The sequence below is a fragment of the Bos mutus genome, chromosome 18 (assembly GCF_027580195.1).
Source record: "Bos mutus isolate GX-2022 chromosome 18, NWIPB_WYAK_1.1, whole genome shotgun sequence".
NCBI classification, from domain to species: Eukaryota; Metazoa; Chordata; class Mammalia; order Artiodactyla; family Bovidae; genus Bos; species Bos mutus.
Window position 1 is genome coordinate 12,471,143 of NC_091634.1, and position 121,896 is coordinate 12,593,038.

At 44.3% G+C, this 121,896-nt stretch overlaps 2 protein-coding genes and 2 long non-coding RNA genes across 28 annotated transcripts; 2 read left to right on the plus strand and 2 right to left on the minus strand.

Moving 5' to 3' along the window:
- The first annotated feature begins 7,893 nt into the window (after positions 1 to 7,893).
- On the plus strand, positions 7,894 to 34,920 carry LOC102287777 (cytochrome P450 2B4-like). Its single transcript, XM_070386828.1, is given in 10 exon segments — positions 7,894 to 8,058; positions 19,458 to 19,620; positions 19,710 to 19,859; positions 20,543 to 20,703; positions 21,139 to 21,286; positions 21,289 to 21,311; positions 22,529 to 22,670; positions 23,845 to 24,032; positions 29,668 to 29,809; positions 34,736 to 34,920. Coding segments are annotated over 10 exon segments (1,467 nt in total).
- An 18,637-nt stretch (positions 34,921 to 53,557) lies between these two features.
- LOC138991768 (uncharacterized) lies at positions 53,558 to 57,156 on the minus strand. Its single transcript, XR_011467658.1, has 2 exons — positions 56,121 to 57,156; positions 53,558 to 54,644 (listed from the first exon to the last, which is right to left on the minus strand). It is a non-coding gene; the product is annotated as an uncharacterized lncRNA (long non-coding RNA).
- Positions 57,157 to 57,197: 41 nt separating this feature from the next.
- Positions 57,198 to 114,504, minus strand: LOC138991767 (uncharacterized). 24 transcript variants are annotated; one of them, XR_011467649.1, is made up of 10 exons: positions 114,367 to 114,503; positions 111,160 to 111,369; positions 100,846 to 100,930; positions 96,109 to 96,277; positions 90,873 to 94,323; positions 89,746 to 89,847; positions 86,790 to 86,994; positions 83,204 to 83,365; positions 82,485 to 82,818; positions 71,493 to 79,520 (listed from the first exon to the last, which is right to left on the minus strand). It is a non-coding gene; the product is annotated as an uncharacterized lncRNA (long non-coding RNA). The 24 variants fall into 24 exon arrangements; XR_011467653.1 differs by having other exon boundaries at positions 82,485 to 82,880; XR_011467654.1 differs by lacking the exon at positions 71,493 to 79,520 and adding an exon at positions 57,198 to 59,213 and having other exon boundaries at positions 82,485 to 83,365.
- Positions 106,986 to 119,181, plus strand: LOC102281503 (cytochrome P450 2A13). Of its 2 annotated transcripts, XM_005890610.2 has the most exons (9): positions 106,986 to 107,205; positions 107,719 to 107,881; positions 108,977 to 109,126; positions 109,360 to 109,520; positions 110,864 to 111,040; positions 111,966 to 112,107; positions 112,800 to 112,987; positions 113,643 to 113,784; positions 114,395 to 119,181. In XM_005890610.2, the coding sequence occupies exons 1-9, from the start codon at positions 107,026 to 107,028 to the stop codon at positions 114,574 to 114,576; spliced, it is 1,485 nt and encodes a 494-aa protein (XP_005890672.1). In that variant the 5' UTR covers positions 106,986 to 107,025; the 3' UTR covers positions 114,577 to 119,181. The 2 variants fall into 2 exon arrangements, with proteins under 2 accessions (XP_005890672.1, XP_070243764.1); XM_070387663.1 differs by lacking the exons at positions 106,986 to 107,205; positions 107,719 to 107,881 and adding an exon at positions 107,936 to 108,520 and having other exon boundaries at positions 108,894 to 109,126.
- The last annotated feature ends 2,715 nt before the right edge of the window (positions 119,182 to 121,896 follow it).

Here is a 121,896-nt window from a genome sequence, read left to right on the forward strand (position 1 = left end):
CTGAAGTCAACTGAGATACTAAGGGCTGCACCTGCATGGATGCTTTTGTGGAAGTTGAACCCATCTTACAGGGAGATATGAGAGGTGGTTTTGACAGTCAGAACTGTGGCAGATTCATGTCAATGTATGGCAAAACCACTACAATATTGTAAAGTAATTAGCCTCCAATTAAAATAAATCAATTTATTAAAAAAAGAAAGAAAAATGGGGGCAAGAGTGGATGTGGTCCTAGTCAAAGTTTTTAAAGCATGATGTGGGCATGAGCAGTCACACTCTCCACAGGTTGGGGTGTGGGCATGGGTCTGGGAGGCTTATTTGGTTGATTGCTGATTGTGGGCAGGACCAGGGGGCTGAGAGAAGGGTCAAGGTGACCAGAAGAGTGTGGACACTCAGAAACTTAGAGCAAGGCTGTGCATCCACTGATCAGAAGTAGGTCACCAGGACAGACCAGAGGTTTCATCTCTCCTCTACCTCTCTCCCATTGTCCTCATACCCAGGGCATGCTGCCACAGATTTCTCCATTGTTTTCCCATATTCTCATAAATTGGCTTAGTTGAGATTATAGTTAACACATAAAGGCACATGAGAACTCCAGACGGGAAAAAACTAGGTTCCAGGAGGAATAGAGGAGGGCACCATATGAGATAGGCTGAGAAGAGGAAGGACTTAGAACATATAGATACCCCTCCAGCACGGAGGCAAACACACACACACAGAGGTTTGTTAGTACTGAGAACAAGAACAGGATCAGAAGTACCTCACCTGTTATGCTATGCTATGCTAAGTCACTTCAGTCGTGTCCGACTCTGTGTGACCCCATAGACGGTAGCCTACCAGGCTCCCCCGTCCCTGGGATTCTCCAGGCAAGAACACTAGAGTGGGTTGCCATTTCCTTCTCCAATGCATGAAAGTGAAAAGTGAAAGTGAAGTCGCTCAGTCGTGTCTGACTCTTAGCGACCCCATGGACTGCAGCCTACCAGGTTCCTCCATCCATGGGATTTTCCAGGCAAGAGTACTGGGGTGGGGTGCCATTGTGGGGGTGGAGCAACCAAGTACTCTGCAGGACTCCACCCACTGACTCTCCCTCCCTTACACCGTCAGGAAATTGTTGGGGTGGAGCAACCAAGTGCTCTGCAGGACTCCGCCCACTGACTCTCCCTACACTACACCTCTCCCTCCCTCCCGCTCAGAGCTCTTCCTCTGCTTGACCGTCTCTTCTGTAGAACTTCTCCTTGGATTCTCCCAAGACCCCAGAAGACAACGATCTCATGCTGTGAGCAAATGTGGCAGGGAGGCCACCCCCTGTGTTCCAGGTCTGCTTCCTGACCTGCAGGGGAGGGGGATGGTGAGAAGCGGAGCAGTTGCCCTCGGAGTCCTTCCATCCAGCCCCTGCCTCTGTCCAAAATTAACATGTGCAGGTTCCTGACTCCTCTCTGCTCCCTCTCTTGGTGGAATTCTTTTCTCTGGTCTCTCCTTCATCCGGCCTGCTATAGTCACCACTCATCCCCAGATGGCCCGCTCTGTTGACTGACAATATTTCAGGGTCAAGAAATATCTTCAAAAACTTAGTGTTACCACTACCCCTGGGCTTCCCAGGTGGCACAAGTGGTAAAGAACCCACCTGCCAAGGCAGAAGACATAAAATACTAAGTTTGATCCCTGGGTTGAGAAGATCCCCTGAAGGAAGTCATGGCATTCCATGGCAGTATTCTTGCCTGGAGAATCCCATGGACAGAGGAGCCTGGTGGGCTACATTATTTAGGGTTGCAAAGAGTTTGACATGCTGAAGCAACTCAGCATGCAAGCACTACCACCCCTAACACAGTTAGGGTAACTGAGGCACCAAAGGAGGGCAAGATTTAGATCCAAGCTTACTGGAGAAGGAAATGGCAACCCACTACAGTACTCTTGCCGGGAGAATCCCATGGACAGAGGGGCTTGGTACGCTATAGTCCATGGGGCCGCAAAGAGTCAGACACGACTGAACTACTTCACTTTACCCAGAACAGCAGCATCAGCACCAGGTCCTGTGCTTCCCTCCCTTGTCTCCTTCTACTCTGCACATCCATGCCCTTCTCCTCCCTCCTTGAATTGAATTGTCTTATTCAGCCCTCAACTGCTGTGCTACGTGACTTAATACTTCCGTTATTTCTCTGACTTGACACATGACAACCAGTGAACCATTGTCTTTATGGACAATGGTTATGTCTGCTGCCTTGTTTCCCTGTCTCTTATTTAGGTAAAATACACATATTGTAAAATTAACCATAAGCATTTTAAGGTGTCCATTTCCATGGCATTTTGTACAATCATAATGTTGTGTAACCATCAATTTTATCTATTCCAAACTGTTTTCATAACCTCTTAAAAAAACTCCATCCCACACATCAATATAAACTAGCCATCACAATAAAGTAATTATCCTCCAGTTAAAATAAATAAATAATTTTTTCAAAAAACTCCATCCCATTAAGATGTCAGGTCCTGATTCTTTTTTCCCATAGGCCCCTGACAACCATCAGAATGCTTTTTTTTTTTTTTGGGTATGAATTTACCTATTCTGGAAATTTCATATAAATGGCATTATAGAATAAGTGACTATCTCTGGCTCTTTCATTTACCATAATGTTTTCAAGGTTCATCCACATTGTAGCAGATATTAGTATGTCATTTGTTTAATGGCTGACTAGTATTCCATTGTGTGGAAATACATTTTGTGTCTTCTTTCATCAGTTAATTGACATGTTGATTGTTCCACCTTTTGTCTACTGTGGAGCGGTATGTCCATATGCAAGCGTTGTAGCACTGCAGTGAAGGGGCCCAGGTTCCACATCTGTTTCATTTCCTTACTGAAACACTTTCTACCCTTACTCTTTTTTTTAACTTTTTACTTTGTATTGAGGTATCCCTGGTGACTCACAAGATGAGGAATCTTCCTGCAGTGTGGGAGACCCAAGTTCAATACCTGAGTTGGGAAGATCCCCTGGAGAAGGGAATGGCCACTCACTCCAGTATTCTTGCCTGGAGAATTCCACGGGCAGAGGAGCCTGGAGGGCTACAGTCCACAGAGTTGCTAAGAGTCGGACATGACTGAGTGACTAACACTTACAATTTCACATAGCCAATTAACAAACAAGATTGTGATTGTTTCAAGTGAACAGTGAAGTGATTCAGCCATATGTGTACATGTATCCATTCTCCTCCAAATTTCTGTGCCATCCAGGCTGCCACATAACATTGAGCAGGGTTCCTTGTGCTATACAGCAGGTCCTTGTTGGTTATCCATTTTAAGTATAGCAGTGTGTACATATCGGTCCCAAACTCCCTAAATATCCCTTCCCTGCATCCTCCTCCTCAACCATAAATTTGTTCTCTAAGTCTGTGAGTCTCTTTTTGTTTTGTAAGTTCATTTGTATCATTTCTTTTTAGACTCCACGTATGAGGGGTGTCATCTGATATTTCTCCTTCTCTGACTAACTCCAGTCAGTATGACAATCTCTAGATCTACCCATGTTGCTGCAAATGGCATTATTTCATTCTTTTTAAAGGCTAAGTAATATTCTATTGTATATATATACCATATATTTCTGGGGTTTTATCTTGTTCATTCATCTGAGGCATAATCCTCTGCCTTTTCATTTTGTTTAGTTTTCTGTGATTGTGGTTTTCATTATCATTAAGTCCCTAGTCTTGAATTGTACCAATGACTTCACTGACCCAGGAACCCTGGCTCTGCCCAGTGCAGTGGCCTCCTCCTTCAATTTATCTTCAGCTGGGGGCACATGTGGGTTGATGCATGAGAGTCAGTTTATCCATTCAACAGTTCTCTTCTAAGCTTAGAGAGAGGCAAAGATGTAGCAAGTAAAGAGAGAGACAGACAGATAAGGATATAGTGAGAGAAAGACAGAGAGACAAGACAGAGACAGAGAAAGACAGGAGAAATACTGGCAGAAAGATTGAGAGAGATGTGAGGTAACCCAAGTAGATGGAGGAGAAGGATGAAGAGGAAGAGGAGGAAGAAGAAGGAGAGAAACAGGGTAAGATAGAGAGAGGAAAAGAGAGATTGACATAAATAGCAAAGAAGAAACACTGAAGCAGAGAAAAGGGAACTCAATAGGGAGACTGCAAAATGAGAAAGCATTGCAGATAGAATCAGACTGGCATAGACAGAGAAGGTGAGTTAAATAAGATTGAAGAAGGCAGAACAAGGAAGAGGAAAAGAGTATAGAAAGAAACAGTGCCCGACGGGAGGTATAGACAGGAAAAAGGATTGAGGCAGATGACCACGGGCAGAGAGAGCCCAAGGGTGTCTGGTTGCAGAGCCCAAGGGATGGGGAGGACCGGGTGCGAGGGAGCAGAAATCAGGCTCTTTTGAAAGAGCCTGGTTGCAGAACCAGTTACAGAATAATCACATGGGAGCTCTTCCCTGAGTATTGCTAAGTTCATGTGTCCTAATTTCTAAATGGGCCTAGATGTGGGTCAGGTGTTATTCTAAGAATTTTAACAGACATTAACCTCTTTTACTTCATAATAGCCCTACAAGATAGGTACTGTTCTTCCCATATCAGACATGAAAGACAGTAAAACTGTCAAGTCAGAAATATGCCCATACCTCCATGTGGAAGCACACACACACTCACACACACATCCGAGCAGAAGTATCTCCTTACATTCTGTGGAACCACTGAACTCTTTGGAAATCAAACAAATGCTACAAACAGTGACATGGAAAGATGAGAAAGTTACATCCACCCAACAAAACACACCTACTTTCACAGGATCTGGGACTTCTCTAGGAGTCAACTTTGAATGGCAGGTTAAAAGTCAATCTCACACAAATATATTGCACTGGACACAGGTGTCTGAGCTTTGGGAGGTGACAGGGCAAAGAATGTGGAAGCACCTGTTGTCCACATTGTGAACCTCTGAGCTCACAGGAAAGCCTATTTGTCTAAGCGAAGGCATCTCCCACACAAAATTACTCCTCTTCTTCACTGCCATCCTCCAGAACTTCTCCATGGCCAGCCCCTAAACCTCTGAAGACATTGACCTCACTCCCCAGGACAGTGGGGTGGGCAAAGTTTCCTTGATGTTCCAGATCCACTTCCTGCCCATCAAAGAGGCTGAGGGAAGGTGATCAAGGATGCCAGGGTCACGTGTGTCCCCACCTCTGCAGAGAACTGCCCCTGGACTCTCTCCCTGTCTTCCTGCCTCTGATCAGGCTGTGTTGTGAGCCAGCATCTCTCCCCTCCATGGATGCCACCTCCATGAGAAAGTCCCATCTGCAGTCTCACCTCCTTCCATCCTTCCATAGCTCTTCTAAACTCAAGGAAGTCTTTTTCTTCCCCCATTTACAGAATTTCAGCCATGTTCTATGTGTAGAAAATAGGGCTAAATGGGAAAACATGGCTAGTATCTCTCTCCACTTCTGCCTCTGAGACCACAACTCACCCTAAGTGACTTCTCCCCTCTTCAGCACAACCACAGCTTCCTTTTCTCATCACCTTGTGCTCCTTAATCTGTGCATCCATGAGCTTCCTTGAGTCCTCCTTCCAGTAACCCCTTGAAGTGGGTTCAATTGATTTTGCACACCTTACAGATGAGTAAACAGGAGCTAGGCAATGGCCAGAGTGCTCCAAGATCACCTGGTTAGTGAGTGGAGAAGCGAGATTCACACTCTGGGTCCCTGGCTCTTGAGCTCAAACTTTTCACTCAGCTCCTTTCTGCCCACGAGATAGTTTAAAATGAGGCTGAAGTTCACATCATGTAACTAACTAGTTTAAAGTGTATAATTTGGTGGCATTTAGTTCATTCACAAACCTGACCATCACCACTACTCTCTCTAGTTCCAAACATTTTCATCACCCAGAGGAAATTCTGGTATCCATTAGTAGTCATTCCCCATTTGCCCTTCCCCTCAGCCCCTGGTAACACCAAATGCTTGCTGTCTCCAGGGATTTACCAGTTCAGTACATTTCATATAAATGAGTTATACAATCTTGGTCTTTCGTGTCTGGCTTCTTTTACTTAATGTGGTATTGTCCAGTTACATCCATGTTGGAGATCATAGTTGTACAGAGTGGTCCTCCCTCATCTTCATCTTCTTGCCTCTCCCTCCTCCTTCCCTTCATGAAGGGGCCCATCAGCCCATGGCCCCTGAGCTGTGTGGTTCTATAATGGGGTCTTGGATTCCCTGATATTCTCCTTCCAGTACCCTGAGCCACAAATAAACATCCTATATCTGTCATCCCTGGGGCAGGTGATCCTAGCAGGTTACATATTTATTGTCTAATCACTAGAGGTCTTTTGAGAGGTGAGAATTCTCCTTCCATTTTTGCATGAAATGTTCCTTGGTATATGTAATTTTCTTGAAGAGATCTCTAGTCTTTCCCATTCTATTGTTTTTCTATATTTCTTTACAATGTTTACTTAGGAAGGCTTTCTTATCTCTCCTTGCTTTACTTTGGAACTCTGCATTCAAATGGGTATACTTTTCCTTTTCTCCTTTGCCTTTAGCTTCTCTTTTGCCTTTCTTTCAAAGCTTTCTGCTTTGTCCTTGCACTCATCTCACACCCTAGCAAAGTAATGCCCAAGCCAGGCTTCAACAGTATGTGAACTGTGAACTTTCAGATGTTCAAGCTGGATTTAGAAAAGGCAGAGGAACCAGAGATCAAATTGCCAACATCTGTTGGATCATCAAAAAAAAGCAAGAGAATACCAGAAAAACATCTACTTCTATTTTACTGACTATGCCAAGTCTTTGACTGTGTAGATCACAACAAACTGTGGAAAACTCTTCAAGAGATGGAAATACCAGACCACCTTACCTGTTTCCTGAGAAATCAGTATGAAGGTCAAGAAGCAACATAGAACTGGACATGGAACAACAGACTGGTTCCAAACTGGGAAAGGAGTATGTCAAGGCTGTATATTATCACCCTGCTTATTTAACTTATATAATGCAGAGTACATCATGCAAAATGCCAGGCTGGATGAAGCACAAGCTGGAATCAAGATAGCCAGGAGAGATATCAGTAACCTCAGATATGCAGATAACACCACCTTTTTGGCAGAAAGCGAACAGGAACTAAAGAGCCTCTTGATGAAAGTAAAAGAGAAAAGTGAAAAAGCTGGCTTAAAATTCAACATTCACAAAACTAACATCATGGCATCTGGTTCCATCACTTCATGGCAAATAGATGGGGAAACAACGGAAACAGTGAGAGACTTTATTTTGGGGGGCTCCAAAATCACTGCAGATGGTGACTGCAGCCATGAAATTAAAAGATGCTTGCTCCTTGGAAGAAAAGCTACGACTAACCTAGACAGTATATTAAAAAGCAGAGACATTACTTTGCCAACAAATGTCCATCTACTCAAAGCTATGGTTTTTCCAGTAGTCATGTATGAATGTGAGAGTTGGCCTATAAAGAAAGCTGAGCACCAAAGAATTGATGCTTTTGAACTGTGGTCTTGGCCCATTTCTGCTGGCCAGCTAACCTCAGTCCCTCATGATGCAATGCCACTCACTGATAAAACTGTCTGAGAGCTGCCCTTGTGGTGCCAATGCTCTAAACACAGCCTCCACAAGTTCCTGGAGCTGACACCACTCCTCTTCCTTGGGGGACATTCTCTCTGTTCAAGGGAATCACCCACCAAGACAACTCCAACCCACAAGGGTTTATCGGAAGCTGCTTGGGATCCACTGAGATGATAAACATTGTGGCCTCTGCAGCACCTGGTCCTTTATGCTCCCTCTTGTCTCTGGAGAGTTAGCAGGAGCTCTGCCAAGGGAGGATCCTGGCACACCTTCCCCAACCATAAGGCAAAATAACAAACAACAGAGTAAGCTGCCTTTAAGAGGGACAGCAGGATCAAAGGCAGGCACAGACCATGGCTCTCTTCACCATCCTGTTCCTCATTCTCTTCATTGGCCTCCTGCTCCTCTGGGGCCGCCCTGCCTCCCGGGGCTGCCTCCCTCCTGGACCCTGGCCTCTGCCCTTCCTGGGGAATGTCTTGCAAATGGACCAGAAGGGTCTCCTCAAGTCTTTCCAGGCGGTGAGATGAAAAGGGCAAAGGGGCTGGAATCATTAAAGAAGGGATTGGCTACCCACTCCAGTATTCTTGTCTGGAGATTTCCAGGGACAGAGGAGCCTGGCTGGCTACACTCCCTGAGATCACAAAGAGCTGGACACAACAGAATGACTAACACTTTCATTTTATATATAGTAGTGTATATATGTTAATCCAAATTCCCCAATTTATCACACTCCCTTTCCCCACTAGGTAACTGTAAGTTTGTTTTCTATATCTGTAACTCAATTTCTGTTTTGTAAACAGGTCCGTTGTACCATTATTTTAAAGATTCAATGTATATGTGACACCATATATTTGTTTTTCTGTGTCTGACTTACTTTGCTCAGGATGACAATTTTGAGGTCCATCTATGTTGCTGAAAATGACATTACTTCATTGTTTTTTATGGCTGAGTAATATACCACTGTATATATGTACCACATCTTTTTTACCCACTCCTCTATCTATGGGCATTTACGTTGTCTCCATGTCCTGGCTATTGTAGACAGTGCTGCAGTAAACACTGGGGGCCATTTATCTTTTCAACTTATGGTTTTCTTTGGATGTATGCCCAAGACTGGGATTCCTGGGTCATAAGGCAACTATATTTTTAGTTTTCGGAAGAACATCCATAGTGTTCCCCATACTGGCTAGACCAATTTACATTCTTACCAACAGTGTGGGAGGGTTCCCTTTGGAGAGAGACATTTGAATAGACATGAGACTTTGAGCTGTGATACTGTGTGGGTTGGGAGGGAGAGATTCTATAGCTTGGATGTGGGGAGTCTCTGTAATTCTTTTTTTTTTAATTTATTTATTTTAATTGGAGGCTAATTACTTTACAATATTGTAGTGGTTTTTGCCCTACATTGACATGAATCAGCCATGGGTGTACCTGTGTTCCCCATCATGAACCCCCTCCCACCTCCCTCCCCATCCCATCCCTCTGGGTCATCCCAGTGCACCAGCCCTGAGCACCCTGTCTCATGCATCGAACCTGGACTAGTGATCTGTTTCACATATGATATTATACACGTTTCAGTGCTATTCTCTCAGATCATCCCAGCCTCGTCTTCTCCTACAGAGTCCAAAAGACTGTTATATACATCTGTGTCTCTTTTGCTGTCTCGCATATAGGGTTATCGTTACCATCTTCCTAAATTCCATATATATGTGTTAGTATACTGTATTGGTGTTTTTCTTTCTGACTTACTTCACTCTGTATAATAGGCTCCAGTTTCATCTACCTCATTAGAACTGATTCAAATGCATTCTTTTTAATAGCTGAGTAGAGACATTACTCTGCCAACAAAGGTCCGTCTAGTCAAGGCTATGGTTTTTCCTGTGGTCATGTATGGATGTGAGAGTTGGACTGTGAAGAAGGCTGAGCGCCAAAGAATTGATGCTTTTGAACTGTGGTGTTGGAGAAGACTCTTTAGAGTCCCTTGGACTGCAAGGACATCCAACCAGTCCATTCTGAAGGAGATCAGCCCTGGGATTTCTTTGGAAGGAATGATGCTAAAGCTGAAACTCCAGTACTTTGGCCACCTCATGCGAAGAGTTGACTCATTGGAAAAGACTCTGATGCTGGGAGGGTTTGGGGGCAGGAGAAGAAGGGGATGACAGAGGATGAGATGGCTGGATGGCATCACTGACTCGATGGACATGAGTCTCAGTGAACTCTGGGAGTTGGTGTTGGACAGGGAGGCCTGGCGTGCTGCGATTCATGGGGTCGCAAAGAGTCGGACACGACTGAGCGACTGATCTGATCTGATCTCAATATTCCATTGTGTATATGTACCACAGCTTTCTTATCCATTCATCTTCCGATGGACATCTAGGTTGCTCCCATGTCCTGGCTATTATAAACAGTGCTGCGATGAACATCGGGGTACACATGTCTCTTTCAAGTCTGGTTTCCTCACTGTGTATGCCCAGCAGTGGGACTGCTGGGTCATATGGCAGTTCTATTTCCAGTTTTTTAATGAATCTCTACACTGTTCTCCATAGTTGCTGTACTAGTTTCCATCCCCACCAACAGTGTAAGAGGGTTCCCTTTTCTCCACATCCTCTCCAGCATTTATTGTTTGTAGATTTTTGGATAGCAGCTATTCTGAATGGTGTGAGATGGTACCTCATTGTGATTTTGATTTGTATTTCTCTGATAATGAGTGATGTTGAGCATCTTTTCATGTGCTTGTTAGCCATCTGTATGTTTTCCTTGGATGTCTGTTTAGTTCTTTGGCCCATTTTTTGATCAGGTGGTTTATGTTTGTGGAATTGAGCTGCACAAGCTGCTTGTATATTTTTGAGATTAATTCTTTGTCAGTTACTTTGTTTGCTATTATTTTCTCCCATTCTTAAGGCTGTCTTTTCATCTTACTTAGTTTCCTTTGTTGTGCAAAAGCTTTTAAGTTTAATTAGGTCCCATTTGTTTATTTTTGCTTTTATTTCCATTACTCTGGGAGGTGGGTCATAGAGGACCCTGCTGCGATTTATGTCAGAGAGTGTTTTGCCTATGATTTCCTCTAGCAGTTTTATAGTTTCTGGTCTTACATTTAGATCTTTAATCCATTATGAGTTTATTTTTGTGTATGATGTTAGAAAGTGTTCTAGTTTCATTCTTTTACAAGTGGTTGACCAGTTTTTCCAGCACCACTTGTTAAAGAGATTGTCTTTTCTCCATTGTATATTCTTGCCTCCTTTGTCAAAGATAAGGTGTCCATATGTGCATGGATTTATCTCTGGGCTTTCTATTTTTTTCCATTGATCTCTATTTCTGTCTTTGTGCCAGTACCATACTGTCTTGATGACTGTAGCTTTATAGTATAGGTTGATTCCTCCAGTTCCATTCTTCTTTCTCAGGATTGTTTTGGCTATTCGAGGTTTTTTGTATTTCCATACAAATTGTGAAATTATTTGTTCTAGTTCTGTGAAAAAATACCACTGGTAGCTTGATAGGGCTTGCATTGAATCTATAGATTGCTTTGGGTAGTATACTCATTTTCACTATATTGATTCTTCCAATCTATGGACATGGTATATTTCTCCATCTATTACTGTCCTCTGTGATTTCTTTCATTAGTGTTTTATAGTTTTCTATATATAGGTCTTTTGTTTCTTTAGGTAGATATATTCGTAAGTATTTTATTGTTTTCATTGCAATGGTGAATGGAATTGTTTCCTTAATTTCTCTCTCTGTTTTCTCATTGTTAGTGCATAGGAATGCAAGGGATTTCTCTATGTTAATTTATATCCTGCAACTTTACTATATTCATTGATTAGCTCTAGTAATTTTCTGGTGGAATCTTTAGGGTTTTCTATGTAAAGGATCATGTCATCTGCAAACAGTGAGAGTTTTACTTCTTCTTTTCCAATCTGGATTCCTTTTATTTCTTTTTATGCTCTGATTGCTGTGGCCAAAACTTCCAAAACTATGTTGAATAATAGTGGTGAGAGTGGGCACCCTTTTCTTGTTCCTGACTTTAGGGGAAATGCTTTCAATTTTTCACCATTGAGGATAATGTTTGCCGTGGGTTTGTGATATATAGCTTTTATTATGTTGAGGTATGTTCCTTCTATTCCTGCTTTCTGGAGGGTTGTTTTTTTTTTTTATCATAAATGGATGTTGAATTTTGTCAAAGGCATTCTCTGCATCTATTGAGATAGTCATATGGTTTTTATATTTCAATTTGTTAATGTGGTGTATTACATTGATTGATTTGAAGATATTAAAGAATCCTTGCATCCCTGGGATAAAGCCCAGTTGATCATGATGTATGATCTTTTTAATATGTTGTTGGATTCTGTTTGCTAAATTCTGTTAAGGATTTTTGCATCTATGTTCATCAGTGATATTGCCTGTAGTTTTCTTTTTTTGTGGCATCTTTGTCAGGTTTTGGTATTAGGGTGATGGTGGCCTCATAGAATGAGTTTGGAAGTTTACCTTCCTCTACAATTTTCTGGAAGAGTTTGAGTAGGATAGGTGTTAGCTCTTCTCTAAATTTTTGATAAAATTCAGCTGTGAAGCTGTCTGGTCCTGGGCTTTTTTTTTTTTTTTTTGCTGGAAGATTTCTGTTTAGTTTTGATTTTCATGCTTGTGATGGGTCTGTTAAGATTTTCTATTTTTTCCTGGTTCAGTTTTGGAAAGTTAATTTTCTTAGAATTTGTCCATTTCTTTCAAGTTGTCCATTTTATTGGCATATAGTTGCTGATAGTAGTCTCTTATGATCCTTTGTATTTCTGTGTTGTCTGTTGTGATATCTCCATTTTCATTTCTAATTTTGTTGATTTGATTCTTCTCCCTTTGTTGCTTGATGAGCCTGGCTAATGGTTTGTCAATTTTATTTATCTTCTCAAAGAACCAGCTTTTAGCTTTGTTGATTTTTGCTATGGTCTCTTTTGTTTCTTTTGCACTTATTTCTGCCCTAATTTTAAAGATTTCTTTTCTTCTACTAACCCTGGGGTTCTTCATTTCTTCCTTTTTTAGTTGCTTTAGGTGTAGAGTTAGGTTATTTATTTGACTTTTTTCTTGTTTCTTGAGGTAAGTCTGTACTGCTATGAACCTTCCCCTTAGCACTGCTTTTACAGTGTCCCATAGGTTTTGTGTTGTAGTGTTTTCATTCATTTCTATGAATATTTTGATTTCTTTTTTGATTTCTTCTGTGATTTGTTGGTTATTCAGAAGCGTGTTGTTTAGCCTCCATATGTTGGAATTTTAAATAGTTTTTATCCTGTAATTGACATCTAATCTTACTGCTTGTGGTCAGAAAAGATTCTTGGAATGATTTCAATTTTTTTTAATTTATCAAGGCTAGATTTATGGCCCAGGATGTGATCTATCCTGGAGAAGGTTCTGTGTGCACTTGAGAAAAAGGTGAAATTCATTGTTTTGTGGTGAAATGTCCTATAGATATCAATTAGGTCTAACTGGTCCGTTGTATCATTTACAGTTTGTGTTTCCTTGTTAATTTTCTGTTTAGTTGGTCTATTCATAAGTGTGAGTGGGGTATTAAAGTCTCCCACTATTATTGGGTTATTGTTAATTTCCCCTTTCATACTTCTTAGCACTTGCCTTACATATTGCAGTGCTCTTATGTTGGGTGCCTATATATTTATAATTGTTATATCTTCTTCTTGGATTGATCCTTGATCATTATGTAGTGACCTTCTTTGTCTCTTTTCACAGCCTTTATTTTAAAGTCTATTTTATCTGACATAAGTATTGCTACTTCTGCTTTTTTTTGGTCTCCATTTGCATGAAATATCTTCTTCCAGCCTTTCATTTTCAGCCTGTATGTGTGCCTTGTTTTGAGGTGGGTCTCTTGTAGACAGCATATATAGGGGTCTTGTTTTGCATCCATTCAGCCAGTCTTTGTCTTTTGGTTGAGGCATTCAACCCATTTACATTTAAGGTAATTATTGATAAGTATGATCCCATTGTCATTTACTTTGTTGTTTTGGGTTTGAGTTTATACACCCTTTCTGTGTTTCCTATCTAGAGAAGATCCTTTAGCGTTTGTTGAAGAGCTGGTTTGGTGGTGCTGAATTCTCTGAGCTTTTGCTTGTCTGTAATGCTTTTGATTTCTCCTTCATATTTGAATAAGATCCTTACTGGGTACAGTAATCTGGGTTGTAGGTTTTTCTCTTTCATCACTTTAAGTATGTCCTGCCATTCCCTTCTGGCCTAAAGAGTTTCTTTTTTTGGGGGGTCGAGAGGCTCAGACATGTCTCCTGAAGGGACTTTAGTCTGACACCAACTTTATTCAGCATCTTATATTTATACAGAAAAGCGTGAGAAAGACAAGACAGTTGACATTTTTTCTTGGTTGGCCTATACATCTTACAAACAGTCACAAGAAATCTTGAGAGCATGGGAATGGCTCCCTGTTATTATTTATTACACCAGATAACATTTCCCTGTGCGTGAGAAGTTTGCACAGAACTCCAGGTGCCTGCAGTAAATAAGCGCCTAATCTCTGGGGTGGTGGGACAGAGAGCTATGTTTGCAAGCAAACCCTCAAGAACTGAGGCAGCTCCCAGAGCTGTGTCCTTCGGACAAAGGACCCCGTTCTCACGGGTAGCTCCCCGCATCTCCCCCTTTCTTTTTATATAGGCTCATGCTTATGTTCCTTTAACCGCAGACCATTTCCATAGATGGAAGCCTTTATCATCCATAGATCATCAATCAGTTTTTTAATTAAACAAGGTGCAAGAAATAAAACAGTTAAAATTATTAAGAATAGTCCTCCTATGGCTGCTCCCAAGTACCAAATACTATTGACAGTAGGTACATGTCGAAAAAGTTCTTTAACAAAAGACTCAGCTCTTTTTGCAACATCCAAATCAGGTCTGGGTGCATTTTCAATGTTCATTATTTCCTGATGTAGATGCAGCAAATCTAAGGAAATATTTTCATTATGCCAAATACCTTCTAAATGAGCTTTCACCTTATCCCAAGCAGTTATACTACCATTATATTTTTTGGGAGTAACACAGATCCATTGAAAATCAGCATGACATTGTACTCGTAATCTCAACTTTATACTTTGAACCTCTTTACCTAAAAATTTTACAACATCATAAAGGGCATTCAATCAATCCTCTAGCTTTTTGTCAATATCTTCTTGAGTCCCCAGGGCAACGGATGCATTTTGTGCCAGATTATTAACAAAAGTTGCAGTTTGCACTGATTGTGCCAAGGACAGGGCTGCAGTAATCGAGGAAGCAATAAGAGTTACCAAAGCTACAAATCCCAGAATTATTAACCCTATTCCCCTGTGATAACGCATTAAAGCACCCTCTACTTCTCTCCAAAGTTCAAGTCCCCTTTCATCATACCAAGACCCATTAATCTTTACAGGAACCATAACAAAAGCAGGGTGTCTTAAGACTAGAACCCTAGTTTGATTAGTAATTCCCCTAACACAGTTAGTCAAAGTACAATTGTTACAAGTTACATTATAATATCGTAACCAGGTTGTATTTTTACAGATCCTACTAGTAAAGCATAAGGGTGAAGCACACATGCACGAGGGTATCTCATGGTGAGATTCCACAAATAACCGTGTCTCACTTTTGATCCCACCTGAAGGTAGGAACCCTCACATCCAAGGGCGGCAGCTAGTTTCCAGATTTCTGTTTGGAACACTTTAGAGCCACCCAAGTTCCAAATACGGGATGCAAAGTTCCTATTATCTTGAGCTCCAGGGTTTCGGGCCGAGTCTGGAGACCAGTCCCACAATGACTCATTTGTCCCAAATATGTTATAAACCGTAGCAGTTCCATCTCGACACAGTTTCCATGGTGCAGCAGTGACCCTTCCCCTTGTTCCAAAGTCGCAGAAAGGGATATCTAAAGGACCAGTTCCATTACGACGTTGAGGAATTCCAGATTCTTTCGTTACTCCAGGAATATACAGGCTCCAACCATTGTCATAATCAGCATATCCGGACTCCCCAACAAAAAGACATCCCGTTGAATTAAAATATCTTTCCGGCAGCCAGCGCAGCGCTTCGGCATCCTCAATCTTGGCGGGCAGCAGCCGTCGTCGCGCTCCGATTCTTGAGTCCCTGTTTTGGGCGCCGGCCTGAAGAGTTTCTATTGAAAGATCAGCTGTTATCCTTATGGGAATCCCCTTGTGTGTTATTTGTTGCTTTTCCCTCACTGTTTTTAATATTTGTTCTTTGTGTTTGATCTTTGTTAATTTGATTAATATGTGTCTTGGAGGTGTTCACCTTGGGTTTATCCTGTTTGGGACTCTCTGGGTTTCTTGGGCCTGGGTGACTATTTCCTTTCCCATTTTAGGGAAGTTTTCAACTATTATCTCCTCAAGTATTTTCTCATGGCCTTTCTTTTTGTCTTCTTCTTCTGGGACACCTACGATTCGAATATTGGGGCATTTAACATTGTCCCAGAGGTCCCTGAGGTTGTCCTCATTTCTTTTAATTCTTTTTTTTCTTTTTTCCTCTTTGCTTCCTTTATTTCTACCATTCTATCTTCTACCTCACTTATCTTATCTTCTGCCTCCATTATTCTACTGTTGGTTCCCTCCAGAGTGTTTTTGATCTCATTTGTTGCATTATTCATTATTGATTGACTCTCTTTAATTTTTCTAGGTCCTTGTTAAACATTTCTTGCATTTTCTCAATCCTTGTCTCCAGGCTATTTATCTGTAACTCCATTTTGTTTTCAAGATTTTGGATCATTTTTACTATCATTATTCTGAATTATTTTTCAGGTAGACTCTCTTTCTCCTCCTCTTTTGTTTGGTTTGGTGGGTATTTATCCTGTTCCTTTACCTGCTGAGTATTTCTCTGCCTTTTCATCTTGTTTAGATTGCTGTGTTTGGGATGGCCTTTCTGTATTCTGGCAGTTTGTGGTTCCTCTTTACTGTGGAGATTCCTCCCTGTGGTGGGGTTGGGCGAGTGGTTTGTCAAGGTTTCCTGGTTAGGGAAGCTTGCGTCAGTGTTCTGGTGGGTGGAGCTGGACTTCTTCTCTCTGGAGTGCATTGAAGTGTCCAGTAGTGAGTTTTGAGATGTTTATGGGTTTGGTGTGACTTTGGGCAGCCTGTATATTGAAGCTCAGGGCTATGTTCCTGCATTGTGGTAGAATTTGCATGTTATGTCTTGCTCTGGAACTTGTTGGCTCTTGGGTGGTGCTTGGTGATAAGGCTTTTGGATGAGCTCTTATCGATTGATGTTCCCTGAGTCAGGAGTTCTCTGGTGTTCTCGGGTTTTAGGCTTAAGCCTCCTGCCTCTGGTATCAGTCTTATTCTTACAGTAGCCTCTAGACTTCTCCATGCATACAGCACTGATGATAAAACATCTAGGTTAATGGTGAAAGGATTCTCCACAGTGAGGAACACCCAGAAAGGTTCACAGACTTACCATGGAGAAGAGAAGAGGGAGGAGGCAGATAGAGGTGACCAGGAGGAGAAGAGGGGAATCAAAAGGGGAGAGAGCAATCTAGCCAGTAATCAATTTCCTATGTGCTCTCCACAGTCTGGAACCCTCAGAGAGGTTCACAGAGTTACATAGAAAAGAGAAGAGGGAGGAAGGAGATAGAGGTGACCAGGAGGAGAAGAGGGGGAATCAAAAGGAGAGAGACAGATCTAGGCAGTAATCAGTTCCCTAAGTGTTTTCCACAGCCCAGAACACACAAAGAGATTCACAGAGTTGGGTAGAGAAGAGAAGGAGGAGGGAGGAGATAGAGGTAACCTGGGAGAGAAAAAAGAGAGTCAAAAGGGGGAGAGAGTAATCAAGCCATTAATCACACTCCTAAATAAACAAGGGTACTGAAGATTGATTCTTAAAGGTACAAAATTGATAACAAATACCAAAAAGCAAAGATTAAAAATCCAGAGTAGAGGTTAGACTCTCAAAAATACAATATTAAAAAAACAAAACAAAATCACAAAAATTATTAAAAATATATATGAAGTTTGCTTCAAAAATAGGGTCTTTTTTTTTAAGGTAATAGTAGGTTATAAAAATGAAAATTAAAGGAGCAATAGAGGACTTTAAAATTTTTTTTAATTTAAAAAAATTTAAAAAATGATAATAGTAAAAATATATCTAGGATTTTCTCTGGAGCTGTTGCAGGCAGTGTGGGGTCAGTTCAGTCTCAGATAGTTTCTTGCTTCAGCTTATACTTCTCAAGATCTATAGGCCCCTTCCAATGTAGTCGGTGCTAACTACAGGGCTTTAATCTGTTGCACCTGTCACTTCCAAAGCAGTTCCCTCTGTTTATTTTGGCTTCTTCTGTTTGCAGGTCTCTTTAGTGTCTAATTTCTGCCCTGACACAAGGGGGCGAAGGTGGTCACTTATTTAGGCTCACTTGTTCAATCGTGCTGTGGGGAGGGAGGAACACTGCAAACAAATATCACTGGCATGTGTGGGGAGTGCTCACAGTCTCGGCCACACTGCGTTTGCCCCCACTCATGGCATGTGTGCTTTCCCAGTCTACACTGCTCAGGCTCCAGTCTACACTTTAGCTACACTAAAGAGCTCAGGCTTTTCAGGGGAACTGTCTAAAGTGGGCCCTGGGTTGTGCGCACTTCCCAGGTCTAAGCCGCTCAGGTTCAGGTTCTCAGGTACTCCACAAAGGTGCAGACTCGATTCGGCCTGTGTTTTGTGCCCTTCCCAGGTCTGAGCAGCTCGGGGACCGGGTGCTTGGAGAGCGCACTCTCCCCAGGTAGTGGGTGTGTCTTATCACCTCCCCTGCCCCAGCCACTCGGTTTCCTGGGTACACAGCAGGCACGCCATCTCAGGTGTACTGTGTGTCTCTTCTGGGGAGCTGATCTCTGGCTGCGACCCTCCCGGCGGATGTCAACTGTCCAGAATCCCAGGAAGTCTTGGTTAGCAACTGGGAGCCTGCTTGCAGTTTGGTAGAGGATGACATCTCTGGGGCCAAGATTGCCCCTTTCCAGCTCTGGCTGCCACCTGCCTGCCTCCCTGCCTCCGGCAGGGGATGGGCTGGTCCGCAGCTGGCTAGGTCTCCTCTGGTATTAGCTTAGTCCTTTGTTCTGTGAGCGGGCCCTGCAGTGCCTTATGTTAGGGCTTTTTTGTGAGATAGTTCTCTCTCTCTCTTTTTTCCCCCCTCACTCTCTCTCTGGCTATTTCACAGTTCGGGTTGCTATCTCACATTAGCTCCCTCAGATTGCCCTCAGGGCATTCAGGCCCGGTCCTTACCCTAAGCAATGCAGCCCGTGCCTCCCTGTTCAGCCCCTGCTTGCTGGTGGTAGATGCGAGTGTCTGGGCTACTTCTCTGCTGGGAGTTGCCGTTAGGCACGTAATCTGTGGGTTTTATTTATTTATTTATTTATTTTTCCTCCTGGTTATGTTGCCCTCTGAGATTCCAAAACTCCCCACAGACCCGCTGGTGAGAGGGTTTCCTGGTGCTTGGAAACTTCTCCTCTTTTAAGACTCCTTTCCTGGGATGGATCTCATCCCTAACTCTTTTGTCTCTCTTTTTATCTTTTATATTTTGTCCTACCTCCTTTTGAAGACAATGGGCTGCCTTTCGGGGTGCCTGATGTCTTCTGCCAGTGTTCAGAAATTTTCTCAGCGTTCAAATGTTCTTTTGATGAACTTGTCAAGGAGAAAGTGGTCTCCCTGTCCTATTCCTCCGCCATCTTAGGACCATGCCCTCTGTAATTCTTAAAAGCAAGGCTGGGAGGGCTCAGGGTAAAGTCAACAGAGGCAGATGCTTGGGGTCAGGTGATATATGTGAGGTTCGGAGGAAACCATAGAGTTCTAGTCTTTGCTCTTCCCTGATGGGGCTGCAGCCTGCAGGGTAGGCTAACTGGGAGGTGTGATCCGGGGTGAGGTGGAGATCCTTCTCTTGAGTCAGAGAGTGAGACCTGGACTCTGCCCCCACAGCTGCGGGAGAAATATGGGGATGTCTTTACCATCTATCTGGGGTCTCGGCCTACTGTCATCCTGTGGGGGTACGAAGCAATGAAGGAGGCTCTGGTGGATCAGGCCGAGGCATTCTCTGGCCGAGGGCACATCGCCATCATTGACCCTGTCTTCCAGGGAACAGGTGAGTGGGGGATGAGGGTGAGGATTAGGGAGGGGAGGAGGGAACATCCCATGTGTCTTCTCAACCTTCCCTCCACGCCCCACCATCAGGTGTGGTCTTTGCCAATGGAAAGTCATGGAAGGTTCTACGGCGATTCTCTGTGACCACCATGAAGGACTTTGGGATGGGGAAGCGGAGTATTGAGGAAAGAATCAAGGAGGAGGCTCAGTGTCTGGTGGAGGAGCTTCAGAAGTCCCAGGGTGAGTGCAGCCTGGGTGGAGGTGGGGATGAGATGGGGTGAGAGAGAGGGAGAGGGCATGTGACTGATAAAGAGAGATCCAGAGACAAAGACGAAGAGAGGCAGAAACAGCTTCAGATAAAGAGAGGAGAAGGAGATAGAGACAGAAAAAGAGAAAGAGAATGAGGAAAAACAGAGACAGAGACTAGCAAAGAGAGAGGGAGAGGCAGAGAAAGTAGACAGAAGCACAGAGAGCACAGAGAGAAACACAGCAAAAGCAAGACAGAGAGATATGGAGAAGGTGACACAATAAATCTAGGAACAGAAGCTGCAAGGAAAAGTGAAAGCAAAAAGTAAAGGGAGTAGGGAGTTATTAAAGTCAGGGGAACACAGAATGTCAATGAGGTTAAGGAGAGGGGCTACAAAGATGTGGCAAGAGAACAGAGAAGGAGTGAGTCTGAAAGGAGGAGTGAATGAAAAGGCCAGAGAAAGTCAGCCCAAGACATAGAACAAGAAAAGCAACAAGAGACTCAGAGGTGAAGACTTTCAGAAAGAAAATCTTAGATACCCAATGAAAACCCAGTCAGCCAAGACAAAGACAAAGAAACTAATCAAAGAAGCTAGGATGAGATGGCACCAGTCAGGTCAGAGCCAACCAGGACTGTGCAGGGGACCCCTCGCCCCATGACAGACCTCTCTCCTCAGGGGCCTACCTGGATCCTCATTTCCTCTTTAACGCCATCACCGCCAACATAATCTGCTCCATTGTCTTTGGTGAGCGCTTTAATTACCAGGACCCTAGACTATTACAGCTGCTACATTTACTTAATGAAATCTTCATCATTCTCTGCTCCTTCTATACCCAGGTGAGTCATCAACTGCATAGTGGGCCAGCAATTAGGGTGGTGGACCCCAGGAAGAGATCAGATACTTTCTGTCCTGAACACTAAACATGGAAGGTTTAGTGGCCCTCCCAGGTGAGACCATCCGTCAGTTTGGGGGTCTGAATCAGGCCTTGGACAGGACGGGCTTCGAGAGAAGGAACCTCAGTAGATGTGAGAGTGACTGGGGCTGGGTGCAGAGGTCCATGCACCACTGTTTGTGTGTGTGTTTGTGTGAGTGTGTGTGTGTGTGTGTGTATGAGTGTGCGCATGCACATTCAGTTGGGAGGCACACCCTCCAAGTCCACAGGGTGAACGATGCCCTTTAGATGTTGCTACGTGTGCAGCTCAGAGCATCAACACTCACAGAACCAGCCAAGTGAATACAATGGGTTCTGCACCTTGTCTGCTGCCTTGTAGATGTTTGAAATCTTCCCGGGCATCTTGAAACACTTTCCTGGCGCACACACCCACTTGTACAGCATGATTGAAGAAGTGAAAGATTTTATCACTGAGAACATGGAGAGGCACCAGAAGATGCTGGATCCCAGTGGCCCTAAGGACTTCATTCCTTCCTGCTTCACATGGACAAGGCAAGACCTGCGCAGGATATGCGTTGGGGATGGGAAACAGAGCGATGGAAACTGTACTGACATTGAACTAATATCTTTGGGTGCGATGTATGTGTTCTTTAAACGTTGAAGTAGTTCCCTAAGGATTAGCAAGAAAGCCAAGATCCATAATCCCCCACCATTTTCCCCTATGCCTCTCCAAGCCTTCCTCCCAACAGCCTTCAAAGAGCTGGTAACTAAGCAGTTAACATGTGTCCAGTAAGCTTTCTCTGAGACACAGCTCAGGCCTTCCCCGAGCTGTGACAGAGTCAAGTCTGTTCTGATTGGTCAAGCTCCATGTATATTCAGATTGATAAAGACCAATGTCTGTTCTGATTAGTGCAGGCCAATGTCTGTTCTGATTGGTCTGGCAAGAGCCATACCAGTTGTTAAATATGGACAAGGCGAGGGCTGCCCTGGGGGAGCCTGAAAGAGAGTGATAGACACACTACTGACATTGAGCTAGTATCTTTGTGTGGGATGTATGTGTTCTTTAAATGTTGAAATACTTCCCTAAGGATTAGCAAGCAGTCCATGGTCCAGTCCCTCCCCTCTATTCCTTTCTAATCCTCTCCAAGCCTTCCTTCTGGAATGCTTTTAAAGAGATTAACACCAAGCAGTTAACATGTGGCCCAGTAAGCTTACTCTGAGGTGGATCTCACTCCTTCCCTCAATTCTGAGACACAGAAATGAGTCTGTTCTGATTAGTCAGAAGCCCACATCTGTTCTAACTGATTGAGACCAATGTCTGTTCTGGCAAGTGCCTACTAGTTGTTAAATATGTTCAGCAATATCCCTGGAATGTAAGCTGCAAAGGCCAATCGGGAGTGCAATGACACCCAAGGACAGAGAAAATCAACAACAGCAGTGACATCAACAAATTAACCTCTAACTTGCATTGAGCTTATCATACATTATCAAAGTAACTCCATAAGGATGTGCTAAGGCACCAAGAGGTTATATTCCTTGCCCGAATACACACAGCTGGTAAATGTTAGGGCCAGAATTTGAAGTCCAGGCACTTTCACTCTGGAGCTCACCCTTTTGGTACCTTTTTGGCCTTGATTAGAGAAAAAAAGTTTCAAGAAAAAGAATAACTGGCACAGAGGAACATGGTGTTGGTAGGGAGACAAGAAGACTCAGAAACTGGGAATTTCTGCAGGGGGAAAATGTTAAGAATCACCCATCTCCATCTCTAGGAGCGCTTAGATCCTGAGAGTGAGTTTCACCAGAAGAATCTCGTTCACACGGTGCTCTCACTGTTCTTTGCTGGTACAGAGACCTCCAGCTCCACACTCTGCTTTGGGTTTCTATTCCTTCTTAAGAACCCTGGTGTCTTAGGTGAGCTGGGCTTATGGCAGGTGGGGGCAGGGGAGGAATGAGGGTCTCTAAGGCCATGCTGGAAGGCTGATAGGCTAAGACAGATAACTTCTGTCCTGAGGATCTGGGGGGAAAAAAACAAACAAACAAACAAAAAACACCCCAAGGGCTTTCCTCGTAGCTCAGCTGGTAAAGAATCCTCCTGCAATGGGGGAGACCTGGGTTGGATCCCTGTGTTGGGAAGATCCTCTGGAGGAGGGCATAGCAACCCACTCCAATATTCTTGCCTGGAGAATCCTCATGGACAGAGGAGTCTGGTGGGCTATAGTACATGGGATTGCAAGGAGTCATACGTGACTGAGCAACTAAGCACAGCACATAGGCATTTGTAACTTGTAATAAAAGTTTGCTAGAGACAAAGCTCTTTAAAGTTGACAAAGCACTTTAGGATTTACTTTACAAAGAATTTTTCATTCAGGCAAACACTGTCTGGTGTAGAAGGTGTTTGTACTTATGAAGTGTTTTGCAATCTGCCCTGAGTGATGGTGAGGTGCCTTCTGGTTTTCAAAGACTGGTCCTGACATAAAGCATTACCTTTTACAGTGCATTTTGCTGTCTACTAAAGTACAGGATTCTTGCCAACTACTCTTTGAGGTGGACTAAGAACTTGACTTTTTAATATATATTGCCAAATTACAACTAATTAAAAAGCACCTTCATTGGTTCTCATGTTGATGTCTGCAGATCAGACTTGGAGAAACTCTCACCTCATCAAACTCCATTGTTTCATAAGAATGAATTTAAGGCCAGCCTGAGGAAATGACTTATCTAAAATCATATAGTGCATGAGTGAGACAAAAGGAGATGACACCAGTTTCAGCTACAACTCATTTTTAGTTGGAAAAGCAAAAAACACCATTAAGTGTTGAATGAATTTCCACCCACCCATCCTTACCCAAGTTACCCCCTGTCATAACTCATAACTAGAGTAGAAATAACAGATAAGACTTCTTCACAAATAAGATTCTAACTTTCTTTTTTGATGCTTTCATTGAGAGGAATGATAACCCAATATCTTAGAAAAGAATTTACAAGACCCTCTCATCAGTCTGCAGGTCATTTTCAGGTCACTTGGTTGAGTCCACTGTTATGGGCATTTATTGACATATGCTCCTCCCACGTGAACTGTTCTCAGAGAAAGTCCAGGCAGAAATTGACAGAGTGATTGGTGCACACCGCCTCCCAACTCTGGAAGATCGGGCAAAAATGCCTTATACAGATGCCGTCATCCACGAGATTCAGAGATTCAGTGACCTAGTCCCTGTTGGTGTCCCCCACTCTGTCATCAAGGACACTCACTTCCGAGGATATTACCTCCCCAAGGTGAGACCAGCAGGGCCACAAATCTTGATTGTAGGTGCTGTCTGCCTCCAATCCTATGGTTTATATCTGGTTGTTGGACTGTGATAAGAATTTTCATTTCCAGATTTCTATGGAAGAGAAGAGATTTTACAAATATACTGAAGTCTTCTTTCTTTTGTTCAGTCATATTTATTACCTTTACAAGGTATTAGGTTTGCTGGAAAAAATAGAATATACTTTTGAAGCTTGTTATAGAGTAGAGTTGGTTTTTTTTTAAATCTTTTAAAATAATTTCTTCTTAATGTTTATATGAATCCATGTGTTTATATATATCCATATACACAACAATTGGCTCATACTGTGGCAGTCACTTTGCAACTGAGTGACCTTGTCTTTCTATGCATCTAGCACAATTTGCAATGTGTGTGTGTGTGTGTGTGTGTGTGTGTGTATGTGTGTGTGTATGTGAGTGTGCCTTTCTTTTTTTAATATAACAGTTTGCTGTGGATATATTGTTCAGGTCAATGCCTATGGTTATAACTCATTTTTTTTTTTTTTTTTGTGGGAGCTTACATTGCTGAGCATAGGTGTACCTAGAGGTGATATCCACAGTTTTGAATCACCCAATGAACAGCACCCATCAGGTTATATTCTGGCCCCAGTCTTGGAGTCACCTCTTTATAGGGCTCTGCTGTCAGATGTGAACCTTTTAGTTGATGGATCATAAAGTAGACCAAGGGGTCTTGGGGATGAGGGATCAGGGTGGTTGGTAAGGATACCTGGAAGGATGGGACACTAGCAACCAAATGGGGGAGAGTCATTTAAACATTCCTGCCACCAACTATAGAGCCACACAGAGGATGAAGCTCATTATCAGCTGCGGAGGCACATTAATAGATTCAGCCACTCTTTGTTAATGGTCATTTGGGTTCAAGGTCAGAGAAACACCAGTAAGATGGTACGTGCTGGGAAAGGGCATTAGAGGGCAGACAGACTGAAACCACAATCACAGAAAAGTAACCAATCTAATCACATGGACCACAGTCTTCTGTAACTCAATGAAACTATGAGCCATGCCGTCTATGGCCACCCTAGATGGATGGGTCGTGGTGGAGAGTTCTAACAAAACAAAGTCCACTGGAGAAGGGAATGGTAAACCACTTATTCTTGCCTTGAGAGCCCAATAAACAGTATGAAAAGGCAAAAAGATAGGACACTGTAAGATGAACTCCCCAGGTCGATAGGTGCCCAATACGCTACTAAAGATCAGTAGAGAAATAACCCGAAAAGAATGAAGAGACAGAACCAAAGCAAAAACAACAACCAGTTGTAGATGTGACTGGTGATGGAAGCAAGGTCCGATGTTATAAAGAGCAATATTGCATCAGTTCAGTTCAGTTCAGTTCACTCGCTCAGTCGTATCCGATTCTTTGCGACCCCACTAACTGCAGCACACCAGGCCTCCCTGTCCATCACCAACTCCCAGAGTCCACCCAAATCATGTACATTGAGTCGGTGATGCCATCCAACCATCTCATCCTCTGTTGTCCCCTTCTCCTCCTGCTCTCAATCTTTGCCAGCATCAGGATCTTTTGCAATGAGTCAGCTCTTCACATCAGGTGGCCAAAGTATTGGAGTTTCAGCTTCAACATCAGTCCTTCCAATGAACACCCAGAACTGATCTCCTTTAGGATGGACTGGTTGGATCTCCTCGCAGTCCAAGGGACTCTCAAGAGTCTTCTCCAATACCACAGTTCAAAAGCATCAATTCTTTGGTGCTCAGGTTTCTTAATAGTCCAACTCTCACATCCATACATGACTACTGGAAAAACCATAGCCTTGACTAGACAGACCTTTGTTGGCAAAGTAATGTCTCTGCTTTTTAATATGCTGTCTAGGTTGGTCATAACTTTCCTTCCAAGGAGTAAGTGTCTTTTAATTTCATGGCTGCTCTCACCATCTGCAGTAATTTTGGAGCCCAGAAAAATAAAGTCTGACACTGTTTCCACTGTTTCCCCATCTATTTCCCATGAAGTGATGGGACCGGATGCCATGATCTTCGTTTTCTGAATATTGAGCTTTAAGCCAACTTTTTCACTGTCCTCTTTCACTTTCATCAAGAAGCTTTTTAGTTCTTCTTCACTTTCTGCCATAAGGGTGGTGTCATCTGCATATCTGAGGTTATTGATATTTATCCGAGCAATCTTGATTCCAGCTTGTGCTTCCTCCACCCCAGCGTTTCTCATGATGTATTCTGCATATAAGTTAAATAAACAGGGTGACAATATACAGCCTTGACATACTCCTTACCCTGTTTGGAACCAGTCTGTTGTTCCATGTCCAGTTCTAACTGTTGCTTCCTAACCTGCATACAGATTTTTCAAGAGGCAGGTCAGGTGGTCTGGTATTCCCATCTCTTTCAGAATTTCCCACAGTTTATTGTGATCCACACAGTCAAAGGCTTTGGCATAGTCAATAAAGCAGAAATAGATATTTTTCTGGAACTCTCTTGCTTTTTCAATGATCCAGCAGATGTTGGCAATTTGATCTCTGGTTCCTCTGCCTTTTCTAAAACCAGCATGAACATCTGGAAGTTCACGGTTCATGTATTGCTGAAGCCTGGCTTGGAGAATTTTAAGCATTACTTTACTAGCATGTGAGATGAGTGCAATTGTGCGGTAGTTTGAGCCTTCTTTGGCATTGTCTTTCTTTAGGATTGTAATGAAAACTGACCTTTTCCAGTCCTGTGGCCACTGCTGAGTTTTCCAAATTTGCTGGCATATTGAGTGCAACACTTTCACAGCATCATCTTTTAGGATTTGAAATAGCTCAACTGGAATTCCATCACCTCCACTAGGAACTTGGAATGTTAGGTCCATGAATCAAGGCAAATTGCAAGTGATCAAACAGGAGATGGCAAGAGTGAATGTTGACATTTTAGGAATCAGCAAACTAAAATGGACTGGAATGGGTGAATTTGACTCAGATGACCGTTATATCTGCTACTGTGGGCAAGAATCCCTTAGAAGAAATCGAGCAGCCATCATGGTCAACAAAAGAGTCCGAAATGCAGTACTTGGATGCAGTCTCAAAAAGACAGAATGATCTCTGTTCATTTCCAATGCAAACCATTCAATATCACAGTAATCCAAGCCTATGCCCCAACCAGCAATGCTGAAGAAGCGGAAGTTGAACGGTTCTATGAAGACCTACAAGACCTTCTAGAACTAACACACAAAAAAGATGTCCTTTTCATTATAGAGGACTGGAATGCAAAAGCAGGAAATCAAGAAACACCTGGAGTAACAGGCAAATTTGTCTTTGGAGTACAGAATGAAGCAGGGCAAAGGCTCATAGAGTTTTGCCAAGAGAATGCAAACACCCTCTTCAAACAACACAAGAGAAGACTCTATACATGGACATTGCCAGATTGTCAACACTGAAATCAGATTGATTATATTCTTTGCCATCAAAGATGGAGAAGCTTTATACAGTCAGCAAAAAGAAGACTGAGAGCTGACTGTAGCTCAGATCATGAACTCTTTATTGCCAAATTCAGACTGAAATTGAAGAAAGTAGGGAAAACCACTAGACATTCAGATATGACCTAAATCAAGTCCCTAATGATTACACAATGGAAGTGAGAAATAGATTTAAGTGACTGGATCTGGTAGACAGAGTGCCTGATGAACTATGGATGGAGGTTTGTGACATTGTACAGGAGACCCCATGGAAAAGAAATGCAAAAAAGAAAAATGGCTGTCTAGGGAGGCCTTAAAAATAGCTGTGAAAAGAAGAGAAGTGAAAAGCAAAGGGGAAAAGGAAAGATATTCCCATTTGAATGCAGAGTTCCAAAGAATAGCAAGGAGAGATAAGAAAGCCTCCTTCAGTGATCACTGCAAAGAAATAGAGGAAAACAATAGAATGGGAAAGACTAGAGATCTCTTCAAGAAAAGTAGAGATACCAAGGGAACACTCAGGCAAATATGGGCTCAATAAAGGACAGAAATGGTATGGACCCAACAGAAACAGAACATATTAAGAAAAGGTGGCAAGAATACACAGAAGAACTGTCCAAAAAAGATCTTCACAATGCAGATAATCACGATGGTGTGATCACTCACCTAGAGCCAGACATCCTGGAATGTGAAGTCAAGTGGGCCTTAGAAAGCATCACTACGAACAAAGCTAATGGAGGTGATGGAATTCCAGTTGAGCTCTTTCAAATCCTAAAAGATGATGCTGTGAAATGCTGCACTCAATATGCCAGCAAATTTGGAAAACTCAGCAGTGGCCTCAGAACTGGAAAAGGTCAGTTTTCATTACAATCCTAAAGAAAGGCAATGCCAAAGAATGCTCACACTACTGCACAATTACACTCATCTCACATGCTAGTAAAGTAATGCTCAACATTTTCCAAGCCAGGCTTCAACAATATGTGAACCATGAACTTCCAGATGTTCAAGCTGGTTTTAGAAAAGGCAGAGGAACCAGAGATCAAATTGCCAACATCCGCTGGATCATCAAAAAAGCAAGAGAGTTCCAGAAAAACTTCTATTTCTGCTTTATTGACTTTGACTGTGTGGATCACAATAAACTGTAGAAAATTCTGAAAGAGATAGGAATACCAGACCACCTGACCTGCCTCTTTGAGAAATCTGTATGCAGGTTAGGAAGCAACAGTTAGAACTGGACATGGAACAACAGACTGGTTCCAAATAGGATAAGGAGTATGTCAAGGCTGTATATTGTCACCCTGATTATTTAACTTATATGCAGAATACATCATGAGAAACGCTGGGGTGGAGGAAGCACAAGCTGGAATCAAGATTGCTCGGATAAATATCAATAACCTCAGGTATGCAGATGACACCACCCTTATGGCAGAAAGCAAAGAAGAACTAAAGAGCCTCTTGATGAAAGTCAAAGAAGAAAGTGAAAAAGTTGGCTTAAAGCTCAACATTCAGAAAACTAAGATCATGGTATCTGGTCCCATCACTTCATGGCGAATAGATGGGGAAACAGTGTCAGACTTTATTTTTCTGGGCTCCAAAATTACTGTGGATGGTGATTGCAGCCATGAAATTAAAAGACACTTGCTCCTTGAAAGAAAAGCTATGACTAACCTAGATAGCATATTAAAAAGCAGAGACATTACTTTGTCAACAAAGGTCTGTCTAGTCAAAGCTACAGTTTTTCCAGTAGTCATGTATGGATGTGAGAGTTGGACTATTAAGAAAGCTGAGCGCCAAAGAATTGATGCTTTTGAACTGTGGTGTTGGAGAAGACTCTTGAGAGTCCCTTGGACTGCAAGGCGATTCAACCAGTCCATCCTAATGGAAATCAGTTCTGAGTGTTCATTGGAAGGACTGATGTTGAAGCTGAAACTCCAATACTTTGGCCACCTGATGCGAAGAGCTGACTCATTATAAAAGACCATGATGCTGGGAAAGAGTGAGGGCAGGAGGAGAAGAGGATGACAGAAGATGAGATGGTTGAAAAGCATCACCAACTTAGTGGAGATGAGTTTGAGTAAACTCTGGGGTTGGTGATGGACAAGGAGGCCCTAATGTCCATGGGGTCGCAAAGAGTAGGACGCCACTGAGCGACTGAACTGATGAACTGACAGTTCCACTTGTTTTTAACATCCTCTTAGGGCATTACCGTGTACCCCGTCTTGAGCTCTGCCCTCCAAGACCCACGCCACTTTGAGAAGCCAAATACCTTCTATCCTGGCCACTTCCTGGATGCGCAGGGCAACTTCAGGAAGCCAGAAGTCTTCATCCCATTCTCCATGGGTAAGTCCTGCTCTTTCTTCCCCATGAAAATGCCTGCTTGCTCACGCTCTGTGTGTAACTCTCTTTCTTGATCCAACTCCAAACACTAGGTGAACGTTTTTGGGAAAATATGACAATTCTGAAGGATATAGAAAGACATCTACAGAGACAAAGATAGTGTGAAGGGGACAAGAAAGGATGAGGTACAATGGAGGAGGAAGATGGAGACTCAGTGATAGAGATAAAATGACAGCACAGACACACATGTGCAGGCTCAAAATAACAGACAAGTAAATGATCCATTACCAAGCACCTGTTATGTGCCAAAATCAGGGAAAGGCATTTTTCACATTTTCTCTGAAAATGAAAATAATCATTATTTTTCTAATTTATACAAAGCAAGAAAGAATAAAATTCAATTTGAAAATCACCTGTAACTTACCACTCAACCACACTTATTAATAACAGAGGATGTCCTTTTATTAGTATGTATACAAACACAAAGGTTTAGATGGATAGATGGATAGATAGGTAGATAAATAGCTACATACATGGATACACAGATAGATACATAGACAATAGGTAAGAAAATGAAAGAAGAGTAAAAAGAAAGGAAGAGAAAAGAAGGAAGATTCAGTGATTTATTTCTTGTTTGTCAATTGTTAATCCAAGCCATGGACTAGTGTGAAGTTCAGAAGGCACTTAAAGAACAGAGATTTAAGGAATATTCGTTCTTGGATTTGCATGTGTGCCCTGATTCAATCAGATTTCCCATGTGGTTCAGTGGTAAGAAATCCACCTGCCAATGCAGGAGACACAGGTTAGATCCCTGGGTCAGGAATATCCCCTGGAGAAGGAAAGGGCAACTCACTCCAGTATTGTTGCCTGGGAAATCCCAAGGACAGAGGAGCCTGGTGAGCTACAGGCCATGGGGTCGTAAAAGAGTCAGACACGACTGAGCAACTATAGAACAACCTAATTCAACCATCTATAAAATAATTTAACTTTTAGTCACTGACTTGAAATTTATCATATTTAAAAAATTTCAATCTGAGTAGATCTAAATCTGGTTCATTTACTGGTCTGTCTTTCTAGCTATATAATACTGCTTGACTATTTCTACCCAAGAAATATGTTTTAATATTTTACAGTTGCTATTCTCTCTGTATTACTCTTCTTCTATAGATAGTTTTATGTTGTTGTTGTTTTTTTTTTTTTAACATATTTTGTTTTCCTTCCAAGTATACTTTGGAATTATTTTGTCAAAGTCTCAAAAACTCCCCCTGAAATTTTATTAAGATTAACCTGAATTTGTAGTTTACATTGAATAACTTTGACAGCTTTACAAATTCAAATAACTTTGACAGCCCAGTCTAGAAGGGCTTCCCAGGTTGCTCAGTAGTAAAGAATATGCCTTCCAATGCAGGAGACATGGGTTCAATTCCTTGGTTGGGAAGATCCCCTGGAAGAAGAGATGGTAACCCACTCCAGTATTCTTGCCAGGGAAACTCCATGGATAGAAGAGCCTGGCAGGCTACAGTCTGTGGGCTCGTACAGAGTTGGACAGGACTGAGCACACACACAGTCAAGAAGATAGCATTTCCTTTGAATCACCTCTATATTAGTTGAATTTTTTTTAAACTAGGTTTTGAATACTTCTAGCTAGATTTATTCCTAAGAAACATGAGAAGAGATTGTTGCTATTGCTGATAGAACCTCTTTGTCAGCTCAGGCTGCCATAATAAAGGGCTATAGATTGGGTGGCTTACACTACAGAAATTCATCTGCTCATATTTCTGGAGCCTGGAGCTCTGCTCTCAGAGAGCCAGCATGGTCAAGTTCTCATGGGGTCTGTCTTCCGGCTCACACATGGCCGCCGTCTTGCTGTGACCTCACGAGGTACAGTGAGGGCTCTGTTATCACTTCCTCTTCTTATAGAACTCAATCCCTTGGAATTGTTTTTACCACATGAGAGCATTCTTCCTCCTTGCCTCCCTCCTTTCCTTCCTTCCTTTCTTCCTCTTTAGTAGCTTTTTCTTCTGATTATAAAGCTAATGTATTGTTGAAAGTTTAGAGAATACAAAACGGTATAATTTTTAAACAAACAAACAAAAAAGAACACTATTCCCTCACGGAGGCCTAAGGAGCTTTTCTAATGAGCTTATCTAAACCTTAAGGGCTTCTCAGGTGGTGCTAGTGGTAAAGAAGTTGCCTGCCAATGCAGGAGAGGTAAAAGACACAGATAGATTCGATCCTTGGGTTGGGAAGATCCCTAGGAGGAGGGCATGGCAACCCACTCCAGTATTCTTGCCTGGTGAATCCCGTGGACAGAGGAGCCTGGTAGGCTACAGTCCATAGGTCACAAACAGTCCAACACAACTGAAGTGACTTAGCAAGCATGCATGCAAACCTAATAACCAGACTTTGCTGGTGGTCTAGTGGTTAAGACCCCAGATTCTCACTGCAGCGGGCATGGGTTCCATCCCTGGTCAGGGAGCTAAGATCTCACATGCCATGAGGGGCGGCCAAAAAGAAAAGATCAACCCAATTACTTTCTAAGATCCTTTCTCCAAATACCATTGCACTGGGAGTTAGGGCTGCAACATATAAATTCTGAAAGGACACGATTAAGTTCACAGCAATTTTTTGATGTAGTATTTTAAATTTTTAGAATAGGTATATCAGAAATCCACTGGTATTTTGAAATGTATATTTCTGTCATAATCAGACAATTTCCTTATATTACTTTTACAACTAACCATTTTTCATTCTCTTGGGTTTTCCAAATAATTGGCATTCGCATCTGCAAATGATATTTTGACTTTTTTGTTTCTTGTGTTAAAGTCACATGTTTTCCCTAATATCATGAGCTAACACCTCTGGAATCATGGGAAGTAATAGTAATGACAGTAAAAATAGTGACTTCTAATTTTAAGGAGAATATTTTTCTTTTCTCTCTTAAGCTTAATGATGGCTATGATCTATTCCAGATATTTTATGGCTATTCTAACATATTTTGTTGTTCAGTCAATAAGTCATGTCTGACTTTTTGTGACCCCATGAACTGCATCATGCCAGGCTTCCCTGTCCTTCACTATCTCCCAGAGTTTGCTCAAACTCATGTCCATTGAGTCAGTGATCCTACCATATATTTTTCTCAGTTCTATTCTCTTTTTTTGGCCACGGCGCACATTTTGTGGGCTCTGAGATCTCTGACTGGGAATTGAACATGTGTCCCCTTCAGTGAAAATGCAGAGTACTAACCCCTGGACTGCCAGAGAAGGTCCCAATTTTCCTCAACTCTAAATGAAATTAAGGGAAGATCTTTTTAATCTCTATTTTACAACAAGATTTTATTTCTTGAAAAATTTGATCAGGATGTTATATTGAGTATTAATCTTTTCAGCTCCTGTCAAGACGATCAAATTGCTTTGCTCCTTTGACGTCTGAGTGTTGACTCATTCTCTCTCTTGTAGAATTGGAAAAAGAGAGGCTCAGGGTTCAGGGGACTTGCCCAAGCCCCTGTAGAAAGTCATGATCTATGGAGGTCAGGGCAGGGCTAAGCTGTGATAAACTCTCTGAATATCTCAGCAACTGAGAGCCAAAAGATTGTTTTCCTGATCATGCAACATGCCCATCCCAAACCATGACAGTCATGTAGAAAAGGTAGTTAACGGAGACTCTATCCTGAAACATGAAGACACAGGGAAAACAGTGTGACATGTATAAGTTTAGCCCTCACTTCATGGGACTAAGAAAATCCCATCCAAGTTCAATGTGGCTGAGATGTTATACACCCAGAGATGATCTTTGAATACTTATGAAGCATAGCGAACTTAGCCACACACACAAGGCAGCTCTCTGGGCTCCTTTCCTTCCCATGAGACTGCGGGTCAACAGGATATAATGGAAACTCTAGCTCAGCCCAGGGACATGCTGGCCTCACCCTTGGTTATCCCAGTGGACACAGCCTGTGCTGAAGTCAGTGGATACTTAGGGCTCCACCACAATGGGACAATTTGTGGTGGTCAAACTCATCGTGCAGGGAGACATGAGTAGGTGTTATGAGAGTCAGAAAAATGGGGGCAAAGATGGACAGAGTGCTAGTCAAGTCTTTATAAGCGTGAAGTGGGCATGACCAGTCAGAACCTCCACAGGTTGGGGTGTGGGGATTGGGTCTGGGAGGCTGACTTTGTTGGCTGCTGATTGTGGGCAGGGCCAAGGAGCTGAGAGGAGGGTCAAGGTGGCCAGAAGAGTGGGGACACTGAGAAGTTTAGACCAAATGATCAGATATAGCTCAATATTTGATCAGCCAGGTGCCTGCCTACTCCAGGGTAGGCCAAAAGTTTCAGCTCCCCTGAACTCCTCTCTCATGGTCCTCATAACTAGAGCATACTGCCACAGATTTCTCCAGAATTTTCACATTTTTTTTTCTCATAAATTGGCTTAGTTGACAGTATACTTAACCAGAGACACACAAAAAAATGAGACACGAAAGGACTTGGTACCAGGAGGGACAGAGGAGGGCACTGTACTAGATAATCCCAGAGGAGGCAGAACTGAAATATAACTGAGATAGAAATGTGCGAACACTGTTCACCCTATGCCTGCCCCCACTCTCAGCCCCTACTAATGTTGTTGGTGTTGTTGGTACTGAGGACAAGAATAGGATCAGAACACCTCACATGTAAATCTATGTAAATGAACATGCAAATATCCTGGGGTTTTGGGGAATGGGGTAACCAAGTGTTCTCAAATTCAGCTTCATGTTGATAAACTTTTACTTTTTGCTTGTCACCATCTTCTCTGCATACCCCTGCCCTCCTCCTTCTTCAAGCTGAAATAGCTAATTCAGCCCTCAACTTCTGTGCTATGTGACTCCAAAATAGCTCCCTTTTACCTCTCCGATCTTATCCTCCAATCGTACTCCCTCCCTTACACCCACAGGAAAACGCCTCTGTCTGGGTGAGAGCTTGGCCCGCTCAGAGCTCTTCCTCTTCTTGACCACTCTGCTGCAGAACTTCTCTTTGGGGTCTCCCAAGGCCCCTGAAGACATCGACCTCATGCCCAGGAAGAATGGGCTGGGGAGACCACCCCCTTTGTTCCAGGTCCGCTTCCTGCCCCGCAGATGAGGGGGAGGGCAAGAAGAAGCACAGATGTCCTCTGAGTCCTTGCATCCAGCCCCTGCCTCCGTCCAGAATTAACATGTGCAGGCTCCACCCTGCTCACTTTCTCCTGTGGAAAGTTCCTTTTGTGGTCTCTCCATCCATCCTGCTGTAATCACCACTTATCCCTAGATGGCCTGCTCTGTTGACTGAGGATATTTCAGGGTCAAGAAATACGGGCTGGACTTCCCTGGTGATCCAGTGGTAGAGAATCCGTCTACCAGTGCAGAGGACATAGATTCACTTCCTAATTTGGAAAGATTCCACATGCCACGAGGCAACTGGGCCTGTGTGTCACAACTGCTGAAGCCCTTGCTCTAGAGCCTGGCTCCGCAACAAGAGAGGCCACCTCAATGAGAAACTCGAGCAGCGCAATTAGAGAGTAGTCTCCAATTGCCACAACTAAAGAGAAAGCCCACGTGCTGCAACAAAGATCCAAGTGCAGCCAAAAACAAATAAATAAAAATTTTTAAAAAATAATTACCTTCAATAACTTAGTGTTACCACCATCCCTAGAACAGTTAGGGTAACTAAGGCCCCAGAGGAGGGCAAGATTTAGAGCCAAGCTTACCCAGAACAGCAGCATCAGCACCAGGTCTCCTGCCTGCCTCCCCTTGTCTCCATCTACTCTGCATACCCCTGCCCCCCTCCTCCGTTGAATTGAAAGGGCTAATTCAGCCCTCAACTTTTGTACTACATGACTCCAAAATAGCTCTCTTACCTCTCTGATCTTATCCTCCAAAATCAGTGAAACCAAAATAAAGTTCTGTTCTTTCCAGACAATGGCTATCTGTGCTGCCTGTCTCTCTTTTTAGGTAAAATTTGCATGTTGTAACATTAACCACAGCTATTTTAAGGTGTACATTTCAATGGCACTTAGTCCAATCATAATGTTGTGTAAGGATCAATTCCATCTATTTCAAAACATTTTCATCATCCCATAACAAAACTCCATCCTGCTAAAATATGTCAGTCTCCAGTTCTCTCCTCCCACTGACCCCCAACAACCGTTAGTGTGATTTTTTTTCATGTGAATTTACCTATTCTGGAAATTTCATATAAATAGCATCATACAGTAAGTGATTGTCTCTGGGTCTTTCATTTAGCTTGCCACTTCATGCGAAGAGTCGACTCATTGGGAAAGACTCTGATGCTGGGAGGGATTGGGGGCAGGAGGAGAAGGGGATGACAGAGGATGAGATGGCTGGATGGCATCACTGACTCGATGGACGTGAGTCTGAGTGAACTCCGGGAGTTGATGATGGACAGGGAGGCCTGGCGTGCTGCTATTCATGGGGTCGCAAAGAGTCGGACATGACTGAGCGACTGAAATGAACTGAACTGAACTGAACTATCAGGATTGAGTCATATTGTAGCAGGTATCAATACATCGTTCGTTTTATGGCCAAATAGTATTCCATCGTGTGGAAATACCACACAATGTGTATTTTGTGTATTCATTCATCAGTTGATTGACATGTGGGTTGCTTCCACCTTTTGGGTGTTGTGAATGGAGCTGCTAGGAACAGTCGAGAACAGGGATGCCCTATTTTTGTTTTACTCTCTATCAGGGTAATGGAAGGAAGGTGTTCTTCACCTTTCAGTCTCTTCCCTTTTGGTTTAATGATTTTCTTTTGGGTTGTGCTTATATTCCTTTCTTTCCAGGCTTTTTTTTTTTTTTATATAATATAGACTTTTAACTTATTGTTATCATGGAGTTCCTATATGTTGACTTATATCTATATGTACTTATTTCAAACTGATAATTAAGTTTATTTATATTTTATTTACATTTTAAAAATGACTTAAATATTTATATTTAAGTCATTTAAGTCCCTTTGCAGTCTAAAAAAAATCTACCTTTTTTACTCCCTTCCTTCACATCTTACATTTTTCATGCCATATTTTTACATCTTGATATCTATCTCTTAACTGTTTATTGTAGTTAGAGTTAATTTTACAGATTTTGTCTTCTAACGTTTTTATAATACTAGCTTACTTAAGTGGTTGATCCACAGCTTTTACCAGTCAGATTTTTCCCTTCCTTTTATATTCTTACTTCCTCTAAAAAGTTACTCTGTTGTAACCTTTTCTTTTTCACTTAAGACCCTTTAAGCTTCTTGTAAGTTCAGTTTAGTATTGATGAACTCTTACTTTTTTGCTTGTCTGCAACACTCTTTATCTCTCCTTCAACTCTGAATGATTAACCTTACTGGGCAGAGTATCCTAGGTTGCAGTGTTTTCCCTCTCAGCACTTTGACCGTATCATGTCGCTTCCTTCTGGCCTGCAAAGAATCTGCAGAAAAATCAACTGATAGTCTTAAAGTCTCTTGTGACTTTTTGTTCTTCTCTTGCTGCCTTGAAAATTCTTTAATTTTGCCATTTTAACTATGATACATCTTGGTGTGGATCTTTTTGGGTTCATCTTCTTTGGGATTCTCCGTGCTTCCTGTACTTGGAAATCTGTTTCCTTCTTCAACTTCTGGAAGTTTTCCACTACAATGCTATCAAAGACATTCTACCCCTTTCTCTCTCTCTTCTCCTTATGGGACCTCTATTATGTGAATATTAGCATGCTTGATGTCCCAGAGCTATCTTAAACTATCCTCTTTTTAAAAAATTTGTTTTTCTAATTACTGTCCAGATCGGATGCTTTCCATTATTCTGTCTTCCAGATAGCTTCTGCATTCTTCCATATCACCTAGTGCTGTGATTAGGAGTAAGCAATCCAACCATGCACGCTCTTTAAGACCAAAGTCTTATAGCCCTCTGGTAAGCCCTGCTGGCTTTCAAACCAGCTAAGGGGACTTGCCTTCCCTGTGTTGGACCCCAGGGCTGGGGTGCCCTTACTCCCCCTACAGATAGACTATATTTCACATGCTACAGATGTCCAGCTTGGACAGATGACTTACTTTGGCCAATGGAATACAAGGAGAAGTGCTGAGTGTTATCACAGTGAAAGCTGTAAGAGCCATTGCATAGTCTGCCATCATCCCTCTTTTAACGCTGTTGCTAGACAAGCAAAATCCCCAACGGAGGCTGTCTCTTCAGCTGAGTCCCCAAATGAAGAAGAAGTGCAGTAGAATCTCTTGCTGACTTCCCATAAAAATAAATGTGACCAAGAAATATGCTTAGCTCTTGTAAGCAATTGAGATTCTGGCATTCTTTGTTCAGTCAGTCAGTTCAGTCGCTCAGTCGTGTCCAACTCTTTGCAACCCCATGAATCGCAGCACGCCTGGCATCCCTGTCCATCACCAACTCCCAGAGTTCACTCAAACTCATGTCCATAGAGTCGGTGATGCCATCCAGCCATCTCATCCTCTATTGTCCCCTTCTCCTCCTGCCCCCAATCCCTCCCAGCATCAGGGTCTTTTCCAATGAGTCAACTCTTCGCATGAGGTGGCCAAACTACTGGAGTTTCAGCTTTAGCATCAGTCCTTTCAATGAACACCCAGGACTGATCTCCTTTAGGATGGACTGGTTGGACCTGCTTTCAGTCCAGGGTACTCTCAAGAGTCTTCTCCAACACCACAGTTCAAAAGCATCAATTCTTCAGCACTCAGCTTTCTTTATAGTCTAACTCTCACATTACCACTGGAAAAACCATAGCCTTGACTAGACAGACTTTTGTTGGCAAAGTAATGTCTCTGCTTTTTAATATGCTACCTAGGTTGGTCATAACTTTCCTTCCAAGGAGTAAGTGCCTTTTAATTTCATGACTGCAATCACCATCTGCAGTGATTTTAGAGCCCAGAAAAATAAAGTTAGTGACTGTTTCCACTGTTTCCCCATCCATTTCCCATGAAGTGATGGGACCAGATGCCATGATCTTGGTTTTCTGAATGTTGAGCTTTAAGCCAACTTTTTCACTCTCCTCTTTCACTTTGATCAAAAGGCTCTTTAGCTCCTCTTCACTTTCTGCCATAAAGGTGGTGTCATCTGCATATCTGAGGTTATTGATATTTCTCCTGGCAATCTTGATTCCAGCTTGTGCTTCTTCCAGCCCAGCGTTACTCATGATGTACTCTGCATATAAGTTAAATAAGCACGGTGACAACATACAGCCTTGATGTACTCCTTTTCCTATTTGGAACTAGTCTGTTGTTCCGTGTCCAGTTCTAACTGTTGCTTCCTGACCTGTATATAGGTTTCTCAAGAGGCAGGTTAGACGGTCTGGTATTCCCATCTCTTTTAGAATTTTCCACAGTTTATTGTGATCCACACAGTCAAAGGCTTTGGCATAGTCAATAAAGCAGAAATAGATATTTTTCTGGAACTCTCTTGCTTTTTCGATGATCCAGCGGATGTTGGCAATTTGATCTCTGGTTCCTCTGCCTTTTCTAAAACCAGCTTGAACATCTGGAAGTTCACTGTTCATGTATTGCTGAAGCCTGTCTTGGGGAATTTTGAGCATGACTTTACTAGTGTGTGAGATGAGTGCAATTGTGCAGTCATGCACAATTGTTTGAGCATTCTTTGGGATTGGAATGAAAACTGACCTTTTCCAGTCCTGTGGCCATTGCTGAGTTTTCCAAATTTGCTGGCATATTGAGTGCAGCACTTTCACAGCATCATCTTTCAGGATTTGAAATAGCTTAGCTGGAATTCCATCACCTCCACTAGCTTTGTTCGTAGTGATGCTTCCTAAGGCCCACTTGACTTCACATTCCAGGATGTCTGGCTCTAGGTCAGTGATCACACCATCGTGATTATCTGGGTTGTGAAGATCTTTTTTGTACAGTTCTTCTGTGTATTCTTGCCACCTCTTCTTAATATCTTCTGCTTCTGTTAGGTCTATACCATTTCTGTCCTTTATCGAGCCCATCTTTGCATGAAATGTTCCCTTGGTATCTCTGATTTTCTTGAAGAGATCTCTTGTCTTTCCCATTCTGTTGTTTTCCTCTATTTCTTTGCATTGATCACTGAGGAAGGCTTTCTTATCTGTCCTTGCTATTCTTTGGAACTCTGCATTCAAATGGGAATATCTTTCCTTTTCTCCTTTGCTTTTCACTTCTCTTCTTTTCACAGCTATTTGTAAGGCCTCCCCAGACAGCCATTTTGCTTTTTTGCATTTCTTTTCCATGGGGATGGCCTTGATCCCTGTCTCCTGTTGTCACAAACCTCCATAGATAGTTCATCAGGCACTCTGTCTATCAGATCCAGTCACTTAAATCTATTTCTCACTTCCACTGTGTAATCATTAGAGATTTGATTTAGGTCATACCTGAATGGTCTAGTGGTTTTCCCTACTTTCTTCAATTTCAGTCTGAATTTGGCAATAAGGAGTTCATGATCTGAGCCACAGTCAGCTCCCAGTCTTGTTTTTGTTGACTGTATAGAGCTTCTCCATCTTTGGCTGCAAAGACTATAATCACTCTGATTTTGGTGTTGACCATCTGGTGATGTCCATGTGTAGAGTCTTCTCTTGTGTTGTTGGAAGAGGGTGTTTGCTATGACCAGTGTGTTCTCTTGGCAAAATGCTATGAGCCTTTGCCCTGCTTCATTCCATACTCCAAGGCCAAATTTGCCTGTTACTCCAGGTGTTTCTTAACTTCCTACTTTTGCATTCCAGTCCCCTATAATGAAATGGACATCTTTTTGGGGTGTTAGTTCTAAAAGCTCTTGTAGATCTTCATAGAACAGTTCAACTTCAGCTTCTTCAGTGTTACTGGTTGGAGCATAGGCTTGGATTACTGTGATATTGAATGGTTTGCCTTTGAAATGAACAAAGATCATTCTGTCATTTTTGAGATTGCATCCAAGTACTGCATTTTGGACTCTTTTGTTGACCATGATGGCTACTCCATTTTCTAAGGGATTCCTGCCCACAGTAGTAGATATAATGGTCATCTGAGTTAAATTCACCCATTCCAGTCCATCTTAGTTCACCGATTCCTAGAATGTCGATGTTCACTCTTGCCATCTCCTGTTGACCACTTCCAATTTGCCTTGAATCATGGACCTAATATTCCAGGTTCCTATGCAATACTGCTCTTTTTATTTAAATTTATTTATTTTAATTGGAGGCTAATTACTTTACAATATTGTGTTGCAGCATCAGACCTTGCTTCTATCACCAGTCACATCCAAAACTGGGTATTGTTTTTGTTTTGGCTCCATCCCTTCATTCTTTCTGGAGTTATTTCTCCACTGATCTCCAGTAGCATATTGGGCACCTACCGACCTGGGGAGTTCCTCTTTCAGTATCCTATCAGTTTGCCTTTTCACACTGTTCATGGGGTTCTCAAGGCAAGAATACTGAAGTGGTTTGCCATTCCCTTCTCCAGTGGACCACATTCTGTCAGACCTCTCCACCATGACCCGTCCATCTTGGGTGGCCCCACATGGCATGGCTTAGTTTCATTGAGTTAGACAGGCTGTGGTCCATGTGATCAGATTGGCTAGTTTTCTGTGATTATGGTTTCAGTGTGTCTGCCCTCTGATGCCCTCTCGCAACACCTACCATCTTACTTGGGTTTCTCTTACTTTGGATGTGGGGTATCTCTTCACGGCTGCTCCAGCAAAGCGCAGCTGCTGCTCCTTACCTTGGACGAGGGGATTGTTTGTTACTACAGCATAATTAGGCCAGGAGAAATATCAATAACCTCAGATATGCAGATGACACCACCCTTATGGCAGAAAGTGAAGAAGAACTAAAAAGCCTCTTGATGAAAGTGAAAGAGGACAGTGATAAAGTTGGCTTAAAGCTCAACATTCAGAAAACGAAGATCATGGCATCCGGTCCCATCACTTCATGGGAAATAGATGGGGAAACAGTGCAAACAGTGTCAGACCTTATTTTTTGGGGCTCCAAAATCACTGCAGATGGTGACTGCAGCCATGAAATTAAAAGATGCTTACTCTTTGGAAGGAAAGTTATGACCAATCTAGACAGCATATTGAAAAGCAGAGACATTACTTTGGCAACAAAGGTCCGTCTAGTAAAGGCTATGGTTTTTCCAGTAGTCATGTATGGATGTGAGAGTTGGACTGTGAAGAAAGCTGAGCGCTGAAGAATTGATGCTTTTGAACTGTGGTGTTGGAGAAGACTCTTGAGAGTCCCTTGGACTGCAAGGAGATCCAACCAGTCCATTCTGAAGATCAGCCCTGGGATTTCTTTGGAAGGAATGATGCTAAAGCTGAAACTCCAATACTTTGGCCACCTCATGAGAAGAGTTGACTCATTGGAAAAGACCCTGATGCTGGGAGGGATTGGGGGCAGGAGGAGAAGGGGGATGACAGAGGATGAGATGACTGGATGGCATCACCGACTCGATGGACGTGAGTCTGAGTGAACTCCGGGAGTTGGTGATGGACAGGGAGGCGTGGTGTGCTGCAATTCATGGGGTCACAAAGAGTCGGACACGACTGAGCAACTGAACTGAACTGAACAGCATAATTAAGCATACACTGACTGAAACATAATGCTGTAGGTGATTCAGTAAAAGAAGAAAATAGGATCTGTGTGAGCCCTTACCCCACTGGATGAGATTCAGTTCTTATCTCACTTGGTCTTTTTCTCTGTCTGTCCCTCTCATTATTCTTGAGATAATTTTTGATTACTGTTTCTCTGTATTTTTATTTCTCTTGAATGTTAATATTTGTGTCTCTGTCTCTAACTTTGAGGCCATCTTATTCTGAGTTTTTCTCAGTTGTGAGAAGAGAGTTTTTCAACAGTGTGTTGTTTCAGTAATAACGATAATGATAACATTAAATCATATTCCACTTTCAAGGCAAGTCACATGGTTATGTCTAACTTCAAAGTGAGTAGGAAAATGCATTTTCTGTCTATTTCTTGGGAAAAGAGAACAAACTATTGATTAATAATCTATGTGAGTAGCATAAACTCTTCCCTGTTTCTAGAAACTGATCTCAAGAAACAAGTGTCAGCATCAGAACCTCCTGACTACTCTTTTTTCACTCCTTTGTGGGCACAGAGACCATCAGTGTTACTCTCCCTATATACTCATTCACATGTCACAGTGGGCAGGGTCATTGAGAAACAGGATCTAAATCTTGCCCTTGTCTGGGGCCTCAGTTACCCTAACTGTTTTAGGGATGGTTGTAACACTAAGTTATTGAAGGTATTTCTTTTAAAAAATTAATTTATTCATTTTTGGCTGCACTTGGATCTTCTTTGCTGCACGTGGGCTTTAATCTTTAGTTGTGGCACCATGCCAGGACATAGGGTGAATGAAAAGGTGAAAGTTATTCCCATTGGCTCTAAAGATAAAGTCTCCAGCAGTGTGACTCCCAACCCACACACCTACAGTCAATTAATCTTTGACAAAGGAGACAAGAATACACAATGGAGAGAAGACAGTCTCTTCAGCAGGTGGTGGTGGGAAAGCTGAACATTTGCAGCTGTTGATAAATCAATGAAGTTAGAACACTCCCTCACACCCTGTACAAAAATACCTTAAAATGGCCTAAAAGACAACACATGACACCATAAACTTCCTAGAAGATAAAATAGGCAAAAGATTCTCTGACATAAATTGTACCAATGTTTTCTTAGGTCAGTCTCCGAAGGCAACAGAAATAAAAATAAAAGTAAACAAACAAGACCTAGTCAAATTTGTAAGCTTTGGCACAGCAAAGGAAACCTTAAACAGAATAAAAAAACAACCTACAGACCAGGAGAAAATATTTACAAATGATGTAACCAACAAGGGCTTCATTTCCAAAGTATATGAACAGCTTATATAACTCAATAACCAAAAAGCAAACAACCCAATCAAAAACTGGGCAGAAGACTTGAGTAAACACTTCTCCAAAAGGACATACAGATGGTGAACAAGCACAGGAAAAGATCCTGAGCATTGACAGGTATTAGAAACATGCAAATCAAAACTCTAATGAGGTATCACCTCACAGAAGTCAGGATGGTTATTAAAAAGTCTACAACAGTCAGCAAAACAAGACTGGGAGCTGACTGTGGCTCAGATCATTAACTCCTTACTGCAACTTTCAGACTTAAATTGAAGGAAGTAAGGAAAGGCCATTCAGGTATGACCTAAATCAAATTCCTTACAATTATACAGTGGAAGTGACAAATAGATTCAAGGGATTAGATCTGATAGATAGAGTGCCTGAAGAAATACGGATGGAGGTTTGTAACACTGTACAGGAGTTGGTGATCAAAACCATCCCCAAGAAAAAGAAATGCAAAAAGGCAAAATGGTTGTCTGAGGAAGCCTTATATATAGCTGAGAAAAGAAGAGAGGCAAAAGGCAAAGGAGAAAAGGAAAGATATACCCATTTGAATGCAGAGTTCCAAAGAATAGAAAGGAAAGATGAGAAAGCCTTCTTATGTGAACAAAGCAAAGAAATAGAGGAAAACAATAGAATGGGAAAGGCAAGGATCTCTTCAAGAAAATTAGAGATACCAAGGGAACATTTCATGCAAAGATGGGCTCAATAAAGGACAGAAATGGTATGGACCTAACAGAAGCAGAAGATATTAAGAAGAGGTAGCAAGAATACACAGAAGAACTATACAAAAAATATCTTCATGACCCAGATAGTGACCATGGTGTGATAACTCACCTAGAGCAGACATCCTGAAGTGCAAAGTCAAGTGGGCCTTAGAAAGCATCACTATGAACAAAGCTAGTGGAGGTGATGGAATTCCAGCTGAGCTATTTTAAATCCTAAAAGATGATGCTGTTAGAATTCTGCACTCAATATGCCAGCAAATTTGGAAAACTCAGCAGTGGCCACAAGACTGTAAAAAGTCAGTTTTCATTCCAGTCTCAAAGAAAGGCAGTGCAAAAGAATGTTCAAACTACCGCACAATTGCACTCATCTCACACGCTAGCAAAGTAATGCTCAAAATTCTCCAAGCCAGGCTTCAGCAATATGTGAACCGTGAACTTCCTCATGTTCAGGCTGGATTTATTTATTTATTTATTTATTTATTTATTTATTTTTTCAGGCTGGATTTAGAAAAGGCAGAGGAACCAGAAATCAAACTACCAATGCCCATTGGATTAGATCATCGAAAAAAAAGAGAGTTCCAAAAAATATCTACTTCTGCTTTATTGGTTACACCACAGCCTTTGACTGTGTGGATCACAACAAACTGTGGAAAATTCTGAAAGAGATGAGGATACCAGACCACCTGACCTGCCTCTTGAGAAATCTGTAGGCAGGTCAAGAACCAACATTAGAACTGGACATGGAACAGTGGACTGGTTCCAAATTGGGAAAGGAATATGTCAAGATTGTATATTATCACCCTGCTTATTTAACTTATATACAGAGTATATCGTGAGAAACGCTGTGCTGGAAGAAGCACAAGCTGGAATCAAGATTGCTGGGGGAAGTATCAATAACCTCAGATATGCAGATGACACCACTCTTATGGCAGCAAGTGAAGAAGAACTAAAGAGCCTCTTGATGAAAGTGAAAGAGGAGAGTGAAAAAGTTGGCTTAAAGCTCAACATTCAGAAAACCAAGATCATGGCATCTGGTCCCATCACTTCATGGGAAATGGATGAGGAAACAGTGGAAACAGTCGCTGACTTTATTTTTTGGGGCTCCAAAATCACTGCAGACGGTGATTGCAGCCATGAAATTAAAAGACGCTTATTCCTTGGAAGGAAAGTTATGACCAACCTAGATAGCATATTCAAAAGCAGAGACATTACTTTGGCAACAAAAGTCTGTCTAGTCAAGGCTATGGTTTTTCCAGTGGTCATGTATGGATGTGAGAGTTGGACTGTGAAGAAAGCTGAGCGCTGAAGAATTGATGCTTTTGAACTGTGGTGTTGGAGAAGACTCTTGAGAGTCCCTTGGACTGCAAGGAGATCCAACCAGTCCATCCTAAAGGAGATCAGTCCTGGGAGTTCATTGGAAGGACTGATGCTGAAGGTGAAACTCCAATACTTTGGCCACCTGATGCGAAGAGTTGACTCATTGGAAAAGACCCTGATGCTGGGAGGGATTGGGGGCAGGAGTAGAAGGGGATGACAGAGGATGAGATAGCTGGATGGCATCACCGACTCGATGGACATGAGTTTGGGTAAACTCCGAGAGTTGGTGATGGACAGGGAGGCCTGGTGTGCTGCGATTAATGAGGTCACAAAGCATCAGACACGATTGAGCGACTGAACTGACTGACTGACTAGAAAAAAAGATTGCTTTGAGGACCTTTGTCGGCAAAGTGGTGTCTCTGCTTTTTAAAACCTACCTGTCTAGGTTTGTCGTAGCTTTCCTTCCAGGAGCATCTTTTAATTTCATGGCTGACGTTACTGTCTGCAGCGATTTTCCACATACACAACAATTGACTGATACCTTGTTTGTCACTTTGCAACTTGTGTCCAGTGTGCGTGTCACCTTCCCCTCTGGCCTTTAAGTCCATATCAGTACAATTCGCAACTTGTTGGTGTGTGTCTGGTGTGTATGTGAGTGTGGCTTTCCTTTTTTAATATAACAGTACACTGTAGAGATAGGGGTTTCCTGGGTGACTTCCCAGGTGGCCCAGTAGTAAAGAATCCACCTGCCAATGCAGGAGGTGCTGGGGCTGCAGGTTCAATCCCTGGGTTGGGAAGATCCCCTGGAGAAAGAAATGGCAACCAACTCCAGTATACTTGCCTGGAGAATCCCTATGGACAGAGGAGCCTGCCAGGCTACAGTCCATGGGTCACAAAGAGTCAGACATGACTGAGCACAGATAGCAACATAACATATAGATATATTATTCAGGTCGATGCCTATGGCTCTAACATTTTTTTCATGGTAGCTTATGTTGCTGAGTATAGGTGCACCTAGGGGTGATATTCACAGTGTCAATCACCCAGTGGTTGATTGACACCAGCACCCATCAGATTATTTTCTGGCCCTAGTCCTGGAGTCAGCTTCTTATAAGGCTCTGTTGAGTTAGATGTGAGCCTTTAGTTGGTGGATCATAAAGAAGACCAAGGGGTCCTGGGGATGAGGGATCAGGGTGGTTGGTGAGGATACCTGGAGGGATAGGACGCTAGCAATCAAATGGGGGAGAGTCATTTCAACATTCCTGCCACCAACTATAGAGCCACACAGTGAGTGAAGCTAATTATCAGCTGTGGAGGCATCATAATGGATTCAGTTACTCTTTGTTGATGGTCATTTGGGTCCACTCGTCTTTAACACCCTTTTAGGGCATTACCATGTATCCCATCCTGAGTTCTGCCCTCCATGATCCACACCACTTTGAGAAGCCAGATGCCTTCTACCCTGGCCATTTCCTGGATGCTCAGGGCAACTTTAGAAAGTTAGAAGTCTTCATTCCATTCTCCATGGGTAAGCCATGCTCTTTCTCCCCCAAGGGAATACCTCTTCACTCCCGCTCTGTGTGTCTTTCTGACTCAGTTCAGGCCCAAACACGTTTCAGCAAAAGATGAGATTTTGAAAGACAGAGAAAGCAAGACATCTAAAGAGACAAGGATAGCGGGGGGTGGTGAGGGGGCGGGGGAAGAAAGGGATGAGGTATGATGAGGGAGAAAGATGGAGACTCAGTGATAGAGATAAAGTGAGAGACACAGACACACACTTGAACACACAGAACAGACAAATAAATGATCCATTACCAAGCACCTGCTATGTCCCAACAATGAGGAAAAGTGTTTACAGTTTTTCTTTCAAAATTAAAATAGCCATTTTTCTTCTAACTTACACAAATAAGGATGTAAAGTAAAAAGTTGGCATTAAAAATAGCCTTTAAGTCACTGCTAAATCAGACCTATTAATACTACAGAGAATGTCCTTTAAAAATATTTTCAATATTTACACATATGCAAGGTACGTGATCTGGGTTCAATCCCTGGATTGGGAAGATCCCCTGGAGAAGGGAACGGCTACCCACTCCAGTATTCTGGCCTGGAGAATTATATGGGCTGTATAGTCCATGAGGTTGCAGAGTCGGACACCACGGAGTGACTTTCACTTTTAAGGTATGTGAGATAGATAGATAGATAATGGGTAAGTAGCTGAAAGAACAGTTAAAAGAAACAAAGGGACAGAAAGGAAAAGAAAGAAGAAAAATTGATTGATTTACTTCTTGTTAGCTAGTTTCATATTTAAAATACAAGCCAGTTTAGAATGAGATCCAGGAGTAATTAAGGAATATTTACTCCCAGAACTTTGCAGTTACCCGCAATCCATCACCTATCAAATGATTCAATTTTTAGCCACTATTTGAAATTTATATTTAAAATGTTTAATCTCCTTAGGTCTATTTCTGTTTGTTTTTTATGATGATGCATATTCACATTGACTGTCTAATCTGCCTTTTCCAGCTATACAATATTATTTGAATTATTCTATCTGTACAATGTGTTTTAATATTTTACAGGTACCATTGCTCTTCTTTGTTCCTGTAACATGTTTTATTTTTTTCCAAGCATAGTTTAGAATCATTTTGTCAAAGTCTCAAACAAAATTCCACTGGGATTTTATTAAGGTTAACCTAAACTTGTAATTTGATTCACATAGCTTTGACAAGTCTACATGTTGAATATATCCTAGACAAAAGATAGTGCGTCCATTTAGTCCTTCTCATATCATTGGAGGCATCTTGAACTTTTTAGCTAGGTTTTGTGTATTTCTTGCTAAATTTATTGCTAGGAAACATGGGAGGAGATTGTGGCTATTGTTTGTAGAGCCTCTTTGTCAGGTTGGGCTATGGACTGCTGTAACAAAATGCCATAGACTGGATGGTTTAACAAAAAAATTATTTTCTCATGGTTCTGGAAGCCACAAGTCCGCGATCAGAGTGCCAGCATGGTCAGGTTCTGGTCTTCCTGGCTTGCACACGGCCGCCACCTTGCTGTGGCCTCACATGGCAGAGTGAGGGCTCTGGTATCACTTCCTCTTCTTACAAGAATCCTCTCCTCTCAAGGAAGCCCCACCCTAACCAGCTCACTTAAACTTAGTTATCTTCCAAGGTCCCTTCAGAAAATATCACCGTGGGTGTTAGGACTGTAACAAATAAATTTTGGGAGCACACACTTCAGTCCAGAAACACTCTTTTAAGAACATTTTAATTGTTTTAATAAGTATATCAGAAATCCACTGAGCTTTTGGGGTGTTTATTTCTGTCATAACTGAACAAACTCTTTGTATTACTTTCATAACGAACAGTGTTTCCTTTATTCTCTTGGGTTTTTCTAATAACTGGTGTTAGCATCTGTAAATGATAATGTTATGACTTAATTATTTCTTATGCTAAAGCCATATGTCATGTCATGTTTTCCCTAATATCAGGGGCTAGCACTTCTGGAATCATGTAATGTAATAGCACTGATAGTGAGCAATCTTGTCCAAGTCCTAACTTTGAGAGTATTTTTATTTTCTCTATGAAGCTGAATGCTGGCTATTGCCTATTCCAGATATTTTATGACTACTCTACCAAAGGAAATATCTTTCTTCTCCCTATTTTACAAGTTCTTCTTAAAATTTTAATTTAATACTCGCATTGAGTATTCTCGATAATTTTTTCAGCTCCTGTCAAGTGATCAAATTGTTTTTCTCCTTTGACCTCTTAAAGAAACAGTCAGTGCCTGAGTCTTGAATCTCTCTCTCTCGTAGAATTGGAACAGAGAGGCCCAGGAGGGCAGAGGGCTTGCTGAAGACCCAGTATGAAGTCATGGTCTATGTAGGTCAGGGCACAGCTAAGCTATGATAAATATGCTTAATATCTCAAGAACTAAAAGCCAAAAGTTTATTTTTCTGCTCAGGCAATATGCTCCCCATCCCAGCTCATCACAATCGTGTAGAAATGGAGCTAGTGGGAACTCTATCCAGACACACATAGAAACAAGGAAAACAGAATAACATGCACCTGTTTAGCCCTCAGGTCACTGGACAAAGCAAGTCCCATCCAAGTTCAATGTGCCAGAGATGTTTATGCCTCCAGAGATGTGCTGTGACTACTTATGAGCTGTGATGAACTTGGCCACACACACAAGGCAGCTCTCTGGGATCCCTTCCTTCCCACTGAGACTGCGGGTCAACAGGATACAGTCCAAACTGTGGCCCGGCCCAAGCACACACTGGTCCTTCTCTTGGTTATTCCAGTGGACACAGCCTGTGCTGAAGTCAGTTGTGGATATTCAGGGCTCCACCTACATGGGCACTTTTGTGATGGTTGACTTCACCTTCCAGGAAGACATGAGTGAGTGTTATGATAGAAAATGAGGCTCAAGAGTGAGCAGGGCACTATTCAAGGGTACTTATCAAGCATGATGTGGGCATGAGCAGTCAGAAGCTCCATGGGTTGGGATGTGGGGACTGGGTCTGGGAGGCTGACTCCGTTGCCTGCTGATGGTGGGCAGGACCAAGGGGCTGGGAGGAGGGTCGAAGTGACCAGAAGAGTGCGGACACTAAGAAGCTTAGAGCAAAGGCAGTTTATCCACTGATTAGAAGTAGGTCACCATTTGTACAGCCAAGTGCCCACCCACTTCAGGACAGGCCAGAGATTTCAGTTACCCTGTACCTCATAGCCAGGGCACGCTGCCAGAGATTTCTCCACTGTTTTCCCATTTTCTCATAAATTGGCTTAGTTGAGATTATAATTAATATATAGAGGCACACAACTTTCTAGATCTGTATGGGATAGGCTGAGAAGAGGCAGAACTGAAGTAGAACTTACAGACACACTCCTGCATGCACTGGCACATACACCCCCACTCCCCCCGCCGCAACACACACTGGTGTTGGTACTGAGGACAAGGATAGGATCGCAAGTACTTTGCCTGCAAATCTATGTAAATGAGCATGCACATATTTCAGGACTGTGGAGGTGGGGCAGCCACATGTTTTCCAGGGATCCCCCTCCATTGACACCCTCTCCCTTACACCTGCAGGAAAACGCCTCTGTCTAGGTGAGAGCTTGGCCCGCTCAGAGCTCTTCCTCTTCTTGACCTCTCTGCTGCAGAACTTCTCCTTGGGGTCTCCCAAGGCCTGGAAGACATCAACCTCATGCCGAGAGATAGGGGCAGTGCGACCACCCGCTGTGTTCCAGCTCAGCTTCCTGCCTTGCAGGGGAGGGGGAAGGCAAGAAGAGGCTCAGATCCCCTTGGAGTCTTTGCCTCCAGCCCCTCCCTCTGTCCAGAATTAAGGCGTGCAGGCTCCTGACTCTTCCCTGCTCACTCTCTCCTGTGGAATGTCCCTTCTGTGGTCTCCCCATCACTTCCAACCTGCTTAGTCACCCTCATCCCCAGATGGCCTGCACTGTTAACTGAGGATATTTCAGCGTCAAGAAATACCTGCAATATCTTAGTGTCACCACCAAACCCCCTAGCACAGTTAGGAAAACTGAGGCCCAAAAGGAGGACAACAAGATTTAGACCCAAGCTTGCCCAGAACAGCAGCATCAGTACCAGATCTCCTGCCTCCCATCCTTGTCTCCATCTGCTCCGCACACCCCTGCCCTCCTCCTCCTACCTTGAATTGACATGGCTAGTTCAGCCTTCAACTTCTATGCTGTGTATCTTCCTCCCCTCTCTGATTTTATCCTCCAAAACCAGTGAGACCAAAATAAAATTCTGTTCTTTCTGGCCAATGGCTATCTGTGCTCCCTTGCTCTCTCTCTCTCTCTCTCTTAGGTAAAATTCATGTATTATAAAATTAATGTTTAACCAGTTTAAACAGTTCCATGGCCTTGAGTCCAATCACTATGCTCTGCACCATCATCTTTTTCTTCCAAAACATTTTAATCACCCCAAAAGGAAACTTTGTCCCCTTATCAGGTAACTCACCACTCTTCCTTCCCTCTAGCCACGGGTGTGTTTTTTTGTCTATTCTGGAAGTTTCCTATAAATGGAATCCTACTGCACATGTATTACAAACTGTTCCGTTATAAAATACTTTATAAGAGGACTTCCCTGATGGCACAGTGGATGAGAATCTGCCTGCCAACAGAGGGGACATGGGTTTGATGCCTGGTCTGGGAAACTTCTACATGCCGCGGTGCAACTAAGCCTGTACATCACAACTACTGAGCCTGTGTGCTACAACTACTGAAGTTCAAGTGCCCAAAGCCTGTCCACAAGAGAAGCCACCACAATGAGAAGCCCGGACACTACAAGAGAGCAGCTCCAGCTCTCCGCAACCAGAGAAAGCTCACATGCAGCAACGAAGACCCATCGAAGCCCCCAATAATTAATTAATTACATTATGAAAAATACTTTAAAGGGATGCAGTAATTTGCAGTTCAAATCACAGTTTTTCGTATACAAAATACTTTATTATTTTGAAGGCATTATTAAAATAAGTTTGTCTTTTCCAAGTACATGTCAGCATACCATGTATCTTAAAATGTCAAGCATTACAGCAAAGGTCCATCTAGTCAAAGCTATGGTTTTTCCAGTAGTCATGTATGGATGTGAGAGTTGGACCATAAAGAAGGCTGAACACTTAAGAATTGATGCTTTTGAACTGTGGTGTTGGAGAAGACTCTTGAGAGTCCCTTGGATAGCAAGGAGATCCAACCAGTCAATCTTAAAGGAAATCAGTCCTGAATATTCATTGGAAGGACTGATGCTGAAGCTGAAGCTCCAATACTTTGGCCACCTAATGCAAAGAGCAGCCAACTCATTGGAAAAGACCCTGATGCTGGGAAAGATTGAAGGCAGGAGGAGAAGGGGATGACAGGATGAGATGGTTGGATGGCATCACCAACTCGATGGACATGAGTTTGAGCAAGCTCTGGGAGATGGTGAAGGACAGGGAAGCCTGGCGTGCTACAGACCATGGATCACAAAGAGTCAGACACGACTGATCAACTGAAAAATGAACAACGAACAACAAGCACTGCCTTGTAGATATACAACTGCGTTAAAAAATAACCAAATGCTTTACAATCTACAGTTTGCTGATTATCGAAACATCATACTTTATAATCTATGTACTTTATGGTGTAATATTTAAAATCGTTCTGCTGCTGCTGCTGCTGCTAAGTTGCTTCAGTCGTGTCTGACTCTGTGCGACCCCATAGACGGCAGCCCACCAGGCCCCGCCATCCCTGGGATTCTCCAGGCAAGAATACTGGAGTGGGTTGCCATTTCCTCCTCCAACGCATGAAAGTGAAAAGTGAAAGTGAAGTCGCTCAGTCGTGTCCGACTCTTAGCGACCCCATGGACTGCAGCCTACCAGGCTCCTCCATCCATGGCATTTTCCAGGCAAGAGTACTGGAGTGGGGTGCCATTGCCTTCTCCCTAAAATCATTCTAGTGTTTGCAAAATACTTTAAAGTTTACAAAATATTCATTCACCTCTGAAACACTTGTTGAGCCTCTGGTGTGTACCAAGCATGTTCTAGACACCTGGGGTCAAATGCTTCAAAGTAGTTAAGACCATTTCTGTGGTGGTCATGTCCTTCAAAAGCTATCCCATTTCAAATTATTTGATTTTTTAAAGTATTTGTTTAATTTTTAAAAAACTTTGGCCACCCTGCGAGGCAAGTGGGATATTTGTTCCCTGACCAGGAATTGAACCCATGCCCTCCTGCAGTGGAAGTGTAGAGTTTTATCTACTGGACCGCCAGGGAAGTCACAAATTATTTTATAAAGAACAAATCCTATATTAATAAACCAGTTATCACTGACAAACACACTGCTGTCTACACATTACTTTGTTATTTAGTGAGCTCAGTACTTTACAATATGCAAAAGACTTTGCCTCTTATAAATAATCTGATTATTCAAAAGCATACAGCAATTTACATCTTTCCAATTATAAAGTATTTTACAGTTTTAAGAGCACTTGATGATTACAAAACAATTCAACTTGTATGGATCACTTCACATTAAAAAAAATTTGCCTTTAGAAAACCTATGTAATGTTTACAGAGTATATTGCAGTACACAGAATTTCTTGCTGTTTACAGAACATTTTGTACTTTTTAAAGTACTTCTAAACTTACAAAGCACTTTAACATTTACAAAGATTCTACTTATGTACATAGGATACAGCACAGATAAACACTGGGTGGTTTACAAAGTATTTCATAACAGATAGCAATATTTCTGTCTACAAAATACTTCAGCAGAGTACATTACTGCAAAGTGATTTTTCATTTTACAAAGTACATATGTCAATAATTCTTTTGTATTGCTCACAAAGAAGTTGCCATTCACAAAGGGCTTTATTTCTGAAATGGAGTGGGACTCTATGGTCATTCCCCATGATGTCCTCTGACTGCCTTTTGTCTCTGGAAAAAACTTTCACCAAAGAATAAGTTTAATCAGAAAGTGAGAAAATGCAGAAGCAGAGAAAAGCAGTCAAACAGGACAAAACAATAATAGTTTAGTCATTAAGCAAAATCAAGGACTTAGTTCCTACTCAAGGGCTATAGATAACATTCTAAGCCATATTCTGTGAACTGTCTTACAGATATTAAAACCTGCACTGCGTGGACGAAGTTAACTACACGATGACCAGACTGCGGCCATGACTTAAACTGCCATGATTCCAAGAACAGACCTCAAGAAAATGGGAACAAACTCACCCTGGAACTGAAGATTAATTGTACTTGAAAGAATCAAGACGATGCTGGTCTGATCACTGATGACCAATTTCAAGATGACTTTGAGAGGACTTCTCTGGTGGTACAGTAGGTAAGAATCCACCTGCCAGTGCTGAAGACTCCACGTGCTGTGGAGCAAGCAAGCCTGTGCGCCACAACTGCTGAGCCTGTGTGCCTAGACCCTGTGTTCCAAATTAAGAGAAGCCACCAGTGAGGGGCCCGCCCACCACAAGGAAGAGTAGCACCCACTCGCCACAACTAGAGAAAGCCGGTGCAAAGCAACGGAGACCCACACAACCAAAAATAAATAAATAAACGTAGTGTTAAAAAACCTTAAAAAAAGACTGTCAGAGCTGACTGTGTTTTTCTGCATGCAGCCCCCTCTCTCAATCTATAAAAGCTCTTGCCCACAGATTGTTGAGGGGGAGGGGGACAGGAGGTTAGCCTCCCCCTATTCCCAGTTGCCAGCATGCAAAATAAAGCCAACTTGCCTTCCAACCAACTTTACTTCTTTATTGGCTTTTGAGCAGCAAGCAGCCAGACCCCTTTCAGTTACATTTCTACCTACAGACACATGGACACAGAACAGTAACTGGATGATAAATAGGACTTCCCTTTCGTTCAAACGGTAAAGAATCTGCCTACAGTGCAGGAGACCAGGGTTCGATCCCTGGGTCAGGAAGATCCTCTGGAGGAGAGAATGGCAATCCACTCCCTTGGAGAATCCCGTAGATAAGAGAAGCCTGGCAAGCTACAGCCTGTGCGGTCGCAAAGAGACGGATATGACTGAGCAACTAACACACACAACTTGATGACAGCAAAAATTTCCGAAACACTTAAACAGGCATGGTGCTGAGGCTGGAATTAGGCAAGCCAGCAGGGAGATGTCCCTGCCTCATTGGAACGGACACCAACTTGGGGAGAAAAGAAATAAATAAGATGCTGGCAGCCAGTGATGTGAGCTATGACAAGAAGCCCAAATGGCTAGGATAGGAAGTAAATAAGTGGGGGGAGTTCATTTGGAGCAAAGCTTTTCAGTGACCAAGAGCTGAAAAACTCCTTTCCCAAGCAACTGGACACGTATAACCTTTCTGCTGACACAGTCATCATGCTTGGCTCTTAAAATAACTTTGGGAGGTGAGCAGGTATCATAAACTAGTCTTGACTCTGGGAGATGTTATCCAGTCCATTTCAGATGTTAGAAGACTGAGAACTAAAACATGAGGTGGACATCTAATGTCTTAAAGAAGACCAATTTGGAGCTTTGGATTCAGATTCCTTACCAAAATGAGCTAGAATTAAACATCCAAGGAATGTCCATGTAGGACTTTTATTTCCACAACACTTAATGTGCTCACTAAGAAGTGGGTATTTGTGCTCGTTAAGTAGTGGTATCTGGGACATGACTTTTGGTCCATTTAATTAGCCTGTGGCATAGAAATGAGTCAACTCTTTTTTTTTTTTTTTTTTTGGCTGTGCCACCTAGCATGCAGGATCTTAGTTCCCCAGCTAGGAATCAAGTGGAAGTGTGGAGTCTTAACAAGTGGACCACCAGGGAAGAACCAGAAATGACTCTACTACAAATGTTCCAACTCACTAGCTTTTCTAAGGACTTCTTGGAAGCCTGCTCCTTGTCACTGAGGTTTTTTGAGACTTACCTCATCCAGAGAAGTGAAACCAGTCACCTCAGATTGGGACTTGAACCTGGCCAAAATCCAGTTGGGACTTGAACACCCACAGCAGGAACTCAAACCTGGCCAAAACCTGGTTTTCCATGCATTTGATTTCAGGACTTAATGAAGCTCAGGTTCTTTGTGTCTCAGCATAGAAGGAATTCAGCTAGAAGCAAGGTGATAGGCAAGAAGTAGATTTATTAATATAGGACACCTGTAAGAGATGCAAGCAGGAAGGTGAGGTGGCTCTACCCCAAAGATTAAGTGGGCTACAATTTAAAGTCAAAGGAAAGTGGGGAGGGGAAAGGACTGCCTTCTTTGAACTGACATCAGGCTTACATCACTAGCTCCTTTTTCATGTTGGGCAGGAGAGTGTCTGACCCTCCAAGGTCAAACTAGGATTATCATAGCACTTATTCAAATCAGTAGAAGGCTGATGATATTTTTCGTTCACCTAATGGCCTGGGACATAGCTCATGCTTTTATTTATGGCTTTATAGTTAAGCAAGCCTGCTTTGTACCATGACATTCTGATAGCTTTCTAGTGTGAGTGTGTGCTTTGTCGCTTAGTCATGTCCAACTCTTTGCAACCCCGTGGACTGTATCCCTCCAAGTTCCTCTGTCCGTGGAATTTTCCAGGCAAGAATACTGGAGCAGGTTGCCATTTCCTACTCTAGGGGATCTTCCCAACCCAAGGATTGAACCTGCATCTTTTGGGTCTGCATTTTTGTGTCTGCACTAGCAGGCCGATTCTTTACCCTGTGCCACTTGGGAAGCTTTCTTGAGGATATCTTTTACTTACAGTGGTCTCCCAGAATGTCCTAGGATTGACTGGTTTGATCTCTTTGCTGTCCAAGGGAGTCTCAAGAGTCCTGCAACACCATCAGTTCAGTTCAGTTCAGTCGCTCAGTTGTGTCTGACTCTTTGCAACCCCATGAACCGCAGCACACCAGGCCTCCCTGTCCATCACCAACTCCCGGAGTCCACCCAAACTCATGTCCATTGTGTCAATGATGCCATCCAACCATCTCATCTTCTGTCGTCCCCTTCTCCTCCTGCCCTCAATCTTTCCCAGCATCAGGGTCTTTTCAAATGAGTCAGCTCTTCGCATCAGGTGGCCAAAATATTGGAGTTTCAGCTTCAACATCAATACCTCCAATGAACACCCAGGACTGATCTCCTTTAGGATGGACTGGTTGGATCTCCTCGCTGTCCAAGGGACTCTCAAGAGTCTTCTCCAACACCACAGTTCAAAAGCATCAATTCCTTGAAGCTCAGCTTTCTTTATATTCCAACTCTCAAATCCATACATGACCACTGGAAAAACCATAGCCTTGACTAGATGGACCTTTGTTGGCAAAGGAATGTCTCTGCTTTTTAATATGCTATCTAGGTTGGTCATAACCTTCCTTCCAAGGAGCAAGTGTCTTTTAATTTCATGGCTGCAGTCACCATCTGCAGTGATTTTGGAGCCCCAAAAAATAAAGTCAGCCACTGTTTCCCCATCTATTTGCCATGAAGTGATGGGACTGGATACCATGATCTTCGTTTTCTGAATGTTGAGCTTTGAGCCAACTTTTTCAGTCTCCTCTTTCACTTTCATCAAGAAGCTTTTTAGTTCTTCTTCACTTTCTTCCATAAGGGTGGTGTCATCTGCATATCTGAGGTTATTGATATTTCTCCCGGCGATCTTGATTCCAGCTTCTGCTTCCTCCAGCCCAGTGTTTCTCATGATGTACTCTGTATATAAGTTAAATAAACAGGGTAACAATATACAGCCTTGACATACTCCTTTTCCTATTTGGAACCAGTCTGTTGTTCCATGTCCAGTTCTAACTGTTGCTTCCTGACCTGCATACAGATTTCTCAAGAGGCAGGTCAGGTGGTCTGGTATCCCTATCTCTTTCAGAATTTTCCAGTTTATTGTGATCCACACAGTCAAAGGCTTTGGCATAGTCAAGAAAGCAGAAATAGATGTTTTTCTGGAACTCTCTTGCTTTTTCAATGATCCAGCAGATGTTGGCAATTTGATCCCTGGTTCCTCTGCCTTTTCTAAAACCAGCTTGAACATCTGGAAGTTCATGGTTCACATATTGCTGAAGCCTGGCTTGGAGAATTTTGAGCATTACTTTACTAGCGTGTGAGATGAGTGCAATTGTGCGGTAGTTTGAGCATTCTTTGGTGTTATCTTTCTTTGGGATTGGAATGAAAATGGACCTTTTCCAGTCCTGAGGCCACTGCTGAGTTTTCCAAATTTGCTGCCATATTGCACGCAGCACTTCCACAGCATCATCTTTTAGGGTTTGAAATAGCTCAACTGGAACTCCATCACCTCCACCACAGTTGGAAAAAAAAACTTCTCCAACACCATAGCTCTCGGTTCAGATACTGCTGAAGCCTAGCCTGGAGGATTTTGAGGATAACCTTGCTAGCATGTGAACTGTGTGCAATTGCATGGCAGTTTGAACATTCAGTTCATTCAAGGACACCTGGGTTTTCTCCCAGGCTTTCTTTTAGAAGGAGACTTGGGGTAACTCTCCTAGAATCTTCTCTCTACCCCAAGCTCAGTCCTTCATGACATCCCTACTGTGAGAAGTTAAACATCTTCTCCCTCTGCCACTCCCTGGATGAGGAAGAGACATGTGAGGCAGATTCCGATTTTAGTCTCACCTCTGGAGTTGTGCTGATCACATCTACCTTCCACACCACCAAGGGGGTGGGCAGACCACCTAAGCCACCCCTCCAGTCCAATTCCTGTATGCCACAACGAAAGATCCCGCACAGGGCAAGTAAGGCCGGATGCAATAAGGTCAAATAAATAATTAAAATGTAACCGCAAACAAGTACAATTGTACAGGTTCATTCATTAAACATTTTTTTCCCAGTTTTCCTTTGCTCTTTTCAAAAAAAAAAACACCCCCCCCCCACCATAAAGTCAACAGCTTACCAAGCCCAGGTGAGCATGCCCTCTTTGTTAAAAGACTCTTTCTGTTGAGCTGAGGTGGACTCTGAAAGAGGCTGACGACCATCCCACAAGGGTGAAGGCAATGCATGTTGTTCACCAAGAACGGATCACACCTAGGGAGTAAATCTAATAATACCATGCAGCACATTTCCTCCTCATTGGCTTAAATGTTTTTGATCCTAAATAAGTCCTTGGCTTTCCTTTTACAAACCTGAAGCCTCTGCTGAAGCTTCCCTCCCACCCCCGAAGAGAGAGAGGAAGGGAGGGAGAGAGGGCTGGGGAAGGTGAGAGGCTCAAAGATGAGAGAGAGAGCCCCTGATCCTAAGAGTCTGAGATCGAGTATGGGTCTTCTAGAACGTTCTAGAACAGGTCAGCTAAGATGGTAGCCCCTCTTCAGGGCAATACTTTGGCCACCTGATGCGAAGAGCTGACTCATTGGAAAAGACCCTGATGCTGGGAAAGATTGAAGGCAGGAGGAGAAGGGGACGACAGAGGATGAGATGGTTGGATGGCATCACCGACTCAATGGACATGAATTTGGGTAAACTCCGGGAGTTGGTGATGGACAGGGAGGCCTGGCGTGCTGTGGTTCATAGGGTCTCAAAGAGTCGGACACGACTGAGCGACTGAACTGAACTGAACTTTAGAGCAAATTCGTGACAGCCGTAGAGGCGCAGAAAGGCCAGAAGGATGTGTCTGGAGCCCCGCCCTCTCATCCCACCCCCGCGCGCCCCGGGTCCCTCATCTGCCGCCAGTCGGCCTTGCAGTTGCAGCCCTTGTCCCGCAGGGGGAGCACCAGCCCCAAAGGTGACCAGCTCCGGGAGCAGAGCCGCGCGCGCTATCAATTCACGCACTCGGCCACTGGCGAGACCTGTCCGACCGGGTCACCCCACTACCACCTGAGAATCAGCTCTCTCCTGCCAATGCCAGATCTGTGGGTGGATGGCTGGGTGAATGATGAAGGGGCCAGCCTCGCCAAGGTTAGCGTTTGTTTTGTTTCCAAAAGAAACACTTTCAACAGCAGTAACCAGAACTGAGGTTATGCAATCAGAGGTCTGGCCAAGTGGGGAATGGGTGAAGGTGGTGGGGATGGAGAACGGGAGGGAGTGGGGAGGAGGGCGGAGAAAGGGAGGATGGGGAAAGAAGGGGGACGCTGCTTTCAGCCCCCCAGTTCTGGCCTCTCCCCTAGAACTCTTCCCTAGCCTGTTGTCTTTTTAATTGTCTTTAACTGAGTATTTATTGAGTCGCCTCTCAAGGGGTGGGGACACTTCAAAGACTGAGACGGTTCAGTGGGAGCAGCACCTGCCTGGGAACAGTGACAGTCAAGAATCATTTCCCAGCCCCAAATCCACCCATGGGTCAGGCACCAGACAACCAGGACAGCCCCCATGACCCAAAGCCCAGTCCTACACTGCTGACTCTGTCCTGCCTCTCCCAGTGAAGACGCAGGTCTGCGCGTTCCTCTCATTCCTTTCTGCCTCTCGACCAGCGCTGCTGTCTTTTCCTATGGCCCTGTGCGTGGGGCCTCACGTTCCTGGGGATGTGGCCAACATTCAGTTTTTCTAGTATGGCATTGACCTCTCTGTGTTATCCCTCAGTCACCTCATCAGTTGGAATCCTGTGAGTACAAATGAGACAACCCCCAGAGGCTGGGGAATCTTGTCACAGTGCTGAGCCTGTCCATCACTCCAGGCCTGGGGGTGGGGGGACAGGAACGCCCAGGCTCAGGTGACCTGCGGGGCAGAGCAGTGAGCAGCAGGGGCTGAGCCACAGAGGTGAGTTTGATCATGACCCTGCCATCATCCAGCACTGTGAATTTGAACGAGTTTCTTAAGCTCTCTGTCCCACTTTCTCCATCCAGAAGCCTTTAAGTGAGTTAATATATGGAGCATGGGGCGTCTAGTGGCCTGTGGGGAGTGTGATACATGGGTGAGGTGTCATTACTGATCGACAGGGGTTTAGTGAGCACATATGTATTAGTCATTCAGTCACGTCCAACTCTTTGCAGCCCCATGGACTATAGCCTGCAAGGTTCCTCTGTCCATGGAATTCTCCAGGCAAGAATACTGGAGTGGGTTGCCATTCCCTTCTCCAGTGGATCTTCCCCAACCAGGGATCAAACCCAGGTCTCCTGCCTTGCAGGCAGATTCTTTACCATCTTTACCTTCCCAGGGAAGTTTAGTGAGCACATGTGACATGTTAACGTAGGCACAAGGGCTCTAGCAAATAACACGAAAATCCACGTCTCTCTCCCTCTCCTCAGGGAATTGTTAACTTCTAGACTGACTTAAAGCAGACAGCATACGGAATATACAAGAGGACCTCTGCCAGCGATAAACCAAGCAAATTAAATGAGGAAACAGGATCGTTAGTGACTGGCAGGGGCTGCTTCACACTGGGTGATCAGAGAGGGCTTCTTGGAGGAGGTGACTTCTGAGAGTTGGCCATGGGAAGCCGTGGGGAGATGTGTTCCTAGCAGAAGGAGTGGCAGAAACAATGGCCTTGAGGTGAGAACGAGCTTGACAAATTCCAGGAGCTATCAGACGTTGCCTCTGACAATGAGTCCTTCTACCCAAGGGACAGCTCTGAGAGGAGAGGGACTCACTGATTTTTGTTGTTGTTGTTATTGTGATTATTGGCTTTGTTTCCCATGGATCCTTCATCCTCCAGAACTGCCTGGCACATAATAGGGTTCATAATAACCATGCATGCATGATAAGTCTCTTCCGTCATGTCCAACTCTTTGTGACCGTATGGACTGGAACCTGCCAGGTTCCTCTGTCTATGGGATTCTGCAGGCAAGAATATTGGAGTGGGTTGCCATGCCCTCCTCCTCCAGGGGATCTTCCCAACCCAGGGATTGAGCGTACATCTTTTATGTCTCCTGCATTGGCAGGTGGGTTCTTTACCACCAGCACTACGTAGGAAACCCTCATAATAACCACGTGTGAAATAAATAAGAATTGGCGGTCCAGTGGTTAAGACTCCCTGCTTCACTGCAGGTGGCATCATTTCGATCCCTGGTCCAGGAACTAAGATCCCATGTGCCTAAAACACACACACACACACACAGCTGTATCTTCCAGGGATCCATAATACTTGCGCATCATTTCTCCAGGTGGGCATGATGTCCACGTTGCACAATCATTTCAGGGCATCCATGGTCTCTTGCTATCAATCTTTGGATTCCAGGTAAAGAACCCCCTCTTTTCTCCAAATTTGGAGGGCCCACATCCTTAGGGACTTCCCAAGTGGCGCTAGTGGTAAAGAACCCGCCTGCCAATGCAGGAGACATAAGAGATGCAGGTTTGATCCCTGGGTTGGGAAGATCCCCTGGAAGAGGGCGTGGCAACCCACTCCAATAGTCTTGCCTAGAGAATTCCATGGACAGAAGAGCCTGGAAGGCTACAGTTCGTGGGGTTGCACAGAGTTGGACACGACTGAACCGACTTAGCATGCACGCGAGCCAATCCTTAGAGTCCCCAGCTATTTCTCTCTTGGGAGTGGAGGTATTGAAACAAGGGCCTGGAGCCAGGTTGCCTGGGCACTGCCTCCTGGCTACTAGCTGGTAACCCTGAGAAGTGACTTTATGCCTCTGCATGCCCTCATCTCCCTGTCCATAAAATGGAGATAATATCTGCAGTTACCACATAGGGTTGTTATGAGACCAGGTGAGAAATGTGCAAAGGATTATGAACATGCGTGGGAGATAGTACAAAGTATTAGCTGAAATCATCATCAGGGCTCATTACTGGGATTAAAAGATTAGGTGTGTCAGAGCCTGACACCCAAGACAGACTAGAAAAATACTGACTGAGCTGGCTGCTCACAAGGCTCGGTCAGGTTGCCTACCTTTTTGATTAGTTTGTATCTCTCCTCTCTGTTGCGCCTGTTTCTACCTCAGGCAGATCTGTGTCCTTCATTGGACTGTCTCTCCTTTTCTTTCTGTCTCTCTGTCCCTCTCTCAGACTCTGAATCCCAGTCCTTCTGTATTTCTCTGGCTTTCTTCTCCAAATCTCTGTTTCTTCCTTCTCTAGATCCTTCCTGTCCTTTCTGTCTTTACCTCTGTCTGCAACGGTCTTCGTCCCTGTCTACACATCTCTGAGTATGTGTCTCTCTCCAGCTCTAACTCCCCTCTTCTCTGTGTGTCTCTCTCCATCTCTGGCTCTGTCCTCCCCCTCTGTGTCTTGTGTCATCTTCTGATGCTTCTTTTCCTGTGTCCCTGCGTGCATGTGCGCTCAGTTGTGTCCAACTCTTTGCGACCCCATGGGCTGTAGCCCTTCAGTCTTCTCTGTCCATGGGATTCTCCAGGCAAGAATACTGGAGTGGATTGCCAAATCCTCCTCCAGGGAATCTTCCCGACCCAGGGATCGAACTCGAATCTCCTGTGGCTCCTGCATTGGCAGGTGGATACTTTACCACTGTGCTATCAAGTTTCTCTGTGTCCTAATCATTCGCTCCCACCTCCCTGCCTCATCCCCGCCCCCCACTTCTCTCTTTTCATCTCTCTGACACTTTACTCTTTCTCTCACTCTCCTTGGCTCTTTTACTCTCTCTCATCCTCTCACTCCCTCACTGTCCCCTCTCTGCCCACTGCCCCTCTTTCTTTCTCTTGCCTTCTGTTGCTCTGAAATCGCTCTCCCTTCTTAATTAAGCGTGGGGTTTTTGCTTGTTTGTTTTTGTATTTTTGCCCAGCTAAATCCCCATCTGGCTCACTTCCTACAGGAGGGAATAAGATGGAGCTGATTATGTAACCATTCGTTATGAATTCAAAGGGCTGAGGGAGGAGGAGGCGGCTGGGAAGGAAAATTTTTTTCCTTCTCACCTTTCTTAGCCCACGCCTTTGTCCTCAACCCATCAACCTGGCCTCAGACACGCCTCTCTCAGCTCCACAGAAATCAGATTATTGGCCCCCTCACCTGGAGACAACCAGAGACTAAACAGTACACAGACTGGAGGGAGTGGAGGGTGGGGGAGACTCTGAGGCTGCAGGCGAAAGAGTTTCCCACGAAAGACAGGCAGGCACTCAGGCACTCCTCTGGCCCCTAGGAAAGGTACAAAATCACAGAAACAAGGTGTGGATGGAAATTTTGGGGAACCATCCAGTGCAGCTGGCTGAGATCAGGGACATCCATTTTCTGAGACCAGAGACCGAGACCTCTGAGGACAGAAGGAGGGAGGCCTGGCTCCTCTCCACCCCACTGGTTTGGGGCTTCAACAAGGGAGAAAATGTTTTGCTATTTACCCCCTTCCTGGGCTTCCCTGGTGGCCTAGCCAGTAAAGAATCTGCCAGCAATGCAGGAGACCTGGGTTCAATCCCTGGGTCAGAAAGATCCCATGGAGAAGGAAATGGCAACCCACTCCAGTAGTCCTGCCTGGAGAATCCCAGGGACCGAGGAGCGTGGTGGGCTACAGCCCATGAGGTTGCAAGAGTCGGACACAACTGAGCAACTAACACACTGGAGATTCTTGGCCAGCATGCTGCTGCTGAAAATTCTGGAGGTCACTGCTGCCACCCACCAGAGGAATATATCAGGCACCTTATCCTCCCAACAACTATGGTTAAGCAAACACCTCACTCACAATCATTACTTCTTGCCCCTTGTGATACACACCATCTGGCCCCATCCGTTTCCCCCCATGCCCAGTGCAGCCCAGGGAAAGGAACCCTAGGCAAGTTGCCAGTGGAAGAGACTTCCTGAGGACCAAACTGGTGCGCTAATCCTAACCCTGCCCCTTGAGAGCCCAGGGACCTTGGGCGAGTCTCAGTTTGTTCAAGTGTGTAATGGGGATGACTGCAAAGACGTGAAGATCCATGGGACTGTGAAAGTAAAAAACTTGGCACGGAGGCTTCCCTGGCAGTCCAGGGGTTAAGAATCTGCCTTGCAATGCAGGGGATGCAGGTTGGATCCCTGGTCAGGGAATTGAGATCTCACATGCCTCACAGCGACTAAGCCCATGAGCTGCAACTACTGAGGCCCTCACTGCAACTAGAGTCCACGTGCTGCAGGGAAATTTTCTGCATGGCACAACAAAGATCCCGCATGCCACAACTAAGATGCAATGTAACCAAATCAACCAATAAATAAAACAACTTAGCACAAAGCTGGCGCTGAGAAGAGGCTCAGGAACATGCCAAGTCCCACTGTTCTTTTCTGCCTCCCCTGCTGGTCCAGCACCCAGCTGACAGTCCATGCTGTTGTCTGTCCACTACCTGCCATCAGCCCCAGTCTACGCTCAGCCCTGCTCTAGCCATCAGCCCCACTTATGGCAAAATCCTCCCCAAGGACAGATTTGAAAGTGCTGAGGATAGGTTGCTAAGTGATAGTTATGACACCATACTCATAGATTTCAGTACATTTAATCCATACAACAACTTTTTGAGGGAGTTTTGGTTTTTTTTTTTTTTAATGGCTGCACCACTTGTCTTGTGGGATCTTAATTCCCCAACCAGGGATCGAACCCAGACCCCAGCAAGAGCCAATTCCAAGACCACCAGGGAAGTCTCAGGGAGGTACTTTTATTGGTATTCTCATTTTTCAGAAATGAAAACAGAGATACAAAGAAATGAGGTGTCTTGTTCAAGATCACATGCACCAGGAAAGTTGCAGAGATGGGACTTCCTTGGCCGTCCAGTGTTTAAGATTCTGCCCTTCCAAAGTAGGGAGTGTGGGTTCAATCCCTGGTCAAAGAACTAAGATCCCATATGCCTTGTGGCACAGCAAAGAAAAGAAAGAATGTTGTAGAGGCCGGACTTGAACCTGGTTCTTCCTGACTCTACAGATCCTGGGACTCAGCTTCCAAAACTCGGACTGTTCTAAAACCTAGAAGAGTGAAAGTGTCAGTCTTTCGGTCATGTCTGAATTTTTGTGACCCCAGTGGATTGTAGCCTGCCAGGCTCCTCTGTCCATGGGATTCTCCAGGCAAGAATACTAGAGTGGATTGCCACTCCCTCCTCCAAGGGATCTTCCCAACTCAGGGATCGAACCTGGGTCTCCCACATCGCAGACAGATTTTTTACTGTCTGAGCCATGAGGGAAGCTCTCCATGCTCTCAGAGAATAAAGTTGGAGTGTGTGGACATGAATGAGGAGGGGACTGAAGGGACAAAGTGGAGAGAATCGCCTCATGAGCTTGGCACTCAATGGTCATTCAGAGGAAGGACTAGAAGTTATATAAACTCCACAGCATGGCAAGCTCCCAAGTGAGATCCAACCCCCAGGAAATTTAATCTGAAGGTGTTCGGGTTACCGAAGAAGCTGAGTCCCAGGATCTTTGTAGCCAGGGCCCATGGCCAAGGTCAATTCCTTCTTCCTGGTTACATGGAGATCTGAGAGGGCTACACCCTCTTCCTGTTTACCACGTGTCCATCCTGGTGACCTTTACATTCTGGAAGCACATGAACAAAATCGTCAAGATACCCCAAAGTATCTGTCTCTGCTATGTCTGGCACTGGGACCCCACTCCCCATCCCAGTCTTTCATAATGAGGAGTGCATTAGCTAGATATCAACTCTGCTCTTTGCAGAGTGTTTTCCTTTTGTTTTGTTATCAACCTCGAGTCAGTCCCTGTGGTAGACACTGTTAGTTGTTCCTCTAATTTCTTCCCTCCTTTCTTTGGTGATAGAGCATTAAATCTGATCATCCAAAATGTGTATTTCTCTGGTGTCCAATGGTTAAGACTCCACCCTGCGAATGCAGAGGGTGTGTGTTTGATCCTGGTCTAGGGACTAAGATCCCATATACTGTACAGTGTGACCAAAAAATTAAAAAAAAAACCTTCTTATCTTTTAGGACTTCCCTGGTGGTCCAGTGGTTAAGACTCCAAGCTCCTAATGCAAAGGCTTGGGCTCAATGCCCTAAGATCCCATTTGCCACTTGGCCAAAGGAAAGAAATGAAAAGAAAAAAGATCCAAAATAAAGACTATATTTCCCAGACTCCCTTGCAGCTAGGCAGACACTGAGACTGGGAGCAAATAAGATCTGAGGGCGAGCCATGTCTACCACTTCCAGGTTGTGCCTTCCATTCCAGTACAGTGTCCCATCACCCCACTGGTTGGAACACAGACCCAGCACATGAGCTGGTAAGCCATCTTCAACCATGAGGACCAGGGCAATGCACTGGGAAACCATGCCGCTAAAGCAGAAGAGATCTACTTTCTTGGTACTGGAACTGCCATATCAACCTCTGAATGCTTGCACTCAGATTGACACTTTGGAGACAAACTGATATTTTTCTGAAGCCACTGTTGTTTTGAGGTCTCTGATACAATCAGATACAACATCCTGTCCTCTTATGACTTCCTAATTGAACACTCCTCCCAGCCAAAAGTCTATAGGAACTAACCTCACAGAGACTTGACAGTCTCAAATTCATCACCAACTGCCCATGTATCAATTTCAAAAAGCCCTCTCTCTCCATGGTGGTTCAATCAACCTTTCTTTCTTCAGTCTATCATTCAGTCATTCTTTCAACTATTCACATCCAACCAGGCAATTATTTCAAATTCTAGTTATGCACCCTTCCAAAAGCATCTATCCTTTAATCCTTTGTCCTCTGATACATTCATCCATCCCTCGTTCCTACCGTGCATCCATTTAACCATCCATTCACTCTTCCATCACTGTGTCCTCTCATCCACTTATCAATACAGTTATTTATTCATCCTTCGTTCACTAGCACATTCAACTTTTCACCCATTTGCCTTCTTCCCACTTATTTATCCATTGATCCATTCTCATCCAATGTTTCCTCTTTCTGTTTGTCCCATCTATTAATTTTTCTTTCCATCATTCTATCATGCCTCCTTCCATTCAGTCCTTACTTTCATCCATATTTACCAGTTTCAGTTCAGTTCAGTTCAGTTCGGTTGCTCCGTCATGTCCGACTCTTTGCAACCCCATGAATCGTAGCACACCAGGCCTCCCTGTCCATCACCAACACCCGGAGTTCACTCAAACTCACGTCCATCAAGTCGGTGATGCCATCCAGCCATCTCATCCTCTGTCGTCCCCTTCTCCTCCTGCCCCCAATCCCTCCCAGCATCAGAGTCTTTTCCAATGAGTCAACTCTTCACATGAGGTGGCCAAAGTACTGGAGTTTCAGCTTTAGCATCATTCCTTCCAAAGAAATCCCAGGGCTGATCTCCTTCAGAATGGACTGGTTGGATCTCCTTGCAGTCCAAGGGACTCTCAAGAGTCTTCTCCAACACCACAGTTCAAAAGCATCAATTCTTCACTGCTCAGCCTTCTTCACAGTCCAACTCTCACATCCATACATGACCACAGGAAAAACCATAGCCTTGACTAGACGAACCTTTGTTGCCAAAGTAATGTCTCTGCTTTTGAATATGCTATCTAGGTTGGTCATAACTTTCCTTCCAAAGAGTAAGCGTCTTTTAATTTCATGGCTGCAGTCACCATCTACAGTGATTTTGGAGCCCAAAAAAATAAAGTCTGACACTGTTTCCACTGTTTCCCCATCTATTTCCCATGAAATGATGGGACCAGATGCCATGATCTTCATTTCTGAATGTTGAGCTTTAAGCCCACCAGTTTGGACCCTTCTAAACACCCACTTCCCCTCTATCCATGTCATCCTCATCAGGAGATTCCACACTGGTTGATGCATTTTCACTTCCTCCTAGTATAACTTTTTCAATACCTGCTCTATTAATTTTTTTTAAGGAAACGAGAGGTTGGGATCTGGTCTCCTTGTCCAACTGAAGAAGAAAAGGGGAAAGGAGGAGAGAACAATAACTGGGCCCTTATGGGGAAAGAAAATAGCAGGAAGCCTCAGGGATGGACTTCCATGCAGTTCTAGATTTTGTTATATTTAGAATTGAGTACTTACATTTTCTGGGTGCTTACATATTATTTAAAATTTTTTGAGATTCCAGTTTTTCATTACTGTTGTATAAAAATACATTTGACTTTTGTATGTTGACATTATAGTCTGTGATCTTGCAAAATACACTTATTAGCTCCAGTTTCTTGTGTAGTTGAGGGTTTTCTACAGAGACATTCATATCATCTGTAAATAAGGATAGTTGTATTTCTTCCTTTTCAATCTATATGATTTTTTTCTTGCCTTATTGCACAAAGTAGACACAGGTATGTGAAAAGATGCTGAGCACCACTAATCATCAGAGAAATGTGTATCAAAATCACAATGAGATATCACATTACATCTGTCAGAATGACTATCATCAAAAAGTCTACAAATAACAAATGTTAGAGGGGATGTGAAGAAAAGAGAACCCTTGTATACTGTTGGTGGGAAAACAGTGTGGAGGTTCCTAAAAAACCTGAAAAATAGAACTACTATAGGGCCCAGCAGTCCCACTCCACGGGCATGCATTGAAAGAAGATGAAAATACTCATTTGAAAAGACATATGCATCCCAGTGTTCACAGCAGCATTATTTATAATAGCCAAGAGATGTAAGCAACCTAAGTGGCCATCAACAGATGAATGGATAAAGAAGATGTGGCATATATATACAATAGAATATTACTGAGCCTTAAAAAGAATGAAATTCTGCCATTTCAACAATATAAATGGACCTAGAAGGTATTATACTTAGTGAAGTAAGTCAAAGACAAACACTCTTTGATATCACTTTTATGTGAAATCTAAACATAAAACAAATAAATAAGCATAACAAAACACAGACTCACAGATACAGAGAACAGAGTAGTAGTTACCAGAGAAGGAAGAGGGTGGGGCAAAGTAGGGGTAAGGGATTAAGAAATACAAACTGCTATGTATAAAATAAAGAAACAACAAGGATATATTATACAGCACAGGGAAATATAGCTATTATTATGTAATAACTGTAAATGTAGTATAGTCTATACAAATATTGAATCACTATTGTATTTCTGAAACTAATATAATATTGTAAACCAAATACACTTTAATTTAAAAAGAGAGAAAGAAAAAGCAAACAAGAAAGAGATATGACTGGACTAAGCCACAGATAGAGGAGACCTTCAATTTAGAAAGGAGTTGGGACCTCCCTGGTGATCCAGGGGTTAAGACTCTGTGCTTCCTCAGCAGGGGCCATGGGTTGATCCTTGGTCCGGTAACTAAGATCCCACATGTCATGTGGTATGGCTAAAAAAAATGTTAAAGCGAGGAGTCCCTAATGATTGCTGTGCTGTGCTTAGTCACCCAGTCATGTTTGATTCTTTGTGACCCCATGAACTGTAGTCTGCCAGGCTCCTCTGTCCTTGGGAATGCTCCAGGCAAGAATACTGGAATGGGTTGCCATGCCCTCTTCCAGGGAATCTTCCCAATGCAGGGATCAAACGCAGGTTTGATCAGCAGGCAGATTCTTTACCATCTGAGCCACCAGGGAAGCCCAAGAATACTGGAGTGGGTATCCTATCCCTTCTCCAGGGGAACTTCCTGACCCAGGAGTCAAACCAAGGTCTCCTGCATTGCAAGCAGATTCTTTACCAGCTGAGCTACTGGGGAAGCCCCCTCTAATGATTAGCAATGCAAACATATTCACACATTTTTTTGACATGGAGCTGATAATCAAATTATCAAGCTTACCTGTATTGGAGATGATCATAATAGAATGCCAGATAATTTTGAGAGCCATAAACACATTTGTGACACTGTAACAACAGACTGTTTCCAAATAGGAAAAGGAGTTCGTCAAGGCTGTGTATTGTCACCCTGCTTATTTAACTTCTATGCAGAGTACATCATGAGAAACGCTGGACTGGAAGAAGCATAAGCTGGAATCAAGATTGCGGGGAGAAATGTCAATAACCTCAGATATGCAGATGACACCACCCTTTGGCAGAAAGTGAAGAGGAACTAAAAAGCCTCTTGATGAAAGTGAAAGTGGAGAGTGAAAAAGTTGGCTTAAAGCTCAACATTCAGAAAACGAAGATCATGGCATCCAGTCCTGTCCCTTCATGGGAAATAGATGGGGAAACAGTGGAAACAGTGTCAGACTTTATTTTTTGGGGCTCCAAAATCACTGTAGATGGTGACTGCAGCCATGAAATTAAAAGACGCTTACTCTTTGGAAGGAAAGTTATGACCAATCTAGATAGCATATTCAAAAGCAGAGACATTACTTTGCCAACAAAGGTTCGTCTAGTCAAGGCTATGGTTTTTCCTGTGGTCATGTATGGATGTGAGAGTTGGACTGTGAAGAAGGCTGAGCGCCGAAGAATTGATGCTTTTGAACTGTGGTGTTGGAGAAGACTCTTGAGAGTCCTTTGGACTGCAAGGAGGTCCAACCAGTCCATTCTGAAGGAGATCAGCCGTGGGATTTCTTTGGAAGGAATGATGCTAAAGCTGAAACTCCAGTACTTTGGCCACCTCATGCGAAGAATTGACTCATTGGAAAAGACTCTGATGCTGGGAGGGATTGGGGGCAGGAGGAGAAGGGGATGACAGAGGATGAGATGGCTGGATGGCATCACCGACTCGATGGACGTGAGTCTGAGTGAACTCCGGGAGTTGGTGATGGACAGGGAGGCCTGGCGTGCTGGGATTCATGGGGTTGCAAAGAGTCGGACACAACTGAGCAACTGAACTGAACTGAACTGAACTGAACTAGACCTGTCCAGATCTTAATCATGTACTGTGATAAATGTAGCCTTGGAAAGGGAAGATATTTGGAGTTCTCTGGGATTAGTAGATGTGATGAAATGTTGTGGGAATATGATAATTAAGTTCCTGTGTCTATATTGAAACATGGGTCTTACAGATCTGTGAGACTGAGTAGGGGGGGTAGGTGAATGTTCAGTAGATGGAGATTCTCCTGTGTCAGGAGTATCTGTGTCAGGAGAGTCTGGGCATGGGGACCAACTATGGGAAAATACTGAGAGGAGAATAGCTGTAATTAGAGAAAGAGGGTCTCTGATCATTGATGTGTGAGGGCATATCCAGGTAATACATAGACTCAGTATTTTCCCTTCAAGAAAAGCAGGCTTAGGAATTTGAATTTCAGAGAATGCAGATATAAGTTTAAATTTTAGCTGTGTCATTTTATAGCCAAGTTGTTTTTTTATTTTAATAAAGATGTCTGAACCTAAAAAACAAACAAAAAATTCTTGTAAAATTTGTTTTGTGGAGCTGAACTCCTTAACTTTTGCTTATCTGTAAAGTGTTTGCTCTCTCCATAAAATCTGAATGAAAGCCTTGCTGGGCGGAGTATTCTCGGTTGTAGGTTTTTCCTTTTCATCACTTTAAATATATCATGCCTCTCCCTTCTGTCCTGCAGGGTTTCCGCCGAAAAGTCAGCTGATAGCTTTACAAGAGTTCCTTGTAATTTGTTGCTTTTCCTTTGCTGCTTTTAATATTCTATCTTTATTTTTAATTTTTACCATTTTAATTAGAATGTGTCTTGTTGTGGTCCTATCTGGGTTAATCCTGTTTAGGACTCTCTGTGTTTCCTGGATCTGGATATCTGTTTCCTTATCCAGGTTAGGGAAATTTTCTGTCCTCAAATATGTTCTCTGCCCCTTTCTCACTCATTTCTTCTGGGACCCTTATAATGCAAGTATTAGTACACTTGATGTTGTCCTAGAGGTCTCTTAAACTGTCCTCAATTTTTAAAATTACTTTTTCTGTTCAGCTTCAGTGATTTCCACTCCTCTGTCTTCCAATTTGCTGATCTGTTCCTCTGTATCATAATCTACTGTTGACTCCTTTTAGTGAATTTTTAACTTCAGTTATTGTACTATTCAGCTCTGTTTGGCTTTTTAAATATTTCCTAATTCTGTTAAAAATGTCTAGCTTCTCACTCTGTTCATCCAGTCTTCTCTTGAGTTCTTTGACCACCTTTGTCATCATTGACATAAACACTTCATTGGTAGATTACTTATCTCCGCTTCACTTAGTTCTTCTAGGATTTTATCTTGTTCCTTCATTTGGAGTATATTCCTCTCCACCTCATTTTGCCTAACATGCTGTTTTTTATTTCAAGGTACTTGGTAGGTACATTATATTTCCCAACCTTGGAAAAGTGGTCTTTTGTGGGAGACAACCTATGCATCCCAGCAGGATACTCCCCTCTGGTCACCAGTACTGTATGATCTAGGGTGCTGGCAAGTACCATTTTGAAATCCTCCCTCTAGTATATTAGCTTCAGGACCCAGATCTGCCTCCTGCCCATCAGACTTTAGGCACCATTACTGGGACTTGCCACATGACACAAATAACTGAGTGGGGAAACAGCCCACTACCTTGAGGAATACTTTTCAGCCATTATTTCTACTAATATTTCCACTGTCCCATCATCTCTTTCTTCTTCTTCTGGTATTCCACTCATGCACATTACGCCATTTGAAAGCAGCATAACTCTATCTTAATGTAACCACTAAGAAGATTCTTCTATCCCTATGGAAGAAAGGAGAGGATAAAGAAGGAGGGAGGAGAGAGGAAAAAGAAAAGTAGTGGTAGGGGGAGTGAGAGGGAGAGATGAAGGAAGAAAAAAGGAAGACATTGAAGGGAGAGTCTTTGAAAGAGGGAAGTGAGGGAAAGAGAGAGAAAGGGAATATAGAGAAAACAGATGAGGAGAGAAGAGAAGGGGCATGGAAGGAGGGTGGAAAGGTGAAGGGAGTTAGGAAAGAAAGAAGAGGAGGGAAATTTTTAAAAGATGATTCTCAAAATGATTAAAAACCTAATTCTCAAAATATGTGCTGCACATGTGTCAAGATTATTTAATTCATTAATGAGGGAGCTAGGTGTAAAGAAAGCTAGTCCATCTAGAGAAGGAAATGGCCATCCACTCCAGTATTCTTGCCTGCAAAATTCCATGGACAGAGGAACCTGGCGGGCTACTGTTCATGGGGTCACAAAGAGTTGGGCACGACTGAGCAACCAAGCAGGCATGCATATCCCACAGATACACTTACATATATGCTTTGCAAATGTTTGGCATTGTTTGCAACAGTAAAAAGTAGAAAACAAAATTGCCTACCAACAGAGAACTGGTTTAATAGACTATATATCTACACATTATAGTATGCAGAAATAGTATGCAGCTATAATGAAAAGTAAGGAAGATTTCCTTATTGAAATGGCAATATTAATATCCCCAAGATATATTATTAAATGAAAAATGCAAGGTGAAGAACAATATGTGTGTGTATATATAAATATAAATCTTGTAAAAATATATAATGAATTTTATGTAAGAAGGAGAATGAGAATATCCATATTTGTTTATATTTGCATAATGTCACACTGGAAGGATAAAGAGAGGATTTAAAAAAACAGTTGTCTGGGGGAATACAGGTGAAAGTGAGGCTTTTCTGTGTTTTTCTTCTTTTTTGCATTTTTAAGAGTTTTGTTTTGAACATTCTACCTATTTTAAAATAATGCTGAATAATACCCAATGTTGTGTTAGCATTTATTGATATCATAAAATTTTTCTCTATTAATTATTTTAATAAAATGTTTTATATGTTAAAAAAAAAAAGAAAGCTAGTCCCCAAGACAAATGAAACACTAGGATTTTTATAGTCCAAAAAGATGGGAAAGAAATACTGAGTCAACTACAAAACTGGCTAATGTCTAATTTTATTGCATTTTTTAAAATCTGGGGGAAATGTCACCTTCTCTAACAAACAGAAAAAGATAGTCACCATGAGTTAACAGTTTTGTAGAAATGTAAAATGCTTAGACCTCGATCAACTATGTAAACAAAATGACATCCTATTTCGAAATGAGATTATCTTTAAATGGACCTGTAAGAAAATGAAAAAGACCCATAAATACTTTTTTAAAATTTCCATGTTTTGGATAATTTTTCTCGGTGGAAGGGAAGAAATTCAGAGGCCCCATTCACTGTCCTTTTCACTCTCCAATAGAAGAATGACCCCTATATCAAACTCAGTCCCTAGATTTTGGTTCCCTTAAGTTTGGAGGGGTTTTGGTTTTATTTGGTTGGTTGGTTGGTTTGATTTTGGAACTTGGAGAAACAGCTATGCACTACAGGCTGTACCTTCCTATTCCCACTAAAAACATCTAGGAGAAGATAAAAGTTTGAAGGCAGGAAAAGGGGATGACAAAGGATGCAATGGTTGGATGGCACCACTGACTCAATGGACATGAGTTTGAGCAAGCTCCACAAGATGGTGAAGGACAGGCAAGACTGGCGTGCTACAGTCCATGGGATCACAAAAAGTCAGAAATGACTGAGCGACTGAACTGAACTGAAAGGACATTCTGCCCTTCTCCCCATAGCTCCCCACTTTCTTAATGCTGATCCCCACTCTCCACTGGCAGAATCCATAGAGCACTGAAAACTTGTGTGTATTAGTCTCTCATCGTATCTGACTCTTTGCGACGCCATGGACTGTAGCCCACCAGACTCCTCTGTCCATGGGATTCTCCAGGCAAGAATAATGGAGTGGGTTGCTCTTTCCTCCATGGGATCTTTCTGACCCAGGGATTGAACCTGGATCTCCTGCATTGCAGGCAGATTCTTTACCGTCTGAGGTGGCTCAGATTGAAAATTTAAAATTATAGAATTCTGGAATCCTCAAACATTACAATAACAGATTTGGAGAACCACAGAATCTTAGAAAAATGACAGCTTGGAGAAGCCATTTAGCTCAGTCTTGGAACTCAGTCTTTAGCTCACCCTTCACAGTATAAAACACCTTTTATAATGAGTCTTCTTAGACTGTGCACAAAGATCTCCCAGACTCACTTATTTTGCCTCCCTAGAAAAAACAACAACAACAACAACACAATTCTAGCTATCCTCCCTTCTGCTGAAGCCAGAAGAATACTTTCTGTCTCCAACCTGCTGAATGGGAGGACCAAACCCACAACCGTCACCATTACAGATGATTAAGAGTCTAGGGACTTCCCTGGCGGTCCAGTGGTTAAGACTCCATGTTCCCAGTGCAGGGGTTCTGGGTTTGGCCCTGGCCAGGAGACTAGATCCCACATGCTGCAACTAAAGATCCTGCAGCTCTTGTTGCAAAAAAGACCCAGTGCAGCCAAATAAATTTTTTTTTAGTATCTAATCCTGAATGGGTGTGCACTCGGAGGTAGTCAGAATGGAAAAAAAGAGGCAAAAGATGTGAGAGTTGAAAGAAGCAGCCTAGAGCTTACTCTTACTCCACGAAAGCCGTTCTAGCAGCAGATCCAAGATGGAGAAGGTGGTGCTGTGTGAATCACTCAGTCTTCCCAGAGTTCCTACCATTGTGATCACAGAACACCTCAGCCTAGACAGCCAAGCCTTAATCCAAATCTACAGGCTTCCTAGGAGATTCAATTCCCAAGCCTGAGAATCAACACACAGGAGAAGGGCTTTTGAGTTGTGTTTAATAACAGGTGTAGGGAGACTATAATTCCCAGGAATTTTGTTTCAGGTCAGTAAAGAAGATTTACAAATATTTGGTGCAAAAAAGGATGGAAAATCATTATGTAGAGTATTACAAAGAGCAATCACTCAGTCATGTCTCTAGAGATGATGAGACTGGGGCTCAGAGGTGGTTCCTACATCTCAAACTTGGAAAATGAATACACACACACACACACCAATAAAGTTCTGATAAAGTAATACAGGTAAACTTTGGTTATTATTATTTAATATTATCTTGAGTAAAAACAGTAGAACTTGTTGAATTAAACCCTTTCAATTGAGTTGTTTCTCTTATGGTTCTAAATCTTCATCTTTCTCTCTCTCTTTTTTTTTTTTTAGGAGACAATCTTCAAAATGTTTATTACAAAATACAGTACAGGCTCGCCAAATGTTGCCCAATGTTCTCTAATACTGCGGGATGAAGCACTGCAGATACCTGGCAGGCGCCCATGTGAATCTAAGGACGTCTGTAATGATTTGAATCTCCTTAGAGGTACAGACGGAGAAGGTGATGGCACCCCACTCCAGTACTCTTGCCTGGAAAATCCCATGGACAGAGGAGCCTGGTAGGCTGCAGTCCATGGGGTCGCTAAGAGTCGGACACAACTGAGCGACTTCACTTTCACTTTTCACTTTCATGCATTGGAGAAGGAAATGGCAACCCACTCCAGTGTTCTTGTCTGGAGAATCCCAGGGACGGGGGTGCCTAGTGGGCTGCCATCTATGGGGTCGCACAGAGTCGAACACGACTGAAGTGACTTAGCAGCAGCAGCAGAGGTACAGAGGAAACCTGTAACCGGCAGTGGAATGGAGACGGACAGTCACTGCGACCGCTGGGCTCCTGCCTGCTGAAGAATGACATCGTTTTCTCCAGAGGTTGAAATCCACATCCAGGGCTGACAACCTACTGAAAGCTGGGACCCAAATTCGTACAGACACGAGGCAGAATGGAGAGAAAACTCCGGACAACCCACAGGTCTCCAGCCACTACTTCTTATTCCTGGGTTTTAGCTCTTCAGCTGCATTGGACATCTATGCGGTTAATGGAATTGCATTCCATCCTGTCCATGGCACCCTTGCCACTGTGGGATCTGATGGTAGATTCAGCTTTTGGGACAAAGATGCCAGAACAAAACTAAAGACTTCAGAACAGTTAATCAGCCAATATTGGCCTGCTGCTTCAATCTCTCTTTTTTTTACAAAAAAAACAATTAATTAGGGTCTAGCAAAGAGAGAGGGGGCCTCCCTGGTGGCTCAGATGGTAAAGAATCTGCCTGCAGTGTGGAAGACCTAGGTTCCATCCTTGGATTGGGAAGATTCCCTGGAGGAGGGCATGGCAACCCACTCCAATATTCTTGCCTGGAGAATCCCCATGGACAGAGGAGCCTGGCGGGCTACAGTCCATGAGGTGGCAAAGAGTTGGACACAACTGAGCGACTAAGCACACAGAGAGAGGAGCCATCTCTGTTTTTTATCAAGGCTTTCTAAAACCATATGCTTACCCTATTCAACAGATAGGGAAACTGAGCCCAAGAGAGTTATGTGACTCACCTAATGAAGAAAAGATGGAACTCAGATTGTATGATCCCTAAGTGAAATAGCCTTAAAAATGATGTTCAACTGCTTCTCATGTCGTACCAAGACAAGCTTAACTGGAAGCTGAGCTGAGAGAGAACTGAGAGACTGGAAATACGAAGAAAGGGGAATGTCCCCAGTAGATTTCCCTGGGTGAATTCAATCCACCTTTTTACAGGTGGGAGATTATAGGTTATATAACCACCCCCCAGATAAAGCAATCTCTTCCCTTATGACATCCGTACCCGGAAAACTTGAATCCCAGGGTGTTCAGATTTCTACACAGTCGATTTCCCAGAATGTATTTAGGTAGGATCTGGTGCCCTGGGCGCAATCCTTCGACCTGGCACCATGGAGCTGGGAGGGGCCTTCACCATCTTTCTGGCGCTCTGTTTGTCTTGTCTTCTCATCCTCATCGCCTGGAAACGGATGAGCAAAGGGGGGAAGCTGCCGCCTGGTCCCACACCGATACCTTTCCTGGGGAACGTGTTGCAAGTTCGTACTGACGCCACTTTTCAGTCTTTCATGAAGGTGAGTCTGTCTACTTTCACACAGCTCGAAGCAACTAATTCTATAGACTGACAGTGTAGAAATTCCTGAATCCTATAACAAAGGCTCTTGGAAACATAACCATAGATTTCTGGAATTCCAGAATCTTAAATTCCTGGAAACACAGATTCCTAGCACATTGAAAGTTAAGACCTTCAGGACTTTGGAATAACAGTACCTTCTTCTTTAAAAAGAAAAATATGTAGCATTGCACTACTTGTTAAAGATTTTTTTTAATGTGGACCATTTTTAAAGTCATTGTTGAGTTTATTATAATATTGATTCTGTTTTTCTGTTTTGGTTTTCTGGCCATAAGACATGTGGGATCCTAGTTCCCTGAACAGGGATCAAACCCCCACCCCTTGCATTGGAAGGTAAAGTCTTAACCACGGGGCCTCCAGGGCAGGGCCTGGAATAAACCAGTTACCTTCTATCCTTAGATACAAGAACTCTTGCACTCTCTTGGTCTTCAAACTTTGACTCGGTATCATGAAATCTTAGGATTCTAGAAAGTTAGCACTTCAGAGCAAGACACATGCATCTTGGAATTCCATCTCATCTAGGTCCTCCGTTTTACAGATGCAGAAACCAAGGCTTGTAGCAGCACTGGGGGATCTTGCCCAGGATCACAGAAGCCAAGACTTCTGTGTCTCTTTATCAGCAGTCTTTCCAAGCCCAGGACTAAATTTTATCTGTTATTCCCATGCTTCTTGCGATCGCCATCTCCTAAAATCCTTGACTGGTTGTTACTTGGTGCTACACTCAGCCCCCTCCTCTTACGTCTTCCTTCACTCAGCTCAAGGAGAAATACGGTCCAGTCTTCACTGTGTACATGGGGCCCCGGCCAGTGGTTGTTTTATGTGGACATGAAGCAGTGAAGGAGGCCCTGGTAGACCGAGCAGATGAGTTCAGTGGCCGTGGAGAACTGGCTTCAGTAGAGCGAAACTTCCAAGGTCATGGTAGGTAACAGCAACAAAAATAAAAGCAAAATGTAATCACAAAGTGTAATGTACTTCTATGTCCCGGGTTCTTTGATAAGTACTCTAAATGAGTTACTGCTGTGACTTCTCTGAGAGCTATTAATGTCTTCCTAATTTTGCAAACGAGGAATTTGAGAATCAGAAACGTTAGTAGTAACAGTCAGTGGTAGAATCGTTTTACTTTGAACCCAAACCGTCTGACTCTAGGGGATCGTGTGTGTTACTTGTGTTATTATTTTTGATGGATGAGTGGCACTCTTGTAATTCACTAAGCTCTCATAGCCAAGCTTACTGTTTATCTTCCTATATACCCACACAGACCCAACCCATAGGTCTCTGCATCCTCCACAGATATCTGTTTAATGTTCCCTACACATCAATCTCTAATGGCCTGGAGGCAGAATTCCAGAATTCTTGCCTGGAGAATCCATGGACAGAGGAGCCTGGCAGGCTACCGTCCATAGGATTACAAAGAGTCAGACACGACTGAAGCAACTTAGCATGCACGCACATCTCACGCACTGCCCACATCATTCAATTCCAAGCAGCCTCACACCATTTTTTGATACTTTCACTCACCTACCTATCCCTATGCCTTTCCTTCCATCCATCCATTTTTCCATTGACCCATACAGCCACCAAAAATATCCATTAGACTTTCTATACAAATATCAGTATCCTTCCAACAAATTGATCTGTACATCATCTATTAATTAACTTCTCATTTACCCATACGGTCATCGTGTCATCTATCCATTCATTTTTCCTTCCATCACTCATCCACCTATTAATCATTCAGTCATCCATACATTCTTCCAACCATTTAGCCATACATCTCCAACCATCCATCCATTAGCCCTTTACCCATCCAGAAGTCTTTAATCCATCCATTTGTCAGTCATTCCAGTTACAAACACTTCCTTCCATTCAGTAATCTATCAAAATCATTTCATCAAATTTCCAAACATTAATTCACTGATGCATGCACATCCGGAAACTTCTAAATACTGTTTACTACATGGTAACTCCTTTTGTGTGGGTATATTAATGTACAGGTAAGATCTCCTGTGAACGCTTACAGGTACGTCTAGAGAATACAAGTAGAGCATAGAATATAGAAGAATACTCCCCATTCCAACATATTCTACATAAAATTCTATCTAGGGTTGTATACTAAATTGCTTCAGTCATGTCCAACTCTTTGCGACCCTATGGACCCTAGCCCACCAGGCTCCTCTGTCCATGGGATTCTCCAGGCAAGAATACTGGAATGTGTTGCCATGCTCTCCTCTAGGGGATCTTTCTGATCCAGGGACAGAACTCTCATCTCCTGTGGCTCCTGCATTGCAGGCAGATTCTTTACCACTGGGCCACCAGGGAAGCCCATTCTGTCTATATCTCCCCCCATATTCCTAGGCATCCATCCATTATATGCATTTATCCAGTTCCAGGTCTCTAGCCTGTAAGAAACTCTCCTTAATCTCCCACAGTCATTATTAGCCTGATTTCTTTTCCTTCGTCTCAGTCTTGGGCTGTTTTGGGGAGTCCAGTAGGGAAGGAACTTTAGTTTCCCCATTAAGCCTGGAAGGTTGAAAGAGGCATCCCCAAGGGGAACGTTTACAGCTGTCATATCCTGGCACCCTCCCAGTCCAGCACAGAGCTGGGCACAGACAAGAGGGGAGACAGGAGCCTGACCCTGAAATCCTGGCAGGTGTAGCGCTGGCTAACGGAGAACGATGGAGGATTCTCCGACGCTTCTCCCTGACCATTCTTCGGGACTTCGGGATGGGAAAGAGGAGCATTGAGGAGCGGATCCAGGAGGAGGCTGGCTTCCTACTAGTGGAATTACGCAAGACCAAGGGTATGTGTGACACCAGCCGGAAGGGTACCAGGGGACTTGGCGGGGTGGGGGATAGAGAGCTCAGTCATGAGAAGATGGGCTTTAGTGGGAGAAAGATTGGGAGTGGGAAAGGATGAAGAAGATGAAGGATTTACTGAGATTTCTAGCCAGATTCCATGTTAAAATTAACATGAAAGACCCTTAGAGATCCCTTGTCCAGGGACTTGAGTCAGTGGATCTTAAGGAGTTTTTGAGCTCCTCGTATCCTGTACAGACTTTGGCAATATGAGTTTATGCCTTTTTGTGGTGGTATGTTTAAATTTATCTATCTAACTAGGTATACATTCACACATACACATACAAAAACATGTAATTTGGGTAAAAACCATATAATGCAAAAATTTGCCACTCTATTTCTGAGGGCATGAGAGGATGAAATGGTTGCATGGCATCACCGATGCAATGGACATGAATGTGGGCCAAGTCCAGGAGATGATGAGGGACAGGAAGGCCTGGTGTGCTGCAGTCCATGGGGTCCCAAAAAGTGGGACATGACTGGCGACCGAACAACAACAAACTGTTCTAAGTGTATAGTTCAGTTGTGTTACATATATTTACATTTTTGTGAAAGATTTTTAAAACTTTTTCAACTTGGGAATCTAAAACATTACACCATTACATTTTTAAAGAGATCCATGATGCACCCAGAAATAAGATCTGGAATGTCTGGGGTCTAATGAAAAAAGACACAGAGGCTGAGAAATACAGAGATGAATAGATTATATACAGAAATAGAGACATATTTCTCTACATTAGACTCCTCCCTTGGGCTCCATGGATGCAAAATGGTCTGCATAAAGATTCTGTATACTCAGGAACCCCTAGAAATTATTTGCAAAGCTAACTGTGATTATATACATTGCTTTAGGGAAATTGTCCCCATACCCACTGGCTTGACCAGCATCTCGTTTTATAGCTGGTGCAGCTGAGGCCAGAGGAAGAATTTTATTTTAAATAGTGCAGATGGAATCATTGGTAGAGATAGACCGAATCTAGCCATTCTTTTCTATTTTTTAATGCGCCCCTTACCTCCACTTCTTTCCAAAATTTGTGACTCTCCAGGACAGTTAGCTTCTTTTTTTTCTTCTTTTTTGAATATTTTTGGCTGCACTGGTTCTTCATTTCTGTGCAGGCTGTCTCTAGTTGCAGCGAGCAGGGATCACTCTTCGTTGTGGTGTGCGGGCTTCTCATCGCAGAGCACAGGCTCTTGACGAGCGAGCGGGCTTCAGTAGTTGCAGCGCACAGGATCAGTGGTTGCAGCTCTCAGGCTCTAGAGCACTCAGGCTCAGTAGTTGTGGTGCTCTGGCTTACTGGCTCCTCAGCACATGGAATCTTCCCAGACCAGGGATGGAACCTGTGTCCCCTGCATTGGCAGGCAGATTCTTATCCACTGTACCACAAGGGAAGTCCCAGTACAATTAACTTCTAATAACAAAAAATAAGGATTCAGCTCCACCAGCATCTCTCACATGTTTATTACATGTCAGGCACTGTGCTAAGTATTTCACATGGATAATTAACATTGAATTTTCATGAACCAATGAGGTGGCTATTTTTTTAATCTTCACATATTTTTATGTATTTATTTGGCTGCACCGGGTCTTAGCTGAAGCACACAAGATCTTTAGTGGCAGCATGTGGGATCCAGTTTCCAAACCAGGAATTAAACTCAGGCCCCCTGCACTGGGAGCGTGGAGTCTCAGCCACTGGACCACCAGGGAAGTCCCTCAGGTGCTTATTAAACCAACCTGATGTCACATTCCATGTTCCTACTCATGGCCTCCAACTTCCATTATTCAGGGGCTCGCATCGAACCTACTTTCTTCCTGAGCCGCACTGTCTCCAACGTCATCAGTTCCGTCGTCTTTGGAAGCCGCTTTGACTATGAGGACCAGCAGTTCCTGAAGTTGCTGCAAATGATCAACCAGAGTTTCATAGAAATGAGCACATCCTGGGCCCAGGTGCCCATCAGTCACCTCTCTGTCCACCCCTCAACCTCTGTTAACTAAGCCCCTGCCTTTTCCTCACTAACTCCTCCCCACAATCTTGGGAGGCAAGAATCAAGATGCCCTGGGTCTCCAAGAAGCAAATAGCCTCATGCAATTCTCAGACCCCGTGCTGGATGCTAAGCCCAGCTGTTGGATTCCAGATTCAGCCCAGGCTGGCCTCTGGTACCCATTGCTAACAAACATCCTTTGCTTATTCCCCACAGTTATATGACATGTATTCTGGAATCATGCAATATTTGCCAGGAAGACACAATCGCATCTACTACTTGATAGAGGAGCTCAAGGACTTCATTGCCTCCAAGGTCAAGATCAACGAAGCATCGCTTGACCCCCAGAACCCTCGGGACTTCATTGATTGCTTCCTCATCAAGATGCACCAGGTACCTCTTCCTGTGCCCCCAGTCCTTTCCTCTCATCTCCCCAATCCTTAGTGCCTACAACTTTAGACTCATCTGTAAACATATTGATGACAGTATGTCAAGGGCCAAACATTGTTTCACCAGGTTGGCTTTTATTTATAGATGAGATATAGAAACTGTTAAGGTATAAACTCTTACACTGTCAAACTTTGAAGCTAAAACTTCTAAGAACATAGAAACTTAAAATCGTACACCTTTCTAATCCGATACACCAGAGACTTGCATATACAGCAAAGTAGAATGCATTTTTAGAGTCTTAGAATTTGCTGAGCTGAAACATTTAAAGTCTAAGCTTTGGAGTTTAAACTTTAAAATTAAAAGTTTAATGTCTTCCCAGCTTCCAATGCAGGGGGTGTGGTTTCTACCCCTGGTTGGGGAACTAAGATTCCATATGCCACGTGGTGTGGCTAAGAAATCGATTTTCACCTTTTTCTAAAGTGTACATGGAACCTTCTCCAGGATAGATCACATCCTGGGCCATAAATCTAGCCTTGGTAAATTTTAAAAAATTGAAATCATTCCAAGCATCTTTTTTGACCATAATGCAGTAAGATTAGATCTCAATTACAGGAGAAAAACTATTAAAAATTCAAACATATGGAGGCTGAACAACACGCTGCTGAATAATCAACAAATCACAAAAGAAATCAAAATATGCATAGAAATGAATGAAAATGAAAACACAGCAACCCAAAACCTATGGGACACTGTAAAAGCAGTGCTAAGGGAAAGGTTCATAGCAATACAGGCTTACCTCAAGAAACAAGAAAAAAGTCAAATAAATAACCTAAGTCTACATCTAAAGCAACTAGAAAAGGAAGAAATGAAGAACCCCAGGTTAGTAGAAGGAAAGAAATCATAAAAATTAGGGCAGAAATAAATGCAAAAGAAACAAAAGAGACCATAGCAAAAATCAACAAAGCTAAAAGCTGGTTCTTTGAGAAGTTAAATAAAATTGTCAAACCATTAGCCAGACTCATCAAGAAACAAAGGGAGAAAAATCAAATCAACAAAATTAGAAATGAAAATGGAGAGATCACAACAGACAGCACAGAAATACAAAGGATCATAAGAGACTACTATCAGCAATTATATGCTAATAAAATGGACAACTTGGAAGAAATGGACAAATTCTTAGAAAAGTACAACTTTCCAAAACTGAACCAGGAAGAAATGGAAAATCTTAACAGACACATCACAAGCACGGAAATTGAAACTGTAATCAGAAATCTTTCAGCAAACAAAAGCCCAGGACCAGATGGCTTCAAGGATGAATTCTACCAAAAATATAGAGAAGAGCTAACACCTATCGCACTCAAACTCTTCCAGAAAATTGCAGAGGAAGGTAAACTTCCAAACTCATTCTATGAGGCCACCATCACCCTAATACCAAAACCTGACAAAGATGCTACAAAAAAAGAAAACTACAGGCCAATATCACTGATGAACATAGATGCAAAAATCCTTAACAAAATTCTAGCAAACAGAATCCAACAACATATTAAAAAGATCATACATCATGACCAAGTGGGTTTTATCCCAGGGATGCAAGGATTTTTCAATATCGGCAAATCAATCAATGTAATACACCACATTAACAAATTGAAAAATAAAAACCATATGATTATCTTAATAGATGCAGAGAAAGCCTTTGACAAAATTCAACATCCATTTATGATAAAAACCCTCCAGAAAGCAGGAATAGAAGGAACATGTTATGTTATGTTAAGTCGCTTCAGTCGTGTCTGACTCTGTGTGACCCCATAGACGGCAGCCCACCAGGCTCCACCGTCCCTGGGATTCTCCAGGCAAGAATACTGGAGTGGATTGCCATTTCCTTCTCCAATGCATGAAAGAGAAAAGTGAAAGTGAAGTCGCTCAGTCAAGTCCGACTCTTAGCGACCCCATGGACTGCAGCCCACCAGGCTCCTCCGTCCATGGATTTTCCAGGCAAGAGTACTGGAGTGGGGTGCCATTGCCTTCTGCATAGAAGGAACATACCTCAACATAATAAAAGCTATATATGACAAACCCACAGAAAACATTATCCTCAATGGTGAAAAAAATTTTTTTTCAAAAATTTTTAAATAAAGTCTTAGAGATATGGCAATTTAGAAGCTTAGTAACTCTGCATCATGGATTCTTAGGATTTTATAAAGTTACAAATTTCTATTTTTCTACTGTAGAACCTCTGTACTCAGCAGGTTTTTTGTTTTTTGTTTTGGACAGATATTTGATTGAAATCTGACCTTTATTTATTTTTTATTCATTGGTTTGGCTGTGTTGGGTCTTAATTGCAGCATGTGCATGAGAGATCAGTAGCTCCAAGGCACTTGGGATCTTACTTCCCCGACCAGGGATCAAACCTGCAACCCCTGAATTGCAAGGCAGATTCCTCACCACTGGACCACCAGGGAAGTCCTTCAGCAGTTTGAAATCATGTGCCCTAATGTCTTAGAACTTTCAAATCTGACAAGGCAATCTCCACTTCCCTCTCCCTCATTCTCCCCATTGTTCACTACATTCCAACTATCCTGACAGCTACACTGGCCTCCTCTTTGTCGTTCCTCACCAGACACACCTCTGGCTCAGGACCTTTGCTCTGACTGTTTCCTCTCCCACATACTCACCTGGGTCACCCATCTGTTGTGTTTTCACAAAGCTCTACCTTATACACAGGGAGAAAACGAGATGAAGGCAGAAGATGGTGAGTCTATTTATCATCTCTCTCATTTTCAGGATAAAAACAACCCCCACACAGAATTCAACCTCAAGAATTTGGTCCTGACAACCCTCAATCTCTTTTTCGCTGGCACTGAGACAGTGAGCTCTACACTCCGCTATGGATTGCTGCTCATGATGAAGCATCCTGAGGTGGAAGGTGAGTGTCCACCTGAGCCGCTTACCTGGCAGACCTCATTCCCCACAGGAAAGAAGACACCATCCTGAAACTTTAGAATCCCACAGCTTTCAACTCTTCACACTTTAGAACCTCAGGATGTGGAATCTTAGAATCTCCGGCTTGGAAAGTCATTTAATTTCATCTTCTGCTTGGTGCCTGTCATGGTGTCTTATCCAATACTTTGGCCACCTGATGCAAAGACCCTGATGCTGGGAAAGATAGAAGGCAAAAGGAGAAGGGGGCGGCAGAGGATGAGATGGTTATAGATAGCATCACTGACACAACGGACATGACTCTGAGCAAACTCTGGGAGACTGTGAAGGACAGGGAAGCCTGGCGTGTTATAGTCCATGAGGTCGCAAAGAATCAGACATGACTTAGTGACTGAATTACAACAAGATAGTTTCTAATGTGGTGAGTTATGAGAAACTTAGTAGCTTAAAGCCACAATAATCTATTACTTACAGTTCTGGACTTCAGAAGTTCAAATAGGCTTTCACTGGGTCAAACCAGGGTTGATCTGACTCCTTGCCTTTTCCAACCTTTAGAAATGTATTTCTTGCGTTCCTGGGCTCCATTTCCAAAGCCAGCAGTATTACATCTTCAAATCTCTCTTTATATCCATTGTCACATCTCCTTCTCTGACTCTGACCTTTCTGCCTCCTTCTTATACAAACACTTGTGGTTACTTTTAGAGCCAATATGGATTATTCAGAATAATCTCCCCATCTCAAAACCCTTAAGTTAATTATATCTGCCAGGAGTCCTTGGTCATGTAAGGTAACATCCCCAGGTTCCAGGGATTAGGAGGTAGTATCTTTGATGGCCACTATTTGGCCAACTGTAGTGGCAGGATCAAATAGAATCCATCCCCAGTAAACTGTAATCTGGTCTGGTTGGGTAACTCCAGTAATGAGAACTCATTTACTACCAAAGGAAAATTCCCAGTTTTGGCCCCTCTCCCTTCTAATGTGGCTTCCCCAGTGAATCAGCGGTAAAGAATCTGCCTGCAATGCAGGAGATGCGAGTTGGATCCCTGAGTCAGGAAGATCCCCTGGAGGAGGGAATGGCAACCCACCTTAGTATTCTTGCCTGGAGAATCCCATGGACAGAGGAGCCTGGCAGACTATATATAGTCCACAGGGTCACAAAGAGTTGGACACAAGTGAGGACCTGAGCACACCTTCTAATGTAATTCAAAACAAACAGATTTCTCTTGTTACAGAAAATGGGAGAGACTAACATTTCCATTCAGACTCATCTAGTTTCTCCTTCATTGTCTGAGTTGTCTTTTACTAATCTAAATCATCCAATATCTAATGGACACCTCAATTACTTGCATACTGGACTACATGTGCAATTTACAACTGCATGGGCTTTATGCATTGTTGTTGTTGTTCAGTCACTAAGTCGTGTCTGACTCTTTGCAACCCCATGGACTGCAGCACACCAGGTTTCTCTGTCCTTCAGTATCTCCAGATATGTCTTTCCAGAGTTTGCTCAAACTCACCATTGAGTCAGTGATGCAATCCAACCATCTCATCCTCTGTTGCCCCCTTCTCCTGCCTTCAATCTTTCCCAGCATCAGGGTCTTTTCCAATGAATCGGCTCTTTGCATCAGGTGGCCAAAGTATCAGAGCTTCAGCTTCAGCATCAGTTCTTCCAGTGAATATGCAGGGTTGGTCTCCTTTAGGAATGACTGGTTTGATCTTCTTGCTGTCCAAGGGACTCTCAAGAGTCTTCAGCACCACAATTCAAAAGCATCAATTCTTTGGCACTAAGCCTTCTTTATGGTCCAACTCTCACATCCGTACATGACTACTGGAAAGAGTGTTTATCAGCCCCACCAATGTGTCAGGAATTAAGAATAAAGAGACAGTCCAAATACATATGGAGCTGAAGACACAAACCTATGACCCAATCCTGGCCTCCAGAAATACCTCCTGCATCTTTGTCTGCTGTGTGTTCTGGTTTTTTCCAGCCAAGATCCATGAAGAGATTGACCAGGTGATTGGACCACACCGGATCCCAAGTGTTGATGACCGGGCCAAAATGCCCTACACAGATGCCGTGATCCATGAGATCCAGAGACTCACAGATATCGTGCCCATGGGCGTCCCCCATAATGTCATCCGGGACACTCATTTCCGAGGCTACATTCTGCCCAAGGTGGAGCTGCACCTCCGTTCTCATCCCTCCCTCCTCCTGTACCCCACTGTACCCCACTCCTCCTGGGTCCCTACCATTCTCCATACTCCAACGCTGATTTCTCCTAACTGAGCCCATCTTCACCCCAGGGCACCGACGTCTTTCCTCTTCTTGGCTCTGTCCTCAAAGACCCCAAGTACTTTCGCTACCCAGATGCCTTCTATCCACAACACTTCCTGGACGAGCAGGGCCACTTCAAGAAGAATGAAGCCTTTCTGCCTTTTTCCTCTGGTAGGTGTCTATGGTCTGAGTCCCCCATACCCCCACCAGCTCTGCAGAAACACGCTAGGTATGTCCCCCAATCATTGGTCTGTATTTGACATTCAGGTTTGAATGGGAAGCTGGGTGCTATTTCATAGACTCGTACAATACTAGAATCCCAGAATTCCAGAATGATGGAATATCAGGACCATGGACTCTGATAATAAGAAAAGTAATTGCACTAAAGAGAGGCCAGCATACTTTTTGTAAGGGCCAAAATATAAACTATTTTAGGTTTTGCTGGTCTTTATCTGAACTATGCAGCCTACACCATTGTGCTGTGAAAGCACCCACAGACATTCATAAACAATGATGCTGATACTGAGTCGTGTCCGACTCTGCAACCCCATGAGCTGTTGCCCACCAGGCTCATCTGTCTGTGGAATTTTCCAGGCCAGAATACTGGAATGGGTTGCCGTTTCCTCCTCCAGGGGATCTTTCCGTCCCAGGGATTGAACCCATGTCGCCTGTATCGCAGGCAGTTTCTTTACCTGCTGAGCCATCCTGGAGAATTCTCTGGTGATCCAGTTGTTAGGACTCCAAGCTTCCACAGCATGGGGCCAGGTTCAATCCCTGGTGGGGGATAGAAGATCCTGAAAGCCGCATAGCATGGCAAAAAAAAAAAAAAAAAACAATAAAAAGAAAAAAGCATGTCTGTGATGGATGCAAAATTTTAAAAACTATGCACATCAATACTTGAATTTTAATTTTCACATGTCACAAAATATTATTTTTCTCCTGATTTTTTAACCACTTAAAAATGTTAAAAGATTCTTATTTTGCAGACAGTATAAAACAGGTAGCAGGAAAGATTTACCCAATAAACAGCAGCTTGGTTAACTCATAACACAATATCTTTGAAAAATCGTATTTTAAGTGTAAGCTATATTGAACCTGGTGTCAGTGCAACACACTCGACCACTTAAAACACCATCAGTGGGGCCATGAATGAGTTACTTCAGCTCCCAATCTGTAAAATGGAGATTAATCTCTCCAAAGCATTGGAAGAGTGATTGACAAACAGCCAGCATTTTTTTAAAAAAAAATCTGTATTGGAGTATAGTTGATTTACAAGGTAGTGTTAGTATTTGCTGTACAGCAAAGTGAATCAGTTACACATATATATACATTCACTTCTTATTTTTTGTAGATCCAGCACTATTTAAGTGTGAGCTTTTGTTTTCCCTCACTAGTGTCTGGCACCTTGCAGGCACTTCCTAAACCTTTAAAAGAACCAGAAATGAAAAGACTTTAAATGCCTGGATCCTTTTACAACCGTTCTGTCTTAGAATCTGTTGGAATTTGCGCCATCAGAGAAGTAGCTTCCACGTGTTGAGTCCCCTATACGTGGAAGATCCTAGCAGAGCATGAACTGTAGAAACCCACTGCATCTTTATAACCTTAAAAAGTGGGTGTTATCATGACCCCAGAGATGCAGAGGAGGCAGCTGAGGCTAAGCGGTGGTGAGACCCGAATCCTCTCCATGCTTCTGCTAACCCGTGCGGGTCTGCTTCTCCCCACTATTCCCCCACCCACTTTATCCCCTCTCTGTGCCCACAGGAAAGCGCATCTGCCTGGGGGAGGCCATGGCCCGCATGGAACTCTTCCTCTACTTCACCTCCATCCTTCAGAACTTCTCCCTACGCTCTCTGGTGCCACCTGCTGACATCGACATCACGCCCAAGGTCTCAGGCTTTGGCAACATCCCTCCGACCTACGAGCTCTGCTTCATGGTCCGCTGAGCGCCTCCTATTGGACGTGGAAGGAACCGTCGGAGAACAGAGCTCCGCCCAAGTGTCCAGGCGCACCCAACCTCTTCATCCCCCTTCAGTTCTCACAACAATCCTAAGAGAAAACACCATTACACTGTCATGGGACACAGGTCAGCAGGGGTCACCCCAAAATATGGAGCTGTGTATCTTCTACATCCAGCAGAAAGGCAATGCCCTGGCCAAGACTTTGGCAAAAGCTTGCAGATTTTAAGTTCATTTGTTCACCTCCACCTAGGTTTCTATCTGTACCAAATTCTTATTGTAGACCTCCATGTCTTTATGCTGTTCCGTTGACCTTTCCCCGGTAATGACCAAAGGTAGATAATGAAGAATAAACATAATAAAAGTTTTAAATGGTGTGGTGCATTAGAAAAGCAAAGTAGGGATTTCCCTGGTAGTCCAATGGCTAAGACTCTGAGCTCCCAGTGCAGGGGAGCTGGGTTCAATCTCTGACCAGGAAACTAAATCCCACAAGCTACAACTAAGAGCTTGCATGCCGCAACTAAGACCTGGTGCAGCCAAATAAATAATTCTCAAAAAAAGGGAGAAAAGAAAAAAAAATTCCAGAATTGGAATTTTAAATCGGTGGCATGGGTGGTTTCACAAGGCCATAAGGAGCAAGCTGTTCAGGTATCTGGGGAGGGAATGTTCCTGGCAGAACAATTAAAAAAGGGGAGACCCATAAGGCAAAAGACTGGGTGTGTGCTGATGAACCCACAAGCAGACAGGTATGGCTGGAGTAGAGGAGGAATGGAGAGCATAGGAGTGAGTGAAATGAGGGCATAGGGTTAAAAGGCCAGATTATGTGGGGCCTTGGTGAGGACTTGAGTGCAATGGAGGTCTTTGGGAAGGTTGGGGAACATAGGATGGCATGTATTGACATGTTTTAAATGGCTTGTGCTAGCTGTTATTCAATGAATAAACTGAGGGAGGGAGTAAGGGCCAGAGCAAGGACCAACTAGGAAGCTACGACAAGCAGCAATGTTGACTCAGACACAGTAGAACCAGTGGAGGTAGGGAGAAAATGACAGATTTGGAATTTCTTACGATGCACCAGACTGCAGGGGCTTCCCAGATGGCTCAGTGATAAAGAATCCACCTACCAACACAGGAGACACAAGAGACACAGATTCAATCCCTGGGTCAGGAAGATGCTCTGGAGGAGGGCACAGCAACCCACTCCAGTGTTCTTGCCTGGAGAATCCCATGGACAGAGGAGCCTGGAGGGCTACAGTCCATGGGGTTGCAAAGAGTCAGACACGACTGAGAGATTAAACAACAAAAACATGAGAGTGCGTTTGCTGCTGTATTGAAGGTAGGGCATGAGAGAAAGAGGGGGTTCGAGTATCACTCTACGGATAACAGCTCATCCTTTACAACTTCCTTCTCACCATGACACCCCCCGCCAGAGACTCCCAAGTCCCCTAACAGCCAAGGTTCCTATTTTTAATCAACATCAAATGTCATTGGCTATTTTAAGTAGAAAAGTCTGCTGGCTACTGGAAGATGATTGGTTCGCTCACAAAATCTATGTGAATTCTGGAAAGCCAGGCAAAGAATATGAGTAGCAAAAAAAAAAAAAACAGCTGGGTCAAGAGAACATCACCCAAAGGAATGGCCAGAATCATCTGGCGAGGGGCTGCTGCTGCCATTGCCACCCACCCAGCCCCCCGGCACTGAACTGCCTTGGAACTCTTGACCCACTGAAATCACTGTGGACAACTTCCTAATTGTGTCTGTGTTTCTGTGTCACTTCCTCCAGCAAGAGTCAAAGTTCCCAGCAGGATGATCCAGTTAGCCAAGCCACAGTCAGGATGTGGCGAGGAAGAATTCATAGCACCCATTCAGCTGCTGTGGTGGGAGGCAAAGACTTTCCTCTGATAAAGAGGCATCCAATAGGGGGTTTTCTCAAAACTGGAAGAGAGTTTTGAGACAGGGTATAGGCTTCCCAGGTGGCACCAGTGGTAAAGAACCCATCTGCCAATGCAGGAGACAAAAGAGACACGGGTTCGATTCCTGGGTCAGGAGGATCCCCTGGAGGAGGGCACGGCAACCCGCTCCACTATTCTTGCCTGGGAAATCCCATGGACAGAGAAGCCTGGAGGGCTACAGTCCATGGGGTTGCAAAGAGTCAGACACGACTGAAGCGACTTAGCACGCATGCACACACATGCCAGAGAACAAAGGCCGTGACAGACAGGAGGTAAACTGAGTCCTCTGGGAAAACAGAGGTTTAGACACAGCTGCATCATTTTATTGGAGGGCAATGTGTGTGAAAGACAAAAGAGGAAGAAAGTAGAATGGGTCAGGAAAAGTCTTCAGACCAGGATATAGATCTGACATCTATGAAAGGAAAGATGGGAGGAAGAAGAGCTGGGCAGTAAGAGACTAAAACCATCAGTTACTGGAAGGGTAACTTTGCTCCACATTGCTCCGAGACAAGGTGGATCCTGAAGGTGCTGCAGCTGGAGGCAGTCAGCTCACTGCACTCCTTGCAGCTAAATGGCAAGTTCTTTCTTGAAGGGACATCTTAATGGCTCATCTCCATGACCGCAACAGACATAGACACACAAACACACATCATTAAAGCGTTGGTACATCTTTGATGAACACAGAACTTCAAAGCTACAAATACCCTTATAAGTGTACGGGCCAGTGGTCATCTAACATTTTTAGTTGTGAAAATCTTGCTCAACTTATCTTATGTACAAGTTTAATACATGAAGCAGGGCAGAGAATTGCTGGACTTTCTCTGGGAAGAACTCAAGACCCTCAAGAGAGCCTTCATTTATCGGTGAGGAGAGTCAAATTAGAAACTTCCTAGAAATTCCAAGGGCTATTCATTCAACATTCAACACACATCCCTGTTCTAAATAGGTCCCTGTAGAAGGACCTGATTACTTAATGATGACAAGGTTACATTCACTCAGTGACCACACGGGGCTCACAGTCCAGTGAGACAGACTGACTTATTTCGGGACAATAACAGCCAGAGTGGCCAGGACTCTGATGAAAGGACAGGATAGTGTCAAAGGCTATGATATAAGAAGAGAAGCCCAAGGGTTTGGGGTGACACCAGGTAGTATGAATAAGGTTTGAGAGGGGACGTCCCTGGCAATCCAGTAGTTAGGTCACGCTTCCAATGCAGGGGGCGAGGGTTCCATCCCTGGTCAGGGAACTAAGATCCCATACGCCAGACGGTATCAGTTCAGTTCAGTCACGAATGGCAAACCACTTCAGTATTCTTGTCTTGCCTTGAGAACCCCATGAGCAGTGTGAAAAGGCCAAGTGGTACGGCTAAAATTAAAAAAAAAGATTGGAGAATTGATGTATCTTTTTATTTCCTTGGAGTAAATTCTTCTCAGAAACTAGGTGAATCAATTGTCTTTATATGTCACTGGTAGGAAGAATCAATCAGGATATATGAGTCAGAGCAAACACTTTCTTTGCTAGTTTTTTTTTGGAGGGGGGGTCTGAGAAGTTTTTTTTTTTCTTCTTTTATAATTTATTTTTGGTTGTGCTGGGTCTTCAATGCTATGAGTGGGCTTTCTCTAGTTGCCCCGAGCAGGAACCACTCTTCATCGAGGTGCGTGGGCTTCTCACTGCAGTGGCCTGTTTCGTCCCAGAGCACAGCCTCTAGGCACACAGGCTTGCAGTTGCACCTTGTGGGCTCAGCAGCTGCAGCTTGAGGGTGCTAGAGCTTGGGCTCAGTAGTTGTGGCATGTGGGCTTAGTTGCCCTGTGGCCTGTGAAATCTTTCCAGACCAGGGATGGAAACTTCATCCCCTGCTTTGGCAGGCAGATTCTGATCCACTGTACCACTTCCCTAGTCCTGAAAGGTTTTACTGAGATATTCACAGGTCATAAAAATCCACCCACTTAAAGTGTACAATTAAATGTTCTTTGATACATTCGTAGATAGATGCAATCATCACCACAGTCGATTTTAGAACATTTTCATCACCTCAAATATAAGGAACTCCCTGCTGGTCCACTGGTTAATACTCTGTGTTTCCACTGCAGGGGGTACAGATTCGATCCCTAGTCTGGAAACTTAAGATCCCACATGCCTGCCTCACAGTGTGGCAAAATAATAATAAACTTCATACCTCCTAGATGTCACTCCCCTATTCTGTCACCCCACTTCCCATCCTAAGCAACAATTAATCTACTTTCTATCTCTGCTGCTGCTGCTACTAAGTTGCTTCAGTCGTGTCTGACTCTGTGCGACCCCATAGACAGCAGCCCACCAGGCTCCCCCATCCCTGGGATTCTCCAGGCAAGAGTACTGGAGTGGGGTGCCATCACCTTCTCCAACTTTCTATCTCTACAGGTTCTCTATTCTTGACTTTCATGTAAATGGAATCATACAATCATGTGATAGTTTGTGTGACTGGCTTCTTTTGCCTAGTGTAATGTTTTCAAGTTTCCTGCTAGTGATAGCATGGAACAGTACTTTATTCCTTTTTGTGGCTGAATAAAATTCAATTGTATGGATATACCATATTTTTCTTATCCATTTTTCTGTTAATGGATGTATTAACTTGCTAAGCCTGGTAGCTTCCTAGTGTAAACAGAGTTGGTCCCTCAGCTGTGTCCAACTCTTTTGACCCCATGGACTGTAGCCCACCTGTCTCCTCTGTTCATGGAATTCTCCAGGGAAGAAGAGTGGAGCAGGTGGCCATTCCTTCTTCAGAGGATCTTCCCAACTCAGGGCTTGAACCCAGGTCTCCTGCATTGCAGGCATATTCTTTACTGTCTGAGCCACCAGGGAAGCCCAAGGAACCAATGGAAAAGCTTCCTAGGTACCAAGTCAAAGTATCAAAAACTGGATGGCTTAAAAAAGAAACCCAGAAACTTTGGCCATGGCTCATGACTTGAAGTAACCTCCACTGGCCTTCAAAGTCAAACATTCTGGGGGCTCATCTTCCTGCTGCTGGACTTCCTAGTTGGGGAGTTTGAGGTTTGGAACCCCTTGGTCCTTGGTAAGCATCTCTACAACTGTAATTATCCTCCTGTTTGTGGGTTGCCCACCTAGGGGTATAGGTCTTGACTACACTACATTTCTGCCTGTCCTACCCACCTCATTGTGGTTCCTTCTTTATACTTGTAGCTGAAGATCTTTTCTGCTAGTCTTCAGGCCTTTCTTATCAATTGTTGCTCTGTAAATAGTTGTAATTTTGGTGTGTCTGTAGAAGAAGGTATGCTCAGGGTCTTCCTGCTCTGCCATCCTGGCCACTTCAGCAGGTGTTCTATGAACAGTTGGTTAATAAATGAACCATTTGTCCAAATTTTCTCTCCATTTCCCAGTCCTACACCAAATAGTCTTTCAAGAGCACAGCTCTCTTTCTTAATACTTTCTCCAATGCAAGTTACTCATTCAACCACTTTCAAAGAGTCTCAGGATCAGAATTATAGTCAATACCTCTTGTATCTCAACACCATTTTGACATCCTTGAGCATAAGACATAACCGGTGTTTTTTTAAGTTTTGTCTGCTAAACTCCAAAATTAGGGTCATGCTAGGGTTGTTCTCCATCAATTGCCTTTTCTCTTGAGTATGGTTATATATATATATATATATTTTTTTTTTTTTGACAGTGGAGTGCAGTTTATTACACCGGTGGGCCCAAGGCAGAGTCTCCTCTCAGCCAAGGACCCCGACCAGCATTTGTGAAAATCTTTTATACCCCATGTGTACGTGTCTGAACCCACCACTCCAAATTCCTTGAGACTTACATAAACCAAGGAAAATACAATCCCAATAACCCCATCATTCACGTGCTATGTGCTCATGTGTTCAAACAGTCAAACAATTAGCCAATAATCAATACATCTGAGGTTACACTCCGATAGATACAGAAAAATTTATGGCCTGTCTGGAGAAAGGGGTGATTAGTGTATGTTTTCTCTTAGGCGATGAGTAACCTAGATATGATCTTCAAGGTTCCCCGGTCTGGAAGGGGTCTTATCCTTCTGTTGTTGTTTTCGTAGGCACTAAACACAGAGTTCAGAGTCCGTTGGAAAGGTGGCCGAGCATGATCAGCATGAACAAGCCTAAGATGGAGTCCAGGCCCTATGAATTCCTTCTTCATTCCCCCCTCTTGATGCTCTTAACTCATATTATGAGCATCATTCATAGGGATATATTGCACCCTGGCTCTCCAACCGCCAATTTGGGAGAATGACATCAACCTTCGAGTTACTAAGTTCATGGTGCTGCTAAGTCGCTTCGGTCATGTCCGACTCTGTGTGACCCCATAGACGGAAGCCCACCAGGCTCCCCCGTCCCTGGGATTCTCCAGGCAAGAACACTGGAGTGGGTTGCCATTTCCTTCTCCGAGTATGGTTATATTTTCCTATATCTTCATATACCTCGTAATTTTGGATTTTATCCTGAATGCTGCAAGTGATACATTGTAGAGACTCTGGGTTCTGTGATGTTCTGTTGAAGAATATTGATTTGTTTCATTTTCAGGGAGCAGTTACCTTGGCTGAGTTCAAATGTTCAGCTCTGAATCTTATTTCAGTTCTTTTAGTCTTAGCTGACACCACTTGGAATTTTCCAGCACATAAACAGTTCAAAAAGCAGTCAGAAATTCGGACAGTGTTTATACATAGAATTTGGGGCTCCCCCTCTCTGTCTCTCTCCTCTTTCAATATTTTGCCATCACTACCATCAGATGTTATAATTACCCTAAACTCTGTTCCTTGGTCCTTCAAGTCAGAAAAATACCAATGTTTCTACCTGGGTTTTATCTGCCTCCATGGCACCTTCCAGGGCACCTGCTTTCAGGCCCATAAGTGTGTGTGTGTGTGTGTGTGTGTATATATATATATATAAAAAAAAAAAAAAACACATGAAATTATCTTCCTCTGGCCCCCTTCAGTATCTGCCTGCTTTATTCACTATCCAGAAATTTCAGGGAATTGGGTTTTTTAAGCGTTTTATTTTGAATTTATAGTTGTTATTTTCAGGATGCTTGATCTTATGTGTGTGCTCAGTCACTCAGTCATGCCCAACCAGGCAGCCCGCCAGGCTCCTCTGTCCATGGAATTCTCCAGGCATGGATACTGGAGTGGGTTGCCATTTTCTTCTCCAGAGGATCTTCCCAACCCAGGCATTAAACCCACCTCTCTTGTGTCTCCCGCATTGGCAGGTAGGTTCTTTACCACTAGCGTCACCTGAGAAGCCCTGTTCGACCCCATAGAAGCTATTCAACCATTACCAGAATCAGAAACTCCTCAGAGCACTTCCAAAGTATGACCACTCAATCCACTTGTAAATTTTGTTTTTCTTTTTTCAAGTCTGCCTCCTTCATCCCTGTTGTCATCTGGCAAACTTCTCCCCTCTCTCTACTCCAAGACCTGCCATTCTTTTGGGAAGGAGGCATTTCGGTGGCCATAGGTGTGAGCTGTCCAAACAAACAAAAAAAACCTTGACTTTCTTTGACCTTCTCTTTCACTGCATTCCAACCAACACTCCTGTTCAACCCACCCTAATTCCTATCATCACTGAAATCTGAAACACAAACATTTCACTCCCTGACCAAAGCCTCTTATTCTCCAGGCTCACTTACCATTTCACCACCCATGACTTGGATGGTAACAACTGGCTGACCAAGTCTTTAGTTAATGTTCCAAAGAATGCAAACTTGATAGAACATTAAGTATCCTTCCTATCAAGATACCTTTTAAACATATTTTTTAATATTTTTTTTAACCTTAGGGGAAGTTTTTTAAAATGACAGGCTATCAGGGGCAGTTTTTTGATCATTCATAAGGAAAAAAAGGTAGGATTTGGCAGTCTAGAGTGGTGGTGAAGAGTATGAAATTTATAATCACACAAGACCATGTCCAGATCTATCTTTATTGGCGATAACACCCAAAGCAATTCACTTCCAACTCTGGGTCTTAGTTAGCTCATTTGCAAAACGGGAATGACAAAACCAACACCATAGGCTTGGTATGAGGACTGTAATAAGATTAGACTCATTAAAAATTTCATACATTAAGATGATAAGTTCAATGAATGATATCATTATCACAGTACTAATATATAAAGTTTAAAACAAGAGGGCTCACTTAAGCTTCTTTTGGGGGAACTCCCTGGCGGTCCAGTGCTTAGGATTCCGTGCTTTCACTGCTGAGGGTGCAGTTTTGATCCCTTGTCAGGGAACTAAAATCCCATAGGCCACGTGGAGCAGCCCCAAAAGAGAAGAAAAAACAAAACAAGACTCTCATTTGGAACTCGTTAGAAGCAGTGGTTTCTCAATCCTGTGACTGTCCCAAGTGCCGCTGAACTGTTTGCTTTAAAGGGTTCATTTTATGTTCTGCATATTTCACTTCAACTTTAAAAAAAGACTCCCTTGTGGGCATGAGCCAGGTTTTTCCTAAGAGTTTTGGGTCAGGCTAGCAGGTAGAGGATGGAAAGTTGATGGATACGCTTGGGAGAAAGAGCAAGAGGGGTGTTGCTGTGAAATACATCTGTTTTGCTCCATCTATCTCATACGCCCAAGACCTGGCTTGGACCACCCAGCTCTCGCTTGGACCACCTGGCTCTCTTCCCTTATTGTGAACTCATCCCACGAGACCCAGTTTAAATGACACCTCCCCTACCAAGCCTTCCCAATCCTCAAACCTAAGTGGCAATTTATTACTAAAAATTACTAACTAATCCTAATGGCATCATTGAGGACTTTAATTTATCCAGGTCTGCTCTGCCACTAGTCTAAGAAATCCCTAAGCACAGGGACTATGCCATGGTTCACCATTCCAAAGTTGAGCTCGTTTTTCTTTTGCCTCAGACCTGTTCTTGACCTGTCTCCCCAAACCAATAAATAACACTACCATCTCTCCCCCACACTAGATTCTTCCCTCAGCCTCACCCCAGTACAGCCAACACAGAATCAAGGAAGAAATAGTTCTTCCTTCTGTATCTTTTTCCATCCCATTCCTCTCTCTCCATCCTCATAGTCCTGTCCTCTCTCACCTGGTTGCCTGTATGAGTCACTTCCTCATCTCCTGGCTTGTAGTCTCATCTCCAAAAATTTGAAAAATCTTTCTAAAACACAAATCTGACTATTTTGTTCCTCTGCTTAAAAGCCTCTGTGACCCCCTGTAGCTTCAGGACAGAGTCCAAACTTCCCACCCCCGCACCCCATCCCCAGATTCGACTCCTGCTCATGGCTCCAGACTCATCAGTGAACATGGCCCCGGATCTCTGTGCTCTTAACAGCTCTCATCCACACTTCATAGGCCTCTGGCCTTTATACAAGCTGACTCTGCCAGCAACTCTCCCCTCCCCACTCTCCCTATCCTCCCATTGAAAAGTCCCTACTGAGGCCTCTAGTAGCTAATCCAGAACCTACAAGGTTGAATCAAATGCCATTTCTGGACTCTGACAGACACCTCTGCCTCCTTCGTCCAAGCCCCAACTCCTCTGCCTGTGTTTCCATCTTGACCTTGACTCCTCTGCCTATGTCCCCTCATCTTGACCTTGACCCCTCTGCCTGAGTCCCCCTGTCGTGGCCTTGACCCCTCTAGCTGTTCCTCCTCCTCCCAGCACTATCCATTCTGGGCTGTCAGTGTCTAGCGACTGATCTATCTCCCCCTCTGGAGAAAAAGCTCCATGAAGGCAGGTCCCGGGGCTGTCTTGGCCGCCCCTGTGTCCTGAGCATCACCCAGCATAGGCTGGCATGAAGCAGTGGGTTCTGTGAACACCGGTCAAATGCCTCTATTAAAAGGCTTATTAGGAGCCTGGGGATAATACCGTGGGAAGGAGAATTTCCTGAGAAGCTGATCCAATGGGAGTAACCTACCTCAGAATGATCTCAGGACACACACCTGTCCTATGGAGGCTTTTTCTACCCAATTTGATCCTTGAAAACTGAAGGAAGTAATATCCTGAAAAATAAGGGAAATGTTTGTTTGTTTCTTAAGAAGAGAAATGGAGCTGGGCCAGGGCTCTTGGAATCCAAACACAGGGAAGCACAAGCAGAGCTGACATTTCCACGTTTGCAATGTGGCTCACATGCTTACATACACCAGAATACACACACACACAAATCCATACACTCATGTATGGTCATGAGTTCTACAAGCACAGATGTGCACACATAGTCACACATCAAGCTGGACCCAGAGACACACATGTAAATATCCTCTATCAGACATATCCCAAAGCAGGCACTCATGTTACCCACAGACAGATGCAGAGACCGGCGTGCATTCAGCCATACTGGCAATAGACACGTGCACACCCCGTCATGCACTCACACACATAAACACGTATGGATACTCACTTATGCACAAACACACACTCCACAAAGACGCATAAAGTAATACATCAATGTGGACACATGGAAACATACATGCACACACACGCACAGACACCTCAAGAGTGCACCCATAAGTCCACACACATTCAGATGTATAAATAAGGAGGCATCAGAAAAGCTTCATCGAACATTCTACAATGTATCTGACCAGTCCTCATTTAAATTACCAAGGGCATCAAAAACAGAAACCAGAAATGTCTGAGAAACTTACAACCGAAAAGAGCTGAAGGAGATATGATAATCAAATAAAATGTGGTATCCTAGAGGAGAAAAGGGGCATTAGGTAAAGGAAGGAAATCTGAATAAAGCATGGACTGTAATAATAATAATGTATTGGTTTATACTTTTAATATGAAACATACTAACCAGAGTTCCCAGGTGGCTCAGTGATAAAGAATCCGCCTGCCTTGCAGGAGATGCAGCTTAGATCCCTGGGTTGGGAAGATCCCCTGGAGAAGGAAATGGCAACTCACTCCAGTACTCTGGCCTGGGAAATCCCATGGACAGAGGAGCCTGGAGGGCTACATTTCATGGGGTCACAAAAAGAGTTGGACATGACTTAGCAACTAAACAGCAACAACCATACTAACCATACTAATGTAAAATATTCAATAATTGGAGAAACTGTGTATTGGGGGAAGGTGTAACATGGGAATGCTCAATTTTTCTGTGATATAAAATTCTTTAAAATAGTCTTTAACTTTTTTTCAGTGCTCTTTTATCTTTTTATATAATACAAAACTTTACCAACCACTCAATACTTTTACCAAAAGAGGATGGAAATGGCCTGGCCTTGACTTACAGAATTCTTTCCATTGTAGTACAATGTAACTAATTAACCTCACCTACCATCTAGACTGAGGATCCCAACTGCCTGCATCTCAGAGGTACAAAATGAAAGTCTATTAATTCAACTAAAAGATATATCTCTAAATAAATAAAGAAGGAGAAAAATGACTGAGGCATCTAGGAAAACCCACTGGGCAAAAATGACACAAATATAAACAGATCCAGAAGCACACAAGAAGGTTGAAGGGCAGGCTGACCTGCAGGGGAGGAGAGAGAGCAAGACACACAGAAAGTCAGACACGGGGGGACAAAGACAAAGCACAACGCTGGGCAAAGCCCTGGGCAGAGTTCCACACCTGTCCAGAGAGTCTAATCCTGGCCCACTGCCTAACCACCATCCCTCCAGGAGGTGCCTAAGAGATCCACTTTCTAGCACAGCTCTAGGAGGTACAGTTTTCCTTTGTTTGTTTTTAAGAAGAGACGTCTTTATTTTATCTTATTTTTTTGGTGGTGCCAGATCTTAGCTGCTGCGCGGGCTTTCTCTAGTTGGGGTGCGCGGGGGCCACTCTTCGCGGCAGTGCACGGGCTTCTCATTATGGCGGCTTCTCATTACGGAGCAGAGCACTGGCTCTAGGCACGCGGGCTTCCGTAGCTGTCGCTCTCAGGCTCGAGAGCGCAGGCTCAGTAGTTGTGGCACCGGCTTGGTTGCCCTGCAGCGGGTGAGACCTTCTTAGACCCCAGGGATCGACCCTGTGGCTCCTGCATTGGCAGGCGGATTCTTTACCACTGAGCCACCAGGGACGTCCAGGGAATACAGTTCTGCTGTCCGGAGGAAGAAATGGGGAGGGAGCTTCCCGCAAAACTTTCTCTTTCTCCTTTTCCAAAGGAAAAACTTTAGAGACTTTGTGCTGGACAATGTAAAATACAGAGGAATGCTTACAGAAGCTCTTATCTGTGGCCTTCATTGCATGGATTAATGGTAAGAACGGATAATATTGACTGAGTGCTTACTGCCGTACAGCTCAAACCTACTGCAGCCATGCATTAACCTACTGATTCCTTACCAAAAGAGACTAAGAGGTGGGTACCATCATTGGCCCTATAAGGTCCAGAGAGGTGAGGTTATCTGTTCAAAGTGACCCAACCACAGAGGGGATTCCAATCTATGCCTTCATCTTGCTCTTAACCACTGTTCCATTGTCCTGACAGGGACACTGAGACCCAGCAAGGAGAAAGGATTTTCCAGGGTTCACCACTAGCTACTCTTTAAACTGTTTGTTGTTGTTGTTTTTAACTTTTTTCAGTGCTTTTTATTTTTTTATATTATACAAAACTTTACCAACCACTCAATATTTTACCAAAAGAGGATGGAAATGGCCTGGCCTCACCTTACAGACTTCTTTTCCATTGTAGTAAAATGGAACTAATTAACCTCACTTTCCATCTGGACTGACGATCCCAACTGTCTGCATCTCAGATATACAAAAATAAAGTCTATTAATTGATTACGGGCTACTACTCTAGAAGCCCATATCCGGGCCACCACAGGCTAGCACGTGTCCTGCCTGCCTCCGGGAGATACAACACGTGATGATGCACAGTAACCTCTTGCTCCATGTTCCAGAGCCAACATCAAAGTCAAATTCACTTGATCTCACTGTCCCCCAAGTGCTTCTCCTCCCCACCCAGCTCACAGCAGCCTGTTTGAACACTCAGTGAGTGCCCTCGCTGGTGCCAATCTCATTGAAAAACAGACTCCCCAAATTTCTGCCTCCCTCCTTGTCATGGAATAAGGGGGAAGAGGCGGACGCAGGCATGGGGCCAGCCCAGGTGCAGCTGGCAATCAGGATTAGGGAGACTGATACCTGCCAAGCCGGAGCTAATCCTCTTGTCCTCCTCTTCCCCCTCCAAAACCAACAAACAACTTTCATCTCTTTGCTTTGTTCTCTGCCCTTTGTCCCCTCCCCGAAGGACTCAGAGCTCAGCAGCCTAGAATGATCTAGCAAGATGCCAGCGCCAGGAGTACCAGCCTAACGCACCTGCTCTTGTCCAAGGTTAGAGGTGGCACCTGAGCAGGGTTGTCCGACTGTCAGAGCCTGTCTGGGATCCATCCGGGGCCCCCTCTCAGGCCCACAGAGGATCCATCTCAGCACCCACGGGATGTTCTTATCAGAACCCACTGGGACCAACCTCTGGATCTCTACGGTGACACCCTTACGCTGTCCTGAAGGTAGCCCCTGTGCCTACCCGCAGAGCCCTCTTGATACCACAAGTGGCTCTATTACTGTTTTCCTGGCATCAGGTTCAATGTCAACTTGTGTTTAATCCTAGTGTCTACCCGGGGGCAGGCTCAGTGCCAACAGGATACCCTACCTCCCCAGGGCTACCTGATGCCAAAAGCAGAACCTAATGTAATCCCTGTGTCCAAGGCTGATGCCAACGTCAACACTCACCTGCCTCCAGCCTTGACTCTCACGTGGCCCCAAGGGTGGGCCAGGCTAGTCCATGGAAGGAGAACCAGGAGAGAGTTCCAGTTCCAGCTCCCTCACCTACTACCTGTGTGACCTCCAGCAAGTGGCTTTATAGAGTCCCAGGCTTCTCAACTGCCAAGTGAAGACAATAATGAACCAGCCCTGCTGTTATAGGGAGTCAATAAGATCATGAGGAAGTGGGCGTAATCGTCACAGTTAGTACTGTGATGGGCTTAAGTGTCATTATGAAGGAAAAGTGTCAGTGAAGGGGGCACATGGGACCACTCCTCCTTTTTCTTCCCCCACCTTCAGAATCCCAGGATTTCTCTCTGTTCCTGACACTGGAGTTTACCCAAATCTCTCCTGACATAGTCTCCTCTGCCTGCTAACAGCCCTGACACCAGGAATCACCTCTAAAGGGGACTTCACACACCCTCCAGTACAACCTTCTCTTCCAAATACTCCCTTTGCACTGGTGCGTGTGTGCTAAGTCCCTTCAGTTGTGTCCAACTCTGTGTGACCCTATGGACTGTAGCCCTCCAGGCTCCTCTGTCCATGGGATTCTCCAGTCAAGAACACTGGAGTGGGTTGCCATGCCCTCCAGGGGGTCGAATCTGCATCTCTTACATCTCCTACATTGGCAGGCGGGTTCTTTACCACTGGCACCTTCTAGGAAGTTCAGTTCAGTTCAGTTCAGTCACTCAGTTGTGTCCGACTCTTTGCAACCCCGTGAATCGCAGCACACCAGGCCTCCCTGTCCATCACCAACTCCCGGAGTTCACTCAAACTCATGTCCATCGAGTCGGTGATGCCATCCAGCCATCTCATCCTCTGTCATGCCCTTCTCTTCCTGCCCCCAATCCCTCCCAGCATCAGTCTTTTCCAATGAGTCAACTCTTCACATGAGGTGGCCAAAGTACTGGAGTTTCAGCTTTAGCATCATTCCTTCCAAACAACACCCAGGGCTGATCTCCTTCAGAATGGACTGGTTGGATCTCCTTGCAGTCCAAGGGACTCTCAAGAGTCTTCTCCAACACCACAGTTCAAAAGCATCAATTCTTCAGTGCTCAGCTCTCTTCACAGTCCAACTCTCGCATCCGAAGTGGGGAAACCCAATTCCAGAAAGAGGAAATAAGTGCCAAGCAGGAGACAGAGGGGTCACATGCGTGCCTCTTGCCCACTCTCTCTCTTCTGTCCTCATTATACTCACATGTAAAATTCGAAACATTAACAATAACAGAAATGATATAGTCAACATAGTGGACTTCCCTAAGGATCTGGGTAGGGAACCAGTGGGATGCTGTGTGAATTCTAACCCCTGAAACATTTGGGATTTTTTTTGTGTGGTATCAGATTGATGGTTATTACTACTTCTCAAGCCCTGGCCAGTTCCTCTACCGGTTGAGATTGTGAGTTACTATTCTCCAGTTCTGTGGAAAGTTCCACAGATGCACAGCTCTGGTCTTCACCTCTTGCCCAACCACAGATGGTCAGTTCTATGACCCCCACTGTGACCTCGATTTGAGGTTCCGATGAAGCTTCTGGCCATCGAGAGTGAGCAACATGTCCAAAATAAAAGCAAGTCAACATCTGGGATCAGATGCTGAGTCCAGATCCAGCTGGACTCTGCTCTCAGGAACCCCACACCCACAGCAGGGGTCCTTTCTCACCTCAAGACCCTCGAATCCATTCCCTGGAATTCCCCCCGCCACCATGAGACCCTTCAACCTACATCCCTCCTCACCAAAAGACCCCCAAATCCATATCCTGTCCATTCTAATACCCTTACATCCAGATCTGTGATTTTCACTTTCCCAAGACCTCCAAATCCCTTCTCACTCTGAGGGGCTTCCCTGGTGGCTCAGAGGTTAAAGCATCTGCCTCCAATGTGGGAGACCCGGGTTCGATCCCTGGGTCGGGAAGATCCCCTGGAGAAGGAAATGGTAACCCACTCCAGTATTCTTGCCTGGGAGAATCCCAGGGACGGAGAAGCCTGGTAGGTGAGTCCACAGGGTCGCAAAGAGTTGGCCACAACTGAACGACTTCACCTTCACCTTCTCACTCTGAGATCCCAAGTCCAAAGCTCAGGGGCTCCCCAAAATCTTCAGTTCTGGAATGTATCTACTGTCTCCTCCAAAGTCCAGAGCCATACAGCAGTCTCTTCCCACAGACCACAAATTCCACCTTGGGGCCCTCTCCTTGTTAACCTGACCTGAGGTCCCCCCACTCCTTCCTGGTTGGCTGGGTCCCAAGCTAGGCAGGGAGAATAGTGAGGCGTGTATATGAGAGGTAAAACAAGACAATTATATAATCAGGACCAAAGTCTGTCCTGCTTTCCCTGGTAGTATAAAAGCCAACCATCTCAGACATCACCACCTGGCCATCACTCCCAGTTGCCACCATGCTGGCCTCAGGGCTGCTCCTCGTGGCTTTGCTGGCCTGTCTGACTATCATGGTCTTGATGTCTGTCTGGCGGCAAAGGAACCTCAAAGGGAAATTGCCTCCAGGGCCCACTCCTCTGCCCTTCATCGGGAACTACCTGCAGCTGAACACCCAGCAGATGTACAACTCCCTCATGAAGGTATCATGGGGCAGAGATGGGTGGAATGGGATGAAGGGGGGCGGCCTGTCCAGTTCGTCTGCGGCTTTATGGCAGGGGGTGGGCAATGTTGGGCAAGAGTCTTAGGAAAGAAGAAGGGAATTTTAAAGATCCAATACCAGGGTCCTGGGGCTTCCCTGGTGGCCCGAAGATAAAGAACCCATCTGCCAATACAGGAGACCTGGGTTTGATCCCTGCACTGGGAAGATGCCCCAGAGAAGGGAATAGCAACCCACTCCAGTATTCTTGCATGGGAAATCCCATGGACATAGAGGCCTGGCAGGCTACAGTCCATAGGGTCACAAAGAGACAGACATGACTGAGCAACTCAACAACAACAATCGGGGTCCTAGCCAGGAAAGACACCTTGAGATGTCCAGCTCCTTGATAGTCAGAACTTGTGAGGAAATGCATCCCAGTATGTGAGGTCTGGGTGCAGGGCCAGTTCAGAATAGGGGCTACTCCCACTAACTAACTCCCACTCATCTCTATCAGATCAGCGAGCACTACGGCCCTGTGTTCACGGTCCACCTGGGGACCCGGCAGATTGTGGTGCTGTGTGGCTATGATGCTGTGAAGGAGGCTCTGGTGGACCAGGCTGAAGAATTCAGTGGGCGAGGCGAGCAGGCTACCTTTGACTGGCTCTTCAAAGGCTATGGTGAGGGAGACTGAGGGGAAGGGAGCATGGTCAGACAGACTTCGGGGTCCCCAGCTTTTTTCTCCTGACTGCCTCTGCTATTCCTGTCTCCACTCCTGTGCATTGCTGCCTGCCCCTGCCCTATCTTGTCTTAGCTTCTGCATCTCTGTTTCTCCCTGCTTCTCTCTGCTCCTGTTCCCTTTCACTCGATATCTCTTCTTTCTCTGCATCTCTTAGAGCCTCTTGGGATTTCTGCTTTGGAACCCTGGTCCTCTATCTCCATATGCCTTTTGGTTTTTTTTCTTTTCAGCTTCTGGGCTTCCCCCGGTTTCTCTCTCCTTCTCTCTCTCTTTCGTCTTCCTTTGTCTTAGAATCTCCCATTATCTCTGCCTCAAAATCTCCATGCCTCCATCTCTTAGTAACAGTCTCTCTTTCCCCTCAGGGTCTCTCTGTTTCTTTCTCCCTGTTTTTCTCTCGTCTCTTTGTGTGTGTCTGTTAGTCGCTCAGTTGTGTCCAACTCTTTGTGACCCCATGGACCGTACCCAGCTGGGATCCTCTGTCCATGGGATTCTCCAGGCAAGAATACTGGAGTGGGTTGCCATTTCCTCCTCCAGGGATCTTCCCAACCCAGGGATCGAAACCAGGTCATCTGCATTGCAGGTAGATTCTTTACCATCTGGGCCACCAGGGAAGTCCTTTAGAATTTGCTATGGTTATGTCTAACTCCCAGATCTCCATGCATCTTACTTCCCCTCCTTCCCTCCTCTGTCTCCTCTTCCCCTGAGTGTCTCTGTGTCTCTTGGCATATCTGTCTTGCCTCATTCTTTCCGATTCTGTTCTTTGCACTAGGTCTCTCTTTCTGCATTTCTCTGACTCTGCGTTGTTTGTCTCAGTCTGTCTCTTTACCCCACTTCCCTCCCTCTCCCCTTGCTCTCGCCCACCCTCTATCCCTCCGTCCCCTCTGCACCCTACTCTGGCTCTCTACCCTCCTTTTTCCCCCCTTGCTCTCTCTGTCCACCCCTTCTCTCTCTAGGGAGCCTGGGAGCCCGGGAGCCCGGGGCTGGTCTGGGCCCTGCCTCGCTCTGCCCTCATCCAACTCCCCCGCTGCCTCCTCAGGCGTGGCGTTCAGCAACGGGGAGCGCGCCAAGCAGCTCCGGCGCTTCTCCATTACAACTCTGCGGGACTTCGGCGTGGGCAAGCGCGGCATCGAAGAGCGCATCCAGGAGGAGGCGGGCTTCCTCATCGAGGCCTTCCGGGGCACTCGCGGTGAGCCTGGGGGACCCTGGAGTGTGCGAGGAGGAGGGAAACACCCGACGCGGCCACAGCGTTCTGGCCCGGGAAGGAGGGGCCACGCTGGAGGAAGGGTTTAGGGTCCGGCGCTGGAAGTTTAGTTCAGCACTGCCGTGCCCTCCTGCACTTCTCAGACCGCATCAGACCGCGAGCTGCCTCTCCGCTAAATCCCTGTCTCTCCCCAACCCCCTCCGCTCTCATCCCCCCAGGCGCCTTCATCGATCCCACCTTCTTCCTGAGCCGAACGGTCTCCAATGTCATCAGCTCCATTGTCTTCGGGGACCGCTTTGACTACGAGGACAAAGAGTTCTTGTCACTACTGCGAATGATGCTGGGAAGCTTCCAGTTCACCGCTACGTCTACCGGGCAGGTAACCCGAGTCGACCTGGCTCTACCCTGCCCCTACGGCAACCTGCCGATTCCCCCGCCCCCGCACCCCCCCCCCCCCACACACACACAAACATGAGACAGGTGCCCCAAACTCCCATCCTCCCCCAGACAGGGTCCCCTCAAAACCAGACCACCACTCTTGGACAACTCAACAGTGGCACCAGAGCCCAATACTCATTCTCCAAGGACACCTGGATATCTCAAAAGATGCACCCTCCACCAAAAAAGAAGAAAGAAGAAAAAAACCCTGAAGAAAAGATACATGTCCTCAACCAGCTTTCTTACAAGACAGGTGTCCTCATCCCAGCTTATCTTACTGTACAACAAGTGGTCCCTTTTTAGACACTCCATCTCAAAAAAGGGGAGGGGACCTCTTGGTAGTCCAGTGGTTCCGACTCTGCACTTCCAATGCAGGAGGCATGGGTCCGATCCCTGGTTGGGGAACTAAGATCCCACATGCTGCTTGGCGTGGCAAAAAAAAGAAAAGATATTTTCTTTTCATCTGAATTTCTTAACACCTGGCAAGTGGTCACCTCAGCCTACTTCCTGACTACCTGGACACCTGGTGCTTCAAAATTCAGCCCACCAAAATCATTGGCTATCCACACAGATGTCCCAAACCAGTCCACTGGAATCTCCAGAGAGTGCCTCCTCCCCAGTTCACTTAAATAGCTGAACATGTAGACAGGTACCCCAACCAAGACCCCTAAATGCATAAACACCTAGGTAGATTGTTCCCCACACACCCAAATAAGTGTCCCCTGATCCAACTCATTTCCAGCACCTACAGAAGTGCCCTCCATTGGCCCATTTGAATATCTGAACACCTGAACAGGTATCTCCCCACCTTAACACCTGCACCCCAACTCCACTTTAGTACCTCAACACTTGCACAGAAACCCCAACCCAGACCCCCTAAACATCTGGGCAGTTGTGTCCAACTGAGACCACACCAATGCCTAAACACTTAGACAGGTGACCAACCCCTATACAAGTCCCGCCTAAATAGCTAAACACCTGGACAGGTGTCTCCCAACCCAACCTCATCTGAATATATGAACCCCGGGTGTGTTTCTCCAATCCAACATCATCTGAATATCTGAATATGCATCCCAGTCCATCTCCCTGTAATCCTTTGACAGGGGCCCTCACACATAACTCATTGTGAAAACACATGCCCATCCAGCCTCATCAAAATATGTAAACATCTGGGCAGGTGCCTGTAACCCAGTACCTGCCTTGCCCTGAGACAGGGCCCACTCCCACCAGGTCCTGCACACTGACAGCCATCCTTCCCTCCCCTTCTCCCCTCCCCATCCTCAGCTCTACGAGATGTTCTACTCAGTGATGAAATATCTGCCAGGGCCACAGCAACAGGCCTTTAAGGAGCTGCAGGGACTGGAGGACTTCATAGCCAAGAAGGTGGAACAAAACCAGCGCACGCTGGACCCCAACTCCCCACGGGACTTCATCGACTCCTTCCTCATCCGCATGCAGGAGGTACACCCTCACAGCCAGGATGAAGAGGTCCAGAGCCAGGCAGAGGGAAATCAAGCTGGGGGTGGAGGAGAACAGAGGCCCATTGAAATCACCCCTCCCCCAACCTAATAATAACTCACCGACTCTATGGACAGTTTGAGTAAGCTCCAAGAGTTGGCAATGGACAGGGAAGTCTTGCATGTGGCCATCCACGCGGTCGCAGAGTTGGACACGACTGAGCCACTGAACTGAACTGAACTAAGCTAATAATCTTCACAGTCCCAGTGATAATTAACCATCACTTTTCCACTACTGGAGTTCCCAGGTGGCACCAGTGGCAAAGAACACACCTGCCAATGCAAGAGACATAAGAGATGCGAGTTTCATCCCTGGGTCGCGAAGATCCACTAGAGGAGAACATGGCAACCTACTCCAGTGTTCTTGCCTGGAGAATCCCATGGACAGAGGAGCCTGGTGGGCTACAGCCCATGGAGTCACAAAGAGACAGACACCACTGAAGTGACTTAGCACGCAGGCCCCAGGGGTTAGGACTCTGCATTCTCAGTGCCAAGGGCCCAGGGTTTAATCCCTGGTCAGGGAAGATCCTGCAAGTCACATGGCACAGCCCCCCCAAAAAAGGAGGGGTTTAATTTGAAAAGGCAATAAAATAGAGTGTCTGACAGTTTGCGACCCCATGGACGGTAGCCCACCAAGCTCCTCAGTTCATGCACGGGATTCTCCAGGCAGGAATACTGGAGTGGATAACAATTCCTTTCTCCAGGGGATCTTCCTGATCCAGGGATTGAACCCCAGTCTCGTGCATTGCAGGCAGATTCTGTCTGAGCCACCAGGGAAGCCCCTATAAAATAAAGAGACAGGTCCAAAGGGAAAACCCCCAGAAGGGCCCTGAGAGCATAGGGCTTCACGAAGCCCTCCATCCATGCAGGAGAAGGAGAATCCCAACACGGAGTTCTACAGGAAGAACCTGGTGATGACAACACTGAACCTCTTCTTTGCGGGCACCGAGACGGTCAGCACGACCATGCGGTATGGCTTCCTGCTGCTCATGAAGCACCCAGATGTGGAGGGTAAGGCTGGAGAGGGTGGGGAAGCGGGCACCACGGACCCCTCCCCCAAATTCCTCTGAGCCTGCTGCAATGGTCCCATCTCTCACAGGTCCATGGACCCTCAGACACGCTCTGCTCTCTAAAGACTAGGTGATGTTTGGCTGATAAGCACCAGCCAAGTTTCACCAGCTGTTAAAATATTGAAAATATCTGCACTGATTGGTATATAGTTCCTGCGGCTGACCCAACCAAGTGCCCACCGCCCCCTCCTCCAGATATTCCCCAGGACTCTTCCTTTGCACCTCCCCTGTGATTTCCATAGGACCAGGTGAACAAGGTGGGCTTCCCTGGTGGCTCAGTGGTAAAGAACCTGCCTGCCAGTGCAGGAGATGCAGGTTCAATCTCTGGGTCAGGAAGATCCCCTGGAGAAGGAAATGGCAACCCACTCCAGTATTTCTGCCTGGGAAATCCCGTGGACAGAGGAGCCCGGCAGGCTACAGTCCATGGGGTCACAAACAGTCAGACACGACTGAAGCAACTAAACAACAACAAAGAGAACAAGACCCTGCACCAACAGTGTCTACAGCCGACGTCGGATCTGAGTGGTCTGCATCCACATCACACATGGATGTCATGCATGTTGTACATATTTGGATTTTCATTCCTGCCCTGAGTCCCCTCAAGAGCTAAATACGTTCTCCCCCCTCCCCTAGCCAAAATCCATGAGGAGATTGACCACGTGATCGGCAAGAACCGTCAGCCCAAGTTTGAGGACCGAGCCAAGATGCCCTACACAGAGGCTGTGATCCACGAGATCCAGAGATTCGGAGACATGATCCCCATGGGCTTGGCTCGCAGAGTCACCAAGGATACCAAGTTTCGAGACTTCCTGCTCCCCAAGGTGCTGCCCCACTCAGCCCGCTCCCTGTGACCCTAAACCCCATTCCCCTTAGAACCTTCCCAGCCCATGACCCACGGGACCCACTCCCCTAATCAAAGACTTTCCCCACTACCGTGTCCCTGCCACCTTCCCCCTTGGAGACTCCTGAATTCCAGACCTCCCCAAGACCTCTTACCTCAAGGAATATGAACCCTATGTGCCTCCCAAATTTCTGTCTCAAGGGAAATGAACCTCATTTCCCCTAGACCTTCAAGGACATGATCTCATGTCCCCCAAGCATCCTGCCTAGAGGGACACGAACCCCACGTCTCCCAAAATTCCTTTCTCAGGGAACATGACCTTCCCACCCCCTCAACCTCCTGCCATGGGAGGCATTAACTATGTGTCCCCGAAACCATCTGCTCCCGGAGACACAGAACCCGTGCTCTTCAAACTTCCCTTCTCAGGGGACATAAGCCCCATGTCAGCCAAACTTCCTGTCTCCGAGGACATGAATCTCGTGTACCCCAAAGCACCTCCTTCAGAGGACCCCAACTCCCATGCCTTCCCTTGTCCTGACCTAGGACACCCAAATTCCCCCTCTGCCCACAATGTGCTTTCGTCATACCCATCCCCTACTCCACCTTATCAAAGTCCCCTCCCTCCTCTCAACCAGGGCACCGAAGTGTTCCCTATGCTGGGCTCTGTGCTGAGAGACCCCAAGTTCTTCTCCAACCCCCGAGATTTCAATCCCCAGCACTTCCTGGACGAGAAGGGGCAATTTAAGAAGAGTGATGCTTTTGTGCCCTTCTCCATCGGTAAGAGACACTGCCAACTCAACACCCACAGGGGCCTCCTTTATCTCTAAGGCTTAACCTAGCTTCTTTCTCCAGCTTGGAAGTCCTTCTTACCATATACCCTGGGGCCAATCAGCAATCCCCATAACTACCAAGAGCCCTGGCCAAAGCGAAAGAAAAGGAATGATCGTACCCGTTTCGAAGATGGGGAAAATCAAGGCCCAGAGTGAGAGATTTAAGTCCAAGGTCATTTAAATCCTTCAGATTCTTAGGAAGGCAATGACAGCAGTAGCCATATTTGAGTGTGTATTTAAGGGCAAGGGGGGGCCGCGCAGGGGGAGGGCGCTGGGAGGAGCGGCCGCGGCTTGGCGCTCGCGGCTCTAAAAAAAAAAAAAAAAAAAAAAATAAGGGCAAGGGGTATCCAAAGTTCCAATTGCTACAGTCTGGGCTCATCCCACCAAAAGTTCTAGGGAAACAGGCTCAGAGAGGAGTAGCAACTTCTCTGCAAGTCTCTCCAGCCTCGACATTCCAGCCCTTCTTCCCTGAGAGGACGCAGCTGGGGGTCGGTAGCGGGGGTCGGGCAACAGTGAGAACAGGCCTCACCTCCGCGCCTCCCACTCTGGTCCTTCAGGAAAGCGGTACTGTTTCGGAGAAGGCCTCGCCAGAATGGAGCTCTTCCTCTTCTTCACCACCATCATGCAGAACTTCCGCTTCAAGTCCCCACAATCGCCCCAGGACATCAACGTGTCCCCCAAACTCGTGGGCTTTGCCACTATCCCTCCAAACTACACCATGAGCTTCCTGCCCCGTTGAATCAGGGCTGTGCCCGGGTGGGGCTGGTGGGAGCAGCAAATAGGGGAGGGAAGGGCCTGGGCGGGGGTTAAGAGGGAGGGGCGGGGCTAAGGATGGGGAAAGGAGGGGTATGGGGAGCGGAGGGGAGGGGCTAGGGGCGGGGGTAGGGAAGGGGCGGGGCTGTGGATGGGGAATGGTGGAGGGTGGGGAGGAAAGGGCAAGGTGGACATGAGAGAAAGAAACAGAACGACTCTTTGTTCAGCTTGCTAGAGATGAGATGAGAGGGAAACTATTATACTTTGAATAGTAACTATAGCAGATATTATTTATTAAGCAAGTATTCTGTGTCAGTTCTATGCTTAAAGTATCTTAAACTCACCTCACTTAATGCTCACAAACCTACCGTGATAGGGAACAGTATCTATGCCCATTTTACAGATAACAAAGATGAGGCCCAGAAAGTTTACATCTATCTGAGGTCCCACAGAACACAAGTCAGTCAGTACTCAGCAAGTACATGAATACAGATGGCCATACTTAACCCACAGTCCTTGGATAGCATCCCCTCCTCAAGTGAAAACACAGCAACTTACTATATTATTACACAACCTGAACTGCTCTGTCCAGGGGACTTTTCCAGAGTCCTGATAGGCAGCTCACCTGGCTTCACTACGCACTTGCCTATGCTCTTCCCAACTCGGGCACACTTTGGATGACAGAGAGTATTTTGTGCCTACCACCAGATAAGGCTACTGTGTCCGACGGGAGTCAGACTGTTGTTGGTGTTGTTTTTCTGGATGTGCTAGGTCTTCACTGCTGCACGCAGGCTTTTCTCTAGTTGCAGCAAGCAGGGGCTACTCTTCATTGCAGAGCTTGGACTTCTCATTTTGGTGGCTTCTCTTGTAGCGGAGCACGGGCTCTAGGGGCACGGGTTTCAGTAGTTGTGATGCACTGGTTTAGTTGCCCCATAGCAAATGCGATCTTCCCGGACCAGGCATGGAACCTGTATCTCCTGCATTGCAAGACAGATTCTTAGCTACTGGACTACCAGGGAAGCCCTAGAAGTCAGACTTCTTAATAAAATGGATGGGAAAGAGAAGCTCTTTCAGCGAAATGCCAGAAGTTTGGTAGCGGCGCAGCCATGTCTCTGTGTGTGCATGTGTGTGGATGCACACGGGCAAGTATATGATCGCCTGTTCTCCAGAGTATATGCAGGAAGTCATATTTCCTATGGGTTTCTGAAGGTGGGGCTCTCTCTGATGGATCTGAAATCTGTGGTGTGTCTCTGAATCACCTGCTTACTCTCAGATAAGTTTGTGTATGTCCCCTTGGAAGTGGCATCCTTCATCACTGCACAGCCTGAAAATTCATAACACATCTGTTGCCCTAACGGTCCGGGAGTGAGCAACGAGAATGAAGACAGAACACGAAATCTGGTGCAATGGGTCAGGGGACCTGCAGCCTCTGTGGGACTGAGGTGCAGAGTCCACTTTGAATCCAGCTTTTATTCCTAATCGCAGACTACAAGACTTTCTCAGATCTTATCTTTCTCAAGACACGTGCTGTGTTAATCACGTACTCGTAAATGTCATGGACTACACTGACATAATCCATATCTCCTTGTCTTTACCCCAGGCCGTTCCCTTCTGGGCTAGTCTCGGGAACAGTCAGCAAGTGCACAGGCAGCGTTCATGTCTGACGCCAACCTGGTGTTCCAAGGTCCATGCTTTCATGATCCCAGTCATACTCCCTTCTGGGTCGGGCCTTGGGGTTTGTAACAAGGTGATTATTCTTAAGAAAAACACGCAGTATAATCATTAACACAGTTTCTTAATATATGCTGTTTTTCCAGGTGTTATTTCTGTGGAATTTCGCAAGGTTGTGAAAGTACAGTATTAGAAATTCCCACTACACACATCAGCTTTAGATCTTTGTATTAGACCACTGGTTAGTTCTAACCTTAGATCTAAATACTACACAAGTGTTGCCTCCACAAAACTTGCCACACTTGAAGGACTAGTGATTTGAGATCAAGTGAGAGGAAATCTGGTCCTTTGAACCCTGCAAGTTTCCTAACAGGCTGATTCTCAGGATTTTCAATTTCCATTGTCTGTGTTTGATCACTTGGGTTCCATGAATTGGCTGCTTCATACTCACTGGGAGGAGCTAAGAATCCACAGTGTCACATTCTTTATTATTACAAGCACGCTATTAAACAATTCAGTGAAGTGAAAAGTGAAAGTGTTAGTCATGTCCAATTCTGTGCGACCCCATAGACTGTAACCCGCCAGGCTCCTCTGTCCATGGGATATCCCAGGCAAGAATACTGGAGTGGGTTGCCATTTCCTTCTCCAGGGGATCTTCCTGACCCAGGGATCAAACCCAGGTCTCCTGCCTTGCAAGCAGATTGTTTACCACTTGAACCACGAGGGAAGTCCCTAACAATCCAGAGTCAGAATCAAACCTTATCCATCCATATACGTGGTCACTTTAAGAGGCTTCCAGAAACCACACCTGGGAGAAATCTCAGAATCGTGGCTTAACTAAACTATTGAATCTTGGAACTGCAGAATCCACAATCGTAATCATGGGATCTCAGGTTCCCACAACCTTAGACTCAGAACGTTTGAATTACTGATGCTTGGAATTCTTGAAGCACAGAATTTTAGCATCAGAGTTTCCCCTGCCCACATCCTTGGGAACTGCATTCCTAGTCCCTCTGGTGGCAAATGTCCATTCTCCAAGTTGAAAGTTCCTTCTGAGAAAGAGTTAAGAGAGAAAAGGAAGGGCTGGAGCTAGCTGGGTTCTGACAATGAGGCACATCTCCAGGGAAAGGTAGAGTGGCTAGTGGGTCTTTGTCTAGCAAGAAGGGAGACGAGAGGGAAGAGAGAACAAATGTTAATCTCCAGAATCTCAAACTTACACTTGAAAAGGGAAAAGCGGGAATCGATCAAGGCATCACCAAAGGTGCCAGGAGAAGTCACATTCTAGCCCCCAGTGCATCCATGTCACCTGTCCAGAGAGATGCTCCCAGCTTTGTCGCTCTGGAAGGGCCAGTGACCCAACCCAGCAAAGAGACAGTGCTGGGGTGGAGGTGTGAACAGAGGCCCTGGATTCTGGTCCAAGCTTTGTTGCTATTAATAAGTCCTTGGGTCTTCCTGAGCCTCTCTCTGGCCTCTTTCTCATCTGACTCCTTCGTCACAAGAATTACTTGAAGATTGAAATATGGTGTAGTGCTGAACTTTAAAACTCAAAGGCTGCAGGGATGAGAGGATGAGAGTAGTGATGTTTCTGTGTAGCTTGGTTTTCACTATTGTCTTCTGCCGAGCCAAGAATCCTTAGACATCTGTTGTTGCCATAATGACAACCACAAGCAGCGTGTGTTGAGTGCCTGCTATGTGCCAAGCTCTGTGCTGAGCCCTTTGTATGAGCATCACAAGCTGGGCTTACATCAACAGAAATATATCGTCTCACAGTTCTGCAACCTAAACCCCAAATCAAGGTCAGCCAGATCATGCCCCCTCTGAAACCACTGGGGAATCCTTCCTTGCCTCTTCTTAGTTTTCAGTGGCTTGCAACAGTCTTTGGAGTTGCTTAGCTTGCAGCTGTATAATTGCAAAATCTGCCTTTGTCATGACATGGTATCTTCCCTGTGTTTGTCTCTCTTCACATGGCCATCTTTTTGTAAGGATACCAGTCATACTCCAGGATGACTTTATCTTTACTGATTCTATCTTCAGTGATTCTTTTTCCAAATAAGATCACACTCTTAGGTACTGGGAGTTCAGACTTCAGCATAGCTTCTTGACACAGTTTAATCCATAACACCACTTAGGCATGCACTCATTCAAACCAGACATCTTACAAGTGTCTGCAAGGTGAGACTAGAATGATCTCACGTTACAAATGAGCAGAGGGACTTAGAGGAAGTTTAAAGAATCTGCCCAGGGACTTCCCTAGCAGTCCAGTGGGACCAATGTAAGGGATGTGGGTTTGATCCCTGGTCTGGGAACTGAGATCTCACATGCTGAGGAGTGACTAAGCCCGCACACCTCAACTAGAGAATTTGTGTGATACCACGAAAGATCCCACATGACACAGCAAAGATCCTGAGTGCCACAGTTAAGGATTGACAGAACCAAATAAATAAATAATTTTTTTTTTTAAAAAAAGAAGCTGCTTAAAGTAACACAGGACACAACAAAGGCAGACAGCTGGGTTCCAGTGCGCCTCTCTGGAGGTTCCAATGATGATTCAGATCGACCTCCTGCCCTCAGAGGAATTCTGAAAGAGGGGAATGGTGCTTGGAAGAAATGTTTTGAAGAAAGGAGGTAGAGGGATGAAAATGCAGATGTCATATCACCCCTGATTCAGATGCCTAATGTGCCATGTGTGGCTGTTCCCAGGACGCATGCAAACCTGTATAAACATGTGCACAGAGATACCTGTATAACTGACCCAGTGCTTTTCTTACTCATGAGAGGTATGCTGATATTTTGTATTGTTTTCTGTCTTATTTTTTTAATGCTGGTGACAACCCCTCAAGCTGCTTTTATGACTCATCAGTTTGATTCAAACTGCAGTTTGAAGAGAGAAAGCTTAAAAGATAAATTCCAAACTTGCTGAGTTAGTCTCCAAGATCCTTTCCAGTCTGGGTTCTGCCCTCCTCTCCCAGTCTCATTTCATGACATCCATCCCATGACACTAAACAGATCCTATTCCCCAAGCTCACCAAACTTCTGTTACTGTGAGTGGATTCGTCACATCTGCAAGCATTTGAATTGACTGTTCCCTCTGCCTAGAATGCCATTCCTGCCCTCTCTGCTGAAGGGAAGGACTGTTGTTGTGGTGGTATTGGCTGGAATAACAAGCCAACAGGAAAGAAAGAATCCTTTCTTCTTCTACCAGGGTCATTCCATTCTCCTCTTAATGGTCCAGTGGGACCCAGCAGGAAATGAAGAGAAAAAAATGGTTCCCAAGATTTCCAAAGAAGTACCACAAAGGAAAGTATCAAAACACGGCTTTGACGTGTAATTTTTCAGACAATGTTGGCTATGATGGCTACTTAGCATCCTTCTCCACAATCTCTTGCAGAAAACAGAAAATAAGGAAATACTTCTCAACTTATTTAAGGAGGCCAATATTCCCTTGATGCCAAAGTGAGACAATGATAGTACAAAACAGGAAATTACAGACCAATATCCTTCATAAATACAGATACAAAAATTGTCAACAAAATATTAGCAAATCAAACCCATCAACATATTTTCAAAAAAAAGAGCAATATAGCCAGTGAGGTTTAGTCCCAGGGTAAAGGCTGGATCAACATTCAAAAATGAATGTTGACCAAGGAACAGATGCAATTCAACCAAGAAAGTATATTCTTTTCAACAAATGATGCCACAACAGTTGAATATCCACATGGATAAAAGAAATGAATCTAGACACAGCCCTGACACTGTCTACAAAAATCAATTCAAAATTGATCAAGGATCTAAACGTAGAATGGAAAAGAAAACTTTTAGAAGATAACAGAAAATCTAGGTGTCCTTGGGTCTGACAATGACTTCTGAGACACAACACCAATTGATAAATGGGCTACAATAAAAATAAAAACTTCTGTTCTGCAAAGGACAGTTAAGAGAATGAAAAATACAAGCTACAGACTGGGAGCAAATGTTTGCAAAGCACATATCTGATAAATGACTTGTATCTAAAATATACCAAAATAAAAAGACATAAAATTGGACAGTAAGATAAAAACAACCCAGGGACTTTCCTAGTGATCCAGTGGCCAAGACTCCGTGCTCCCAATGAAGAGCGCATGTTCCATTCCTGGTCAGGGAACTAGATTCCGCATGCTGCAATTTAAAAAGATCTTTCATGGTGCAACCAAGATCCAGCACAGCTAAATAAATAAATGTTTCTTGAAAAAAAAAAAAAGAAAAATGAAAAAGCAAGGCAAAAATTCTGAACAGACACCACACCAAAGAAGATGTGCAAGTATTGTAAGAAACAATACTTGACATCACATTTCATTAGGGAATTAACAAATCTTAAAAATACTGAGCTATCCAGGATACACATCTACTGAACAGCTAAAATCCAAAATACTGACCAGACCAAGTGCTGGCAAGGCTGTGGCACAACAAGTATGCTCACAGATTGCTGGTGGGAATGCAAAATGGTTCAGCCACTTTGGAAGACAATTTGGCAGCTTCTTACAAAGCTAAACATTGTCTATCATATGACCCAGCAAATGTACTCTTTGGTATTTACACAAATGGGTTAATGAATTCCTATTCTTAAATTTCCTTGAAATCAAGTCCCAGCTCCTTTTTGCTTAATATCCCTTTCCTCAATTTATCTCTGCCCGCTCTCATTTTAGTATAAGCAGTAAGAAGAAAAAGAAGAGAAAGTCGTTCAGTCTTGTCTGACTCTGAGACCCCATGGACTGCAGCTCACCAGGCTCCTCTGTCCATGGGATTCTCCAGGCAGGAATACTGGATTGCTATGCCTTCTTTCAGGAGATCTTCCCAACCCAGAGATCAAACCCAAGTCTTCCAGCCTCTACTCCTTATACGACTCCAAAGTCACCCACACTTTAGGTGTTTGTTACAGTGGCACCCCACTTTTTTAGCATTCTACTTCACAGGCTTCCCAGGTGCTGCAGTAGTAAAAAAATCTGCCTGCCAACACAGGAGATGCAAGAGATGCAAGTTCAATCTCTGAGTGGGGGAAGACCCTCTGGAATAGGAAATGGCAACCCATTCCAGTGTTCTTGCCTGGAAAATTCCATGGACAGAGGAGCCTGGTGGGCTACAATCCATGGGGTTACAAACAGTCAGACATGACTGAAGCAACTTAGCAGGCACACACGGAGGAAGAAATGTATAAATATGATCAGATTAGAGGTAACTACCCTTCCTCTGAAGTATATCCAATGATGAAAGAAAAAAAGAAGGAAGGAAGAGAAGGAATGAGGGGGGAGAGAGAGAGGGGATGCCAGGGAAGAGAAAGAGCTCTGGATACAGGAAGAGAAAACAAAAACTGGAGGGACTTCCCTGGTGGTCCAGTGGCTAAGATATCGTGCTCCCAAGGCAGGGGGCCTGGGTTCAGTCCCTGATCAGGGAACAAGATCCCTCATGCCACAACTAAAGATCTCACATGCCCCAACGAACATGGAAGATTCCATGGGTCACAACTAAGACCCAGAGCAGCTAAATAAATAAACTGGAAAAAAAAAAATCCCAATTTGATCTAAGTGGAAGACCAAGATTTATAGAGAGAATTTGTACATTCAAAAGCTAAAAGGGCATAGACACTCAAATATAACAACAA

Bases quoted from the DNA above. Each gene is read 5' to 3' on its own strand.
- LOC102281503 (XM_005890610.2), top strand. From the start codon at position 107,026: ATGCTGGCCTCAGGGCTGCTCCTCGTGGCTTTGCTGGCCTGTCTGACT. The intron at 107,206-107,718 runs GTATCATGGGGC...CATCTCTATCAG, and splicing joins TGTACAACTCCCTCATGAAG to ATCAGCGAGCACTACGGCCC. The intron at 109,521-110,863 runs GTAACCCGAGTC...CCCCATCCTCAG, and splicing joins CCGCTACGTCTACCGGGCAG to CTCTACGAGATGTTCTACTC.